At 51.1% G+C, this 141,534-nt stretch overlaps 4 protein-coding genes across 10 annotated transcripts; 3 read left to right on the top strand and 1 right to left on the bottom strand.

Moving 5' to 3' along the window:
- Positions 1–40,872: 40,872 nt before the first annotated feature.
- On the top strand, positions 40,873–45,633 carry FOXF1 (forkhead box F1). Of its 2 annotated transcripts, XM_053666797.1 has the most exons (3): positions 40,873–41,176; positions 41,813–42,824; positions 44,159–45,633. In XM_053666797.1, the coding sequence occupies exons 2-3, from the start codon at positions 41,849–41,851 to the stop codon at positions 44,317–44,319; spliced, it is 1,137 nt and encodes a 378-aa protein (XP_053522772.1). In that variant the 5' UTR covers positions 40,873–41,176; positions 41,813–41,848; the 3' UTR covers positions 44,320–45,633. The 2 variants fall into 2 exon arrangements, with proteins under 2 accessions (XP_053522772.1, XP_036998279.2); XM_037142384.2 differs by lacking the exon at positions 40,873–41,176 and having other exon boundaries at positions 41,280–42,824.
- Positions 45,634–59,802: 14,169 nt separating this feature from the next.
- Positions 59,803–81,090, bottom strand: MTHFSD (methenyltetrahydrofolate synthetase domain containing). Of its 6 annotated transcripts, none has more exons than XM_037142383.2 (8): positions 81,040–81,090; positions 77,224–77,327; positions 75,899–76,012; positions 72,806–72,919; positions 69,946–70,036; positions 66,704–66,816; positions 66,303–66,428; positions 59,803–62,215 (listed from the first exon to the last, which is right to left on the bottom strand). In XM_037142383.2, the coding sequence occupies exons 1-8, from the start codon at positions 81,053–81,055 to the stop codon at positions 61,724–61,726; spliced, it is 1,170 nt and encodes a 389-aa protein (XP_036998278.2). In that variant the 5' UTR covers positions 81,056–81,090; the 3' UTR covers positions 59,803–61,723. The 6 variants fall into 6 exon arrangements, with proteins under 6 accessions (XP_036998278.2, XP_036998276.2, XP_053522700.1 ...); XM_037142381.2 differs by lacking the exon at positions 75,899–76,012 and adding an exon at positions 75,753–75,866; XM_053666725.1 differs by lacking the exons at positions 75,899–76,012; positions 81,040–81,090 and adding exons at positions 75,753–75,866; positions 80,813–81,025.
- A 12,245-nt stretch (positions 81,091–93,335) lies between these two features.
- FOXC2 (forkhead box C2) lies at positions 93,336–96,259 on the top strand. The gene has a single exon (XM_037142380.2). It carries the CDS (start codon positions 93,831–93,833, stop codon positions 95,334–95,336), a length of 1,506 nt encoding a protein of 501 aa, XP_036998275.1. The 5' UTR covers positions 93,336–93,830; the 3' UTR covers positions 95,337–96,259.
- Positions 96,260–104,496: 8,237 nt separating this feature from the next.
- Positions 104,497–106,775, top strand: FOXL1 (forkhead box L1). Its single transcript, XM_037142379.2, has one exon. It carries the CDS (start codon positions 105,263–105,265, stop codon positions 106,289–106,291), a length of 1,029 nt encoding a protein of 342 aa, XP_036998274.1. The 5' UTR covers positions 104,497–105,262; the 3' UTR covers positions 106,292–106,775.
- The last annotated feature ends 34,759 nt before the right edge of the window (positions 106,776–141,534 follow it).

The following is a 141,534-nucleotide window of genomic DNA, read 5'->3' as shown; positions in this document are numbered from 1 at the left end:
CACCAGAAAGGTTGCAGATTTCAGTACTGGGCAGGGCACATACCTAGGTTGCAGGTTCGATCCCTGGTTGGGGTACATACAGGAGGCAACTCATTGATGTTTCTTTCTCCCCCAACTCCTCTCTCTCTAAAATCAATAAACATACCCTTGGGTGAGGACCTTAAAACTAATTTAATACATAAATAATAAAATGATGAAAATGGCCCATGTATATTGAGTTTGAAGTGTGTGCTGGACCACTAACCTTCGGGACCAATGTGCACCTGTGGCCTCTGCAACCCTTGCAGGCCTGTGGAATGCGTGAAACATGGGGACAGGTCAGTTCCTGCGTGAGGAGTGGTCCCCAGTCAGTGTCTGATGGAGATCCATGGTCCAGCTTGGCTGGGCGATCTGCCCAACATCTGGGTACCAATCCATCAGTGGCACCATCAGCTGCTGGTGTGCTTCTGTTGCTCAGACAGAATAGGAGCTTCTCTGCTAGTATCGTCTATGTTCCCATTACGTGTTCCGGTTACTGCCAAATAACCAAGTTCAGTGTGTGTGAGACTATTATAGACAGTTGGAAGATGCTCAAAGCCCCCAGGAGTCAGCGCCATCACTCCACTCTGCTGTCTCCTGAGGGGCGTGCAGAGCAGCAGATGGTGACTGAGTGTCTTTGAGGTTCCCCCACGCTGGGGACACCAAGAGGACTCTAGATGACTGCTGATCTCCAAGCCTTCCCTAGCCAGAGGGCAGCTGGCCACGTCCAAAGACACATTCAACGCGACAAGCAAGCTGTCGGCAGGACCTCCTCGAACCGCCACCCGGGGACCCTGTCAAAGAGCAGGAATGTGTGGCTGAGCTCGGGCCACCTCGAATGCATTTTCCTCCTGTGGATTATTAAATTATATGCATATTTAAGCGAAAACCTTGATCTCCTCCTGGTTTCAAAGAACATATTTAGGAGAGGTATTCCCATTTTTGCTGTCATTTAAAACTAAAAATCACATCATTTGTAATGTTCAGGTTGTTTCTTCAGCAGAAATATGTGGTGTGTTACAATCATTCCCCTACCACTTGTGTTTTAGATGTACTTGTAGGTATGTTTATTTGCTTTTTGACGGTTCTTTTTGCTTAAAAATCAGGCTCACATGTCTAATCTCAAAGGGTAGGCTAATCCCAGCTGAGACGCGGATTTGGCAAATGTTCCAGTTGGTCTCACATCACCAAATGGCTTCCACATTGGGAGGGAGGGCAATCCGCAATTTTATACTTTGCAAAAGATAGCTTTCCGCTGCATCTCCCATATTGTTAGGAACAAACTTTTTTCTTATTTGCAAAATGCGCACACACACAGCCCTGCCCTTTTATGGGAAAACTAGTTGGGCTCTGTGCATATTATTCCACATGAAAGCAGTTTTGCTTTCATTTGTGGCTGCCTGATTACAAAGACAAGATCTTTAATTAAAATTGGTTTAGTTATGTGTATTTCTTTCAAAGAAAACCATTGAAATAGCATTTGTGACTCATTACCTTCTTAACAGGGATGTTACCCTATTTGTCTCCTTATTTTGCCCATTTTGATTGAGATGGTGACCTTGAATGACAGGAATGTGCCAACAAAGAGCCTGGTCTGTACCCCGAAGATGGCTTTCTGGTCCTGTGACTCTGACCTGGGGAGTGGGTTTTGGTCTGGCCATATTTTGAGGGCATGTAAACCTCCAGGTCTCCACCGAGTTCAGGGGGCAGGGCTGGCACTCTTGCAGACCACTGGCATCTTCTGGGAGGGCCCTGAGCCGATGCAAAAGGGATGCCCCCGCTCAGCTTGGCTGGAAAGTGAGGGAAGCAGGGGCTGGTGTTTTCATTATCCCCACATGCCCAGGGTGGATCTGGGCTCGCATGGCTTTCGGGAACTGTTTCCAGCCGAGGAACAAGATTGCCTAGATCCGAAAGGCTGTCTAACATGTTAGCAAAATTAGTGCTTAGCAATATTTTTGAGAATTCTGCGGTTTGGGCATTTTGTGTTTTTTCCCCTGCCAAAACAAGCTTGCTAACTTCTTAGCTTCTCTGTTTGCTGCAGAGGAAAGCAAAGAGACTCCAAATCATTTGCACATTTCCTGTTGACGCGTCCTGCACTAGCACTGTCCTGGAGGCACATGAATGGGAGGCGAGCCTCCAACTTGGCTTTTAATGACAGGGTGACCCCAGCTCCCCCACTCATCTCGTCGGCGTTTCCCACCTGATCTCAGTGGCAGCGGCTCCTCCACCCCTCCTGGCCCATGGAACTAACGCATTTAAAAGTTGTACAGGGCCAACTTGAATCTGACTTTTCTGAGTGTGCACCATGTCTTCCAGTCCCTGCTCCTCTCCACCTAGCCATATCCCATTCCCATTCCTTGGGCATGTAATGAATGCTAATGGGAATGGGATATGACAACAGCTAATATTCAATGAGCACATACTCTGTGGAAATGCTCTGTGCTCCCTGGTGTGTTCAATCCTCACAATAACTTGGTGCCGGATCACTGGAATTGAATTCTAGCTCTGCTGGGCTGTGTAACTTTAGGCAAGTTACTTAGAATCAATCTCTCTGTGTCTCAGAAAGACTTACCTACTAGGAAAATAATGTGACTGACCTCTTAATGTTGCCAAGTAAATGGGATTAAACATGCAATGCTCTTAGAAGGACTAAATGCATAATAAGCATCCCCTCAACATGTAATTACTATCCCAAGTCTCCTAAAGCAGAGCCATTGCCCAAAGGCACACAGTAAATTAGTGGCAGAGCCAGAAGCCCGGGCTTTTGACATGACTACAGTGCTGTCCACAGAAAGCTTAGCTACAAGGTGCCATCACCGTGTCCAGTGCATGTGTGTGAAAGTGCTCCTTACACAAACACCGTTCATGAGCTGCTGGGGGGTAACTGCATGCAAGGGTGGCAAATACTGAGTCTCCTGAAGGGCCGGACCCACGCCATCTGTGCAGGGAAGCAAATATTAACTGAGGAGTATTTATGGTGGCTCCCTTCCCCACCTTCTAAAAGACAGAAGAGCTTTGTTTGCCTGGTTAGTTTCTGGGCTGGTATGTGGAGAGCGAGGAAAGGGGGAAAGGGAAATGGAGCCTCTGGACAGAGAGAGGCAGCGCTGTGTGACAGCTGATGCGTGTAGCAGCTGCTGCGCCTGCAATGGGGGAGGGTGGGGTGTGAACTGCACTGGAATACTACACACCTGTCAAAAGGAACCTGGTTAGGCACTCACAGGAAAGCAGTGCAAAGATATATTGTTAAGGGAAAAGTCAAATTGCAAAGGAGTATGTACAATATGCTGACTTCTGGGCAAGAGGAATAATATCACATATATTTGCATTTTCTTTTATGTGCATAAACTCTGGAAGAATAAATGGTTTTCTATCAAGGGAGCAGAGGATGAGGTGCTGAAAACTGAACAGAGATGGGAGTAAGAGAGATGCATCTCCATACATATATACTGTGTAAATGTACATGTAATGTAAAAATGTTCTATATACAGTGTATATGTTACATATATTCATATATACAGTGTGTATGTATATATGGTATATGTGTGTATAATAATTATATATAGTAGTAACTATGTATATGTGGTAATTATATATAGTAATTAATAACTACATATAGTTATCATATAGTAATAGTGTATATACTATTTTGTATAGTAATTATATATACTAATTAACTATATATTACATACATAGTATATCTTATATGTAGTAATCAATAACTAGATATTAAACTATGTGAATAGGTAAATGTGTATACAACTAATAACAGAGCTTCACAATATCATGAAGCAAATTTTATAGTCAAAAAAGGAGAAAAACTCCACAGTCATAAATGGAGAGTTAAAAATCCCACTCTCAGGAATTAATCAAATGAGTAGGCAGAAGAAACCAGTAAAAATATAAAAGATCTGAACAGCACTGTCAACCACCTTGTCCTAATTACGTTGCTAGAACACTCCTTCGACGACTGGAGGTCTAGAGTGGGCGTGAGTGTTCCCCAGGGCGGATGCTGTGCCAGACCGTGAACAGTCGTGAAGGACTGAGTGCACCAAACAGGTTCTCTGACCACAATGAATCAAGTTAGAAATAACAATGAGAGAGTGGAGAAAATCTCAAAATACTCGGAAATAAAGAAACACTCTTCTAAATAACCCATGGGTCACAGAATAAATTACAGGGAAATTGTAAAATATTTTGGGATGAGTGATGAAAGCAAAGCCTATTACAATTAGCAGCATGCAGGTAAAGTGATTCTGAGAGAGAGATTTAGAGCTTTGATGCTTGTGTTTGTTGGTGAAGAGGAAAGGTTCGAAGTTATTGGTCCAAACATTCATGTAGAGAGCTGGAAAAGGAAGATAGGGTAAGCACAAAGTAGCAGCAGAACGGAATGATAAAGATAAGAGCAGAAATGAAAGAAAGAAAAAACAAGTATATAAAAAATGAAAACTCAAAAGTGTTTCTGTGAAAAAGTTAATACAATTGATAATCTTCTAATACAACTGCTCAAGCAAAAAATAGAGAAAAACAAACTATTTATATGAATTGAATAATCAATAATTATTATTAATTAATGGGAGAAAGGCTGATCTTTGTCTAATGCTGCTGGAACAAGCGGACAGCCTTGGGGAGAGAGAAATGAGCCTCACCCCTCTCTGATGCCACACTTGAAAACTTCAGAGATGGATAGTGCACCCTATATCACCACGATACATGCACAAGACACAATGTGCCAGAGAGGAACCAGAAAGTACTGACAGCTAAGTTAAGAATTGCTGAATTGGACTTCATCAAAACGGAAAACTTTTGCTGTTCAGGAGACACCATTAAGATCTGGCAAAGGAAATAGACTTCCAGGAAATCCAGGAAGCTCAGAGAGTCCCGAAGAAGTTGGACCCAAGAAGGAACACACCAAGACACATCATAATTACATCAGCCAAGATTAAAATGAAGGAGAGAATTCTAGAAGCAGCAAATAAGGGGACAGTCACCTACAAAGGAGTTCCCATCAGACTGTCAGCGGATTTATCAAAAGAGACCTTACAGGCAAGAAGGGGCTGGAAAGAAATATTCCAAGTCATGAAATCCAAAGACCTACATCCAAGATTGATCTATCCAACAAAACTTTCATTTAGAATGGAAGGGCAGATAAAGTGCTTCTCAGATAAGATCAAATTCAAGGAGTTCATCATCACCAAGCCCTTATTATATGAAATGTTAAAGGGACTTACCTAAGAAAAAGAAGATAAAAAAGATGAACAGTGAAAGGACAGCAAACTCACAGTTATTAACAACCACACCTAAAACAAAAGCAAACTAAAAGGATAGCTAGATCAGGAGCAGAACCATAGAAATGAAGATCACATGGAGGGTTAGCAACAGGGGAGTGGGAGAAGGAGAAGGGGGGAGAAGGTACAGAAAATAAGTAGCATAGATGGTAGGTAGAAAATAGACAGGGGGAGGGCAAGAATAGTAGGAGAGGTATATAATCTAAAGAACTTGAGACACTTGGTCATAAACTAAAGGGGTGAACAGTGGGGGGGGTGTGCAGGGTGGAGGGGAATGAAGGGGGGAATAGAACAACTGTAATGGCATAATCAATAAAATATATTTTAAAAAAAGAAAAGGAAATAAAAAGGCAAGCCACAGCTCTGGCCATGTGGCTCAGTGGGTTGGAGAGTCATTGCAACACCAAAAGGTTGCAGGTCTCACCCCGTACACCAAAGGGTTGCCCAGTCAGGGCACACGCCTGAACCCAGAACCCACTCCTAGGTTCTCGGTTCGATCTCCTGTTGGGGCACACACGGGGGGCAACCGACTGATGATTCTCTCTCACATGGATGTTTTTCTTTCTCTCTCCCTTCCTCTCTCTCTAAATTCAATGTTAAAAAATTATCCTCAGGTAAGATTTAAAAGAATTATAAAAGCAAACTACAGACTGTGAGAAAATATTTGCAAAACATAAATCTAATGAAGGACTCAGATCCAAAATGCAGGAACTCCTACACCTCAATAATAAAAAAGACAACTCAAGTTTTTAAGATGGGCAAACTATTTGAACAGACATTTCATAAAAGAAGATAGACAAATGGCCATTTATCACATGAAGTCATGCTCAGGGTAATTAGTCATCAGAAGTGCAACTAATACTGTAATGAGACAGCACCGCACAACTCAGAATAGCTGACGCTGAAACGACTGACGTTACAAAGACCAATGGGAAATTGGCTTGTCAGAGACTTACCAAGTCAAATGTGTGCCCACCTTCTAACCCAGCAGCTCCACTCCTGGGCGATCGCCCAGACAACTGAGAGGAGATGTCCCTAAAAAGCTGAATACAAGCGTGTGTGGAGCAGCTTCAGTCAAGCTGCCAAAGGACAAGCTGAATGTCCTCAACATACACATTTTTATTTAAATAATGGAATGAGAGGCAATTTTCCTTAAGAAGACTTCTGATGTAAACTTGATGAAGCTCACTCAAAAGCATGTGGTCCCAAAGCAGCCAGACACAGGCTAAATGCTCTGTGATTTCATTTCCTAGAGTTCAAGGACAGATAAAACTAAACCATGGTGACAGGAATCAGAACATTGCTTCCCTGTGCGCGGGCCATGTGGTGAGGGGCAACTGCAAAAGGGCATGAATTAGGTGAAGATTGAGGCGATGGGAGTAAGAGGTTTGCAAAGAACCAGCATCTTTTACGTGCTAGTATACGGAGAGGGGTGGTTGAGGCATCTGCCCAGATCCCCTTGGACCTCCTGAATTTACCTGAGGCTGCAGATACACTTCCCAGCTCACTGACAACATCCCACCTCAAGTACCTGTGCCTCATCCTCACCACCTGGGGGTAAGGGATCTAGTGGAGGATGAGAAGAGCAGGTAACTGCCCAGGCCTCCTTTTTCCATGGGGCAACTGCACCAGGTTTCTCTTGGAGATCCCACAGGATTTCCAGTGGGGTTGTGTCCATCGTGAATAACAGATCCTTTATATCCTTTCCCCCCTTCCCTGTCCAGCTGTCTGCACTCCCTCATTCCTACTTGCTGGAATCTCCTCCCAAGTAGACCCTCCAAATTGAGGTCCTTCTCAGCCTCTGCTTCTCGGAGGCCCAGACTTAGGCCTGCAGATGAGGAGCCAGGAATCCCAGCTCGCGGACTCAGGGAAGTCGGCTCAACTCACCGAGCACCCCCACAGGGGACTGAGACCTTGCCCGTCTTAACGAGGGATGAGTGGCTTCAGCTGAGAGGAGAGCGGGCTGACCTTTGGGGGTTTTCACCAGGAAGTCACCTGAATTCCCCGTGTGCGCCAGAGAGCCAGCCTTTCTCAAAGGTCCCTCTGTCTGCATCAGCGCTGCAGCCCCATTGCATCCGGAAGTCTCCCTCCTGTCCCGCACTCCTTTACTTATGTTTTGGGTCATTTTGATTGTTTTTAAAGGGTTGAGGTGGATCCAAGAGCAGGGACCCTCGCATCACATCCCCAATAAAATAATACTGGCTTTGGCTAGTGTTTTGGCTAGTGTCGTCCTGGAACGACAGCAAATGCACCAGCCCAGTGAGCTCTGATCAACTCAGGGCTGGCATGGTCACCCTGGCTGGGATGGGGCAGGAGCCTGGGGTTTCTCCTCCCTCCTTCGCACTGCCAGGACCGCCAGCACCAATGAGGGGTGGGGAATGCGGTCCCCTTGTCCTGCACTGGGGCCATCTTGCACAGCATGAAGGGAAGCAGCACTTTTACCTGAGGAGAGCAGTGCAATCACCAAATGCACCTGAAATTAAAGCTCTGGAAGCCGGCGGGCCCCTCAGCTTAATTACATAGTGGGGTGGTGTCTGCTGAACGCAATTCTGTTTTAGATCCTCCCCCACTGCAGATGCACCGCACACCCCTGCCCTACCCACACGCCCTGCTCTCCTGGAGCAGCCGGCAAGACTGCTCCACGGCCTCCACCTCTCTGAGATGCCTTTTGCAGGATGAAGACATTTTTTGAATTAGCTATTTATTCAGGTGGTCCCATATTCCAAGAGTCTAGAAGGACAGAGCGTGAAATTTTATTCTCTCTCATCTTTTCACCCAGCCACCGAGCTCCCTGAAAGCAACTAGGCCTGCCCATCTCTTTCATCATCTTCTGGGACCGCTGACATCATAAATCCATTGTCCATTTGTCGTCTTTCTTCCAGAAGGAAAGAGCTTTGCTGACGCTGGGATGTATGTAGCTTTCTACCTCATCTCTGCTGGAGTTAATGGCCAACACTTCTCTCCCAGACAAACACGTTTGCCGCCGTCAGAAGAGCTCCCTGTTGGAAATCAAATAAAGGATTTGTCCCATCCAGGGCGGTTCCAGGTACAGCATGGCAGACTGTGGCCACTGTGCCCAGAGCTGGCTAATGAGCAGGCAGTGCGGTCCCCACCCGCCCAGATCAGCAGCAGTGAAAGGCCTTCTTTGTGACAGGGGAGGGATCAGACACAAGTCACAATGCTCTCTTGTCAGAAGGGCCTCCTGGAGTTGCCGGGAGGCAGGCAGCCCGGCGGGCAGTGTAGAAGGAAGGGAGCAATTTTGTGGTGGTTTCCGTGGCCCAGTGGACCTGGTGCAGGTTCTCACGTTTCCAGGCTTGAGCTGGAGCCTGGACTCCTTCTCAACAGACAAGGCCAAGAGCACAAGTCACAGAGACCTCGCCCTCCCCAAGGTCAGGGGACCTGGGGAGGCTGGATGGGTCTGGCCAGAGAAAGCAAGGCTCTCCCCGAGGACGAAAATCCAATGTGCTGTTGCAGGCGAGACCCTTCTTCCTGTTATTCTAAAACTAAGTGCTTCACACATTTGGGAAGTATTATTAAATACAAGTCTGCTGGATGGTCTGTGGTTGGGGCTAATTTCTTGCAGTTTGTGGAGCATCTAGTTACGAGACCCTTCAAGAGGACCTGTCAAAATTGCTCTGACAGTGCAAATGCCACTCGCAAACATTTTAGCTGGCTCTCCAGCCGCATAGTTCTGCATGGAAAACATGTGACATGCATTTCTTTAAAATTCCTCCCGAGGTCTAAGTTCCCTCCTTGATGGTGTTTGAATGTGAAATTCAGAGTAGTGGCGTGACCACTGGAAGGTTAATGCAGTGACTACTTTTGTTCACTCCACGGGGATGAAAGTCTGGGATTTAAGTTTGTCTTAAGGTTACCCAAAGGCAAATCTATAATTGATTAAAAGAAAAAAAAGGCCTGCCATTTAAAAAGTTATTTTCCTGTTTCTCCAAAGTGTTTGACAGATATTAATTCTTGAAACATTCCAGAGAAGAGAGAGGAGGGTTTGTCCACTTGGGGAAGGAGATGCATCCTTGAAAGTGAGATGAAGTCGAATTTGTCAGAAGAGAAATCGTGGGCTGGGGCTGAGACTCCTGGGTGTGTCCCACCCCCTGCTGTTACCCCTGAGTCTGACACAGGGTCGGAGAGCGACATCCTATGAGGGTATGTTCTACAGGATCAAGAAAATGGATTCTGAAACTGGAGAGTCTGGGTTAGAATCTTGGCTACCCCGTGTGCTAGCTACCTGACTGAGCAAGGTCCTCAACCTGTTGGCACCTCAGTTTCCTCATCTGTGAAATGGGCACAGTAGCATCTGGCTGTGTGATTAAAGGCCTTAATACTTACAAAGGCGTTAAAGGCTCCCGGTGCATACTGGGTGCTCAGTAAGCATTGCTCTGGTTCTCCTCTTTCTGCGTCTGCGTGCTGGCTCCACCATCAGCCCACAGGGGCGGGGTGGTCCAGCTCTAATGAGAAGTCAGTCCGCATGTGATTTTCCTGGTGGCAGAAAGGCCAGCCAATTGTCACAGCTCTAATTTTTTTTTTTTTTTTGGTCAAACTGACAACTCAGACATGGAGAACGATTGGTTACAACCTTGATGTGTCCGCCAGTCTCTTAAGATAATTCTCAGTGGCGGGCTGAGTGGACAGGCCTGAAGGAAGATGCCAGCACAGCAGCTCATAGACCTGCCAGGTCCCCAGGTCCCTGCAGGGAAGAAGGACACAGCTGGGCACGGCGATCGACCCCGCGATGATCAGGTTCACTCGTGGGCGTGGCCAGGCTGCAGTGTGGCTTTGAAGGCACCTGGTGGATGTGGCTTGCATCCACTGTCAGGTGGCTTTAGATAAAGGAAGCGACCCTCCTTACTCCAGGTGGGCCTCACCCAGTTCACGTAGATGGCCTTCAGAGCCAAACAGGTTTCCCGGAGAAGAAATTCTGCCTCCACACTGTGCCATCAGCTCCTGCCTAAGTCTCCTGCTGCACAGGTTTCAGATCTGCCAGCCCCACAATGGCATGAGCCAATTCCTTCAATTAAATCTCCTTCTATATCTATCTCGGTCTCTACCTCTGGGTCTCTATCTACCTATGCACCCATCTAACCACGATATACGTGTAGTTTCTCTCGTTTCTGTGCGTGTCCTTCTGGACCTTTGCTGCAGCAGCCAAACCCACGCATCTCCCGTCCTCTCCTTCCCCTTCACACTCTGACTTTGTTTTCCAGGCACATGAGACAGAACAATTTTCAGCTACAGCTTCTACCATCTCAACGCAGATGAGGGTCTTTGAAGAGCTATTGCTGGTCAAATGATACCCCTCCCCCAAAAGATCTGCCCCTGTTCTCACTCCTCAAACCTGAGAATGTGACCCTACTTGGAAAGGGGGGTCTTAAGAATCTTGAAATGAGGCCATCCTGGGTGAGGGTGGACCCTAAGTCTCATGAGAGTTCCTTCTAAGAGGCAGATGAGGAGAAGACAGAGAGAAAAAAGAGAAGGCCATTTGAAGACAGGCAGGCTGGAGTGATGCGGCCACAAGCCCAGGGACACCTGGGGCCGCAGGGAGCTGGAAGAGGCAGAAGGACCCTCCCCAAAGCTTCCGGAAGGGACTCAGCTCTGCCGAGTCCTTGAGTTTGGGCTTCGGGGCTCTGGACACAAATCTCGGTTGTTTTAAGTCACCTGTCCTTTGTGTGGGCACACGGGACTCTCATACACTAGGGTTTATGTTTTCCTCAGAGCCCCTTGCCTCCTGTCTGCTGAGGAGTGCGGTTCTGTGTGACAAGCATGGACCAGTGACCCAGGGTAGTTGCTTCCAGCCCCAAAGCCCTCCGATTCCCCTGTTTCAATGAATGCACCTACCAGCACCCACCCATCCCGGTCTCCATGAGGCCCCTGGCCCACATCCCAGGAAGCCGCCTCACTTTTTTCAGGTGTCTCTTCTCAATGCCCAGGTCCTGGCTGTGAGAAGTGAGTCCCTCAACCTGGGAATCGGGGGCCCCTCCATGCCTGCCTCAGGGGTCTTGCTCATGGTATGTGAGGGTGGGTGGTTAGAATAGAGGAAGAACTTGGTCTTAAAGCCTCCAGACCACCGGATGCCACAGACTCCGAGGGCCTATTCAGGAACTCAGAAGCTTTCTCTCGCATTCCTACCATAGCATCCTAATCCCTCCTCTGCTGATCTGCTGCCTCTCAAGGAAACACAGAAGAGGCCAGACACCAACACACGTTCAGTTGCAAGTCACATAAAGCTGCTATGGGGAGAACAGAGCGTGGTGGCTTGAACGAGGTGGCCTCTACCCCCTGTTCTGCTCCCCTTTGCACACCAGTCTTCATGTCACAGGACGGCTGGCGAAGCTGAGAGTAGCAATGACGGCTTCCCCTGTGCCAGACAATTCACTTCTCCTGGCCCACTTAATCCTCATAACCCTCCAGAGTCGACCCCATTGTGCAGAGGAGAAAACAGACATGGTGGGTGGCAGCACTTGCCCACAGTCGCACAAATAGTGTGTGGTGGAGAGAGGTTTGAACCCAATCTGTCTCCAGAACCAGGGCTCACCACAGCGACGCAGAGCCGTGTGAACCCTCCTGTGTGTCTTGGCTGGGCTTCTTAGAGGGCTGCGCTTCCCTAATGAAGGGAAAGCGTCGCTCCCACTCGCCCCCTCCTTTCTTGCCCAGGGTGTGGGAAGGACATGATGGAGGATTCTCATCTTGCTACTTCCAAGCTGTGTGACCTTGGGCAAGCTACTCATCTCTCTGACCTCAGTTTCTTTTTTTAATAAAATGAGGATGAATGATACACCTTCTGCCGCACAAAGCTCTTAACACGGTGCTTGGTGACGGCTCGATAAAAATCAGCCGCTGCTTCTGAATGTTCAGGCCTAACTGGCCTGGCCATCCGGGACGAGTTGTCCAGACTGGCCACTCGAAGTATTGGAGGGTAAGGTTCGATGTCAGGGGAGTCGGAGCAGAGTCCCAAGATGGGCAGTTGGCTGCCGTCAAAAGATTATGAAAACCACATTGCTCTGCACGTCTGTCCAGGGGCTTCTGTGCCAGGACCACCTGGTGCCGGCTGTGGGTGAAGGAGAGATAGAAGCTGTTTTCATAGCTACCTGCTTACAATGCCTAATGTTTTTAAAATGTTGCCCAAGCCCAACCAAAACACAGCTCTGATGGAATATATCTAACCCTTCCCTTTTACATACATACATATTCATTTTGGGAGCTGATGTCTTAATGTAAAAATAAATCTGATACCTTAATCTGAACGGAATGATCACAAATCAAATTTACCATGATATGGAACTAATTTTTACAACATGTCCCTTCAGGTGGGGTGCATCGGACTCAGAAAGAGGAAAACGCCTGCTGAACTACAGACATGCTTCCAGATGGGGCGCCCTCTGTCCCAGCCGGTCCACCTCTCTCTTCTGCACTCAGTTTTTGCTGAGAGCAGAAGTTCGGTGCTCTTTGCCTTTGACATTAAGATGTTTTTGTGGCCCTGGCTGGGTGGTTGGCTTGGTTGGAGTGCTGTCCCACAGACCAGAAGTCCTCAGGCTCTGTTCTCAGTCAGGGCACATACCCAGGTTGCAGGTTCAATCTCCAGTAGGGACGCACAGAATAAGGCAACTGATCAATGTTTCTCTCTTACATCGATGTTTCTGTCTCTCTGTTCTTTCCTCTCTTTCTAAATTGATTTAAAAATGCCCTCTGGTGAGAATAAAAAAATATTTTTGTGGGTTTCAACCTCCCAGACAAGAACCTTTCAGGATCTCTGTCCCTGGTGTGGCTTCTCCTGTGAGCAGGCACCGCGGAGCAGAACACTGCAGGACTCGGTGAGAGGCTGTGGAAAGACTGCGTGGGCTTCTGTAATAAGCACTCACGCTGACATGTAGTACTTAAAACAACAGTGACGCATTTCATTCACACATGGGCCATTGGGGCAGGGCTCGGGAGGAGAACTCACTGTCTCTGCCACCTCTGCTGGGAAGGTGCCCTGGGGCTGGAGGACATGCTTCCCTGATGGGTGGCTGGCAAGCTGGCTGGCAGCGCAGCCAGGGCTGTGGGCTGGGGCCTCCCCACGTGGGCCCCCAGCAGGCCGCTTGGGCTTCCTCCCAGCATGGTGGCTGGGTTCCAAGAAAGAATGTCCCAAAGCCTCCGAAATCACATTCTATCACTTCTGTTGTCCTCTTCTGTTAGAGAAAATTGCAGCACCTGCCCAGAGTCAAAGGGAGGGCCCAGGCCAGGTGACTTGGCCTCTCCAACCCCAACTGTTGGATTCTTGTGGAGGGTTCAGTTCAACATACAGAGCACCCAGCACTCAGTAGTTGCCGAACAAGCGGCGGCAGTTGTCGAAGCTACTTTTGCGCAGGATCCTCTGCAGGATCCCGAGGTCAGGACCTGGTTTTCCCCGGTGCCTCCATCAGTGCCCTGTGGCTGGGGATGGTTGTTCCTTCAATGAGGAGTAGGACCAGGACACCGGAGCCCAGCGCTGCCAAGCTGCCAGGGAAATGGCCTCCAAGGGGAACAAGACAGAACATTCCCAGCTCTCGGGACACGGCCTTCCCAGAGGGGCATCAACACTATACAAAACTGTAGATCAGACTGGCGAGTGCTGGGGTGGGTGCCTTGGAGACGAGCTGGCCCTCTCTGCTCAGGCAGCATTTCAGCTGAAATTCAGCTGGAAAGGAGTTGGGCCTGAGGACACGAGGAGACAGAGCCGGGGATGTGTCCATCGGGCTGCTCCCTGTGGGCAGCTCGGAGCCCTCTGCACCACCTCACCTGCCCCAACTTCGAGAAGCCACAGAGCTGAGAGCTGCGTGCTGGGTGCAGTGGGAGCTCTGAGCTCCGGCCCTGCAAGTGCCACTGGGGACAGTGACCCAACCTCTTCGTGCCTCAGTTTCCCTTCTGTAGAATAGGGATAATGAAGATAATAATCAGCCACCTAGAATTGCTGAGGGGACTAAATGAATCAGTACATGCCGAATGCTGAAACCAGGATCCCTGGCGCTTTAGGAATCCCAGGAGCACTGGTCAGTTTTCAAAGACATGGGTGCTATTTGCTCCATGCAGGAGGGTCAGCTGCTTGAGGTTCCAACTGACATGTTCTGAGACTCAGGGACAGATCAGGTCACAGGGTGGAATCCTGTCCCCAAGGGTGGAGGCTCCTTCTATAACTGGGCTCCAAGAGTCATCAGGAGGCAAAGCCTCTGGCTCACGGGGTTTGAACCCTGAGCCAGTCCAGGAGCAGCTGGTGTTGCAGCCCCGACTGAGCACACTGGTGAGCGTTTCTCGGAAAAGCCTTCCACACCCTTCCCTCAAAATGAGCAAAACCCCGAACTCCACAGACACTGCCACACATACTCACACACCACACCACACACCATACCACACACACACAGCTGCCTAGAGCCCAAGCCCTGTTTCCATGCTGGTGGGATGGTTTATCCATTTAAGTCACTGAACCCTTTCTGTTTGTTTCATGAAAAAATTCGGTTTGTTTTAGCCACATTGTTTGTTGTTTAAAGGAATGAAATAGAATAAGAGAAACCCGTGTAGGCTCAGACTTTTATCTTTATGAGAACATAGAAGGTATAGATATTAGAGCGATCTCGTTTTGATCACCACCATGTACGGCACTGTGTTCACTGCCCGCTGCTTTCTACTGTCACATCACTCATTTAACAAGTACGTACACTGAGATGACCTAAACCTCTACTAGTGTCCTAGGACTGACACTCAGGAGCACTGCTAACTGGGGGCTTCAGGCAACAGATGCTGACTCCCTCCCACCTCTGGGGGCCTGGCCCCCAGGTCAGTCCTTCTGGAGACTTGGAGGACCACTCACCTCGAGCTTTTCTCCAGGTGCTGGTGCCGTCACTGGCATTCCTTGGTGTTCAGAGTCACCACTCTGCTCTCTGCCTCTGTCGTCACATGGCTCTCTTGGTGTCCTGACATGGTGTTCTCCTCCCTGTGTCTGTTTCTCTCTTTTGTAAAGCCACTTTCTTTGCCTGCCTTTGTCTGAGCTGGATAAGAAGCCAGGACACCAGGCATGGATCTATTCTGTCCCAGGACATATGGTCACCTAGCCATGCTGTCTCCACTGGGGTCCAATTAGTTATTAAGCAGTAGCCTGTCATACTCAGGGCCAGCACCCAGCATTCTCTTTGTGCCCGTGCCTGCCCCTCTTGTTTGTATTTGGAAAAGGCGAGTAGCTACCAACCATCCATGCAGTGAGCCCCTGCCTGAATATTTTTGAGGATGCAAATACCTAGGGAGGGTAAGTAACCTGTCCAAGGTCATGGCCACTGGGGAAGTGGGGATTGGAACCCTCACCAGCTCCAGAATCTCAGCTTAAACTGTTGGCTTGCACAGCCCCCACCCTAGCTTTAAAGGTCTAATGTCTAGAATCTCTTCATGTTTCTATATCTTCATGCAGTCTTCAGTGCTGCATAGTACTCCACTGTGTACACACCCCACAGTGCCCCTATCTATTCCATGACAGAGGCTCATCTAGGTGACCTCATTATAGACTCTCAAGCCCCATGGTGATGAATATCCTCACAGTACCACACTGGACAAATGTGAGAGTTGGTGCTGAACTACAGAATCTGTGCTTGGGGTAAAGCGTGGACCGTTTCTATGGAGCAGCCACACTCTGCTTTGTGCAGGAGCCAGGATCAAAATGAAGCAGATTTCTCTGGCCCATTCATCAGGATGCAGGTCACAGGGAGGTCTTGAATCTGCTTGATCGGTGCCCATACCCAGAAGCCCTGAGTGGGCAGGCCTTCCACGCAGAGGCTGAGGTCAGGGTGAGAAGGGCCAGTGGACTCAGGAGCACACAATCCACTCTTCACAGCAACCAGAGTGGTCTTCCTCCAGTAGCCATCAACTTCCTACACTCCAAAAATGGTCCCCAACAATGCCACCCTCCCTGAGGCACTTGCCAGTCCTCTTTCACATCCAGAGATGAAGCTTGTTTCTCAAGTTCAAGTCCAGACAGGCCCTGTCCCTGCTCTGGCCAATAGGATGATGGCTGGGACATCTGAACCAGGTCTTAAGAAGGCTGGAGCCCTGGCTGGTGTGGTTTAGTGGATTGAGTGCTGGACTGTGAAGCAAAAGGTCACCTGTTCAATTCCCAGTCGGGGCACATGCCTGGGTTCAGGCCAGGTCCTCAGTAGGTTTTTTTTTTTTTTTTTTTTTTTCGGGAGCCCATGTCCCGCGCCCGGGGGCGAACAGTCTTCAGAGCCCCGCTTCAGCGTCAGCCCGGATGCAAGTCGAGCATCCTGTGGGGCAGACGCACAGCCCAGCTGAGCCCAGGCCACCCACAGAATCCCGAGAAAGAAGCAAAGGGTTGTTGTTTTAAGCTACTAAATTTTAGGATGGTCTCTTACATATGAAGAGATGCAGAAGCAAAAGAAATGCACACCTGTATTCACCAAAGGACACTCTAGAGTATTCACAACAGCACTTCCCGTGATGGTCTGGAGCCGGAAACAAGCGCCTGTCCCAGGGAGTGGGACAGATCAGGAGCTTGTGTCGTATCGTGTGCTGTATGGTGTGACGGACCCCACACAGCAGTGAAGATGAACGCCCCGTGACTTCCTGGGTGAGCCGCACGCGCACAGCACAGAGAGACAGGAGCACGGTCTGTACGATGCCGTTTACGCCGTGTTCAAAATGAGGCAGGATTCTGCTGCGACCCATGAGGGGAGGGTCGCCTTTGGGTGTGTCTCAGCTCAGGCTGCTATATACAAAAATGCCACAGTCCTGGCTGATATGACTCGGTTGGTTGGGTGTCATCCTGTAAACCAAGAGGTCACAGATTCAGTTCCCAGTAGGGGCACATATCTGGGTTTCGGGTTTGGTCTCAGGTCAAGGTGCATTCAGAAAGCTGCCAATCAGTGTTTTTCTCGTTTTCTTTCTCCCTCCCTTCTCCTCTCTCTAAAGTTAAAAATAAAATTAGAAATGTAAAAAATGCCGTGGACTGTGGGCTTAAACAACAAACATTTATTTTTCACGGTTCTGGAGGCTGGAAGTGAAGCCCAGGGAGCCAACGGACAGTGTCTGGTGAGAGTCAGCTTCTTGGCTCACAGAGGGTGCCTGCGCTGTGTCCTCATCTGGTGGAAGGGACAGGGAGGTCCCTCGGTCTCTTCAATGAGGGCACCCATTTCATTCATGGAGACTCCACCCCCGTGACCTCGTTACCTTCCAAAGGCCCCGCCTCCAAATACCATCCCATTGGGGGTTAGAACGTCAATATGGGAATTTCAAGGGATCACAGACATTCAGGCCATTGCAGGGTGGCAGTGACTAGAAGGAGGGACCATGGGCTTCCGGGGGATGGGGACAGTGTGACTTATCTTCATGCAGCTGATAGAGTACATTGCCTTGCAGAAAACTTGTCCAGCTGTATCTAAGTTATATTTCAACAAAAAGTTTACTTTAAAAATGTAAATCAGATCGTTTCTGGTTATCTATTGCTGCATAACAACGTGTGCCAGAATGTCATGGTTTTACTATGTCTCAGTCTCTGTGGGCCAGGAATTTGAGTGGGGCTGGGCTTGGGTGGCTCTGGCTTAAGGTCTCTCATGTGGTCACAGTCACAGGGGGGCTGGGTTGGGGTCATTTGAAGGCTTCTTCCCCCACGTGTCCGACATCTGGGCTGGGAAGACTTGAACAGCAGGGGCTGGAATGGCAGTGACTCTGGGCTCCTCTCTCGTCTTTATGAGGCCTCTCCATGTAGTCTCTCCAGCGTAGGGTTTCTGAGTAGCCAGACTCTTTACGAAGCCATTTGAGGTTTCAAAGGCTTGTGTCTGGAAAGAAGCAGGCAGAAGCAACCCTCTTTTCTTGCCCAGCCCCAGAAGTCACATAGTGTCTCTTCTGCCACATTCTACTTGTTGAGATGGTCTCAAAGGGCCTGTCCAGGTTCCAGGGAGGGACATATAGACCTTATAGCCCTTCTGATGGAAGGAGCATCAAAGAATTCACAGGCATGTTTTAAAACAACCAACAAAGCCTGTCATTCTCCTCATCAAAAACCTTCTATGGTTGACCATCGCATTTAGAATAAAATCTACTTTTCATGGCCCCCCAGGCCAATAGGATCACCCTGGACCCTGTCCACGTTTCCCTCCTCCTGTTCTACTTTGCCCATGTCGTCTGCTCTCTACTTCCCCTACTCCAGGCTCCTCTGGATCCTGGAAGACCACCTCAGGGCCTTTGCATGTGCTGTTCCCCCTTGCCTGTCCCACTCCTTGTCCTCTAAGCCTTAGTTCACATGGTACCACTTTAGATGCGCCCTCCTTTTTTTCATACTCTATATCACTGCCTGGTTTTACTTTCTTCACGGCCCTTCACTCCATTTGGAACTAGCTTTCCTGTTGATTTGTTGTTTCTTTTTGCTAATTGTCTGCCTCTCCCAACCAGAATGGAAGCTCCTTGTTAACCACTAGGGCAATGCCTGGTGTTGGTGAATATTTGTTGAATGAATAGATGGGCAGATAATGGAAGAATTAATGACACTAAAAACAAAGCTAATGTGTCCTTTTTGCCTTGGCCAGGTAGCTCAGTTGGTTGGAGCATTATCCCATACACCAAAAAGGTTGCAGGTTTGATTCCCAGATGTGGCATGCATAGGAGGCAACTAATCAACGTTTCTCTCTCTCTCTGAAAAGTCTATAAACATATCCTCAGGTGAGAATTTTTAAAAAACAAAATTAATATGTCCTTTTTGAGTATGCCCTTGCTGCTGTGCTAGATGCTGGAGACAGGAGATGGGTGAGGTACAGGGAGACAGAGGCCAACTCCTGCAGCTAGTCGCAGACAGCTGGACAAGTGCTCAGCAGGTGCTGTGAACAGAGCCCTCTCTGGACACAGAGAAAGAGGCCTATGTTGTGTGTTGTTGTATATGACTGGCTCCCAGCATCCACTCCCCTTTGCTCATGTGTCTTCCTGATTTGGAAAGTAAAAAGCTGCCTTCCCCAGACTCCCCTGTAGCCCAAGTGTTAGATGTGAGTGATATTGAGCCAGTGAAATGGAGTTGCTCACGACCCAGCCTGGAGGGGAGAGCCCAGCTGGGCTCTGCAAGTGTGCACAGTCACACAATCAAGGAGACTCCAGGTTTTCTGCAGCAGTTTTCCAGCTGCCAGTCACCTGCATTGGGGACTCCAGGAACAGGTGGGTGGTGATGTCCTGATGTGGGATGGCAAGCATAGCTGTGTTCTCAAATTCGGTAGGTCCAGTGGCAACCTCTTGCTTCCTGTTTGAGATAAGCATATTGCTTTCCGCTCCCTTGGCAGGTAAATTCCATGCTGTTCCAGAGTCAGTCCTGGAGACACGGCTAGAACACACTCCTTTAGCCTGTCTGGTGATTTGGGAAGCCTCTAATCCCTTGCATTATGTCCCATTCCATGGAAAATGCTTCCAGGGTATCATATCACCTGCCAGGATGGGAATGTCTGAAAAGACAAAGAGGGTAGAATTGTGCAGTGTCCAGTCACAGCATTCACAAATATTTCAGCAGGTCCCAAAACATCCTGAGAAAAGAGGACTCCAGCCCACCCGCTACAACTCCAGCCGCAAGACCACAAAGCATCCCGATGTCGTGACTCCACTGCATTGCTCGTCTTTCTCATCCAAGTGGTGAGTATGGGGCTGGGTGGACTGCCTGCTTCAATGCTTTTACAGAACAGTAAATACTAATTTTTTCTTCTGCCACCGAACATGATTAAAAACAACGGATCAGAAGTCTATGTCATTCTGCAGTCTTGTCCTGGCATAATAACTGCCACTGCTGTGCCAAATTGGATAAGCCACTTAGCCTTTCTGGTCTTCATATTTCTCACTGTAAAATGAGAGAAAGAAACACAACCATCTCAAGTTTCCTTCTAGCTTCAAATGCTTGGATTCCTTTAAATGCCTGTTCTTCTGTGTATGTGTGTGTTTATGATCATCCTATGATCAGTGAATTCTGCATACTTCTCTCCCACCCACCCCCTTGCCATATTGATTCCTAAGAGCTTGAGAAAAGCAATTTTAATTTTTTTAGAAAAAATATTTTACCTTGGAAAAAATCAAGCATACAAATGGACAGAAATTACCATAATCAATCCCCATCTGCCCATTGCCAGCATCAACAATTTACCAACTCACATTCAGTCTCATTTCTTCTCCACCCACTCCCATGCTCCCTTACCCCTGGACTGTTTTGAAGTAAACCCCATCTGCACCTGTTGAACTTAGTATCTTTAAAAGAGAACAGGGACTTCCGGGCAAGATGGAGGCATAAGTAGACATCCTTCACCTTCTTGCACAACCACAAAAAGAACTACAACTAAATCTCAAAACAAATATCACCCAGAATTGTCAGAAAATTGAGCTATATGGAAGTCTGACAATCAAGGATTTAAAGAAGCCACAATCATTCAGATGGATAGGAGGGGTGGAGACTCAGAAAGAGGGCAGAGAGGTGGCAGCAGTAGTGGAATTGGCATGGGCAGTCCCACATTCACATGTGGTGGATAAAAATTGAGAGGGAGAAAATAAATCCCCGTAACTTCTGGCTGTAAAAAACAGTGGGGGTTGGGTGGCAGAAGAAATCGCCCGATTTTCAGGAAATTTCACTTAAAGGGGCTGCAGGGTCTTAAAACAAATACAAACCTACCTTTTCTGGGAATCAGCAACAGGACACCAGCTGGAAGGGAACTAGTCATGTACAGTGAGTGGGTGAAGTGACTGGAAATGGGGTGAGTGCTGGGCAAACCCCCAGAAACCAGGCAGGAGCACAGTTCCCTCTCTAAGACCTCCCCTACACAGAGCCACAAAGTAGTGAAGCCGGTTGCCCCACCATGGCTCCACTCCACACAGTTTACAGGCGCCTTTTACAGGGAGTCAAAGCAGCTCTACCTAATACACAGAAATTAATACAGAGATGCAGCCAAATTGATGAGACAAAGAAATATGGCTCAAATTAAAGAACAGAACAAAACTCCAGAAAAAGAACTAAATGAAATGGAAATAACCAACCTATCAGAGGCAGAGTTCAAAACGCTGGTTATCAGGATGCTCAAATAACTCATTGAGTACAGCAACAACATAAAGGAGGAAATTGTTTACATTAAGTGCAATAAAGAAAAATCCACAGGAAGCCAACAGTGAAGGGAAAGAAGCCGGGATTCAAATCAACAGTTTGGAACATAAGGAATAAATAAACATTCAACCAGAACAGCAAGAAGAAACAAGAATTCAAAAAAAAAAAAAAAAACCAACAAGGATAGCATAAGAATATCCTGGGACATCTCCAAATGTGCCAACATCTGAATTGTGGGGATGCCAAAAGGAGAAGAGGAAGAGCAAGTAATTCAAAACTTACTGAAAAAATAATGAAAGAAAACTTCCCTAATCTTGTGAAGGAAATAGACATACAAGTCCAGGAAGCACAGAGAATCCCAAACAAGTTGGACCCAAAAGGGACCACACCATGACACATCATAATTAAAATACCAAAGATTAAAGATAAAGAGAGAATCTTAAAAACAGCAAGAGAAAAGCAGACAGTCACCTACAAAGGTGTTCCCATAAGTCTATCAGCTGATTTCTCAAAAGAGACCTTGCAGACAAGAAGGGACTGGCAAGAAGTATTCCAAGTGATGAAAAGCAAGAACCTATAACCTAGATTACTCTATCCAGCAAAGCTATCATTTAGAATGAAAGGGCTGATAAAGTACTTTACAGACAAAGTAAAACTAAATAACTTCATGATCACCAAGCCATTATTACATGAGGTGTTAAAGGGACTTATTTAAGAAAAGGAAAAAGATCAAAACTATAAACATTAAAAAGGAAACAAATTCCAAATTCACAACTATCAACAACTGAATCTTGAAAACAAAACAAAACAAAAAAACCTGTAAGCAGACAACCAGAACAGGAACAGAATCCAGGAGAGAATTTAAAAGGTTATCAGCTGGGAGGGGGAAGGGGAAGAATGGGGAGAAAGATGCAGAATTAAAAAACATAATTGGTAGATACAAAATAGACACAGGGATGTTGGGATGGGATGGGATGGGATGGGATGGCATGGGATGGGATGGGATGGGATGGGATGGGATGGGATGGCATGGGATGGCATGGGATGGCATGGGATGGCATGGGATGGCATGGGATGGGATGGCATGGGATGGCATGGGATGGCATGGGATGGCATGGGATGGGATGGCATGAGATAGGATAGAATAGGATGGAGAAGCCAAATAACTTGTATGCATGACCCATGGACATGAACTAAGGGGGGTAGGTTGCTGGAGGAAAGGGGGTAACAGGGCAGAGGAAAGCAAAGGGGGGAAATTGGGACAACTATAATAGCATAACCAATAAAACACACTTAAAAAAAAACAAGGATGGAGCTGGTTGTGATTGTAATCCTGTTTAGAAAAGTGCCCTTATCGAGAATAGATGTTCAGGTGTCTCACAAACATTGAAACACAAATAAGAACATCCCCTGACACACTTATGAGAAAGCAATTTTCAGAACTTCAGGAGTGATTCTAGGTGGTCTGAAGTCAACCCTTTTCTGAAAGCTATGAACTCAGATATGGAAATTAGGCAACTTATTTGAACATCTACCCAAGCCAGGCCCCCACATTCCTGTGCAGTTGACTTCGGCCCTTCATCCTGCATGTGCAGAATTCCCCACACTGCATCTATGCTCAGTGTCAGTGGTGGAGATGAGTGGACAACCAGGTCTCCTAAGGACAGAGGCTCTGGGACCAGACGCCACGTCAACCCCTGTCTCTACCACTGGGAAATGTGTGACCATGGGCACATTGTGACTGCTCCGCACCTTCATGACCTCATCGGCAGAAGGAGAATAACGATCTCAAAGTCTCCCTCCTAATGCTGCTCTGGGGGTTAAATGAGATAAGAGAACACAGCCCGGCGCCTGACACATAGGAAGTTCTCCATAAACACTGCTGTCCTCGATCGTCCTTTTTTCCAAACTGAGGGGAGGGCTCGCTGTGGCCAAATGCCGCTGGACTCAGTGTCAGTACCCGACAGGCCAGCTGGAGAAATCCATTAAACCCAGAGAAGAGACCCAAATATGATCCCAAAAGGAAAAAAAAAAGTTGTCTTAGTTAGCCTAATCCTTCTGGATTTTCTGTGATTTCCTCCACCGCGTGAGCATGTCTGATACAAGGCAGGCATTCAATCTCATTTTCACAGGGAAAGGAAGCGCAGAAAAAACATCTTTGAACAGAAAGAACTTGGTCTGTGCCTGCACTGAGATTTCGAGGCCCGGAGGACACAATCACAGTGTTGTGCTCGGGGCTCCGCGTTGGAGCAGCTGGCTCGCCAGGCAGTCAATACGCTTCCAGTGAAACACAAGTTTTGGGCCACAGATTCTCTGACTGTGAGTAACAGGTAATGTGCGTCCAAGAGCATGTCAGGCTACAAGCATTTGTCATCTTGATGGGAGACCCTCCCAGCAACGGTAGCAAGGACGCCAGCCCTGTGCGGTGAATCCTGTTTCTGATCCAACCCACAGTTTGCCTAAGGCGGTGTTTTTGGACCCACCTGAGGTGACTGAATCCGAGCGGAATCACCCAGTGATGTCTGTGCCTTTGCTGCCTGTCATTCTTTCCTGTCTTCACCCCTTGGAGGTTCCTAGGTAACGCATGTGCAGCCCGAAGAAACTCAAGCCCTTCACGCACATTGTCTTAGAACAATAAACACATGCATATTTACATTAACCAATGAATAAAATGATATCTTGCAACATCATTGAATAGGAGCTCCATATTATTGAATCTGTTAAACCTCTCCCGGTGCCCCACCCCCCGCCACTGAGCCATCAGAGAAGCCTGGATCCCAGAGTCACCTCAGGATTGATGCCCGTGAAGCACCTGGTGCAGGCTTGTGACTGTGATGGGTGTGGTCACGGGAGGATGGTGTGCCATCCAGAGACAAGGTGACCAAGCTAAGAAGGAGGGTCACCCCATGAATGTCAGAGGTAGAAGGCCTGCCTGGCCTCTGGAGAGTGACACAGAATCCCCGCCTCCCAGAAGAAGAAACGGAGGCTCAGAGGTGGGTGGGACCTGGCCAGTGTCACACAGCTGTGACAGCACAGTGTCATCATGCCGCCCAGCTCTTCCTACAAACACCTCCAGAAATGACCAGAACACGTGAAGACGAAGAAGGAAAGTCGGCACCCCTTTCCTGGCCAGGGCTGGGGTTCCGAAGGACCCCTGCACTCCCTGCTGTCCGTTGTCAGGAGGACGGTGTGGAAGAAAGGGGACGGGTAAGCCAAAAGGACAGCACCCCAGGACAGTGGGAGGCAGCCCTAAGAAGGCAGTGCTGGGCATCTGTGTGCGTGCACAGGGGTGGGGGCTCTGCCCAAGGGGCCTGGGGGGTCTGCTCTTGCCTCAACACAACCCACGTTTATCTGGCAGGAGCCCGCAGAACCTCTGGGCAGGACCACCACGGGGTAGGGGGCAGATGGACATGTTGGTGTCCTGCCCAGCCTGGAAACCAGGGAAGTTGGACCTGGGCCAGCAGGAGCGGGGTCATGGCCTCTTTCCTCTAGGACACACCTGCCCTGGGTGTGGGCCATTAGCCTTGTAATTCATCTACTCCCTCAGAGGCCTTGGGCAAACATTTATACTGGGGACTCCCTTCTCCCAAAATGTGTCATTTGTGGGTCACCTACTCACTTCCTATGAGAATAAATTTGGGGTAGTTCAAGCCCACAAAATTTCCATCCCCTGAAAACTGCCAGGGCCAAGTTGAGCAACATCAGTGTGTGTGGAAGCTCTGGTTCCAACCAGGGCCACCCTGACATCCAGGATGCTACGGGAGGGGAAGCAGGGAGTAAGCTAATGTTCAAGCATCTTTTCGTCTGCGGAGCTCTGCGGAGGACACCACGGAGCGTATCTCAGTGACTCCTGGCAGCTCCGAGTTAGTAATGTTCTGAGATAAGGACCCTGGCACCTAGACAGGAGGGGGGGGGAATAATTCACCCAAACTGGTGGGCACAGCTGGTGACAGTCTGGGCCCCATTCAGACTTGCAGGTGGACTCCGAGTCTCCCGCAGCCTCTTACACAATGACTTCATTCATTTATTCACTCCAGCAGCCCATAAGTCTTTTGCGTTTTCAAAAATCAGCATCCTCATGGTTTTTCCTTTGTCTGCCATTTACTGTTCTTCTGCCCTGGGTCAGGAGCTAGGATGCAGCCTTCCCATTCATATCTGATTTAATCTCTTGAGCTTTCTGGGAGGAGGTATGGCTTCTCCCTTATTTTATACACAAGGCTACAGAGGTGCAGAGAGACTGCACAGCAGAAATAAAACCGCTCTAGAAGCCAGATGTGCTGAGGCCCTGCGCAAGCTCCAGACCATTCTACTGCATGGCTGCTGTGCCACCTCCTTACAACACCCCCCCCCCAAAAGCTTTCCTGCTCCCAACCAGGCAAGTGGGTTCTAGGGGGAACTCCAGATTTGGGAGCTGACCCAGCCGGTAGATATGAGCACCATCCTGCTGCTTACCAGTGTTGCTCCTTGGTAGTTCTGCGCACCCTGAGGCAACACCTTTGGGACCTTGGGAAGCAGCAGGGAGGCTGTGCCCTGTGCCAGGCCTGGGGTGGGGGCACAAGCAGAACAGGAAAGGACCTGGAAAGCCCTGCCTGGGGTCGCCTGGAAGCTGGAGCCTGTACTTACTTCTCCCTGGTAAATAACAGCTCTGGTTTCTGCTAAAAGGATTCATTCCCAGAACACAATAATTTTCATCTCCTCCTCATTACAACCCATACTTTATGGCTAAATATACGCCATAATGAGCCACTGGCCTGATAGCGTCGTTAAGGAGATATTTGACCTTGGGTTTAATTGCAGGATGGAATAAATGGCTGGGATGCACAGAGGGACTCTGCCAGCTCAAAGGCAGTCCTGGGCTCGGCTCTGGCATCCGCCAGACCCAGAGAAAGTGGTGCCAGTGAAGAAAGTGGCTCCTGCAGCGCTCAAGCCACCAAGACCAACGAATGCTCAAGGGCCAAGTGCGGTTGGTGCAGTCCTCAGCCAGGGGCTGCCCTGGAGACCCTCCCTGTGGGTGGATAAGGGCGACTGCCAACCCTGTAGAGAAGCCCTCACGAGACTCACTTCATCTTTTTGCCTGGCCCCCTGCTTTCCAAAACTCGCCAGAAAAAAAAGCCACCCCTACCCACACAGGCAGAATGCAAGGCCCAATAACTGGGCATTCAGCTCACTCAGGAGGCGCCTCACCACCAATCGCGACAGACTAAACACCAGGTTGAAGTGTTTCCAACACAAACCTCCTATCAGTCTGACTGGCGAGTGCGCAGGACAAGGGACCAGGAGGATGGCCAGGCACCTGCTGAAGGCTATTGAGAGGGTGAAGCATGCGCTGGCAGACAAATTGGCGACGTGGAGCGGAGCAGGGTGGCAAGTGGGGAGGGAGGGACTCAGGAAAGCATCTGCTCCAGTCTCCCATGCCTGGGCCTGCAACCCCAGCCCTCCTGCATAAAAGCACGTTCCAGCTGGATCTTGTGACACCCCTGCACCCCCACCCCTCCCACCATGGCCTTCAGGAGAGGGGCTGGCTTCTGGCCTGCGGCAGTGCAGGGTGCTGCACGCACCCACAGCCCTGCTTTCTTCTTGGATTTTTCTCTCCACTGCTCAATGTCAAGGCTGCAAATATCCGTCAGGGGAGTGTCAGCTCAGCACACTGGTTTGACAAATGGCAGCTCTTTGAAAGAAGGGAGTGCCAAAAACCTCAACTGAGGTCCAAGTTGTTGGATCTCCGTGGTGGTTCTTATTTGAGAGGGGAGGTGTTAGGGACTTTGAGCGTCTGTGGTGCTGGTCTTCCCCAAAATGTTCCCACATGCCCCGTTTTGCACCTCCTACCTCGAGACCCTCTGACCTGGAACTGAGAACACTCCCCAACACACCTCCACTAACTCATCACTAAGACCCAGGAAGCATACAGTCCAAGCTCCCAGCCCTCACAAAGGGGCCCTCCTCAGTTTTCAGGGGTCGGCATGGAGCCCCTACATAGAGGAGGGGCACACACCCTTCAAATGGATGTCTTCTCTCCTTGTAGCTCACCCCTACACGTGCCCGAACTCTACCTAAACTCGGGAGTTGGAATGTATCATCCTAAGAACTCTCTTTCCCTGGGAGAAAAAGTCTATGTGCAGAATTCTCCTGCAGCCAGGTAGTTACCCCCTATTTTTCCTCTTCCTTGAGAGGTTTTTGTTTCTTTGGTTCCCTGTTGGGACGCCAGGAAAGTTACCACGTCAGGGTGAGCCGGGCCTTCAAGCCCTTTTTGAGTAATGAGTCCCCTTTGCAGTGAGGAGGGAAGCAGGGATTCAAAATCCGGGAAGGTGGTGTGCCCCAGCATTGCTACTGGACGAGGCTGGCCTGGTCAGACGCCGCGGCCGCGGTGCTCACCGGGCCGCTGCCCTGCGCACCTGAAACGGGAGTGAACTGATCCGAAAGGGTGGGAGCAGAGTCTGCACAACCAGAGCGTGGCGAAGAGCCTCAGCAATGTATTGTCGAGAAAAGGCCCCGAACTTTCCGCTGGGCTAGCCTCTCCGTGCTCGGGTCTCCATCTCCCGTTGCCAGTGGAAACGCGGTAGCCCAGTATTTGGAAAGAGGCGGGTTGCGTTTCCAAGGAGAAGCGCGCGGCGGTAGAGCGGAGAGCTCGCGTCGGCCCTGGCCCAGGCAACGCTCCTCCAGCGCGGCCGCCGCCACGGCCACTGCCCGGCCACCGCCTCTCTCCTGCGCGCGGTCAAAATCTCTCCGGCTGGCTGCGGTCGGGCGCTCTCTCCAACGGTGGCCCGCTTTTCCCGCCCCGAGTTTTCATTTAACTAACGAAAAGGAGGCAACAGCCGGCACGCGCTGACACTGTCCTTTCCAATCAACGGCGGGAAAGAGGGATGTAGGTGTTGAGAAAGAAAGAAATTATTACCTTGGGATGGGCAAATTAGGGCGGCCTTTGGAAAACCAACTGCTTTTCCTCGGGGGTCGAGGGTGGGGCTGGGGAGTCATCCGGGCAAAGAAGCAAATGTCAAAGCTGGGGCGAATTGTATAATTTTAAAAAGAAAAGAACAGAGGCAAATGAAAGGCGGACGGTGAAGGGGAGGAGGGAGACTTATTCTGTGCCCACACGAATGTTCTCTTTCACAAAATAGGCGCTGCAGGACTCAAATTAGGGTTTTTCTTACCCAGAAATCGGATTGCGCTGCCGCCAGTTAACGGGGTCGGGAGGAGGGATGATTGCAGAGAGTTCCAGATTTAGAGGGGGTGGAGGAAGGAGACACAATTTCACCTAGTTAGACGAAGTGGGGGTTCTGCTAAAGGTCCCGAGCGGGCCCAGCGCGCGCACCCTTTGATTGGGCCTGAGACGCGAGTCCCCGGTGGCCGCAGAGGGATCGGTGGGCTGTTTGTAATTCCATCCTTTTTTCATTAACATAAACACCACTTGAACAAAAATATACACGGCCACCTACTTCGCCAGGAGAGGCGGCCAGCGCCCACCAGCCCGCGCTGCGCCGCCGGGCCCTGCCCTGGCGGCGCGCCCCCCTATGCCGGGGCCCTGGCGGCGCGTGGAACCCAGACCGAGGCCACCTTTGGGTGGCTTTGAAGTTTCAATCCTCCCGGCTCTCTGGACGGCCCCCTACGGTTCAGCCTGTCATCCCAGCTGGCTGCCGCCGGAGCCCCGACAGCGGTGCTGAGTTGTCAATGTAAATTCCTAGTTAAGCCACTTGCTGATAAAGCCTCGGGGCAAATTGGTTCCTCTTTACCTGCGCCCCACCCCCACCCGCCCCGCCGCCCTCGCCGGCGCGGCCCTAATTGTAGGAGGATCCTGTAGCCCGCGGCCTCGGCAGAGAGCTAATTGAGTTGGAACTCGCCGGGACTTCCTTCAGCGGGACGCCTGTTGGGGGCGAAGGAAGGAGCTAGGGACCGGGGTGCACGCCGCCTGAAACTTCTGGCCTGGGGTTGGAGGCCTAGGCTTGTTGGGGTGGGCTTTTGGTAGAGAAGAGCAATGGTGGGGGCGCGGGGGTGTGTCTCTGCCGTCCACCAAAGTCCACCCCGTAACTGCCCGGCGCTCTCCGCGGTGCGCGGGCTTCCGGAGTCCGTTTGCACGCAGCTGCGGTGCCTGGTTCCCACCCCCCACACACCCGGAGGGTGCGGGTGGCCCTCGGGGTCCGCCTGCGAACAGAGCCCATCAGAGTCGACCAGGAGTCCTGCTCCCTCTTCCGTCCCCCCTGAACCCCCAGTTCACCCTCCCGTGCCTGCCCGCATTAAAAGGCCGCTTTTGGGAGACTTCAGTGGGTACAAGCACGACCCATCCAGTGCCCTGGCTCCGGGCTTTGCTTTAACCGGGCACAGGCAGGGGAAAAACAGCCAGTTTCCCCGTATAATTCAGGCCCCAACGACGGAGCTGGAATAAAGCAAAGCAGCAGACCTCGAGGAGCTTTTCCCCGCCTTACGTTACTGCATAATCTTTGATATCTGCTATCTCCTATTGTCTATACAGACACATCCCAAAAAATCTTGCGATTTAAATTTCCCGGTTTGGCCAGGGGGGAAAAACTGTTCGAGGCTCCCCAGTTTCAGGGACCTTAGATTCCGATTTAGGCGTCACCCTCTAGCGGCAACCTAGGCTGCGCCCAGAGTCCAGACCCTTCCCACTCTCCCCTCTCCCTCCGAGCGCTGGAGCAGCGGCGGCATCCCAGACTGGGCATTCCCACCGCAGTCCACGGGGGGCGTCGGGGCCCGCGACGCGCGCGGACCTGGCTTGCGGAAGGCACCTCTCCACGAGCGCGAGACCCAAGTGCTCCCGGGTTCCCCGAGCACCCCAACCTTCCTTCTCAGACACATGCGGGAGAAGGCTGAACCTGCTCCCGCCGAGGTAGGGCCGAGCCAGAGAGAAAAGGGCACTCACCGACCCCACCTCCCGAGACCCTTCCCCAGCCTGAGGGTTTGGGGATTAGCAGCTCCAGCGTCCCTCGCCCTGCGCCCAGGCGCGCACCGCCTCTCCGGAGGTGGACGAGGTAAAATAAACGCCGAGTTCACGCAAGCAGAACCCGTCATTTGCCCAAACCGCTGTGGGAAATAATAATTGCTTGCTTCGTCGCAATTAAGAGAGCAGCAGTAACCAGCAGGGTTTGCTTGGAACCCTCCAGCTGCCGTCACCGCCGGGGCCTCCTCGGCGGACACTGAGCCACATCCCAGCCAGGGTGGGGTCGGGGCGCCAAGAACCCCGCGGGGGCCTGGCCTCGTGGGAAGAAGCCGGTCTGTGCTTCCTACGAAAGCCTGAGAGGCACCGCCTCGGCCGAACACCAGCCCCTCGCCAGTTTTTTTCCGGGAGGCGACAGAAAGAATGCGCGAGTCAGACTCGAAAAACCGGAGTGAGTCTCGCTGCTTTTGAAAGAGTGAAGAAGGAAGTGGGGGGCAGGTACGGGTGGCGAAGGGCCGCTACCTGGGAGCGACGTCCTTCGGAAAATGCTGCTTTGCAAAATCGTGGATAAAACGTGGGGGCGGTGGCGAGGGGAGTGTTGGAACACTTATTACCGGTCTCTGTAAAAAGCGAATTTGACTCCTAATTGAGTTAGTGTTCATGGCGTATTAAAATGGGTCTGAGCCCCATTTAACTGGGGAAGAGGGTGGTCCCATGGAAGCTTTCGAAGCTGCCGTGCGGACCTAACTCATTCTCAGACTTTAAATCGAAAAAGGGAGGTGGGAGGAGAAACAAGATAAAAGGATCGATTTTGACCTTGGCAATATAACAGAATGTTTGAAATATTTTGAGGTTTATGCTTCTTAAAATAGAAGGCCTCATATATCTTCCCATGTCAGGGAGAGAATTTTGCAGGTAATGAATTGTTCGTTATTAAGACAAAAATACCCAGGATAGGAATTAGTTGGCGCTGGGGTAGAGAGAGCCAAGCGCCTGCGTGGAAACCAGTGCCCCGGGAAACGACTTTTTAGAAGGAGCCCCTGCTGAGATCTGTGTGTGACCGGGTTGTCCACGGGTCTGGTGTGGCTCTGGCATTGAGGAAATACTTTTCAGAATAAAAGGACTGGACAGTTTGACCGTCAGCTTTATATTTTCACCTCTACTTGATTTTTAATTCCACAGGGTGGGGAGCTGTCTGTGGACAACTAGGTGGACATTGAGTAAGAGGCAAAAATCATAAAAGGAAAAAGGGACAGACCCAAGTTTTAAACTGGAAGGCATTTACTAAACACAAGATGCAAGGCGCAGCCGCTCGGTGGGGGGGCTCTGTAATCGCCCCAGGTAGAGATTTGGTGCCGGGGCGGACGGGGCTCCCACCCCAAAGAGCCACCCTGGAGGCCCAGTCCGGGCCGGGACCTACTCCACGCCTCCATTGCTGCTCGTCCTCCGGCCCAATTTCATGCCACAAAGAACAGCAGTGAAGGGTTTTCCTGACACCCTGGGGTGGGGGGCAGTCTAGGGACTAAATGAGCTCCCCACCTCCAGCAAGTGGAAACCTGTTTTGAGAGTTCAGGCCACCACCCACCCTCCCTGGCATTTCTCAAAAACTGGACAACTGGGGAGCCGTGTCAGGGAGCAGGGGCGCAAGTCGGCGGGGCCTGCCCAGAGGCCTGGAATTCTGTCCACGCTGTGGAGGTTATAGGGCAGGACTCATCAGAGGTGGGAGGCCATTATGTTGTTATTATTGGTGGTGGAGAGCTCGGGGTGCACTAAGCAAAGCCTCTGAGTTTGGGGCTCCCCACTTCTTCCTGGATTTGTCAGTGGCAGCCCAGAGTTGGCACCATGCTACCCTTGGGATGAGGGAGGCAAGTGTCTTACAAATGCCCCACATTTATGGCCCTCACTGTGTGCCTGTGCTGTGCCTTGCTCTCCTCTGTGAAATGGGCTCAGTAAGAGCAGCTCCTGAGCATGGTGCTGGCACATCGTCGGAGTCTGGTGATTCTCTAACAATAATGCTGTTCTCGGTTAATCTTCACGCAGCCCTAGGGCAAAGATGCCTGTATTTTCACCATCACTCAAAGGAGACAGGGGACTCAGAGTGGTTAAGAAGCTGCACAGAGGCCACAAAGCAGATAGGGCAAGGAGGTAGGATTCTAACCCAGGTCTCTAACAGGTTGGGCTTTGGCCCAGGTAGCTAGCCCCACAGGACTTCTATTGATGCAGGGACTGTGCCTCGCTGGTAGGGGCAGGCAGGGCACACCTGAGACTTCGCCATCCTTCCCTGGGTCAGAGAGTCCCCTGAGTCATTAAATGGCCTGAGGAGGCTCCCCTCCAACTGACACTAAGCTGCCTGAAGTCGGTGCTGGGATTTTGAGCTACTTTCCTGGCCACTCTGGCAGGGAAGCCCGGTGGGACGGGAATTCACTGGTGGCAAAAACAGAATCTACAGGAGAACAGACTTGTCCAGGTCCACAGGCTGGGTCCCTACAGGCTTTCTGGGACGGCTTAAAGAGCATGAGAAATCTCCCCAGCGCCCCAAACTCCAGCGAGGAAGCACCCCCAACTACAACAACCAGGCCCACGGTGACGCGTTTGTGTAATCCTCTAGCCTGCCCAGGAGGAGGTGCTGTCGCCGTCCTTGTTCTGCCAGTGAGGACACTCGGCAGAGAGAGAGGCGAGGCTGCCACCCAGACTCACCCAGCAGCGGAGCCAAGTCCCCGTCAGGGAGGCCCCGCCCCCGACCACCCCCTGGGTGTCTGTCTGTATGTGTGTCACTGTTTAACGATTCCGCCACGGTCCGTATTAATGGCACCCCCTCTCCTAACTGACCCCAACCAGCCCCTGCACAGAGTGCTCCCAACATTTCTCCTCTGGGTGGGCACTGAATTTATCCGTTCAGGTTTTAAGATAAGGAAACTAAGGCTCCTAGAGGTTAAATCACTTGTCGGGGCTCTCCTCCTTCCACCCTTTACTCACAGACACGGAGAGGGGCTGCCGCCCAGACCCTTCCGGGCTCTCGGGAAAGCCCCAGGCCAGGGCTGAGTGCAGCAGGCCCGGGGCCCACGCTCAGGAGAACCGGCGCGGAGGAACTCCGGTGTCAGCGGGGCCACTGCCTGCCTGGGTGCCCGGAGCCCCAAGAAGGGCGTCTCTCCCTGCCTTTCTTCCTCTCTCTCCTCTCCCCTCGCTTCTCTCCCCTCCCTGGGTTGCTCCCTCTCACACACACTCCCCACTCGGGTCTGAGGCCCCCTGCCTGGCCCACCAACAGCCGATGGCTGTCTAGGTGCTGTCCCCACCTCCAGGCAGTGGACCGAGGAGCTGTCCATCCACGTGACACCTCTCTGCCATCCCCCAGCCGGCTTCGCTCTCCCTCCGCTCCTGTCACCTCAGCATGCGGACTCCTGACTGCCTTGCCATCTGCGTGTGCCTGTCCCTCTCAAGGCCTCCCCCCGTGTCTTCGACTCTAGGTGTCTCGGGGTTCTGATGACCAAACATTGGGTCTGCTCCGGTGAGGGGCTCCCCCTGGCCATCAGCACTTCCCTGCTCTCCGCACGGGGCAGGCCGCGCAGCGCCCCTCCCAGCTTGGACTTCCCAGGAGCTGCGTCACCTTCACCCGTGTCACACACACGCAGTGACCGGCTCCCCAGTACATGGTGCCGAGAACAGGTCCAGCCAAGCTGTGCTAGCCCAGCACGTGCAAGTGCGGATTCTTCCAGAGGTGCCCGGGGCAACCCGGCTGCAACAAAGCGCCCAAACCAGACGTGGTGGGAGGCACAGATGGAGAGGATGTCACCTTCATTTTCTCAGCAGACCCTGGGTAGGGGCCGCACCCTCAGGCAGGCAAAGCCCCTCCCTCCCTCTCTCCTTCCTGAGTCCTGCAGTGTCTGAGTGGACTTTGTTTTCTCCATAAAAATATCACTTGTTTTTATCATTTCCAACACCCTCTACACGGGAATAGACAGAGCATTTCCAGCTCTAAAGGAAGACCGACAGGCACCCTTCGAGTGCAGGTTTCTGGGGGCAAAGTGCGGCTTCTGATTAAGAAGCCGATCTGAGCCTGCCTGCCTTCGGCTCCCTGCTCTGCCTGGCCCTCCTTCCCGATCTCACTGGGCTCCAGCCCCCTCTCCCCACGGGTGCTGTGTGTGTGTGTGGCCGACTTTATTTCATCCCTCCCTCACATCGGAGAAGTAGAAAATACTTGGCCCCTGAAGTTTCATTCCTATTTTCCCTTTTTTGAAACAGACAGAATTCATTTTCATCTTCTGTCTACACGGCCCCCCTCCATCATCTCAGAAGAACTTATTTCCAAGGCGAGCCCCAACTCCTGGGGAAGACCTATGCAACAGCCTCATTCTTCCTGTTACAGTGTTTGGGCACCACCCTCTCGAAACAAAACCTGGCCCCCCACACGCCCTCCTGCTGGAAGGAACATCTCGCCATCTTTCTGAGCGCGGCAGTCCAGGCAGCGGGGGCGGGAGCCCCGGGAGCGCCCCGGCTGGACTCCGTAGGCTGGACTCCGTAGGGAGACGGAGAGCTGCGGGCCGGCCAGCGTCTCAGCGGAACCGGAGCGCCGGGACGCTTAACCTCCCGCCTCCCTCGCGGTCTACATGTCTTAGAGCAGCGTGCACGGCTAATGCCAGAAAACTCCCAAAAATCTCGCAGGGGAAGAAGGCTGTAAATTCCTGGGCTGCAATGTTGTCAAATATTTCACTGAAGAACGTCATGGAAAATTCGTGCTTTGGGGTAAAAGGGCCAAGTTGGGGGCAAGCTCAGGGCTGCAGCAGCGCAAGCAAGAGTTTGGGTTTTTGTTTTTTTTTTCTTGACCAAAAATATGAACCTCTCCCTGGTGTACAGTTGACAGGGGGAGATGAACTGCCGGGCCTGGTGCAGGGAGAACCCCTTCCCCACCTGCTCCCCAAATGTGGCCCTGGTAGTCCAAACACGTGGGGTTCTGAGTCCCCCATGTGCCCAGGGGCTGTGGCAGGGCTCTGCAGGCCAGGGGAGTGACCCCTCTCCCTCTGTCTCACACTGGGGTACCCCCAGGAAGAGTTTGCCCAGAGTCCAGCTTCCTACTGAAAGCAGGACACCTTGGTTTGGAGTTTAGTTGGACAGCAGTGGGTTCCACACCCCAAAACATGCGTGTGGGGTTGGACCGGGGGCTTTCCCAATGGCCCTGGCACACCCAGACAGCAGGGTCCTCAGTACACACACCTCCTGTCCCTGCGTTCTCTCTGTGCTGGCTGCAGGTAGAGGTTTATGGGGTCCCAGGCTCACAGCCTGTCACATAGAGGCATGCCCTCCCTGTGTCTCCATAGCCCCTCCAGAGCTGCCCACCCTTCCCAGCACGGCGAAGCGCTCCAGTCTCCAAAAACCGTGTAGGAGAGTCGCTTGGCTTCCCCGAGACCTGAGATCAAAACAGGACCTGCCTTACGGGTCCTGGTCAGAGTTGCAGGAACTACTGAGTGCCTCCAGGGGCCTGGGAAGAGCACACAGTCAAGGCCTCGGGGGCTTTCTGATGCCCCCGAGCATGGCCGTGCTCTGCTGCAAACCCACCGCCTGGAGCTGGGGTGGCAGAGCTTCCCAGTGGGGACCCCTCTCCTTGCGACGTACCGCGTTGACAACACGTTCCCCACGATGCTCTGTGCCCACAGGCATCGAATTGTACACATTTCATAATGTGCACGTGAATTCAGTATCTCATGTAGGACATAACCCTTTATGCCACACAGACACCCTACAACTATTTATGTGATTCCATATTTTGTGGTCCTCAGAGCCTACAGTGTTCTGGAGTCTGGAGTACATTACGTTGCATGCTCCCTCAGACCATTCCACGTGTGTAACTCCCTATTCTAGACCCATTTTATAGATATCTGTGTGCGGAACACCTTATAGTGTGTTAGAATATTCCACACACATAATGTGTTATATTGTTCACATCTTAAAATACTGATCACACATGAAGACACCACACTGTACCCACATGTTCGGTGCAGGGAACACATCACATCTGCATGCTTCACGCTATTCTGTGCACAGCCCTCGCATTGAACACCCGCCTGACACCAGCATGCCAGCCAGGGCTGCTCCGTGCCTCTCCAGTTGCACCGTTCTTCCCTCTGCAAATTGGCATGCATGGTACGTGTGCACAGTCCGAGTGTACAGAGAAATACCTCTTTCTTTGTGCACAGATCATTTTACGACGGGAAGGCGGAGGAATGCCCGCTCTCCTCCTGACCTGGACATTTATTCCCTGTCCCTAGGTTGCATTTTCGCCTAGAAATGTCCTATCCCAGCCCCTCCAGCCTCCCTCCAGCCTCCAGGCCGGGCGGCTTCCCTTGCTGCCCAGTGCCTGCCTTAGGTCTGGGAACCAGCCCACACTACCTTGGGTCGCCTTTGGACGTCCTCTGGAAGGGGTTGGAGGGAGCAAGGCAAGGGAGGCGCTGGCCCGGCGCTAATGCAGAGCAGGGGTGGCTGTAGGCGAGGGGGTTGCCCTCACGGTGGGTGGTCGCGGCTGCCTCTACCCCCACCCCCAGGCCAGCCCGGGCACAATCCAAGCTGGATCTGGTTCCCTGCTCGGGTTACCACGCGCTCTCTGCCCCGGCGGCTTCATTTAAGCAATTAGCCAGTAAAAATACCTTGGGCCTGGGGAGTGGGAGACAAGGCAGGCGTGTCTGTTTTTACACCCCAAACCCCCGTTTTGGGGTTCCTGGGGCTGGCGCTGGGGCGCTTACTTAATTTGGGATGCGAGGGCAGCTCTTTATAGATCTTGAAGCTAAAAGCAAAAAGGCCCCACACCCCAGTCTGCACTTTCTTCGACTGCCCCTCAAGCTGATTTTGTTTGCCTGTTTGGACAGCCTCAGTCTTTCTCTGCACAGTCTTGTCCGTGCTCCCAACAGTCCTGAGGAAAAAGGTGCAATTATTTGTCAGGTTTTTTAGATGAAGAATTGTCACAGCGTGGTGACTGTGTCTAATAATGCTGTGTCACATCCTTGAATGCCGCTAAGAGAGTAGATATTAAATGCTGTCACCACACACACACAAAAAAGTAAAATAGTTAACCTATGTGGAGGAATGGAGGTGGCAACTAACTTTATTGCAGTGATCATTTTGCAACATGTAAATGTGTTAAATCAGCACATCATATACCTGAAACTTAAACAACGTTATATTTCAATTCTATATCAATACAACTGGGAAAAAAGAAACCAAGAACAAGCACCCCCACTCCACCCCCGCCGACATAAAACTAAGGCGCAGACAGATCATGCAACCCCCTTGCACGGTGGAGGCTGGATTCAAATCCCGGTAACAGCAACTCCAAACCTGCAGGCAGAGGGTCTCCGCCCTGTGCACTGCTGTCCCTCTCCCTACGGCTGGTGCCGTCAGACCTGGGTTGTCCCCTGACTCTGCGGGGTGACCTAGGACATAGGATAATGTCACTAAGCCCCATCTGTAAACGGAGAGATAATTGACCTTGTAGGGGCTTCTGTGAAGATCAAACAAGTATCTTTGGGGGCATTTAACCAGGATCTGGTATTCGTGGAGGGTTCAAGGTGTTTGGTGAAACCTTGAAAGTTATTCTACAAATGTCGCAGGTCTGCGCCTTCTGTGTGTAGGTGGGGAGGGGAAGATGTCATTTCCAACAGTTTGTCAAAGGGATTCACAGCCCAGAAGACATCCGAGGGGGCGTTAATAAGGTGACGGTCAGTACTGCTAAGTCCTATTAACATGGTGTCTGTGGTTGTTGTTATTATTTTATCACGGTCGTTTCTCCAGCAGGTCTCTTGGAGCCCCTGAGCAGCTGGGGCAATGCCTGGAGGTAAGCATTTCTAAATCCCACTCTCTCCACTTTGGCCTGCGAGGAGGCACCCAGGAGGGTAAAATGCAGTGAAAGGCTGTCCTTGGGGATGAGGAGGAAAGATGAAGAGGTGTTTACTCATCAGCACTGGCCGACCCAGGACAGGGCCTCACTGGGCCTCAGTTTCCCCACCTTACAAATGCCAGGTCAGGCAGGACTTCTCAGGGGCATCTTATGAGCCAAGAGTTTCGTTCCTGGGCATGTGGGAAAGCGCTCCTTGCTATGGCTGTGTGTTCCCCCCCCCCAGAACGGAGGGGTTTCCCCCAAATTACAGAGCTGGGAGCTCACTTCTCCCTCCCATGCTTCTCATGCCCCTCTTTACCCACCCCCCCCACCTGGGTGGAGATTAAAGACTGGGGAGAGCCTCCATCTGCCACATTGCTAAGGCTCCAAGGCCACCATGCTCTCTGAGGGCCGGCCACGCAGGCCTGGCAATTGCTGTCCTTCCTCTGCAAACCAGCTGTCAGAACCTGAGGGGTAAGTGCAGGCCAGGTGGGGCCCCAGTTCCACACCTCTCACCCAGGAAGGCATAAGCTCCCCACCCCAAAACACACAGGTGCCCCTGAGGCAAGCCAGTGAGAGACAAGGGTGTGCAGGAGGAAGGGAGCCTGATCTGGGGGTTAGCCAAATGGAACCTGCAGCCCCTTCCAAATGCCGAGGGGCTCAGAGGTAAGGGGCTACTGTAAAGGAGCCCCCAACTTCATGCTCTATAGAGCCCCCTCACTCTGGAGGCACCTGGTCCGTGGAGGAGGAGCGAGAGAAAGGGAGGCGTGCCTATCACTTTCTGGGAGCCGTGGGGGTGTGCTGCACCCCTCACTGCACCCCAGCAGCAGCCTCCCCCGCTCGCTTTTCCTCTAAAGGCCAGATGTGCTCCCAGCAGCTGGTGGTAGCGACCCCTTCTCGGGAACTTCCCTCCCGCCTGGGCCTCCTTGCCTGCAGCTGCCGTTTGGCGGAGGGGGGAAAAGTGATGGAGGGATAGAATATGAGAATGCCGCGTTCCGTGGGAGCGCGTGCGGAGCAACTGTGCGTGCAGTTGCGTGTGAATGTGCGACTGGCTGTGAGTGGGAGAACGTGCTGTGCAGGAGTGTGTGCCCTTAACCAAAAGTGTGTCCTCATGGGGGGGGGGGGGCAGCAGGTCTGTGCGTCTGTGAAAGGGTGGCGGCACCTGAGCCGCGTGCGAGGTGTGCGCTTGGGGCAGAAGTGCTTTGAAGGCGGGCAAGGTGCTGAGGGTGTCTGTGGCTGGCTGGGCTTATGAAGTGGAGCTGAGTCTGTCACTGCGCGTCTGCCTGCGCGACCGCACAACGACACACCACGCAATCACATCCCACACCACCCCCGCCCCCACTTTCCCCAGGCCCGCTGGGCTGATTGCGTGCATAGCCTAAGTGGAAAAGCCAGGCGGAAGCTCAGACCAAGAAAGGTGACTCGGGTCTCCAGGAGCGCGGCTCCGCCAAATCGTGAGACGATCGTTGGCCAGACTGCTCCAGCGAGCCCTTCAGTTCCTCGCAAGGACGTGCCAGGCGCCTGGATGGCGACGACGCGTCTACCGCCGAGCGGACAAGGAAGGGGCATCAGAGAAATGCGGGAGGCCGGTCGGCTTTGAAAAGCTCCGCGGGCTGCTCTCCGAGCCAGGCACACGCCTCTCACCCGCGTTCGAGCCAGGGCACGGCGTCCTGTCTTCTCGAGATGACCCTCGAAAACACCCCGTGCCTCCCTCCACCCGACCCAAGGCCTCGGCGGGAGAGGCCGGGCCCGGTGCCCCTCAATCTGCGCTCAGACAGCACTCACCTGGGTCCCTGTGTGCGACGTTACGCCCGGCTCCTGCACGGTCCTGCACTGGGCGCCACGGTCCCTCCACCCCAGCCCTAGCCCACACAGCAGTGCTGCAAAGTTAGCGGGGGCAAGAGAGCGTGCGAGCCCCCTGCTGAGGGCAGCCGAGAGCTTGAAGGCGGTCTGAGACCGCGCTCCCCGCCCGCGCAGACAGCTTTCCGGAACCTGGCCTGGCGCGCAGTGTCAGAAGCCCCGCCGCGGCGGCAGGCCAGCCCACAGGGGCATTCAGCCAACTCCCCCTGCGCACGCGGAATTCTTTATTATTCTTATTCTTGTTATTATTATTATTATTATTATTATTATTAAAGAATCCCTCAGAACATGTTTACATTGAATCGCATAAACTTCCTGCCAGGGCCTTTACCATCCATGAGAAATCGGAACCTGCTTTTGGAAAGTAGGGACCTCAGGGCCGCGGGACCGAATAACAGGCGGGTTTTCAGTGTGCGCGCGTGTGGTGGAGAGTCAACTGGGCCACGTGTGTGTTCATATCCGAGCGTGGCCAACGTGCACGTGAGTGGGAGTTGGTGCAAATTTAAGCTCCTGTGAGTCTATTGTATGTGCACGAAAGAGCGCATCAGTGGGCGCGCACAGGCGAAGCGCCGTGTGTCTGAGTGGAAATGCACAAACGGGAGTGAGTTTCCACATCTGGATCTAGTCACTGACCCGGTTTGCATGTGCATCAGTGCATCAATGCACGCGTACGTGTGCACGAGTGCCCGAGTGCGTGAGTCAGTGAACGCGCGCGGCCGCTCGTTCTAGGAGCCTGTGCGATTTTGGCCCGCGAGGACCAGTGGTTCTCAATCGCTCCCGCCAGGCCCCGCGGCTCCAGAGACAAAGTGGTAGCGACCCGCCCAGCGCTTTCGTTTTCTGCCCGCGCTCGGCTCCTGCGGCTGCCCGCCCGCTCTCGAGTTGCTGGGCGAGTCCGAAGAGTCCCGGGCGCAGCGCTGTCCTTCCCGGGGCGGGGAGAGTGGGGAGGCGGTCCCTCTCGGGGACTTACGCCCGCTGGCCGCGAAGATCGTAGTGGAGCCGGTTGTGCCCGTGATGGCCACGACCTGGAGGCCGCTGCAGTTGCGATTTGCCACTGGTCTGTACGCGACGGGGGAAGGCCCGAGATCCGGGGTGCGTTTCCCGTCGCGCAGCCTGTGCAAGGAACTCGGAGGCCTGCGCACAGCGGGGCCGAACGGCGGGCGGAGGGCGCATTAACACTTGCTCGCCAGGTTGGTGGAGGCGGGGCGGGCTCTGCTGGCAGACTCTGGGCCGTGAGAGTAGCGGCCCTTTAAGCGCCCACCAACGTGGGGGCCGGAGGGGGGCAGGGTGGGGAGGAAACTCCTGGCGGGTCTAACACCGGCCGGGGAGACGCCGCGGAAAGAAGGTGCGGTGAGAGCAGCCTCCGCTGGAGTAGTGGAGCCGAGCACTGCGGGTGGCGGGAACCGAGCGCCGCTCCCTGCGGGAGCGCACCGCTGCAGGCCCCGCGGTGGGTGCCTCCCCCTAAAAAACGGTGGGGGGGCTGTCTCGCGGCCTCCGCCCTTTGCTGCCAAGAGGCTGCCCTCTGCCTCCGCTGTGTTCCTTCCCTTGTGGGAGGGCGAGAGGGAAAGAGGGAGGAGATAGAGGTGGGGGAGGAGGGAGTTGGAGAAAGAGGGGGGCTCCGCGCCAACCCCTGGCCGCTCAAGCAGCTCCTCCGGGAGGACGGACGGGAGGGCGGGGAGGGCGCGCCACGGCTCGCTCCGGAGAAGCGGCCGCCGATGACGGCAGAGCCGCAGCCAGCCCCGCGCGCGCAGCCCCCTCCCCCTCGCCCTCCTCCCCCTCCTCCTCTTCCTCCTCCTCCTCCTCCTCCCGGCTCCTTGGCCTCGCAGAGCAGCGGCGGCAGCAGCGGCGGCAGCAGCCACCCGATGTCTTCGGCGCCCGAGAAGCAACAGCCACCGCACGGCGGCGGCGTTGGCGGCGGCGGGGGAGGCGGCGCGGCCATGGACCCCGCGTCGTCCGGCCCGTCCAAGGCCAAGAAGACGAACGCGGGCATCCGGCGCCCGGAGAAGCCGCCCTACTCGTACATCGCGCTCATCGTCATGGCCATCCAGAGCTCGCCCACCAAGCGCCTGACGCTCAGCGAGATCTACCAGTTCCTGCAGAGCCGCTTCCCCTTCTTCCGCGGCTCCTACCAGGGCTGGAAGAACTCGGTGCGCCACAACCTCTCGCTCAACGAGTGCTTCATCAAACTGCCCAAGGGCCTCGGGCGGCCGGGCAAGGGCCACTACTGGACCATCGACCCGGCCAGCGAGTTCATGTTCGAGGAGGGTTCGTTCCGCCGCCGACCCCGCGGCTTCCGAAGGAAATGCCAAGCGCTCAAGCCCATGTACAGCATGATGAACGGGCTGGGCTTCAACCACCTCCCGGACACCTACGGCTTCCAGAGCTCGGCCGGCGGCCTCTCGTGTCCGCCCAACAGCTTGGCGCTCGAGGGAGGTCTGGGCATGATGAATGGCCACTTGCCGGGAAACGTGGACGGCATGGCTTTGCCCAGCCACTCGGTGCCCCACCTGCCCGCCAATGGCGGCCACTCGTACATGGGCAGCTGCGGTGGCGCAGCGGCGGGCGAGTACCCTCACCACGACAGCTCGGTGCCCGCCTCCCCGCTGCTGCCCGCCGCCAGCGGGGTCATGGAGCCTCACGCCGTCTACTCGGGCTCCGCAGCCGCTTGGCCGCCATCGGCCTCCGCCGCGCTCAACAGCGGCGCCTCCTACATCAAGCAGCAGCCCCTGTCCCCCTGCAACCCCGCGGCTAACCCCCTGCCCGGCAGTCTCTCCACGCACTCCCTGGACCAGCCCTATCTGCACCAGAACAGCCACAACGCCCCAGCCGAGCTGCAAGGTGAGTGGGGCGCCGGGGCGGTCCTAGTCCCAGGGAAGTCGGACGTCCGTGAGTGCACTGTGCTCCCAGCACCCCGATGTGCTGACTGCCCTTGGGTGGAGGCCTGCAGCCACTTCTGTGGGGTGCCAACCCCAATACTGTGGTGCCTCTCAGCCGCACCTCTCTCCGTGTGAGGGAGTGAACGCAGCTTGGGTCCCCGACTTGGGCCAACATGTCTTTTCTCCTTTTCTTTTACAACAGCAGGCTGCTGGCCTTCCCGAGCATGGCCAGGTCCCACCAAAAAGACTCAGACCCAAATATTCTAAGTCACTTCTGGTCCTTTAGGTCCCCTCACACCTCAACAAGTCCCAGCTGGCTCACCCTCCCTGGGGTCTCTGGAAAGCTGCGGGAGAGTCGCCTATGCTCCTTGCCTGGGCAGAACGGAAGAGTTAGGCCCAAAGCCGCCTGGGCCTGGTGCTCAGAGAGGCCCAGGGCCCTGTCCTGCCAGGGAACCAGGCCTGGCCTCAGGAACGTTGAGTCGGAAGCATGTTGTGGTGACAGAGGCAGGGAGGGTCTGTGGCCAGCCCCGGACCGAGGGTCAGAGCTGGGGGCCCCACAGACTCTTTGTTTCCCGGAGTCCATGTCTTTGGCCCGTCATCCTCTCCCTGACCCTCAGAAAGGAGACGCAGAACAACCTCCCTTTCTGAGCTCCAGCGGGGCACCCACCAACAGCCCTTTGGGTGTAGTTCTGGAAAGAGCATGGAATGAGCTTAGCAGGGGGATCTTAGGGGTCAGCTGTCAGCAGCCTGCGGGAGGCAGGAGCTGGGCCGGCTGGCTGAAAGGCCGCTTCCCCACTGGGGTCTGAGGTTGACATGCTTGGTGAGCTTCAGACTCCTGGATCCTAACTGTCCTGGGGCGGGGGCGGTTCTCCAAGGGGCACTGGCCTGTTCCCAGCGCCTGCCTGTCCCGGCACAGAGGCCTCCACGGCCTTTGGGGTTGGGAGGTGGCTGCCCAGGAGGTGAAGGCTGCCGGGGCCCTCCCTGGCATCTGAAGACCCATCTCAGCTCCCCACCCCACCCCACCCCATTCCTCTTCAGCCTCCGGAAGCCCCGGGCCTGGGCTCAGTGTCCAAGGAAGGAGAGGCCCAGGTGGTGGCTGCTCCCAGGAGCAGGACGGTGGCTGGGATCTGCCTACCCCCGGGGTGCACAGACCGGGGCATGGCTGAGAGCCGGGAGCTCGGGAAGTCTGGGCGCTGGGGCAGAGAACCGGGAGGGTAGGGCCCTTCGCCCCCGGGGAATTGGGCAGCTCTGCTTCTCCACCTTGAACTCTATCTAGTCCCTGTCACTCCCTCGCAGGCATCCCTCGGTACCACTCCCAGTCGCCCAGCATGTGTGACCGAAAAGAGTTTGTCTTCTCTTTCAACACCATGGCGTCCTCCTCCATGCACTCTGCTGGCGGCGGCTCCTACTACCACCAGCAGGTCACCTACCAAGACATCAAGCCCTGTGTGATGTGAGCGGAGCCGGAAGCCCTCGGGCCCTCTGGGCATGGCCGCTGGCACAGGGACCTGGGGACCCATCGCAAGAAACTGCTTTATTCTCGAGGTATAACCATCGGCAGAAGAACAGGGTCTGACCCCTCCCCAATCGGATTATTTGAAAAGGAATTCCCAGGGCAAACAAAGACACTGGCGCAGTGGTCGGCACCTCTTCCCCTGTTCCCTCAACAATTTTTAAAAACGGTGGCGGTAGGGCCTGATCTGACTGCAGCTGTTGGTAAATAAACATCTATTTTTTGATCCGATTGAAACCGGCTGAGAAGGTGCTGTGTTGGGGGGAAAACCCTCAACATCTAAACAAAAATTCTGCTGAGGTCTCTCCCCACCCTCCCCTCCAGTGGAAAAGGTTGGTGGGGGGGGGAGATATTTTAGAAGAAAGGCAAACATGTGAGACCATCGTTATCAAATACTTTTATTTTTTGGTTGAGTATTTATCTTTTTATTTTTAACTTTTTTTGGAAAGAATGTCTTGGAATGTGCAAGTCTCTTCTTAGAGCCGTCTTTTGCAGGGAAGGGGGGCCAAACATGGCGCTCTCCCTCCCCACCTCCGCAGTCCCGCATCAGCCACAGGTGGATCTTTGCGCAGACTCGCGTTTACGAAGCCACTGCTCGTCGTCGTTAAAAGGAAACAAATGGAGTCCAGAAGCGGCGGCGCTCCGGGCCTCTGCCACCCCCTCCGCTTTCCCTTCTTCCTTCTCTGCAGTCTGTTTGGTTTTGTTCTGAACTGTACTCGGACTGTTTTGGTGGGTGTTTTTCTCACGAGACCCGGCCGTCCCCCGACCTCTACTGTAAACTTTCTGGTGCGACAGCAAGGCGAGCAGAGCGCGGCGCGCGGGGGTGGCCCGGCCGGCGCGCGAATCCAGGATTTTGGCGGCGCGGAAAGGTTAAGGCACTTTTTAAACTATAGCAAGGCTCATCCTGTTATTTATTCTTTCTTTCCCTAGTAATCGACACACCGCATAGGCTCCTCCGTTTATCAGTATTAATGGTGTAACTTTGTTGGCAATATTTGCCGCGTAGAATTTTTTTAGATGTCCATTGTAAATTTGAAGCAAAGCCCGATTTGTGTAAAAACATTCCCATATGTTTTATATAAATATATATATAAAATGAAGGACTACCCCCTTTTTTCCTAGTATTTTGGCTGCTGGGGTGCAGCGTTTGTGACACATTTTAAATTTCCTTCTGCACTGTATAAAACGACAATTTGAGGATGTTCTGCCTTTTGTGTATTTTTTTCCTAAAAAAAAAGAACAAAAATAAAAATGTATAACATTTGTACATGGCCTTTAACATTGTATCAACTAGCAATAAAATCGCATGAGTATTTTATTGGGATTGTAGAATATCTTCCAAACTCCAAAAACGTAGACAAATATTGGCTTGAGATAGGTAGACTTTTTTTTTAAATTTAAAATATCAGTGATTCTGAATACTTGTTTCTTTCCCACTTTCTTTTTCTTTCTTTGTTTCCTTCTCTCTCTCTCTCTCTCTCTCTCTCTCTCTCTCTTTGCTAATCTGCTTCTTTTCACTCTTCATTTTACATTGTAGTAAAATCTGGGCGTGAGTAACTATTTTTCTTGGCTTCTGTTTTTAAAGAAGATCCCCTTGCCCCTCTAAATGTCATTTCTCTTTTTAAAGAAATAATCAAATGTTTAAAGAAAAGCTATATAGTCCTCCTCCTAGAAAAGACCATATATGTGTAAAAATATATAAATACATATAAATTATAGTTTTACTTTTTCCCCCACCCTAAGACCGGTGAGACTTTGACTTTGAGCTGCAGACTTTACCATTCCAATACTCCACCGGTTATCAATGATAAGAGAGCTCTCTAAGGTTTTTGTAGCGTTTTCTTGTGTGTGCGTGACCGGTGCTTGTTTTTCCCAAATCAAAAGCGAGTAAATTTTGTAGGGGGCGGGGGGAAGGTGCTGGCGGGACAGCAAGGTGAGAGACGTGTTTCCACTCCCCGAAGGTTTCCCCCCCGATCCTTAGGGGCAAAGAAACGTTTTTAAAAGCTCGGGTCTCCCGCTGACCACCCTCTTTCTGTTCCCGCCCCGCTGTTTGGGAAAACAAACACGATAAACTCGCATTGTCGGTGCGGCTGCTAGAGACCCACCGCAGTGTCTCTGAACCTGGTTCTTCTCAAATTTGACATTTTGGACGTGAGGGTAATTTCTCCGGTGCTCTGTTACATCAAAATTATCAATAAACTCTCCCGGGCAATTAATGTCCCAGCCTAACAGCTGTCTATAAAACCGAGATAAAGGGACAGGAAAAGACCGGTGACTCCGCGTCCCTCGGGGGTCTCGGGCGGGCCAGAGCGTCGGGCCGGGGTCTTCTGAGCGAAGCCCGCTGTCGCCTGCACGCGTCTGGCCTTGCGCTCCGAGAGTGGGTTCGCGGCGCATAGAGAAGGCACTGTCTCAGGCGAGGCCACCTCTCCGCATCCCCGGCATCCCACCGGTGCCCAGGGAAGCAGGGCCAGAGACGAGCCCCCAGGCCTCCAGCGCCGGACTAGCGCTCTTTCACCCAGACAACCTCCGCAGGCGGCAGCGAGCCTCCTCCTCCCTCCGTAGGAGACTGAGGCCCAATTAGGTCGGAGGCCCGGGGAAGTGGGGCTGATTAGGAGAAACTCAATGCCAGCCCAGCCGGCGCGTTCCCCGGCCTCCTGCAGCGTCTCCAGCCCCCTGGCCCGCTCGCTTGGACGCTTGGAGCGCCAGAGGCCTAGGTGCGGCGTCCGGGTTGTGCGCGGCTTTGGCGCCGCCGCTGTGCCAGAGACCAGGGCGGCAGCGAACCGTGGCTTCCTGTTCATCTCCTGGTGGCGCCTGCATTTCAGTGGGACCTCCCAGCGGCCCATGTCCAGGGTACAGGAAAACCGGCCCGGGGAGCCCTGGGGTGGGCCTGGCTGCTGTCTCGGAGCTTGACCTGGGTCCCGAGGATGACAGAAAACTCCAGCCTTTCCCGCGAGAAGAGGTCGGCTCCGAGCGAACCTGAAAAGGGCCGGATTCCGTAGGCAAAATTGCCTCCGCACCCGGGTCTGAGATTTCACACCGCCGCCGCTACTGCAGCGCAGAGACCCAACTCGCTTAGTTTATATCCCCCCCAGGGCGCATTTTGGCCGGAGCCCTCGCCAGAGGCCTCAGGGTGAAGTTTCCACAGCCGTATGCGGCGATAAAAATGTGCTGGTCAGAAGCTGCAAGCTTAAAATGTAAAGGCCCTTCTGAGTATGGTGCAAAATCACTGGCCCTGCGTGCATAATCGGGAATCATTCTAGCATAGGGCCATCTCCAACAGAATTAATTTAAAAGCTCTGCGCTACCTTTGGGGCATTAGTCTTGGAACAATGCAGTCCATTACATGGCCTAAATGTATGTATTTCCCCTCCCCAATAATAAATGGCCCAGAGGCAGGGAAGTGGCAAGGATATTCGCGACTGGGTTCCGTTCATGGAACACAAATGCCCCAGATTTTGTGGTTCTCGACGTGGAGCCAATGCCGTGGGCGCACCTGAGCCTTCGCAGCTCACCCATCGCACCCCCTGGCAGCTGAATCGCCTAGGTGCGGTCTCCAGGCTCCGCGGCCCTAGGCGGGCGGGAACCGCAGCCCAGGCGGCAGGCCACCGCCGGGAGCTTGCTCTCAGGGCCCAGGTGAAGCGGCAACTCCAGCGGCTGGAAGGCGCTCGGGCGTGCACTTCTGATGAGAAAGCTCCTGGCCTACAGACACCCGCTGCGACCCACTGCTTTCTCTTCCCTGTGGGGTGGGGACAGCTCTGCCTTCCCACTCCAGCCTGGCTGTCACACCAGTGCCTGGCTCCCTGCAGGCGAGGAGACCCCCGTCGTCAGGCAGCTCTCTAAGGAAGTGAAAATGTGGAGCTTGACTCTCCTCTTGGCTCTGCCACCCCCTGACCACCAGCTGCAAAGTCACCTCTGAACCTCAGTTCTGTCATTTCTAATAATATTGTCCTCAAGGACCTTTAGGGGTGGTGGCACCAACAGGAGTGGCCATGTGACCCGCAGTCTTGCCCTCCTCCCCAGAGGCCTGGCGGTGAGTCAGTGTGAGCGGGTGGAGTGAGTGGCGTACAGGTGCAAGAATCCACACTTTCCAAGGCCTCCTGCTCAGGGACTTTGGGAACCACTGAGCCCCCATCTTCTGGTAATGACGCACTGGGGTGCTCCTTCCCTTCCCAGGGAGGAGGAGGGCATCTGTAAGACTCAGGAGATGGAATTTGGACAGTGGAGTTGGGCCTGGGGCCCCAACATGGACTCGCCCCCAGGATCTCCGGACCTCCAGGCCAGAAGGTCCCTAGGCCCCACGGGGCTTCACGTCTGACGGCGGTTCTCAGAGTGCAGCCCCCAACCATTCTCATCAGAAATACTCGGGTGGTCTGCTCAAACCGCGGATTTCCAGCAGTGGGGCAGGGCGTGCAGAACTGCTGGATTAGAGTCTCTGGAGGGGGTACCCCGGAATCCACAGTCTTTACAGATTCCCAAGTGGTCCTGGTGAGTGCTCAAGTTTAAAATCTCTCCTCCATCACCAGAGAAGGCAGCTCAACGTAGCCTCTGCTGCCCCCTCCTGCCCAAGGTGGCTTGCGAGTCTAAACAGGAGCTGATTGAGAGAAGGTGGAGCCCAGCAAGCAGACTCAGGATGCCCACGTTTCCCCAGGCCCACGGGCAGGCATGCTGCTTGGTGAGCCGTTTACACACCCACCCTCCCCCTGGCGCCTCTCGGCAGTCCCCAGGTAGGTCCTAGTACTCCTCCCACTCTCCCAGTGCAGACAGGAAGCTTGGACAGCCTGGGGGACTTGTTCCACACACTGCTGGTGAGCGGTGGAGTTTAGACTCAGACACTGGACTCTCTGACTCCAAAGCTCATGGCCCTAACCATTGTGATACGTGGATCCCAGACCCCCATTTCCCTCCAGCCACGGGGTCTAGTGAAAAAGAGAGAAGCTGAAGTGCAGTCCACGAACCAGCTGCCAGCTCCTACCAGGGAGCTGGCAGGGCAAAGGGCCACACGTGGGCCTGGGGTCCCTGAACACAGTGCCTCTCACCCCCCTCCTTGCCATCACGCTGTGTGTGTGGGGGTTCATGCAGATGGGGTGAGGAGGCTGGAGCAGCAGCCCCAGCTCAGACCCCTGCCATTCACTTTCTCTCTAGGACAGTGGACTTAGCTCCCACAGGTTTCCACCATGGCTCCTCACGAGAGCTCTCTTGACTTCCTTGGGTCCCCTTAGTCCAGCAAACAACCCAACAAACCCTCAGAAGTTGAAGTTCATGGTGAGAGGCCAGTGGGGTTAAATGTCTGCACCTCCCTGGCCGGCTTCTGGAATCTCCCGGGCACCAGACATCTCAGGGCTCTGGGCTGCTTTACGGCAAAGGGCCCTCATTCGGCATCTCCTACAGGCACGACCCGGGGCAGGACTCCGCTGAGCAAGCAGGGTGGCCAATACCTGGACAGTCGGGCAAGAGGACCTGACCATTCTCATCGGGACACTGAGTTGTTGCGGGACCAAGACAAGTTATGAGCCTTTAACAACAACACTGTGTGCTTTGAAGATGGGCAGGGAAGGAAGAACAGAGGTGTGTAAGTATAGAATGTTGTTGTCATGAAAGAACAGAAAAACAAGAAAGACCACATCAGATTCACTTGCTCAAGAGACAACGAGCGCCCCCTACATGCCTGCCATTGAACTCGACTAGACTCAGTGGCGACGCACTTCACCATCTCTGCGGAAGGGGCAGAGTGCTGTTCCCAGCACTCTCCAGCACCGGGACGCTGGGCTGAGGGTGGGGCTCATGTCCACATCCTGAAGAGGGGACGTCACCAAGGCCAAGGCAACCCGAGCCAAAGCACAAAGACTCCAGGGTGAGCACTGTCACCAAAGTACCCCCTCCAACTCTTACAGCATAGGCTGGGGACGCGGACAAGAGTAAGCCTGTCCAGAGTGGACAAAGTCGATGGAGCCAGGCGTAGGTGGCACCCATGGCTTATTTTCTACAATGGCTTGTGTCAGCAGGATGGCAGTGCAGGGACAAACATTGCCAGTGGGTAGTGGCTTGGGAGACATTGTGGTGACAAACTTCTTGAAGCATCTCATTAAGCGATGTCAGATCGGCAAGGAGGCATGGACCACACATCCTACTGGGTCCTGGGTTTATGGGCACAGGGCAGCGGGCTCAGTTCTCAGGTGTCCCCAGGAAAAGGATAAAAACATTTCCGTTTGGAAATCTCCCCGGAAACAAGACATACGTTGGCACACGGTGTTTCTGTGTGGTCACGGCTTATGTGAATCAGGGAGGGTGGGCCATCTCTGTGACGACGGCCAGAGGCTTGCTGAGGTGGTGTCAGATGTTGTCAGTGAGGACATGAGGTCAGTGGGCCCCAGATAACTTTCGGGGGGGCTTCCATGTTATGCCCTTCCCAAGGAGAGAGCTCGGGGTCAGGGACACTCCTAGTGAAAGGAGAGGCACCTGACCCTCCCCAGGCTCCGCCCCCCACTGTTTCTCTATGAGGTGGCAGCGCCACCTGCTGTCTGTTTCTCAGTTTGCGTTGGGACAAGACCAGAAACAATAAAAATAAACCCTGGGAAGGAAAATTGATTTCACCGAAGCCTGGAGAGCAAACCATGTGCACAGATGAACCTGATTTTGGCCTTTCAGGCCCTTTGACCTTTCCTAAGGTGTAGCTGCCTTTTTGGGGGAGAGGGTCAAACTAAATTAGTCTTTTCCTAATTACACATATGATAGGGCTTATTTAAAATAAAATAAATAAACCTTAGAAAAGTGAAAAGAAAGCAAACACCACCCCCATCGCCCCAGACACCTGTGTGGGTCCCAGGAGAAGCAGATAACAAACGTACTGGTTGAAAGTGTGGGAGTCAGAGGGCCTGAGTTCGAGTCCTGACTCCACCTCTTCCTAACTTTATGAGCTTGGGCAGATGCTTCTCCTCTCACTGCCTCAGCTTCCCCATCTGTAAAATGGAAAGAATGGTGGGCTTGCTTAAGCATCATCATGAGGTTTCAATGAATTAAAATCTATGAAGGGCATACAGGTGCAACTGAGGCCCAGAGAGGCTAAGTGAGCCCTTTGCCCAAAGACACACAGCTTGTGCACGTCAGAGCTGAACTACTGCAGCCCCAGCACGCATGGCTTCAACCCCCCCTTCCTCAGCCATAAGTCGTCCCTCTGCTGTTCCCCACAAGCCACTGTGGCTTCCAATCCCTCGAGGCCCTGTTGGTGGCCCAGAGGTGTCCGGCAGGGAGAGACCCAGCACCGGGGCCAGCTCTGCGGTGCTGCTGTGGCAGGTCACGTAACCTCTTTGAGCCGCGCCTCCCACCCGGACCAAGGTGACGGTGCCCGCTTCCTGGGGCTCTTGCAAGGGTTATGTGAGTTGGTCCAGCCTCCCTTTGAGGCAGGGAAGGAGGTTTAGTTTGCACACAACCCGGCACTTCGGGGTCTGAGTTCATTGCTTCCAAACCATCTAAAGTGCAAAACGTCCACGTTACATGGTCGCATGTCGGCTCCCATTTTAACCTTTGTGATTTATGGACATTGAAAATAAAGGGGTCCATTCACAGGGAGAATGCCTGTCCTGTTAGAGGAGCAGGGCTGTGGGGTCCACTACTGAGAAGTCTCCATGGGTTTGAAAATGCCCGGGTGGGCTCAGGTGAAAACCCAGGGTGAAGACAAGGACTAGCAAAGTGATGGGGATTCGTGGGGGGCTGTGGGATGCAGGACCGGTGGGGCTCTGCCACGCGCCAGGGAACAAGCCACCACAATTCGGTGCCTCAGTTTTCTCTCCACAGATGAGGCAGAGCTTGCCCTTGTGCCCATCACACAGTGGGCTTCCAACAGGGATTGCTGTTTAGAGATGCGCAGATCAGAACTGAAGGGAGCGGAGCAGATGAAACCCAGACTGGCCCAAACCCACCGCCCACTCTGGTAGACTAGCCTGCAGGCGTCTGCACTGAGCAGACCTGGGCTCCGAGGCCGCCCCTGCCACGGGCATGCCATGTGCCCTGGGAAATCGCCCCACTGCTGGGCTCCTCTTTAAGAAAGTGCCCCTGGCTTGTCTGCCCCCTGTACCCCAGGGGGCAAAGTGAAGACAATCCGCCGTGAAGGAGACACGTGGGTAATTCTGGCTTAGTCGTGATCTGCCACAGTTTGGATCTTGACTTCACTACCAAGTAGGGAGGGACTGTGGGAAAGTCACTTTCTTTCTCTGTACCTCAGTTATGTCCGTGAAATGGGAAGGGCCCTCAAAAGGGATCGTAAGCACTAACTGAAGTTACTTGCTTGTTTCTGTGTATACAATTTACATTTATATACTATTATATCTTTAAGAATGTAATAATTTGTATATGAACCATTATCTATGATATACACGAAATTATACCATTGATTGTTAATGAGGAACAAATTATATTCTAGTTTCAAAGTAGCAAAAATACTCCGTTTCACTCCCGACAGAGGTGTGGGCAGGGCTCTGTGGGAGCAGCCTGCTCCGCTCCAGCACAAGACGACTCCGCCGGGCCGAGAACCCAGGTCCCTGTGGTGCACCCGCATGGCTGGCATGTGCTCACATGGCTGGCGAGGTGCTGCTGGCCGTCCCCCTCCATGGGGGCCCCTGCACGGCAGCTGGGCTTCCTCACAGCATGGTGGCTGGGTTCCACGAGTGCCCCTTGAAGACAAAATAGAAGCTGGCCTTCTTAGGCTCCCCGTGCCAGCTCCCAGTGTCATTTCTGCTGCGGCCTATTGGCCAGGCTGCCTCAGAGCCCAGAGTCAAGGAGATGGGGCACAGACCCTTCTCTAGAGGAAAGGGATGCAAAAGAACTTGGGGGCCAACTTGGACCACTTCCACGGCATCTGAAACAGACCAGTAAATGTGAGCGCTTGTTACGAGGCGGGAAGTGCCGGCAGGTGCTGGAAGGCGGTGCAGCTGAGGAGGACGTCTCCTCCCTCAGCTGCAGGGGGACGGGGCTGGGCGCTGGTGCAGGTGGCACCCGCTGAAGAAGGCTGTCGGGAGGCGGTCACACATCCGCCCACACCCCAACCAGCCTGTGCACGGGATCCTGTGTGAGGCTTATTTTGAAGAAAGGTGATCCAGGAACCCCAGCCCCCAAAGAAAAAAACATTTTAAAAGGGAGTGGAGTCCACGGTCCTTAAGTTTTAGGGATGTCTCTTCTATTTGGGATGTTGGTTAGGTCAGATCCAGACAGAGTGGAAATGAGTGCAGCAACTCCCTTTTGTTACTTGTGCTGGGGGGCACAGGTGTGAAAGTCAGAATCAAAATTTTGAGCCCTGACAGTGTGGCTGAGTTGCTTGGAGCATCGTCCTGTAAACCAAAAAGGTTGTGGGTTCGTTCGATCCCTCGCCAGGGAGCCCGTGTAAGGCAACTGATTGATGTTTCTCTTCCACATCAGTGTTTCTCCCCACCCCACCCCACCCCCGCCTCAAAAGTCAATAAATATATCCTCGGGTGTGGATTAAAAAAGATTAAAAATTTTTGAAGTCATCTGCAAGCCAGATGCTTCCCAGGGGGCCCACGGGGGAGGGCAGGTAACAGGGTGCCGCGATACTCCCAGCAAGACTGGAAAAGGGGAAGGGAAGGAGTCCTCATCTTTACTCCTTGGACGAAACAAGCTTTCCTTCCCGGCACATTAAATGCAGTGTCGGGGTGGCCGGGCTGATGGCCAGCCTGTCTGCTGTGACGCGGACTGACTGGGAGGGGCACAGGCGCTGCGCTCACCACCCCCACACCTGGCAGTTCCTCTTCTTGAACGCTCCCCGTTCGACATTTTAGTCTTGTCTCCAGTCTCTTTGCCAAAGGTGAGCTCTTTTGTGAGCTAAGCTGCACTGGCTCTTTCCTTGGGTAGCTTTGTTCTCAGCCTCTCGTTTGCCATCTTGTGCCATCACTGGCTCCTTTCTACTTTCACGGTGTCTGGGGTGAGGTGTATGTGGGTGGCTGGGCGAGGCCCAGGGAGGCCAAATGATGCTCAAGGTCAAAAGCAGGACAGGGCTCCTGAAGTGGTGGGCAGGACTCCTCCCCCAGAAGGAGATGCTGGCCGGCCAGGGAGGATGGGTGTGAACGTCTCCTTGCTCACAGCAGGTGGAGAAAGCAATGGAGGGAAGCAGCATGGACGGCCCTTGGGGCAGAGACCAGGGTCCAAGTACCAGCTCCCTCCGCCTGCGTTTGGAACCCTGAAAGAGTCCCCTAAGCCTCCGAGGACAGCCTTGTCTGTAGCAGTTAATGCAGGTAAGGAATTCTTACCAGGCGGAGCTCTCACCCACTGGGTCATGCAGCCCTGGCCTTAGGGGGCCTTCTGCCCAGGGTGGGGCACACCGGATGGGAGGAGTGGAGTGCAGAGGTGGGATGAGCACGGGCTCTACAGCAAGGACCTCTAGCAGGCTCAGCCCACTCTGCCAGGGCTGACTGGGACACCGGGGGAGTGGGGTGGGTGGGTGGGAATCACTTCCTCCCAATTGGTCTTCTCACCTGCAAAAGTGGGGACAGCGTTGTATCCCAACTTCACAGGGCTGAGGCAGTGTGTGCTGGGGTCTGGCCCACCGGGCACATGTGAAACACGTGCTTGTCCACACTGGGAGCCAGGCCCCCAGAACCGGGGTGGACACACTCGCCTGTCAGTGCAACCACAAGCACTGCCCTGGGCATGGCAGAGACAGGTGTGAGAAGTGGGAGAGCCTGGCTGGTGCGGCTCAGGGGGCTGGGCCGAGTTCCTCGAAGCACAAGGCCACTGGCTCAGCTCCCTGTCAGGGCACATGTCTGGGTTGTGGGTGTGGTCTCCGGTTGGGGCGCATGTGAGAGGCAACACATCGATGCTTCTCTCCCTCTCTAAAAAAAACTAAATAAAACAATTTTTAAAAGAATATTTTATCCTGTCTATCATTCCAAAAACAATTTCAGTAATACTATATAAAAGCATCAATGTGAAGTAAAAACACTAGAAAAGGACACAAAAGTCACAATGTTTCTTTAAGGTGGTGAGTTTATTCTCTTTCCTGATGTTTTCTAAATGTTCTGTAATGCTTTTTTAAAAAAGATTTTATTTTTAGAACAAGAGGAAGGGAGAGAGGAAGAGAAACTTCAATGTGTGGTTGCCTCTCCAATGCCCCCTGCTGGAGACCTGACCTGTAACCCAGGCATGTGCCCTGACTGGGAATAGAACCAGTGACCCTTTGGTTTGCAGGCCAGCACTCAATCCATTAAGCCACACCCGCCAGGGCTATAATGCTTATTTTTAAGAGTTTCTTTGTGGACATCAACGTGGACCCCGGGCACTGCAATGCCTGCGCCCCGGCCCTGCTGCTCAGCCGGCAGTGCCGAGGCACTGGCAACAAGACGCCTGTGTCTGGCCGGCTGGCTGTGCATCCACCCACTTTCTCGGGCAGTGTAATAGAATTTAGGGGGAATCTGTGGAAGGGAAGGAAGGTGGGAGAGACTGGACACCAAGAAGTTTGGATTTCCTCCTAAAGGGGAATATTCTTTTCCAGATGTTAAAAGTGAATGGTCCTGCCCTGGCTGGTGTAGCTCAATAGATTGAGCACGGGCCTGCGAACCAAAGGATCGGGGTTTGATTCCCAGTCAGGGAACATGCCTGGGTTACAGGCCAGTTCCCAGCTGAGGACACACAAGAGGCAACCATACAATGATATTTCTCTCTCTCTCCTTCCTTCACCCTCTAAAGATAAATAAAATATTTTTAAGAAAACGAATGGTCCTATCAACTTCCCTCCCCTTCACAGAAGTATGACGTGAACTGAGTGCCTGCTCCTGAAGCCCACAGAGAGGCGAGGGGTCTTCTGCGCTGACGGCTTCATCGACTTGTTAGGGGCAGTGTGCTTTGCTGGCCGTATTTATATACTGGCCATATTTATATACATAGCTAAGGTTTGTTGCCTCAGGTAGCGCTGAAGAGGACAGTATTAAATCAGTGCATGAAATGCACTGGTCAATTTTTCTACTTGGCGAATATTCTTCAGATGGTTCATCTTGAGGTCATTTGAATTCTACACACATCAAAATCTGACATTCTGAGGGAAACAAAGAATTACGTTCTCCTTAAATTCAGGGTCTTGCTTATGCAGCCCTTCCCTACCTCAATGTTACAAAACATTCCCTTGTATGAACTGCAAATTCCTTTGTATTCTTCTAATGTCTATTAAACTAGCCCGGTATTTATTTTTATGATACCAAAACCAAATTGCTCTAATCATCTTTCAAAAACATAGCCACTAGCTCTCATTCCATTTCTTAAGAAGAAAATCCTCCCCATGCCTTTGAAATTACTCTTAAACTCTGGAATCTACCTGCTGCAAACTTTCTATTATGTCCCCTCGATGTGCTGGTTCACCAGCACCATAATGCTTTGAGGGCGGGTGCTTTGGCGTGGGCTTGGATTCCAGAAGGCAAACCCCTTCCCCACGCTCTCGCTCCTCTTGAGTGTTTACTGTCCACCCGGTCAAGTTCCATGAAAACATCCTTTGGGATTTGACTGTCACGTACAGAACGTCAACACAGGGAGAAATGTCATATTGAACCTTTTCATCTAGAACACAGTGTGCCTCTTCACGCAGTTTGCTCATCTTTTTCCGCAAAACTTTATACTTTTAGCCATAGGAGCCCTGGGCTGTTCATTAGGTGTATTCGTAGTTATTAGTAGTTTTTGTTGCTATTGCATTGAAAACAAAGTTTTCAATGAGTTACTGGAACTATACGGGAAAGTGACTGGTCTGAATGTTTGTTCCCCTTGCCCTGGATTTGCAGGACTTTTCAAGATGAAGCCAAATCTTCTTTTGCTGAATCAAGCTTTGTTCACTCTCCCCAGAATATCACGCTTCTCATCTCCCTCTCATGTGACTTAATCTTCCAATTGTACCTGTATCTATTCTGCCTTCGGTGTGACACTACAAGTTTATCTTGTGGTGTATTAAATTTCTAAAAACCGCTTTTCTCCTTACCAATTTATTCTCTTCTTAATGGATATCATGGCCTTCTAATCACCTCCTAAACTCCTGTACTGACATTTCCACAAGGATTTAGTTGCTGTTTCAAGATGCCGGTTTCCTCAGTGACTGGAGGTTCCATACTGTCTGCCCCAATTTCCGTAGATGGAGGCCCAGGGTGCGGTGCCGCGTGGCTCCTTCGTGGGCAGAGACCTGTTGTGGGGTTGTCACGCGTACATCCCTCAGACTAGCAGCCTGTGCTCCCGCACTGCCCGCGGCAGCCGGGCGATCGCTCCACCTTTGGAGCTCGGCGTGGCCCTGCCTTCCCCGCGTCGGCTACAGCTTGCTGTCTCTTCTCCAGGTCTCTTCCCTCCTTGCTTTCTTCTCTCCTTCACACCACGTCTTCTAATATTAATTTCAATGTTAAAATCACACATTTTTATTTTTTAAAAATAACTCTGCCTATCCTGCTCATTTCTTTTCCTTTCTGCCTACTTTTAGCAAGCTGTCTTTTGAGAATAGTAATCTGCCTCACAGGGCTTTTAATTTTAGAGCCCAGGGTTTCCTGTGTACTTTGAGATCAGAGCAGAAAAGGTAAAAACACTGGCATAAATTTTTCATAGAAAAATGCAAACTGTTCTCTGAAATTATTCAGATGTTGCCTGAAATTTACCTGTTTCCTGGGGTAAATCTTTTTCTTAAACGCTCTTTCTTCTCACCTCCAGGGTCAGACCCTTTTACTCTGAGAGTTTTTGGCAGGCCCCACGCTGGCCTGCTTCCTCTTTATGCAACTGTGTCCGGATTGTGCACACCCAGAAACTGGGCCCTCCTGGAGGGCAGTGCTTTCACTTGCAGGCTGTTCCAGGCTCCTCTCAGATCTCCCCAGATGAGACTGTTTCCAGGTCAATGGTCCAGTCGCTTGAGGGCTGGAAGAAGCCCGGCCTGGTTTATCAGGCAGGGGAACGTGGGTGACACGTGCCTTCTGCCGCCTTTGGTGACCTCCACAGCCAGGGGCCCCTCTGGAGCAGAAATGGCTGCCTTGTACCTACATAAACACGCTCGCTCCCCATCAGGCTCGGTGCTGTGGTTCCACCACGTCTGAAGCCCGAAGCCCCAGGAACTGGCTGCTGATGCCACCTCAGACTCTTGCTGTTGATGCAAGGGTGTTAGACCGGACCAGCAGGCCCTCCACAGAGAGCATGGTCTCGAGCACGTGATACAGGCAGACCACACATTTTTGATGCATTATTTTATGACCTTCACAAGTCTAGGGTTCACTGTTACTACGACTGTTTGCATTTGGAGATAAGCAATCGCCATGGCGCACTGTACCAAACACTGGCAGAACTAATGTTCCCACCAAATGTGTTTGTTTCTAAAGCTTATGTTGCTAATGCTGTTTTAAAGTTACACAGAAGAAAGACAAAATAAAGGGCAATGTCAATCAAGGCTGCTTAAATGATGGGGTGAGGGGTGGCACCCTTTTATACCTCTGATATTCCAAAATTCACAATGGCTATGTCTACTTTTATAGACAAGAAAAAAATCTAAGTGATGGTGACTGGCGAAGCTCCAAACAAACACTGAAGTCAGCACCAGCCAGGCCTTAGAAACCAGCGTGTTTGACCCTTTCATTCCAGAGATGAGGAAGCTAAAACCTGGACCCACCACAGGGCCTGCCCAGGGCACGTGAGCGAGGACGTCAGTGGAACCTTTGCTGCAGCGCTCCGGGGCCAGCGTCCATTGGGAGTTTTTGGAAGCTGTGCGGCTGCAGCTTTGGCGCGAGTCGGATCTACTGGCAAAGTTCAGCACCGTTCAGAACACAAGGCAGACCCAGAAATCGGGATAGCGCCACTTAAAAGATGTCTGTCTCTCAGCACCTTGTCAAGGGGTCATGTTCCACTATCTCACCATATCATTATGTGATACAGTTACGGTCCTGACAAGCACTCAAGAGTCTTGGGAACTAATGTGAGTGCTCTCCTGGCAGCTCTGGGAAGCGCCATCCGAGACCTGCCTGAGGTGGGACAGAGGAACCCTCGGTGGGCACAGGCCATTGCCTTTGGGGTGCTTGTATTTCAGGCATGTGATCTTCAGTTTTCCTTATTCTCATTTCCCGCAAATATGAAAATGATAAAGTCAAAATACCAATAAATCTAGATTATTCTGTCTGCAAGTGACAGAAAAACCCAAGCAACCCAGCTTGGCCCAGAGGGAGCACACCCGATGCGTGTAGCTCGGCGGCCTGAGCGGGATGGCGTCAAGCACCACTGGACCCGGCTTCTCCCTCTCGGGGTGGGTGGATCTGTTCACGTATTGCGTTTTCCCTGAGTTGCCATGTATTTGCTGGGAGTTGTTCTTGCAGCTGGAGTGTAGCGGGACTGAAAAGCCTAGGCAGAGAAATATTTCCTGTTCTCCTGGAATGCCATTCTAATGGTGGCAAGTCAACGATAAAAACTGCAACAAAAACTAAACAAGAACATGCCAAACCCAGGGTGTATTCTGGATGGAAAAAAAAAACTAAAGCAAAGGAAAACAGACTGAGGGGGAGAGATGATTGGGTTGCTGCTCTGGGATGGGTGGTCAGAAACTGGCTGGCAGAGGGCGGGGCCTGCATTTACTGAGCAAACCTAAGGACAGTGACAATCGCTGAACAGGAACCTCTTTGGAAGTGGGGTCCAGAGGCTAGAAGGGAGAGCTCTCAGACATGGGTCCCTCGAGGCATCACCCCAACAGGAAGATGGTCTGCATCTCTGACAGGCCTTGATTCTGCTTTACTGCCTCAGGAGGAGGAAGAAAAGAGTAACAGCTCAGCCAGTGGCAGGCCGACATAACCCAGCCAATGAAAAGTCACTCCAGCCCCGGTGGGACCCCGTGGCCCAGCTGCTCAGCGGGTTGGAGCATCCTCCCGGTCCAGTCAGGACACACACCCAGGTTGCGGATTCGGTCCCCAGTTGGGGCACGTATAGGAGGCATCCAATCTACGCTTCTCTGTCTCTCCCCAGCTTTCTCTCTAAAATCAATAAAAACATATCCTTTGGTGAGGGAAAAAAAGGTAAGGGAAGAAACGAAAAAAGCCGGTACACTTTCAAACTCCCGTTCCCTCCAATCGGCTTTGTTTACAGCGCCCCTCCGAAACCCGTGAAAAACAGCTCCCTCCTTTGTTTTGGAGACTTTCACACGGTTCGTCAAACCATGTGCCCCACACTGTGATTCTTTGTTGTTCCCGAATAAGCCCCCTTTGGTGCAGAGACATCTATTTGTTTAAGGTGCACAGGATAGACTTTCTTTCTGAAGTCTCCACAGTATCTTCACTGCACAATCGGGAAGAAAATGCTTTTCCCAAGGGGGATGGAGTGCCCTGAGAAGATTTTCCTGAGAGTTTGTGCAAGGCCTGGACTCTTGAGGCTTAATAACATACTTAAAATACACTCCGTGAGACCCTCTGGTGAAAAATAAAACTTCCTATACATACACGTTTGAAAAATAAAATATCTACTTAAATGCTTATTTTGACTTTCTGCCCAGGATCAACTGCAAAAGTGCTTCTGTTTAGAAAGCACAGTTCAGCCAAAATCCAGCTTGTTTTTCAGGGACAAGAAACTGGAGGAGAAGACGTAAGGCACCGGGCGAATGGAAGTGTGGGGGCACTAGCGGGACTTTGTCTGTGGTGTAGGCTGGCAGGACTCCCTCCCAAGGCCCCCGTGTGCCCGGGCAGCTGGCCCAGAGTGCACGGCGAGGCCTGGAGGGAGGAGAAAGGCTCGACAGGTGAGGAGGGGCCGGGGTGCGACCACCCAACCAAGGGGCCGTGTCAGATAAGCTCTCCATGCCTGATGCCAGGACTGGGTGGAGACAGGTGGTCTGTACCCAGGAGGCTGACGTGCCGGGCTTCTGCCAACTGAACACAGCTGTCCCCTTGGGTAGCGCCAGGCCAAGGAGCCTGGGGCACGAGCACGGTTTCCGGTTTGCCCCGCTGTGCTCCCGCCTCTGGTGCCTGCCAGGACCTCTCCTAGCAGGACCCCCTGTCCACCCCCTTCTAATCCCCTACTGCCCCCAAATCCAGACACAAACTCTCTTAAATCACTGTCCCCATTTACTCACGCTTGTCTATTGCTCAACTGGTCCCCTAAACACTCTCAAGTGTCGCTTCTTCAGAGAAACCAGCATGGCTGGAACGTTGACTAGGCTAAAGGACGATAAACCAGAACTGAATACACTGAGTCTTCCGCCTTCTAAATGCAGCAAGCGTACCCCTGGCTCATTTCCCCTTCTCAACAGGAGACCACCAGCTCAGCCCTGAAGGCCACGACTTCCCAGAAAGAACGGAACTTTGTCAATGCAGCGCATGCACCAAGAGCCCCACTGCACCCCACTATGTAGGTCTCTGAAGTTCCACGTGTTACAGGTCAGATGGTCGGGAAACAGGGTGTGGCTCTCCAGCACGGCCACCGGTCATGTCACGGGTCCTCGGCTGCCTGGCCAGCGCCACTCTCAAGGTGCTGGCACCCAGGTGTAAGCCCTGCAGACAGGAGACAGCCCTCTGGGCCTCAGCTGGGTCCCGGTAGTGGAGGAAGGCCCTGCGCTGTGGCCCCTGCCAGGTGAGGCGCGGTGGGGCCGCGTCGCGCTCCCGGAGGGCTCTCTTCAGCTCACTCGCTCGGGCGTCCCCGGGGAGGTTCCCAACGTAAACAGAGTTGGAAGGCACGTCCTCCCCCACCTCCAGCTGCGGTGGGTTGCAGGGTCTTCTGACAGCGCTTGGGGGAGCTGTGTGTGGGCTGCGGGTTTCTAGCGCATGCTGGTGCTCATCCTGAAGGGTGACGTCTTTCCCAGCCTGCTTCTCTCGGGAGCGGAGGCTTCTGAGTATGGGAATTTTCCCCATCATCTCACAGCTGATCTGAAAAAGAAAAGCAGTTCCAGCTATTCTCAGGTGGTCTGAAAGGGACCACCACTTGGTCCTGAGGGAGGAGAAGTGGAAATCCCACGGGGACCTCGGCCACGCGTGCTCTCGGCGGCAGTCTCTATCTGTGCATGCAAGGTCACATGCGCCAACGGACTAGGTGCGAACGGTCCCACCTGGCCTCTGTGATGTGGGTCCCCCACTGCATCGGTAGCTTTGAACCCTGCCCCTGCCCTAGCTTAAGATATGCCATGGCAGCTGGCAAGAACGAGCAGCTTTCTTGTCTCCTCCAGGCCCAGAAAACAGAGAACTGAAGGCCTCCTGCCCACAGGGGAAGCAGCGGAGCTCACTGCTATGAGGCTCGCAGGGCCGCAGAGGGTGGCTCCCCTGGCAGCTCCCCAGGACAATGGTGTTTTTAAATTTTTTTAGTATTTTTGCCTCCGTACCTATCCCCTCCCCCTGATCTCTGCCATCAGGCAGGATGAGGTCTTTAACCAGCCACAGGAATCTCCTCCTCCTCTCCCTCTGCCACTGAAGGAGCATTTCTCAGAGCAATGTGTCATTGAAAACATGGGATCAAGGCAAGTCTGAAATAGAACACTACCTTCCCAAACAGTTCTAGCAATGAGTCTAAAATAATATACTCTACACAAAATGTTAAGTCTCAATGAATAGGGCTTCTATACAAAGGACATCTTTGGCTTTTTAGCCTAATGAATTAACAAAGATTTCCTGAAACCTGCAACGAAGATACCAGTAAATGGGGCTCAACCATGGAGGCGCCTGAACAGGCTGGAAGTACCTCTGCTGGGCTCCGCCCTGGGGGGCGGAGACGCTGCGAACGTCTGCCTGTTGGGTTAGGCTGAGCCCAGATGACTAAGCCCAGGCAGGATCAGTCTAGTATTATCAGAGGAATCAGGAGGCAGAAAAGGAACAGAAAAGCACTCTTCTGTCCCTTTTGACGATCCTCATCTTTAATGATACCTTCTGTCTTTACTGTGGGCACGAAGCCGGCAAACATTCAGTTGCAAAGAGGCGAGCAGCGGCCCAGACCCAGGCTCCCCCGACATGTGCACCCTGGAGTGCAGATCAGCACACGCGGAGACAGGTGCAATTTTTCTACAAAAATAAACAGTCTGACTAGCATCAGTGTTCTCATTATATTCAGAAGCCTATGTAACTTAGAGCAACGGTTCTTATTTTTGGCAGGGTGTCAGGGACCTTTGAAGGCACTGCGGTTCTCTCCCCAGAACTCCCCCACCATTCTGTATACAATTTCCCAATGTCTGTTCAAGGACTTCCAAACCACAAGTGCACAGTCCCCAGGTTAAAAGTCAAATAATTAGAGTAAGATTTAAAGAAACACAAACACCTAAGAATAGTCAAGGGACTTCTTGCAAACTGAATCGAGTACCTGGTTCTCTCTCCCAGTGCTCAGCACACAACACTCTCCACCTCAGTGAAGCCTATTCTGTGGGTCAGAGCCCTCACCGAGCAGACGCCGCCCTTGCCCCCTGGCATGGCCGTGGCCGAGGCCCCTGCGGGGAGTACCTGTCCTCTCTGGTCTTCAGAACGGCACACCGACTCTCAGCTGCCAGGGGAATGTTGTGCACAGAAGGACTGGCTCCTCTGATGCTGTCCATTTTTCAGACACACATGCAAAAATCATCTCTATGCCATGGATATCCACAAGACGTGACTACTCTTTTCAGATCAAAAGGAATTTTTTTGTCCACCATCTGTCCCTCAGCCCTTCTTTCAAACTGCCTCATCAAAGGTGATGAAATGCACAGACCGGAACCCTAGAGGTTCCGGGTTCCAGAACCCCAAACGATGACCTGAGTGCAGCCAACCCAACTCTTCCCTGTGTCCCGCTCCACCTTCTTAAAAAGTTCAGATCCTTGTGTTCTCTCAGAATATTTAAAAATGACTTAAATCGGTCACACTTCGATTTCTAAATTACTGGATCTAGTACTTAAAAAGGATGACTGAGTTAAACCTGCAATTCCAATCAGAGAAAAAATGTGACCCCATGCACAGGGAAGAACCAAATGTTACCCCAGTCCCAGCGGCGGCGGCAGTGGGTGAACACGGCGCTCCCACCAGGGCCCGCTCCGGCCGGGGGCTCCCCCGCGCGTTTCTGCCCACTGGAACCACAAAGCCCCCGCAAGCAGAAGGAAGTACGCAGGACACCTGGCCCACGGGGCGAGGCTCTGCACTCGGGCAGCAGAAATTCATTTTATTGTTTTATTTCTTTTTTAAGTATTTTTATTTTTTTAGGGAGAGGGAAAGGGAGGGAGAAAGAGAGAGAAACATCAAGGTCAAGAGCAACATCTATAGGCTGCCTCTTCCATGAACCCCAACCAGGGACCAAATCTACAACCTAGGCATGTGCCCTGACCAGGAATTGAACTTGTGACCTTTCACTTTGCAGGACAATGACCAACCCACTAAGCCACACCAGTCAGGGAAAAATTTCATTCTAAAACATGTCACGTGAAGCAAAAATATGTCCTTCTGCACACATTACAGAGCTAGAACATGCACCACTTATAAGCCGCTGAAGAATAATGAAAATGTTCTAACCACAAGGCACGAGTTCACTGAAAGTCTACAGTGTGGCCGCACTGGCGCACGCGAAGGGATCTCCAGGAGCTGCAAAGCACGAACGCGTGGCTTTCCTGCAAAGCTGTTTGTTTCCAGAGCAGTACGTTCCTTGGTTCAGAGGAATGACAAGCCAGCGTCCCTCCGGGTGCTCTTCCTCCTTGCCCCGCCCACACTCCCCCCACAAGTTCTAAAGGGAAAAACCTCCCGCCCACAAGGCTTTCAAGTTCTGAACGGACGACTCTCCGGCTCCTGGCCTTTGCGAGCTGCTTGCCATTTCTCTGCAGAGTGGCTTAGGCTGACTGACGCCTCACAGCTGACAGACAGGCCCTGCCAGCCACCGCACCGGCCGGACACTACACTCGGGACGGGTCCACACAGTGGCACTGTTCTCCTGGCCGGCAGTTAGGAACTCAACTTGCCACGTAAAATGAAAGATTTTGCCTGTTAATCAAACACAAAAAACATTCCTGTCCTTCTGTAATTAAAAAAATGGTATAAAGCAAACTTGATTTTCTTTTATGCGCTACAATCACACTTCACTGAAGCACACAGGTATCAGTCACTTATAAATATCTATTCCCTTTAATGATTACATTAACGGACTTGTCCCCTACGAATACTGTCACGCACAACATAAGCCAGAAATCTGACTCTCACGGCATCTGCTTCCAACCCAAAAGAAGAGACCTGGGTTCTAAGCTAACCTCAGCCACACACGTGTTTTATGATTTTGGATGTGTTGCATTCTTTCTGGCTCTTACTTTACTTGACTAGAGAGGAGGAGACTGGGATGGGTGATCTTTAAAATCCCTGTCATTCTAAAACTCTAGGGCATGTTTGAGCAGCTGTAGGCAAAGATAAACAGAAATACTGGAAGTATGAAATACAACTCTCCAAAATTTCTAATATGAAATACAACTCTCCAAAATGATTAGTTCTCTTACACGAGACTAAAGTTTAGCTGTTGATGAAAATGCTTTGAGGTCCCTCCAAATGCCCAAAGTGGAAAGATTCTGGTGTGAGCACACTCAGAAGAATATGAAGCCAGAAAACGTGTTGTCTCCCACAGATGTCATTCATGCTATGAAGGGGCCACCAGCTTTCCAATGATAGTATCTCTTAAGTAGTGCGCAAATAAATTCAGGTCATTAGCCCTCCTAGTAGATCTGGTCATTTCTGCCATCTATGGCTAGATGTCTTGTGCAAGGAGACCTTGAACCTGGTTGCTTATCAGGATCCCACGGGTTTGCTCAGAATCCCACAGGTTTGCAAAGTAGAGCCTTAGGCCCTTGCCTGGATTGAGTAAGAAGCCAAATTATTCAAAAGCTCACAGTGACTCTAACTACGGCCGCCCCAGGCCTGGGGACAACTGCCACGCCAGGTGGAGAACACAGTAAGAGAGGAGACGCCTCTAAGCGATGGCCCAGAGCTGGCTGCGGGACGCTGCAGCTGCCCTCGACGGCACACAGTGACCCACCTTGGACCACAGGACTCCTGCTGGTCTGGGGCGCGCGCACCCTGTGGTGATGACTCTTGTTGGAGTGAGGATATAGTCCACTGTGAGGTCGTGACCCTCGAGGAGCACTTCGGGTATGTCGACGATCTGGTCGGACAGAGGGGGATAAAGGAGCTGATGGGGAACAGGGCCCCCGTCGTGTTCGCCGCACTGCTCAGCAGGGGCACGATGCCGCCCCAGACCCCCTGGGAGGAGGAGGCCTGGCTGCTGCGTCTGAGCAAGCCCGGCCCCAGCAGCCCAGCACCACGCACAGACAGCACGGACTGAAGGCGGGCCAGCCTGCCGCTCCCCGCCCTCCTCTCCCTGCCTCCCCCCCCCCTCAGGGGAGCATGGCAGAGGCTCTGCTTGGCCACAGGAAGCACCTGGCAGTCGTGGACGATCGTGACCACTGGCGTTCCCGAGCTGACTGCTCCCATCGATGCCATCAGGGCATATTCAAGATCAGCATAGCCTTCTCCCTTGCCAATCCTCCAGCCTAAGAGACAACGCAGGGTGTCAGTCTCTCCGCAGGGTCCGGGGAGACAGTCGGGAGCAAACTTTCCATTACATCGCAGTGAAGGGAAAGACCTGGGTCCAGTATCCCTGGCCCTCCCACAGAAGCTTCCACAGAACCCTGTAGGCAGCCCACTGAAAATGGACTTACAGGACTCAGAGGAGTAACAAGGCTGAGCACACAGTGGCTATAGCACAGTGTGTGAACTGCAGACCTCTCCAACACGCTGCAAAAGGAAACAGTGCTCACATTTATGTGAGCTTTGTGTTAGCAGGACTACTTAAAAGTAAAGAAAGAATAGTTTTTAACTGATGAACAAAATAGAAACAGAGGGATGGATACATGGAACAGACTGACAGCTGTCAGAAGAGGGGACGGGGGGGACTAGATGAAAGGAGGTGAAGGGATTAGCCAAAGAACATACATGCGTGACCCACGGACACGGAAAACAGTGTCGTGTCAGCCAGAGGGAATGGGGGTGGGGCTGGGAGGACACCTGCAGTAGTGTCAACAATAATCTTTTTCATCTCTTTCCCTTGAAGGAAAAATAAAAACTCTAAAATTAGAGATACGTGATTTAGGATGGCAGAGCCTTACCTTGTAAAAAGCACTAACAGCTACCCAATTCGACCCTACAGTTCTTGAAGGAGGATGGTTTCAGCAGTACGAGCACTGTTTGTACAAATGTGTAAATAGCTGGCCCATCGAAGAGATTATTATCTGGAGCTAAGCAGGAGGAGAGAATGCAGCAAGACGGTAAACATTAAAATGGCTCTGGCTCCCGAAATGAGCCTCCACATTCATTCCTCTTGGTAGGAAGCCCAGGACAGCGCGGAAATTCTGACTTCTACATAACAGCAGCAGTAGCATCACCACCGAGAGTTCAAGCCTCGTTGCTCATGCGCCATTCTAAGACTCAGATCTAATCATGCTACTTTTTACAATTAAAAGCCTTCAACTGAGCATGCAAAGAAATAAGAGAAAGACAATTCGACAGAAAAATAGCAGAAGATATGACTAGTCCACAGAAAGAAACAAACAGATGAACAGCACACATGAGAATGTCCAACTTCATTAGTAACTAAACTAAATGCAAATGAAAGACAAATGAAATACCAGTGTTCACCATGAGATGGGTAAAAACTGAGGTTGGGTGATTCCAGTTATTGACAAGGGAATGGGGAGAGAGGCGAGGCGCACTGGGCTGGGCATGTGAGGCAGGGAACCTTCCTGACAACAGCCAACAGATTTAAAATCCACCCTTTGGTTTGGCAGTTCCTCCCCCAGAAGAGTCTCTGAAGGCCCACCCACTGGGCATATGACCAGACAATACCTCACCCTGACACTATCTGAAAGGGGGAAAAAAAAAACCCAACTCTGGAGGTGACTGAATGTCCCTCGGCCAGGGCTCTCCCTCGGAAGGAGGCCTGCGGAGAAGACTCTGGAGAGCATCTGGGCATGGCCCCACGTGCCGTGGCTGTCCCTCCTGTGAAAACAGGCATGGGACGAACACACGGCCCACACAGAGTGTGTACAACACCTGCAGTGCCTCCCACGGTGAAGGTGTCATGTACTTTGACGCAAGGAACTGCCAGCCACAGGGACCGGGGAGCAGGAGGAAGGGAATTGCGGAGGCACTGCTTTCCATGCCACTCAAGTGTCACAAGCGTGGTCACGGCGGTTTTGTTGTCTTAATTGGTGGTTATCAGGATGATGACATTTACAAAACATTGTTTCTTCTTCACCCACCCCGAGCTAAAAAGGAAAACTCCTGATGATCTTTTGAAAGAAGACATCTTTGCTAATTTCCCATTGCCAGAACATCCTGTTCCATGGCCTCAAGGCTCTGGGAAAGCTGCCCCCATCAGCAAAGGGTTCTGCTAGGTAACAGGCCCCTCCCTCTCCTCTTCCACCTGCCTCGAAAACAATGGGCTTGCAGAGCTTGCCCTGGTGCCACCTGAGATGATGGGTCGCTCCTCTGACCCCACTGACGCCCATCCTAACTTGCTCTTCTGACACCGAGCACAACATGCGGCAGTTCTGCAAGTGTCCACTCCTCCCGACCACTGTGGGCTGCTGGCCTGCCTCCTGACCTGTGGTAGGCCCGAGTGCATACCCATCCCTGATGACACAGACACAGTAGCTGTAACTGCGCACAGAAAAAACGAAGATAAAGAACTACAATACCTCACATATTAGCTCAAACAGCTGGGAAAAAAAAACAACCAGTAAATTTAAATGAAGATTTTAAAGGCCAGCATGTAAAAACAGCAAGCTCAAGACTGACTCAGAGCATCTCTCACCAACTATTTACTGGGAACCTCTCCTGAAGAATGAACTTGATTTTGGCTGATTAATTTTCAGATAGAGAGCTTTGAGGATGAGTGTCTTAGCACAGTATCTCTTTTTATCTCTTAGAAGGATGAGAGAGAACACTTTCCTAGTGGGAACCCCAAATCGCACTGTATAAACGCAGGTTTGAGGTGGGCTGATCCCACCAAAGAATAAGCAGACTGCTTTCAAAGAGCACCAAGCTGGGCATGGGGCAGAGCAGGGTGGAGGGGAAGAGGTGCCCCAGGAACCACAGGGGCCGAAGTCCCAAGGGTGGCTTGGCAGAGTGCAGGCCCCAAGCTGCTCACGCGCCTGCGTGGCCAAGCCCCAGGCCTCATGGGCAGGCGCGAGGCACCTTGTCTGGTCCAGGAGGCTGCTGCTTCATAACAAAAACAAGGTTTAGTACTTAATGTTTTTCCATTTCCTGGAGGCTCTCCAAAACCAACTATTTACTGACACACTGCAAATAAATTCAGCGCCAGTCTCAGTTAACTGAAGAACAGAGGGAAACCTCTCACCACCTGAAGAGAGATTATCTCACTTTATTTTTCCTGTTGAGAAGAGTGGAAATACTGCAAAGGTGTTGAGTGGAGCCAGGAGGGGGAGGGACGGAGTTCACTCCTCCAAATGAACGGGAGATGCACCTGGTTTGGGAGCCAGGCGCGCGTCCAGAAAACTGAGATTACTTTCCATCAGTGTCTACGAGGCGAACAGAGAGCTGGTGGAACAGCCAGCTGCAGGGGAAGGGGTCGTGTCCTGAGTTTCTATTTTTAATCTTACCTTTTTCAGAAACGGCGACAGACCCCACCACGACTAAGTCCACACGGACCCGGGAGTCCAAGCCCACGGGTACGCTGTAGTTCCTCACGCCCTGCGGACAGAGACAGGGACCTGAAAGCCTCCGCAGCCGGGAGTGGCTGCCCCACCTCCTAACTCGCAGGCAAGGAGCCATCAGGGTCCAAATCGACCCTTTGGAAGAAACAAACACTCGCACAGCCCTACGGCAAACACGCGGCCCCGCAGAAATGGCATTTCGGGAAACCCACTGTGGGACAGTTTCCTACATTCCTCCCCCTTCCCCCAGGGAAGATGCCAGGAGGAACTGGCAGCACAAATGGACAGGATATTCATCTCATAATATTCAGCAAATCATTTCTCTCCATGACAAAAAAAAGCACAGTAGCTAGAACACAAGCTCAGCAGTCATACTGATGGGTCCAGATGCCTCTGCCCCGTGACCTCAGCAGGAGGAAGCGCTCTGAGCTCCAGCGCCTCCACCTTTAAGACAGGGACACTACCACAGGGCTTAATGAACTGATGTTGGAATGATGGGATGTCACAGAGGTAAAATCTGGCACGTGAGACAAGGCCAGTAAACGTGGGTGCCGCAGTAACTCAGTATGAAACGCTGGAGGTCATGCACAGTATACTCATTTCTGAAATATTACTCATTCGACCAAAATGCACCAAAAGCACGCCCATGTGCATTAACTCGTGGAGGCCTGTACTCAACCAACAGGGAAGCCGCTATGGTCAGGATGCTGATAACAAGGCTGCAGGTGAATTCGGGAAATCGGAATGGGGCGGTATATGGAGTAGTACCTGGCAGAAGCGAGTCTCTGGGCTTGATACTGGCCCCTCTGCAGTACATGGCCAGCCACTCCCAGGAGGAGTGCATGTGGTGAGTTCGGGGGACTCCCGACAGTCAGACCAGTCAATGGCACACACCACTCCCACCATGGGGAAGCCTGTCTTTTCTTGCTCTCACAGGGGCCACAGAGGCAGGGAGCTCTTGTCCCAGGCCCTTTCCCCAGCTCCATGTTAAAGGGCTGTCTGGCAGCCCTGTGAGCAGACAGCTGTCTGGGGGTTTCTGTTGAAGAACTGGCTGTCACATTTCCTCTTACCTCATGCGGTCAGCCTCGCTTGGTAAATCTAGCCAGACAGAGCATGCCCGACCAGGGGTCTCCAGGTTCTCTAAGGTCGTGTGCAAATCAACAAAAAGAATACATGATGCGCAGAAAGACTCATCACGTGATTAACACACTTTTCAGTCTGCCCGCAGGGGTGGTCACCAGAACACTCCTTTGTCACAGTAAATACAAAGACAATGGTGACAGACACAGGGGGCTGAGGCGGTGAGGGACAAACTCAGAGATGTACCTGCCAAGAAATAAGGCACTATCAAGTGTCCCGGGTGGACATGCCCCGTGGCAGCATTTCCACCCCTGCTTGGTAAGCAGAATAATGACCGCACCAAAATGTGCATGTGCACACAGAGGTGGCTGCCGGGGTCTCTCTCCACTTTACCATTTCCCCTACGCTGTGAAGTACGTGAAAATCTTTTGGGGTTCATGGCTCTGGATCTCTGATTTCAGTGTAGTATCTCACGTTATCAAAAAGCCCGAGCTCTGCCGTTCAACCCTTATAAAGTCCTGTCATGAGAACTGGCCCGGCTCCCCTGGGCCCGGCTCCACTTTCAGGAGAACATGCGTGGGACCAGTCGGGGCCAGCACTTCATGGGGACCTCCTGGCAGTGAGCAGAGTGGTGGCCACCTTCCAGAGAGGAAAGGTACGCTGTCATGGGTGCTCTGACCTGGACCTGAGTTCCAAGAAAAGACTGCTGACCGGTCATGAACCTGGGACCTACACTGATCACATTCCCTGTGAGCTCCAAGACACACAGGCTCAAATCTGTGGCCCCTATTCCCAAGTGCAGTCAATCAAAAGGTTTGCATTTCTGAGCAGCGACCAGAACCATTTCTGTCTTTTATTCTTCTACCCTTATTTTTCCTTTCACTTCTTCTCCCACACATATTTTATTATTTTATTTTATAAATATTATTAAAGCCACATCGAATTCTATTTCTGGAATAAAACAGGTTATCAATAAATAACAATAAAGCATTTAGTTTTTTACATTAGACTTAAGTAGAAAATCCCTTATAAAAGGAGTATCTTGATGCTCTATTTTTAATTCCAGTAAATTAAGAAATCAAATGACTTGAGTGTACTCTAGGACTCTGAAATGCCACCAAATTCTATTTCTTTATCTGTAAAGTACAGGACGGATTCCACTGTAATGCACCCTAATGTAATACTTAGACACACTTTGGTTTTACTACATTGTGAGACGCTCAGGAAAATCTTATATACATACAAGATATATATTTATACCTATCTATATTAATTACACACACGCACACTCTCTTTCTCTCTCTCATTAATTTGGAACTGTAAGGCAATTTCCTATTGAACGCATTTTGGAAATTCTACCTGGTGCTCCGGTTGCTCTGGAGGCTGTGATGCAATGCCGCGGAGCACTGAACCTGTCACAGACTGACACTAGAGGGCGCCGGAGTGCTGGCTAATTTGTTTTCCCTTTTCCTCTTAAACAGAATTTATAATTTGCCAGCTTGGTGCAAAATAGAAACCAAGTTACAAAAACAGAATCCATGTATTCATAGTTTCTCTCCTTGGCTCCCTTAATGACAGGATTGCTGAACACTTTAACATCTCTGTTCACTTGACTTTGTTAAAAATAAATTTCAAACTTTGTGGTGTATTTTATGCTATTCCAATGCACCGGAAGTTGCAGCTGAGAAGGTTCTCTCCTTGGTGAGTGAGTGCTTCTCGCCCTTACCTGAGAGGTGGCGCATTTCCGCAGGATGTCTTTAGTTGCCCCAGGGGGTGGTGTGATCCTATTAAATAACCCTGTTCTCAGCCGTGGAGTTGGAACCAACAGTGTTTTTTTGCTCTTTAAAAAACAAAACAAAACAGTAAATTACAAAATGAAATAGGAACTCTCTTGAGTATGTTTTTAACATTTCAGGAATGGAAGCAAGTTACCATGATTTGCAACTTTTTGCAGTGTGCCAAGGAAATCACTAGCTTGCAAACAAGTAAACTACGCGTGGGGGTCACTACTTCACCCCACCTTAGGATGAAAAGCAGGGCATTTGTTACACTCGCCAGTTCTCCTTCACTTGCCAATGAAAATTGTAACAGGTAAAAAATGACAATATGAATCCAAACAAAGGTCTGTCTTACAAAACTTCCAACCGTAACTTTCCTGTGTCGCCTGTTCTGAGCATTAAGTGCTATACAGTTACTGTTTCCATATGAAGCTAGAAACTATAGCTGCATTAATAACGTTATTCCATTAAGCACTTCTATCTAGTTTGCTGTTCAATTCGCAGCCTAATAGGTCAGCACTTGATACAATCAGTATTTTACACTGACCTCTGTCGACAGCTCTTTTCTTCTATTTAGTTCTCAGACTGTCAGAGTGCGGGCCCCGGGCAGCAGCAGCTGCAGAAACCCCTGGGCACTGGTTAGGAAGACCAGAAGCTCTGGGGGCAGGCAGGCCCGGGGCCCTGCTTCAACTCGCCCGCCCAGTCATTGGACATCGGGGACATGGGGAGAACCACTGCCCAAGGGCATCTCTGTAGATGAAGCAGGGGTAGGCTATCAGGCAATCACAAAATTTATAAACAATTCTTTGTGTAAAAAATAGTATATTTTAGTTTTTGTGCAGGAGATGGCAGCCTGAGACCAACAAAAGACCTATAAAATCATAGTCTGGCTTACCTAAACAGGAATTTTTCAACCACAAGAGTCTTTTCAACACCATAATGAGCACATCTTGTTTTCCGTTGTAGTGTTAAGTAATTTGGGTTCATTTCATTTGCAGTCTCTGGATGACTCTGGTTCCTCCCTCTTTTTGGGAAGCTGCTCACCCCACAGCTCAGCGGGTCTCAACCCCAGCTGCACGTTAGCATGGTCTGTGGGACTGGAAGACTCAGCAAGGTCCAGGCGGCCTCTGACTCAGATCCTGACGTGGGCAGCAGATCACCTCCAAGCTCCCTGGAGGGCACCAGCCTGCGGCTGGGGCTGGCGAGGGCGGCCCAGGCCAGTGGCTCTCAAACACCATCAGGTGCTCACTAAAAACAAACTTCAATTCCAGGCCTGGGGTTGAGCCTGGGAAGGTCTGCATCCCTGCGCACAGGCCACTGTGTCCCCAGGTGTGGCCTACGGCTGTATGCAACACCATCCTCGCCTGCGCTCCAGTGGGACTGTGGAGCTTCCTAGGTGATTCTCAACTCGCTGAAGTCTAGAGAGGGACTGGTCACCCTGCAGCACGGCGGCCACACGTGTCATTGTGTGTTTTTGCTCCTGCGTCCCTGTGCTCAACACAGGACCAGAAATGCAGCTCAGCCACTTATTTCCCCTAAATAAATAAAATGCCAGTGAGGGCTCAGCTGTACCACCCTGTCACCGGGTTGCACTCCCCGCACAGGCTGCCTGGGCCAAGTCTAAAACCTCCAACACATTCAAGGCCTGTGATTTTGTGCTCAGGGGCTGACAGTAAGAACAACCTAAGCCTCACATAAGCCAAGAGCTGGCTCTGGTCCCGAAGTAGGACACAGTCCTGGGTCCGTGGTTCCTGACATGGGGCTCAGCCAAGACACTTGACCTGTCTGTGTCTGGTTTCTTCCATGTCACATGGGAACAGGGACCAGACCGCTCCTGCAGGGTTGGGTTGTTGGTAAGATTCATGGATGCAGGAAACTGTTCAGATAGAAATGTGCCTCGCATGTAACTGCCCACTATGGGTCCTTCACCGCTGCTGCTACTATTATTGCCTCTAGTTCATTAAAGTGATTTATGGACCAGGAAAATAAGGCTGGCAAGAAAGAATGGTTCCAGAAAAGCCTACCAGAGGCCCCTCCTGGGGCTGCACCGCAAACAGAAGATGATTTCCTACACTCAACAGTTGAAAGAACCAGAGCAGCATGGCTACGCCCCTCTGTCCCTGGTATTCATTGCACCACGTGGGATGGAAGGGGCCCTGCACAGCCACGGCTTCTCAGGAGCTGCAGGGGAACCCAGGGACCCTGGGGCCGTGGCAGCGCAGACAGCATCCCAAAGCCCAGACCCTGCACTGCGGCCTCAGCGCCGCACTCCAGTATCAGCAAAGCAGTATCACCGCTGCTCAGAATTAGTGGTTATCTGAACGTTACTGCTTTTACAGTTTTGTTTGTACTTAATTTATATGCTTATTTTTATCATCACATAAGAGCTGTGAGCATTAAAATTTATATCAAGGTTTATGTTTATACTTACTGAATTGTAAGAAATTAATTTAAAGCAACCCTGGAGAAACTTTTTTTCTTCAAAGGGGCCTGTAAAGCTAAGAAACACTGTTCTAGTTTATATATTTTGGGGACTCACATCAGATTCCTTACTCACAGGTTATGAAGTTTCAAAGAACTATAATATTACAAAGGTAGCAGAAGGAAATAAAGGTATTAGAATCTTTCCCTTCTGATGGAGCACATCTGAACTGAGAAGGCCTCAATGTCATTTGGAATGTCCATTACCTTTGAATTTAGAAACACTTAGGACTTCCAACTGACCTACTGCTAAACATGTGAAAGGCTTCAAGATTGTTTCAACAAAACAACTCCAGGGCGTGTTCTGCGTGGGAAGGAGTCAGAAGAACCATCTTCCTAAACACAGGACTGCACACATTCACTGGCCACCAGCACCGGCCGGCCGGCCGGCCAGCGGCGGGAACATGGAATTACCTGCAGAGCCAACAGCCGCACACCTTCCAGTGGTTTATCGGGGTCCACTTTGACTTCCTGCGTTCTGGCAAAAACTTCTAGGTCTTTGATGTTTTGGCAAGCCAGATAAGAGCCCTGGTCAGGCAAACAGACAGAGTTGCACTTACGTCGAGGACGAAGAAGCGAGCATTTTTCTGAGGAGCATCAGGGTTGACTTTAATGGTTCTGGCCATTCTGAACTCCTGCAAGCGTGGGAAATGCTCGGCGGCCCGAGAAGCACCCTGTTTTCAAATGCAGTTAAACGTTATCGAGAGGATAGCTGCCGCCTGAGCAGTTTGCTCCAGGGTCCCTCCAGACAGGCAAAAGCACTAATTGTGAAACAAGGTTTAGGAGTCACCCAAAGAAACATCTAAGAAGGCAGTCAGGATAGAAGGGGGCTGAGAAAGCTAGCCTGGCCCTGATTTATTACTGAAATAAAACACACACCCCCGCAAAGTGTACAAATCACGTGAAAGCTTAATGACTTGTCACAAAATGAACACACCTGTGCAATCATCGCCTAAATCAAGACGGAGAATATAAATCAAGGTTACAGTGCTAACTGGGAACCTCCAACCCTGTCCTAGTTGATTTCCTTTTTAAAGATTATTACTGATTCTGTGCATTTTTCCCTGTACTTCAGTACATTTCTCTCCCTGGGGTAACAAGCACTAAAACAAAACAAAGTAGCAACGCAAACCATCCAACAGAACAGCTGTTCAGGACAGGATGGCCTCAGAACCAGCTCTGCTAAGGCCCAGAGAAGGGCTGGGGCTTGCTTCTTGGGAGCCAAGCTGGGGTGAGAAAGTCCAGCCAAAACGGGGGTGATGACAGGCAAAGGGGCCACATCCTCCGGGCCGGGCCTGAGAGCAATCAGTGTATTTTCAAAACGTGCTTTCTTTTCCTCTTGGAAAACATCTATGCCAGAGATTAGGAGCTATGTACACTGCCTCTCTCAAGCAAACTCTTTCCTATCAATACTATCCTAAAGAGACATATTTGATTCTCTTCTAATTGGAACAGTTAGAGGCCCACATCATCAGGAACTGGTGCAGGCTGCCTCTTTCCAAAGGTGCTAGCAGTGGGGCTTCTGTCCCAGAGCATGTCCCCCTTACTGTCCTTAGGGAGCCAACTCTGTGAAAAAGCACCACAATAACACGCTTCCAGGATAAGCAGACATTTCACTCTGCATCGGATGGTAAACAGCAGACTGAGCACCACCCCATGACAAGGGACAACCAGCCAACCCACGCTGCAGAGACAGGCAAGAGGCCCTGAGTGAAGCCTAAGTAACATAAGGGACATCTCCAAACACAAAGCCACCCCAGCCTGGTGGTTTGGATCTCAAGCCACCTCTGTTTGCCAAATTTGAATCCACCATGAAACATGACGGTGACTGCCTTACTGTTATTCATGTAGGAACACCCTCTTTCCCTTTTGAATGCTCCAGTACCTTGAAGTTGGGAATCCTGTGATGAACAGGTCGAGGAAAGTCAGCTATATCCTGTGATTCCATGTAGTCCCAGATCTGCTCACGAATGTCCTGTTTGGAAACACCTGCCGCAGCAAGGGCGTGCCTCATCAAACGGCAGGAAGGAATCCCACAGCACACAAATCCCAGGTAATCCCGTGTCCTACCGCGTGCCTGCTGCAGCCGCACCCTGTACCCCACCCCCTCCCAGGCCAGACCAGGCTCTCGGGCTTCTGATCTCTACGTCATCAAATCAGGGTTAGCGGTAAGTTTCTACACCCATGACTCAAGTCCAAAAATAGAGTAAACTCAACATAATCTAAATGTTTAACCTGGTTCTACTAACCTGTGGTAGTAGGAGAGCAAAATGCAACCCAGACCACGTAACCCAGCATTTGCTCTGCTCAGTCACGGCACTGTCATTCAACACTGTTTAGTCTTGAAATAGCTGATTAGTTACTCTTGCTGTAAATCCAGGAAGCTTGCCTTAACCCTCAGTGATTTGTAAACCAGCTATTATGTGAGATTACCAACTACAACCCCTTTGTTAGTGTGGGAATCTTTTCTTTCATATCCAACTTTGGAAATGCAATTTTAGGTAACACATATATTTTGACTGGGGCAGTCCTAATAAAATTTGTATTAACTCTGGGTGAAGAAATATAAAAAAAGTTTCCAGATAGGTAGAAAAAACAAAACCAGCATATTCATATTGATACATTTTAAAATTGATACAAAATAAAATATTTTTTGTTGGTCCAAAAGGATAAACTTGTACAGTTTGTTTCAAATCACTTTGATATCTACTATTTAGTTTATTTTCATAACAACTTAGTATTGGGTCAGTGCTGTGAATTATGTGGTAATCTCACTTACTCATACACTCTTACTACCAACCTAGAAGTAGATCCAGTCCCCAAGGGTAACTTACAATGAAATTATACCCCAAAGTCTCTGTAGCGATGTATCAACATCGTACTTGATGTGCATCTGACACTGGCAGCGAAAAGCCAGCCTCTTCTTTTCAGAGACTGTAGGTGGTGCTCACCATAACTAAACACACCCAGACTCTGAATCTGAGCTTCTGCACACAGTGCTTGTGGCTGGGGCACCTCTCATCACTCAGGCAGGAAGGAGGGGCAGGTTTAACCTCTCAGGTCCTCAGTCTCCCTTAAATGAGAGGCGGCTGCTCAAAAGTAACACAAGGGCCCTGGCTGGCATAGCTCAGTGGATTGAGCATGGGCCTGCGAACCACACGATCGCAGTTCAATTCCCAGTCAGGGCACGTGCCTGGGTTGCAGGCCAGTTCCCAGCTGGAGACTCACAAGAGGCAACCACACATTGATATTTCTCTCCTTCCCTTCCTCTCTAAAGATAAATAAATAAAATATTTTTTAAAAAAAAGTAACACAAGGGAGCAGCCCCGCAGCCAGAGAAAGTTGGGAGTCACCTAGCTGGGCAGGGGGTGGGGCAGGCAGCGGGCTCTCACCATGAATATTTCTGAATTGTGTGGCTTCGAATCATGTGAATAAATTATACTCTTAACAGCAAAGCCTCCTTCCTCAATGTATGCCAGGCTCCACGTCCTTCCCCTAAGGCAATTGGTGCACCTGTTTCTTTTAGCGCATTCTTCCCCGGGTATCAGGCTGCACACAGGAAACATTTCTGTTCTCACCCTGGTTTTATTTTCCCCAGAGTGCACTATCCTGTAGCATATGGCTACACACTGCTCTGCACTCTGTTGTTTTTGCTCAGTATCTTGTAGATTAGTCCGTATGCACATAAAATGCACCCTCTTATTTTTTTCAGTTGCACAGTATTCCACTAGATGAGCAGGTCAAAATTTACTCAAGCAGTCCCCTAATGGGCAGTAAGTGGTTTCCAACCTTGTTACTGATACATGCGTTCACATCCATCTGACCATTTTGTATCAATCTGTGAAGCCTCTATGTGTAGTTCTAAGGTGTAAGAGCCATGGCTAAAGGCTTCTACTGCTTATGCCCTCAGACTGGACCTAGATCCCCTGGCATGGCATGCATGCAAGACCCTTCCCAGCTAGACCCCAAAGCCTCCTGGAGCCTACTCCAAACTGTCCTGGTGCCTCTTAACTCTAGCTATGCTTTTGAACCACTCCAGAAATCAAAAACGCATACTCAGGTATGCTTAGGGAGTACACGAATTTCTACAGATGCAGGCCAAAATTATACTGCTGTCAGCCTGGGCAGGACTATAGGGGCAGCGTCCAGCACTCGGCTGTTCTTTCCAGCTGGGAGCTCTGCACCTCCTGGTCTCTGCTGGAAAGTCTGCTCAGCTCCCTGTCTCTCCGGCAAACCCCATCTTCAAGGCCCAGCTTTGGCACCACCTACAGAAGTCTCCCCTTCATTCTGCTCCACAGTTCTGCGGATCCCTCTGCTGTAGGGGGTGAAATGAGCTGCAAACCCCTGCTGGCCACTTCAGCTTCATCTCCCATCATTCTTCACTTCAAATTCAAAAAGTGGCTCAACCAGTGTAGGTCCCTGGTTGAAGGACCTACACTCAACCACCCAGGTCCCACCAGACGTGTAGGTCCCACACGTCTGCCACCTCTCTCTTTCAGGACTTAGTACTTCCTCTTCTCTCCTCTCTCCTCCTCCCAGGTCCAGCTACTGCTCTTGCTTCAGAACAGGCTGAGCTGCTACCTCCCCCGAAGAGCATTCTCTGAACACTCAATTGCAGACAGATATCCTCTCTTTAAGAAGGCAGAGCACCCTCACTGTTGGCGTGTTTTTTTTTTCAAACAGAAACAATGACACTGATATGACTGTCATAAGGCTTTACATCACCACTTTCACTAACAACCCAGAGGTCCTACTACATCCCCGGCACTGTGCGGGGCACTGTGGGATACAAGAAGTGTAGACATCAGGACCCTTAACAGAGTCAATTAATCACAGAGGTTTGAGCACTCCCATTTGAGTGCTAATTGGGAGGAGATGGAGAGAATAAAAGGTCACATCCTTGCCCTTGGAAAGTTATGAAAACATAGGAAATGATTAGGATAATAAAAGGTGACATATATTAATGTGTGAAATGCCTGAACCTTGTTCTGTAGTGGACTGTCAGGTCAGCTTGGGTTTTCCTTCTACTCTTCCTTGTACCTCTAGCTGAGCTCCGTCCTGGCACTTGGCAGGCATCCTCCCCGAAGGTCTTTTTTCTCCCTCTCATTCCATTGTACTAACAGCAACTCTTTACTGTGCAGTTCACATGCTGCACGTGCAGTAAGGACTGAAGTGACAGACCCTGGCACGCTGTCCGCTCTAGTATGACCTTAGCCAGGCAACCCTGCAACCCATCACCAAAGCCCAGGCGCTCTGGGGCGAGCCTCCCCAGTGCCTGGTACATCCAAGGCCTCAAAAAGCGTTTAGGAGGACAGTGATTAAGTGCGCAGCGTTTTAGTTCAAGTGGTGTCCGGTCCTGCCCCTGCCAGCAGCTGGAACCTCGGTTTCCCGTTCTGTGAAGTGAAAATTATATAGGAGGGCAGATCTCACGGGAGTAGATGAATGGTACGGGGCGAGCGGACACCACCACCCACCCAGCAGGTAGCGCTCCTTCCTCTGACCGAGTCGTCACCGAATCCCGCCAGGGTCCGACCTCCGAGCCCCGCCCTCCGTCCCATTCCTTTCTCTGCGGCGGTTCCTCTACATTATCCTTTGTGACTCCTCCACGCGACCCTTCTGTCGGCCCCCCAGTGGTTCCTCCACAGCCCAGACCCTCTCTGCGGCTGCCCCACACCCCAGGGTCTCTCCCACGAAACCTCACCCGCCCTGGACTCCATAGCGACGCAATCCAAGCGCGACTCCTTCCCGGGCGGGGTCGGCACAAAATGACGTCACCCGCGTGCGCTCTCCCACGCCTGCGCACTTGCCGCGAAGGGGGCTGGGCGATGTCGCGGGGGAGGCCAGGTGGGAGCGGACTAGGAGGAAAGTCCCCGAAGGAGACTGTGGTGTTTTGGGTTGTTTGTGGAGGACGCCTGCATTGAGCGTCTGCTCCGACGTCCGTTTGCTGGGTGCTGGGTCCATGGAAGTGAAGAAGCCCCTGGCCTCTCGTATCCCATAGCCAATTCCAACATGTCCTGCCCTTTTAATCCCTTTAATACCCAGAGGTTGCCTCCTGCGGGAAGCCGCCTTGATTGCTTCTCCAGAATGAGACTCCTCTCCTCTGAGACCTGCAAACCATTGCTGGCAGGCTGATGGGGTGGAATTCACCAGGTCTGGGGTAAGATGCACCCCAGTCCCCGGGTGAGTCGTCAGCGGGCTCTGAGCCGGCCACACTTTGGGCCCACACCCCTTAGATGTTATTGTGGCCTCTGGATCTCTTGGAGATTGAAAAAACGTTTGCTCGTATACATCATTCAGTCATTTATTGTCTCATTCATTCAACACACAGGATGAGTTGATCAGAGGGCCGTTGGAAGAGACGGGGCTGAGTGGACAACCAAGTCCATGGCCTCACTGTGTACAGTCTAGCTGAAAAGATGAGGAAGGTCAGTTTGTCCTTGTATTCATGTATTAGGGGGATAACCCCTTCCCCTCGAACAAAGGTGGGGGGAAACCAAGCCAATAGTACCCACTCCCTATGAGAGATTGCATACCTGTAGGAACATCATGTACAGCTCATCAGAATTACTCAAGAAGTGTACCTACTTTTCACAATTATATGTATATCCAGTATTTCATACAATCCTCACAACAAACTTGTGAATAGACAAAGCATTTTAATACTCATTTTACAGATATGCAAAATGAGTTTCTGGGTGTTCCAGTGACTTTACTCAAGGTCTCACAGAACTGATCCCATGCCCTTTACTTTCATCAGATAGAACGTAACAGTAGTAAACAATGCTACTATTGTGCCAGGCTCTGGGCTAAGTGCCATAGAGGTCATATCTAAATGTGATCCCCTTGACAACTCTAGGCGGCAAATGTGACTGGCATTCTAGGGAGGAGGAAACAGAGACTCAAGGTGTTGAAGAACCTTGTCCAAGGACGCCCAAATGGGAAGGGACAGAGCATGGCGTAACCTTTGCTGTGGTTATTGCAAATCTGTGGCTCCTGATCACAACTCTGCATGCCTAGGTGGTATCCACAGCACTAATATATAAGGACATTAGCAGGCCTTAATGCTACATGGAAGTGGCCGTGTCTTCTACCAGGCTTACGAAAGGAGTACAATAGAAGGTTACAAAAAGGTTACAGAAAGGTTGGGTGTCCCTTCCTACTTTCAGGAAAGTGCAACAGATCTTTGGAAAGTATTTTATGCAAGATGACCTGGCTCCAGCAGCAGGAACATGCGAGACTCAATGTTAGCCGGCTGCGCTCACAGCACAGACCATGCACCTAGCCAACAGCCCAAGTCCCTCAGGTGGCCAGGCCAGTATGTCCCCCTGATGGTAACACAACACCAAGACCAATCTCCCCCAGTGGCAATTTTACAAAGCGAGGTGCCAGAGGAAAGGATATTCTATGTAGCTCTTTTATACCAGATTTCCATGTTACAAATGTCCCCAAATTCTGGCACATAAAAGAATAAATAATTATAAAAGAGATGCCTTAGAAGAAATGAGCTGGCTCTCTTGTAAAAATATATTCTAGAACTTAAACCCAAATGCTTCAAACTTGATTATATATGTAAGCTTGCATTTGGTCACTTGAGAATTTTTAAAAATACACTTTATTGTTTAGAGCCATTTGAAGTTCATAGCAAACTTTAGAAGAGGGTGCGGAGAGTTGCCACACACCCTTGTTCCTCCAACACGACCTACCCCGCTATCCACACCCTCCAGTACAATGATACTGTTGAAATGGATGAACCTACACCGATACATTGGTATCACCACAGACTGAAGGCTTGTGTGCCCCCAGATTAATATGCTGCAACCTAATCCCCAGTGTGATGGTGTTAGCTGTGGGGCCTGTGAGGGGCCGGTTAGGACATGACACAAAGCCTTTATGAAAGGGACTCCACAGAGCTTCCTATCCCTATCACCTTAGAGGACACAGCAAGAAGGCTGTCTGTGATCTCAGAAGAGGGCCCTTACATTGATCTTGAACTTTCATGCCTCAAAAACTGTGAGAAATAAGTGTAGTTTAAGCCACCCAGTCTATGGCAGTTTTGTTATGGTAGCCCCAGCTAAGACACAACCAAAGTCCCCCATTTACGTGAGGCTTCACTCTTGGTGGTGCACATTGTGTGGATTGGACAAATGTATGATGGCACATACCCATCATTATAGGATCACACAGAGTAGAGTCACTGCCCTGAAAATCTTCTGTGTTCCACCTGTTCCTCCCTCCCTTCCTCTACCCCCTGGCAAACACTGATCTTCCTGTGGTCATAGTGTTGCTTTTTCCCGAATGTCATAGAGCTGGACTCACACAGTAGGCGGACTTTTCATGTGGCTTATTTCACTTTGTAATAGGCCTTTAAGGTTCCTCCGTGTGTTTTCAGGGGTTAATAGCTCATGCCTTTTCAGTGCTGAATACTGTTCCATTGTCTGGATGTGCCAGTTTATTTACCTGTTCACCTACTATAGGACATCTTGGTTGCTTCCAAGTTTTGGCAATTATGAATAAAGCTGCTATAAACATTGATGTGCAAGATCACTTGAGGACTTTGAAGCTTCTCATATGCATTTCCTTATGAATTCTTACAAGTGCTTTAGAACCTGTCTACAAGAAGTACAGTGAAAACAGTAAGTGGGTGAAAAGCTTGGCATGGAGTGCTGTGTGACTTTGGATAATTAACGCCACCTCTCTGAGCATCAGCACCCTCTTCTGGAAAGTGTGGAGGATGGGCTGGGCTGCTACACCGGGAGTCCAGGCCACTGTGCCTGCCCAGCCCTCAGCAAGCACATTATAGATGTTTGCTTTCATTGTTCCATAACAATCCTGTTAGATCGCCAGGAGAAGGGAGGTCGTGATTCACCCAAGGTGCTGGGGCACTGAGAGCCAAACTCTCCGCGGTCTGCTTCCGACATCTGCCCTTCCAGTCCCCTACATGTCACAGGTATGGGCTTAACACATGGAACGTCACATTCATCTTTGAGCTCTGACTTCTCCCTGCACCATATTCACATACACACACACACACACCCTCAAGCACTAACAAGAAAAGGAAAATAAGTGACTAATTCTAGTAACAGCAAAGGCTGGCTGGCTCCTGAGCAGCTAGAAGTTTCCTTTCCACCTTCAGGCGTTCCTCTGTCAACTGGCTCTGCTCTGAGCTATGTGCACCGTCCCATCCTGCGGATCAGGTGAGGCCTGTCCATCAGCACCTCACATTTCACGGGAGATTATACTTTGGCAAGACAAGGATAACTGAAGCGTCATAATGATGCTCTGCCATTCCTACTGCCACCACCCAGGCCAGAGATGTCACACACCACAATAGCCTTCTGCCTCCCCATTCTGTCCCCTCCCTGAGTCTGCCTCCTCCTCCCATTCCTTCTCCTCTTCCTCTCCCTCTTCCACTTTCCCTTTCTTGCCCTGTGTACACCTGGATTCCACCTGTACATCTAGCTGTGACCTTGTGGCTCCCCACTGCCTCTATCTGGCAGAACACAAACTTTTCAACTGGACAATCTAAGCCTTGCTTGACCGCTAATTTGCACGCAGCTTCGCCTCTCAGCCCAACGACAGTACATCCCTATGGACTCAGCCCTGGCCTTCTCCTGCGGCTGGGTTCCGTTCATATTTTTCCCATCCTGGAAATGTCACCCCTCCTCCTCCCACGATTTTCACAGGCCAAAAATCCCACCCCAAAATGGCCTGAAAACTCTCAGGAGGGAGGGTAGGGAACCAACAAACTCCTCTGACAAAGCTGGGAGTCAACAAACGTGAAAGTTGATGGAAGAAGCAGTGAAAGCGAAGAGGCGTTAGGTAAAGGCATAAAAGGAACCTGCAGAGGAACTGGGAAAAAATCTCTATGGGAAGCTGTGCAGGGGCGGAGGGAGGGTTCTGGCATCCTCAGGTGAACCCAAATGCTAATTTAAAGTCCACACACTTTGCAGCAGGGATAACTGGGAACCACGTGGGTCATGTTTTCAATTGCCACCCCACCCGGCACACAGGAACCAGCCAATTTCTTCTAAGTAAACTTATTACCATCTTTAAACACAGAGCGGGAAGTCACAGGATCACAGAGAGCATCACCGAGAAAAGAAATAGCAACAGAGTCTATTTTTTCCAGAAACAGTGGTAACTGCCAGAGGAAACGGAGAGAAGTTAATGCCTCCGAGTTGGGGGAGGGGCGTGGCAAGAAGATGCTCTTTTCGTTTTAACTCTTCGGTACCGTCGGAACTTTAACCATGTAATTAATGTATGACGCTCATGCTCTTTTAAAATCAGTAGAGCCCTGACTGGTGTGGCTCAGTGGGGTGGGCGTCAATTTACGGACCCAAGGGAGCAGTTTTGTTCCCTGTCAGGGCACGTGCCTGGGTTGTGGGCCAAGTCCCTGGTTGGAGGCTGCCGATCCATGTTTCTCTCACAGGTTGGTGTTTCTTGCTCTCTTCCCTTCCTCTAAAAATAAATAAATACAGTCTTTAAAAATAAATAAATAAAATCAGTATCATTTCTTCCCTATTTCAAGCTGCCAGCCATCATTGGTATGTCTGTGTCTGGCACTGAGCAATGGCAGGGTGGAGTGCAGACTTCCTCCTGTGGGCCCCTTTACTGTGGGCCCCCTTTACTGTGAGCCCCCTTTACTGTGAGCCCCTTTACTCTGGGCCCCCTTTACTGTGTCCCCCCCTTTACTCTGGGCCCCCTTTACTGTGCCCCCCCTTTACTGTGGACTTTAATGCAATGTAGTTGTTCGGAGCTGCATAATAAATGTGGACTGTCTAATAAGCTCATGACCAAAAAGGTGTTTAAAGAACTTCTTTTTCCCCAAGTTCAGGTTTGCCAGATTAAATACAAATCCCCATTTAACTTTGGATTTTGGATAAACAATTTTTTTTAGCGTATTTATATCCCATGCATAATGTGGGCATCTGTATTTTTATTCAACAAATCTGACACCTTCCAGTGTCAAGGAAAAAGCTGTCCATCTGAGTGTGAAGTTTTCCTTACCCAGGTCTCAAGGCCCAGCTTGACTGCCCACTTCTCTAAGGAGCTCTCCTTAACCCTCTTTTCCCCTTTTAGAATATTAGTTTGCTCAACCCTGCCCCTCACTTGGGGCAGGAGGGCCACAGAAGGGATAGCAAGCCCAGCTCCCAGGTCTGCAGCCAGCACTGAGTCTGGGCAAGTGACTGGAGGTCTCTGCTCCGCTTCCTTCATCCGCAGGGCAGGGTGACAGCCCACTGGCATCTGCCTGTCAGTGCCGGAAAGGATTAATGCTGACGGTGGGGACAGGGCCTGCAACGTGGTGAGGACTCTTGGTGTGTTTGCTAAAATTAAAGTTTCAGCCTGCGAGTCCCTTCGAGGACAGCCTGGTGCCTGCCACGGTGTGGGGGCCGGGGAGCACTGGACGATGCACGTCCAGTCCTGAGGCAGCCTTGACCTAAAATAAGTGTCAATACATGTTTGGCTTGAATTCTGGGTTCGAACTGCTAAACAGCGGACCCTGCCTATGGTTATGGTGGGAGGGAGAGGTGTCTCTGAGCCCCCAGGTGACATCTGTTTGTTCAGTTTGGAATTTCAGAGCATGGAGTCCATGCTGAGCAGAGCACTGGGTGCTGGGTGCCGTGGGGTACACAAGGCAGACCAGGTCCCAGTCTGCCTTCCTGCTGCTGGTGTCCTGGTTGGGGGCGGCGGAGGCGGGGTGGGGGGCAGGCAACAAATAGAGGAACAGACAGCACCATGTCGGACAGGGAAGAAATCAATCAGGATGAGGGGTGGGTAAGGGAGGGAGGAGAAGTACACGGATGGTTGGGACAGGCCTCAGAGGAGGTGGCAATGCAGCTAGGGACCAAGGGCCCTGGGTGACGGGCCCAGGCTGCGCGGACACATGCGGTGGGAGAATACTGCTTTCTCGCCACTCCTAAGGGCAAAGAGCAGCCAGTGCCAGCAACGGTCTGATCCCAGGAACCGCTCTGCGCTGCTGACTTTATTCTGTCCTTGAGGGTCCTTCTGGAACCTCCCCGGTCATTGCCACCCTAAGCCCCAGCAGTCGCCTTGAGGCACTGGACAAAGCTGCCCCCCGATTGTGATCCAAGCCTAGTATTCTCTGGGGCCCAGAGGACCCACCCCACAGGCTGTCAATTTGGGGAAAAACAAGTCACCTCCTTACCCCTTTCTCTCCCTGCCCTTGTCCAACCATCTAAGCCCTGTCTGTCTGCACTTCTCAGGGAGAAGCCTGCTTCCCGGGCTCTGACAATGACTCACGGACCCGACAGGGTTAATTACAGGGTGTGAAGTTGGTGTTTCACGGGCACTGAGTCAGTGCGTTCAGAAGTCATGCCTTCATGTGCACACCACTGACTGTGTATATATAGCCAGCAAATTATATATAGGTATGTTTCCATACAGACTTTATTTATGTAGAAGTTTCTATTTTGACTTTTTAAGTCTCCTCTAATTTCTAAGGCCCAGACCTTAACTAATTTCAAAGAGACAGCAAAGGAATGGATTAAAAGACCCTGATCCCATCACTTGGTAGCTGTAGCACTTGAGTTAGTTATTCCAGATCTCTGAACCTCAGTTTTATCACCCGTGAAGCAGTGATGTTCATGGTACGCACCTCAAAAGAAGGTTAAATGAGCTGTTGCGGACAGAACATCTGGCACAGGGCTTGGCACACCGTACGCACACAACATTTCCTCATACATTAGGGAAGCAGTCTTGGAAAAGTCACACACGCATTTGCTACACACTTCTTGTACACCCAGTGTGTGCCATGGTACCATGCAAGGCACTGGGACTGCAGGCAGAACCCAAGCAGAGCCACTGTCTGCCTCCGGCATGCGTGGCAGACACAAGGCTGCTAAACAAATGGCAGCCAGCCCTGTGTGCCCGGGTGTGGGTGGACTTCCTGCCCTCTGGGTGTGCTGGACCCATATGACCATCTCTGGCCCATGAGTTGTGATTGGAAGTGACACACGAGTCACCTGTGGGCTGGAACAAAAATCCTAGGGCAGAATCTCCCTCACTTGTCCCTGCCAAGATAACAGGAGAGGCTACTTTGAACATTCTCAGGATCCTGAGTGATTTTGATGAGCAGAGCCCCCTCTAAGCTGGGGTTGGCTCAAGATTAAGTCACTGAGACTTGGGGTGTTTGTTACTGTGCATCTACCAGGCTTGACTGACTGACTGATACACCATGTAAGTAAATCAATGACATAGCAATATGGCTAAAGGCAACTACAGAGGACTCCAATGAAATGGGCAGCATGGAGAAGCACGTCGTTAACTCTCTTTAAGAAGAAACACACGTATCATCAATATTCTGTTTTGAAAGCATCTATGGTACTCTTGGATTTCTTGCATCATTGATTGCGTTCATTGTGGTAATGTCTGGATTATAACACAGATAAGTTTTCAAGAGAATCAGCTGATTTTTTCTTTAACAACCTCAACGAAACACAGTTAGTCCACCGCTGTTTTTCAGAACTTTCCAGAACAGGAGGCGAGGAGGACACCGGGACCAAGTCGGAGCCCCACGTCAGGGTCTGCAGCTCCTTCCATAGAGAGATGTTGGCTCTGCGTCAGAGCCCTTTTTAATTTTCAGAGTAGCAAAGGTGTTTTTCTCCAACACTTTTTTTTAATTTTGAAAATTTTTAACTTACAGAAGAAAAGGCAAGAGCCGTACCCAGCGGAAACCTACATACATACTCAGCAATAGTTCTCATTTCACTGTGCTTTCCGTCCCCTCCTCCTCCGTCCAGTCGCCCTCTCCCCCACTTTTGGCTGAGTCATTTTAAAGTGGCAGAGATGGTGACATCAGCCCGAAGTATCTTCACATATACTTCCTAAAAACAAGAACAAGTTCTTCCTCGACCACATGGGATCATCACACCCAAGAATTTTAACCTCGATACAGAATTATGATCTAATATATACTCCATTTTCACATTTCCCCAGGTACTCTCAAACCTGCCCTTTATTTGCTTTTTAAATGTTCTCCATCTGGGGAGGGGCAGGAACTGAATGAAAGAAGGTGAAGGGATTAGCCAAAGAACATCTGGGAACTACCCCCCCCCCAGGGACTGGGCATTGCCTGAGGGAGGGCTGGGGTGGGGCTGGGTGGAGGGTGGCAAAGAGAGAGAAAGCAGGGACAACTGTAATAGCAAAAGCCATAAAATATAAAATAAGATAAGATAAAATAAAATGTTCTCTATCTAGGATCAAGTATTGCATTTGTGAGGTTTCTTTCATCTTTTAACCAAGAATAGTCCTAACCCCTGTTATTCCCTAGTTCATGACCCTCCCCTTTGTGAAAGGTGACATATCATGGTCACTCCCTGGGACAGTCCTGCTCAGTGAAATAGGCTTAGTTTTCACCAGGGACACATTCTTTGTCCTGGAAAAAGATGATTGCTAGGAGCTGCATTGCAATGGGTCTTTAAGAAGCAGCACTGACTCTGTTTAACCCGAGGGCCCACCAGACCGCAGGTGGCTTCTGGAAGCCTGGCCCTGCTCCTATTCCTGGTCCCTTTCCCTAAAACCCGAGGCACCTCGTGAGTCCAGGAGGGAAATGTTTGAAGGATATCAAGTCAAAAGCACTAGAAAAAGGATATGGAGGCAAAAGACACAAATACCCTTTCATGTGGCCCCTCTTCCAGTTCCGTTGTGCCTCAAAAGCAGAGGCAGATGCAGCTGCAGACACATTTAAAAGTCTTTCTCTACTAAGGTCAATGCTACATACACATGTAGTACAAACATTTTTTTCTGATGAATTCCCTGAAACTCATCCCACACACACAACAGAAAGACAGATGCCCTGGGATGACATGGAGGAGCAGGTTGTTCAACAACCTAATAACGATAATAATAATAATAATAATAATAATAATAATAATAATAATAACAACCCCAGGCTTCTAGCCTAAGAGGCACAGGTTTTATTTGCTTAAAACCAGAGAGCATCTACCTCGAAAGAATTTCTCGCTCCCCTGGAAATTTCAAAGACATTTCTGTTTTCCAGTAGATCATGCTCTCGACACTTTGCAAAGCTGTGGAAAATGTCTTTTTTTTTTAAACGACACACCGCACTGCACAGTTTATTTACTTTCACGGATTGTGGAGGCTTTATTCCTGCCGTGCAATGCTGAGTCGCATCCAGAAGGTGTCAGCACCTTCATTGTAACCAGCATGATCAGAACTTTCTCTTAAAGAGTAGTTCCTCCGGTGGCCTTACGGTGGTGCCAAAACCCCAGGTCCACGGCAGCCACCATAGATGCAGGGGCTGTTGGCGCCCAGAAGAGCGTGTAGGTCGGTCTGTGGTGGCGATGGTGGTGGTGGTGGTGGGAGGGGGCGGAGGAGGCGACTTGGATATCTTTTGCCTTAATCATCGCTTATTATTCTAGAAACACACAGGCCCCTCTGGGGCCCGACTCTGCTCTCGGCTCACTGACAACGAGGTCAGGAAAGGAAGAAACCAGAAAGAAACTAGCGACCCCCTTTCCAAAATACTTGGTAGGTTAAAGAAAAGATTGGAAATATGGTTTTTGCAAAGTCCAGGTGTGTGAAAGGTGTTGTTTTAATAGCCTGAACAAACATTTCTCCTGGAGTTCTACTGAGTGGAGAAGAAACCTAATTCCAGGGGCAACGGAAAATGTCTCTCTCACCTTTTCTGTCTTGATTATAAGATTTCTTTCCTCCAGCCCCCACTTTTTTGGGGGGTACTAATTGTGGCAACTCAACCTAGTTCTTTTCAGATGACATTGGTTTAAACCTGGACACCCTCGTAAATGCCGAATCAGGCAGAAACTGATCTTTTTGAATTTATTTTCCATGGTCCTTAGATATTTTGAGTTTTAGCCTGTTCTGTGATAAAGCTATTTTTTTTAAGTACCTCGTAAAAGCAGAGTAAATAATATTTCTTTGGGAAGCCCACAGACTGAGGGTTATTTCTTGATCAATAGTTTGCACTTCCAGTAAAATTATAAGAAGAACTCAAGAGTGCCTGTCACACACTCCAGGAGAAAGGCAGTTTTTGCCAGAGTTTTTAAAGTCATAATGAATGTACTAGAGGCATTAAAAATAATACCTCTAGTCATAGTGGGAGTTGTGGTGGTGGGGTGGTGGGGTGAGAGAATGTTCAAACCATTCACCTGTGAGCTAAGGTAGTTTCATTTTACTTTGTTGCAAAAAAAAAATCAAGTTAGGAAAAGAACTCAGAACAGCCATAAAAATAGTATTTCAAAAGTAGAATATTTGAGGTAATAGGACCCTGTTTTGTACTTTGTCTTTGGTTCCGAATTTATCATGAAGTCATATCATTTGTAGATAATATATATAAATCTTTTTTCTTTTGTTCTTTTATTGGGAATGAACGAGATGTCCTTTATGCCTCCTGTTCACCTCCCAAAAGCTGAGAGAGACGGTAGATTCTCTGACCCTCTTCTTGGGAATCTAACCTGAATTAGGAAGGGGGGTAAGAAACCCGAAACAAAAGTTTTATCTGGTCTTCTTTCTTACCCAACTGGATGGACAACTTCCAGAAGAATTCTGATCAGCGTTCAGTTCTTCTTAGGGGGGTCCCGCCCCTTCAGGGGAAGCGGGCAGAGGGGGTCCGATTATTCGAGGTGTCGAGAGAAATAAGTATTCAGTCCACAAATAAACAAACTTTCCGAGATTCCTAGAGAGAAGAAAGTCTAGAAGTGCGAAGACCCTGAGTTGCTCCGAGTCCGTATCCCGAATAACAGCATCTCTGGGGGTGTCGTAACCGTTTGCAATCGCTTTCCGCGTCCTACTACGGAGCCCGGTGCCCAAATCACCTATCAAACATCAACCACCCGAACACAAACTGCAATATAAAAAGTCAGCTCGGAGGAGCCCAAGGGGGCTTTGCCGGTTGCAAAGTACAGATGAGCTGCTCCCAGGCCGGTGTTCCAGTCGCCCGCCGAGGTCGGGAGCCTGCGCCAGGGACACGAGTCGTGGGGCCGAACCCGCGGAAAGTCGCTGGGTCTCTGCGCTCCGGCAGGGGAGCCTGGCTCTGCCCGGGCCGGGGTTTGCTGCATTGTTCCCGGCTTTCGGGAGCGCGGGAGTCAGCTCGTCAAAGGGAATTTCTCTCGGGGGGGGGGGGGGAAACTGCCGCGGGGAGGCTGGAGTCAGTGGGCTGCAGGCGTCTACACGGGAAGGGAGAGGGGGGACTGAGCGGAGTTATTTAACAGTCTGTCCCAAATTCCGCAAAACTGTCCACCATGACGCGGGTGATTTACCGAATCCACGGAGAATTTAGAGGATTAAATTCTCAAGATACTGCTCCTTTCCGCCGCTCCGCCTATTCCCCACCGGCGTTGCGGCAGCCTCCTCAGGTAGGCCGAGGGGCATTCCATTTCGGTAATGTACCCCTAAAACCTTCGTAGGTTGTTCTTGATGGCCCTGAACCTGGAAAGTCCCTGTTGATTATTAATTATTTGCTGAAATAATAACAACATCCAGGGGAGGCCCCTTCTATGCCAATCCAGCACGTTTGGTTTGAATCCATTACACCTGGGCCTCGACAATTAGGAAATCTAATTATTCGCCTCATCACTCATTAATAAGAAAAATAGTCCCAGGGTCTTTGCTACTTACAAGGTCTTTGGGGAGAGAGAGAGTTGACTACATTAATTAATTCGCTTTTATATTTCAAACTAACTTTTTTGCAAAGGAGAGTGGCTTATTTTTGTTCTGGGCACGTGGGCCCACTAAACAAAATGTGATAATAAAATAAAATTTAATAAGATATAACTTTTCTTGAAAAAAATCTTTTCAAGTTTAGACTGACCTGCGTTAAAGTCTGGCTCTCAGCGTCTGGGTCTTAGAGCCGACGGATTCGGCGCTCCTCGCCCTGATTGGCTGCTAGCTCCCCACAGCTGCCGAGTTATTGGTCCAAAGTTCTTGGAGGGGGCGTGGCCGGTGAAAAGTAAAAACTCGCTTTCAGCAAGACGACTTTTGAAACTTTTCCCAATCCCTAAAAGGGACTTTGCTTCTTTTTCCGGGCTCGGCAGGGCAAGCAGTCTGGAACCCGGCTCGCTGACCCTCGGGGCTACTGATTTGCTGGGTCGCTTGGAGAGCCGCCTTCCCCCTCCTGGAACGGACCAGGGGGCCAGCCTCGGTCCACCGCGCGCGTGGCGTCTCCTCTGCGTCCCCAGCCGCCGCCCGGGCTGCCACCCGCCGGGTCCTGAGAGCTAGCTAGCGAGCAGGGGCCGGCGCTGCGCTCGCCCAGGGCGCGCCCTGCAGGATGCTGATCCGCCCGGTTCGCTGAAAACCAGCGCCCCTTCTCTGTCCGAAGGCGGGCGCCGGTGCTCCTCCACCTCGCCCCCAAGGCTTTCAGGCACCGGAGGCCCCCCTCCCCCGCTGCTTTTTCTCTCTCTCTCTCTCTCATTTCTTTCTCTCCCTCTCTCGCTGTCTCCGGGCCTTCCTCACGGTCCGTGCGAACCAGCAGTGGCGAGCGGTCTCGGACGCAGCATGCAGGCGCGCTACTCCGTGTCCGACCCCAATGCCCTGGGAGTGGTGCCCTACTTGAGCGAGCAGAATTACTACCGGGCGGCAGGCAGCTACGGCGGCATGGCCAGCCCTATGGGTGTCTACTCCGGCCACCCGGAGCAGTACGGCGCGGGCATGGGCCGCTCCTATGCGCCTTACCACCACCACCAGCCCGCGGCGCCCAAAGACCTGGTAAAGCCGCCCTACAGCTACATAGCGCTCATAACCATGGCGATACAGAACGCGCCCGAAAAGAAGATCACCCTGAACGGCATCTACCAGTTCATCATGGACCGCTTTCCCTTCTACAGGGAGAACAAGCAGGGCTGGCAGAACAGCATCCGCCACAACCTCTCGCTCAACGAGTGCTTCGTCAAGGTGCCCCGGGACGACAAGAAACCTGGCAAGGGTAGCTACTGGACCCTGGACCCAGACTCGTACAACATGTTCGAGAACGGCAGCTTCCTGCGGCGCCGCCGGCGCTTCAAGAAGAAGGACGTGCCCAAGGAGAAGGAGGAGCGGGCCCACCTCAAGGAGCCGCCCCCGGCAACGTCCAAGGGCACCCCGTCTGGGCCCCCCCTAGCGGACGCCCCCAAGGAGGCCGAGAAGAAGGTGGTGATCAAGAGTGAGGCGGCGTCGCCGGCGCTGCCGGTCATCACCAAGGTGGAGACGCTGAGCCCGGAGAGCGCGCTGCAGGGCAGCCCGCGAAGCGCGGCCTCCACTCCCGCCGGCTCCCCCGACGGCTCGCTGCCGGAACACCACGCAGGCGCGCCCAACGGGCTGCCGGGCTTCAGCGTGGAGAATATCATGACGCTGCGAACGTCGCCGCCGGGCGGCGAGCTGAGCCCGGCTGCTGGGCGTGCGGGCCTGGTGGTTCCGCCGCTGGCGCTGCCCTACGCCGCCGCGCCGCCCGCTGCCTACGGTCAGCCGTGTGCGCAGGGCCTGGAGGCCGGGGCGGCCGGGGGCTACCAGTGCAGCATGCGTGCGATGAGCCTGTACACCGGCGCCGAGCGGCCGGCGCACATGTGCGTCCCGCCGGCGCTGGACGAGGCCCTCTCGGACCACCAGAGCGGCCCCACGTCGCCCCTGAGCGCCCTCAACCTCGCCGCGGGCCAAGAAGGCGCGCTCGCCGCCGCCGGACACCACCACCAACATCACGGCCACCACCACCCACAGGCGCCGCCACCTCCGCCGGCTCCCCAGCCGCAGTCGGCCCCGCAGCCCGGGGCCGCCGCGGCCCAGGCGGCCTCCTGGTATCTTAACCACAGCGGGGACCTGAACCACCTCCCCGGTCACACGTTTGCGGCCCAGCAGCAGACTTTTCCCAACGTCCGGGAGATGTTCAACTCCCACCGCCTGGGGATTGAGAACTCGACCCTCGGGGAACCCCAGGTGAGCGGCAACGCAAGCTGTCAGCTGCCTTACAGATCCACGCCGTCCCTGTACCGCCACGCCGCCCCCTATTCCTACGACTGCACGAAATACTGACCCCGACCGGCGCTCTGCGATCCGGCTTGGTCTCGCAGACGCGACGCTCTCAGACAGTCCGGGCTTGCAGCGACGCAGAGAAGGACCCAAACACGTCCACCCGCTTTTTCTCAGACCCGGGAGCAGAGCGCGCGCGCCAGCTTCAGCCCTCTGGGAAGCTGCAGGTAACTTTAATTTGCCGCCCCGTTTCTGAGAGTCTCAAGGGGCTTCCCCGTGAAGGGACGCAGCCCAACGAAATGAATATTGATGTTTAAATCCCCCTCCCCTAGCAGGATGGCGGTGCTCTCTGCTCCACTCGGGGTTTCCAAAATTAAGTGATGGACCAAATATCGGAGCGGCCCAGTAATGACTCTGTAGAGACCTCCTCGCGTTTGTGGGGCTCTCTACAGACCGCGTGCGTGCTGTGTGTAATTTTAAGTCTCTCTAACCGTGCTGTACAAATGTGTGGGTTTGTAACCAGGCTGTTTTGTTGTCGTTGTTCAGAGCCATTAATATAATATTTAAAGTTGAGTTCACTGGATAGTTTTCATCTTGCCCAACCATTTCTGTCCAATTGAAAATTCAGAAAACCTATGTGGGGTTTCCTCCTGTACAATTATGAGGTGTAATTCTTTTCCCAGTTGTAGGTCTTTTACAAAACAAGAAAATAATTTATTTTTTTGTTGTTGTTGGCTGACAGAGAAGTCAAGTATCTGATACTTTTTATTTACAAAAGTGTGATGGTTTTGTACAGTAGATTTCTCCCTGAGCATTCCTAAAAGAAAAAAAAAACTTCAAAAATTTTAACTTCACCTGTGTTTGTCTTATGTGGCCTTAATTGTTGTACTTACCTTAAAATAAACCCATGTTGTTTTTCTGCCCAAAAAGCAGCGTGTTTGTGTACTCGCATTAAAAAAAGCAGCAACAAGGTGGGTCTGCAAATACACCTGTTTGGATTATTTTTTATACAGGTGGGTAAATGTGTAGACAGACGTATATATATAAAGAAAATCACAGAGGAATGGAGGCACTTCCCTAATGTCTTGTTCATGACAAAAAGCTTTCAATTAATTCAGAATTTCACCCGGCTGAGGCAATGCAGGAACTGTCCCGGTTGGCCCGTCTGCTGGAGCAACTGCATGCTGTAATGTCGTTTGCTATAACGTGTTTTGCTAAATGCAGGGAAAAAAAGAACATGCCAAGAAAAAAAGAACATGCAGGAAAAAAAGAACATGCCATGTCTTTGTCAAGGCAGTGGCGCTCTATCTGCATGTCCAGCCACCCCCAATTCAGTCAGGGAAGAAAAAATATTTTTGTTAGTTAACTACAAACCAGAGGCGTCCTTCCTCTGCTCCATTTCCTAAAATGCGGGCTTCCCTGTCCGCCAGACTGGTTTCACACAGGAGAATTCGAGCTGGGCCAGGGAAGGTCCGAAAGGGACTGAGTCTGTAGCGTTCAGCCACCATCCTGGTAGTGGCCAGGTCAGGGGTGGGTCTCAGATCTCTTTACTTCTTGATTTGATTTCTAAACCTTTACCCTATTGCAGTGAAAAATCATAAAGCTTCACTGCCCTTCAAAAATAATTTCCAATGCTTCGAGGACTAAATTTATCAACTTTTTCAGACTTTAAATAATAGGGAGATTATTTTTCTTTTTAATTTTGATATCTCATCTTTTTTACTTTACTAGCAACACAACATTTGTGAGATGTAGCCAAGGAAAAAAGGCGTCGTTATCTATGTAACTGGCTGAAACCTACAACTCTCCTGGTCTTCCTGTCCAAATTGGGGAATGTTTCCCACCCCAGTTAGGTGAGCTGTGCCTCACCAAGGGACAAGCTCCTTGTGACCCTAACATCTCAGGCCAGGATGATTTCCCAGAAGGTGATTCTGTCTGATGTAATGGTGTGGAACGTAACCTGGGTGCTGTATTGTTGTTTTAAAATTGGCATTATGTCCCTGTGTTATGCTGAGATGAAATTGGGGGAAGTTTGGGCATAATACATTTCCCCATATGCATGACACAGATTCTTTCAATCTGTGGCCCCAGAGGTGGCATGTGGTAAAAATAAACAAATAAATAACAGCAAAACAAAACAAGACAAAACAAAACAAAAACCCCCCTGCATTTTATTCCTTTTCACAATGCACAGGGTCAGGGAGCCCCAGTGCTCTGTCCACACTGGGCTTCAGCCGGCCTCCAGGCCACAGTGCTTTGGTTGGGTGAGCTGGACCAGCCAGCGACAGGGAGAGACAGACACAGAGAGAGAAACTCCCTCTGTGAGCTGCAGAAAGAGGCGGCCCTGCTCCTTGCCCAGCTCTGGCACGCTGGTTTCATTTTGCTCCGGTTTCGTTTCTGCTGTTTGCCGCAGGAGAGGAGGGGACTATTCTAGCTGCCTTTCTCCTTCCTCAGGTGTTTCAGAAAGTCTCCCCCAAAAGGTTGCCCTCATCTTCAGTTCTGGCACTCAGGCCAGCTCTGGTAGACACATGGAGAATGAAGGAGAGAAATGGGATGGAGTACGAGGACAGACCCGCACCAGCTCTGAAATCGCCCTGGCTCTTCTACCTTCTGGAAGGCTTCCTAAAGAATTCTGCTGTGTGTGGGCCAATCACCAGAGTGGGTGGCTCGAGAAGGTTTCCCCCAAATGGGTGGAGACCATGTCAAGGGGCCCTTCCATTCCCTTGGGAACATGGGGAGCTTAGGGGATTGTGTTTGGGGCTTTTATGCAGGTGGCAGTGTGGAGGGCTGGGGTGTGTAGCGTCACCTCAAGATCCCTCCGTCTGAAACACTGGGGGCCAAGGCAGGTGTGGGTCATGCCCGAAGGCCGGCCAGTGTGCTGGGTGCTGAGCTCAGAGCTGGCTCAGCCCAGCCTCGGGCCTAAGAGTTCGGCGGCAGTCTCAGACATCTGTGGTTCCCCACGGAGAGGGAAGATCCTGCAGCACTACACCTGGAGCAGCTGGGAGTCCAGACCCCGGCTGTGCTGCTTCTCATGACTTCTCAGGCCCTGCAACTCTGCTGCCTGGGTGCAAAGACTGTGTGCCAGGTACGGACTGTCTGCTTCTCTGATCCATTTGCTGCCCCTTCCTTCAGCCACTGGGTCCTCAGGAGGCCCGGGGCCTTTCAAGAAAAGGGGAAAGGAGATCCAGGACAGAAGGGCCTGAGAGTCCGCTGCAGGCTCCCGGGATGCAGTTTGCATAAAGCTATGTCTGATAACCATGTTCCCTCCTGACCCAATAAGATACAGTTTTGCAGGTCTCAAAGATACTGCAAATAACACAGAAGCAACCCGAAGACCACAGCAGAAACCATTTCCCTCGAAGCTAACCCTGCCTCTTGGACGGGCCTTGGCTGGGTGGACTGTGTCTCTAAACAGGGTCCAGCTCTGACAGATACGGGCTGCCTGGAGAGACCTCGTGGCCCCTGAGCACCCTGAACAGTCCCAGCCCCAGAGAGGCTGCCGTCGGAGTAGCCTCTGCTTCTCATAAGACTCGAACCGGTGCCCCAACCTCACCGCTCTCCGGGAGAAAGGACTGCTGGTGTGCCGCCCACTCCGACCTCTTTTCCAAAACCTGACTGGGGTCTGTGGCTGGCTGGACCTCCCTGATCTGATTCAAGTGGCCTGTCCCTATGACCACCAAAATCAGTGGTGATTTGCATCCCGGAATTGCTGGAGCACTGGGCTAGGAATTAGAAGATCACATCTTGCTGTGTGGACGGACGACTTCCCCTCCCTGGTCTGGGTCTTCTCATCTGTAGCATGACCAGGTGAGTGCAAGGGCATTTCAGGCAGCCTAGCACTTTCCCTCCCGGCATAGCTGGGGCTATGGCCCTCGGTTATTCCCTCTCCCCTCCCTGGTGGCAAGAAGTGAAGATCCAACATTGGAGGGAAGAAAACGACAGGGCCCTGGGAACTTCGGCACATGGCTCATAAATCTTTCGGGGTCCATCTCCTCCCCTCTACCCCAAGACTGCCTGGGGGTCACCTCCGGGCCTGGGAGAGGCTTGCGAGCTGCACTCAGCACAGAGAGCAGAGTTCCCAGGTTCCCTTTGGGAAAAAAAAGTCCCTGTGGCTGAACGCTTGTCTCCTCGCTCCTCTCCCCACCCCAAATCCAAAAAACTAGACAAAATATTGGCCAAGGTTAGCCTGATGGGAATTTATTAATAACCATAAACTTGAGGTGGGTAGAGAGATTGACGCCAAGGAAAGATACCTTTGATTTATTCGCAGAACTAAGTTTCTTGAGAATGTGCTGGGGTCTTGGAGCCTGTACCTGACGTCTCACGGAATATGTGCCCGGGGTCATCCCTGGTCAGTACGCTCCTGCCTCTCAGTGTGGTGGAAGGGGACAAGTAGAAATCAAAGGGTTTGCCTGTTAGTATCAGTCAGGCCAGAGACAGCTGGGGTTGGACTCCAGGTGAGCAGGGCGCGCTGGGCTGGAGTCACCGGGGACTGCTTTCTGGCCCCACATATTTGGAATGCTTTTCCAAACTTTGAGAAGCATTCCCTGCCTGCCTCTTTCTTGCGTGGCCTCACCTCACCAAGATGTTTGAAATGTTTGCTTTTTGACGTAGGCATGTGAGGAAGGGAGTGGAATGTTTCAGGGAGCTCGGAAGGCGAGGCTGCCACAGTCGGGGACGGCCACCGTGCCTGGGAAGGCGCCACTGCCTGGACTTGTGCGAGCCTTTCTCTCGCTTTTGCAACATGCCTGCTGTGCAGCAGAGACAGGGGGGCATCGCTGGTGTAGAGTCTGAGTCCTGAACGGGTCTCTCTGGCGCTGGGGTTTCTCCAGTGTCGGCTCGGTGTGTGTGTGTGTGGGGGGGGGCAGCGGTGCTTTATCCTGGGCTGCGAGGGTGTGAAAAGCTGAAGTGGAGGGAAGGGAAGGGGGTGGGTTGACAGATTGATGAGCTTGCTGGCATTGCGGGGCCCTTTAAGGGAACGGAATTGGGGAGCCTTGGGAGGGTAGTTGCTGGTCTCCTGAGCCTGGGGTACAGTTTTGTGCTCTGTCTGTGCCCACCCAGGCTGGGAGGTCATGGAGTCCAGAGAGACCACCCTGACTCATGACTTAGTGGCCCTTGGCCCTGGGCCTCCCCTTTCCCAGCAGCCCCTCTGGGCTCTCTCTGCCTTCGTGTTATTTTTGCAGGCAGGCTCCTCAGTGGAGCCTTTCTCTCTGAGCCGAATCCACACATGCACACACACACACCAACCAGCTCAGGCCCTCTGCGCGGGCCAGCTGAGGGTTCCTGTGACCTGGGGCATGCTACCTCTCGCTCTCTGGGTTCATTTCTCAACTGAAAAATGATAGAGTCACCGAATAGGGCTATTGTGAAGGTTGATGAATCCAGCGCACAAGGTGGAAGTGCCGCCACAGGGCCCAGGCCGTGGGAAGGACGCACTGTTAGACGTTCGGGTTCACCTGGACCACAGAGGAGAAAGGAATCGCCGGTCTCAACTGACTGCGTGTATCAGGCTAAACTGCTTGGGAAGGGCAGTGTGTGCCCTGGCTGCCCCGTTTTAGACCCTTTAAATCACTTCTGGGAACAAGATGAGCTCCAAAACCATCAGTAGTTCACCCTGCTCTCTGGGCTTCTCTCAGCATCAGCTGACCGGACGACAGTTACCTTCATGGCTCAGTCCCCACCCCACCCCCACCCACGGCAGAGAAGCAGCAGAAGACCCTGTTCCCCAGTCCTTTCAAAGGGGAGGGGTGGGAAGGAAAGGATCTCCTGGGTTTTAGTGGGGTGTGAGGACTCTCGGTTTCCTACTTTTTTTTAAATAAAGGTTTTATCTATTTATCTTTAGAGGACAAGGGAAGGAGAGAGGGAGAGAAATATCAATGTATGGTTGCTTCTCTTGTGTCCCCTGCTGGGAACTGGCCTGCAACCCAGGCATCTGCCCTGACTGGGAATCGAACCGAGACACTCTGGTTTGCAGGCCCGTGCTCAATCCACTGAGCGACACCAGCCAGGACTCGGTTTCCTACTTTTAATGCCCACCTCTCCCAGCCCTGAGGTGCCCAATGGCCTCCCCTCTCTGGAGGTCCCCCTCCCTTTGCTTACTCTAGGCACATCTCTGGGGGCCTCTCACGGACACCGGAGATGGGCAGACCTCAGAGAATCTACCTTTGGAGGAAAAAGTGTGGTTTCTGATCTCTGTTCTGCTATTTACCACCTCCGATGTCTCAGGGTGTTTTGTGCCCGGCCTCAGTTTCATCATCTGTGAAATGGATGATCATCTCATCTCTCGTAGATGCTGCAAGTGTTCTCAACAGAACTGCCACAGGGCCCTCAGCATTTACACACAGTGGCAATTACAATGTGATTTTTTTTTTTCTGGCTTTGCAACACTCTCTCAAGGAGTACCTGGGGTGAATTAACTTCCTGGCCTTAGTTTCTGACTCTGAAGAATGGGAACAATAAAGATTTGTTTCTTGGGGTTGCCATGAGGGTGAAATGATCTAACACAAAAAAAGCACTTAGAACAGTGCTGGCATATAATTGCCTCCAGGACAGTTTAGTTATCAGTAGTACCCTTATTACCATCATCCTTTCCCATGTTTTTAGGATGTCAGTAAGGTGTACTTGCTAAGTCTTGCATCTTTCTGCCCTCAGTTTTCTCACACATGGTAGAGCCAAATGTGTTAACTGTCTTCACCCTTAGGCAGTGAGGCACCTATCTGGAGAGCTGACACAGATCGTCGTTAACTCGACTGTCCATCTGCTTTGTAATACACCGGCTGAGCAGAGGAAGAGTAGCCGCCCCTGGTAGTGAGCAGGCGGTGACCGGAGCTCATCTCTCCCCTTCAGCCTTTTTTTCTGAGGCCGCTTTGGTCTTGGTGTGTGCCTGGCCTCCCCCCTGCCTGCGCCAGGAGAAGGTTTTCTCCTGAAAGGTGGGGGCTGGGAATGGTACTGTCTGCTGTTTCCATACCACACTGAGCCAGATTTCTGCTGGGGTTCCGGAGCTGGAAGCGCTATGATCCTCCCTGGAGTTTACGGGAATCTCAGGGCTTGCCTGCAGGCTGGTAGAAGAGCTTGCACTGACTTCAGAGATGAGTGCGCTCTTCTGGGATCTGAAGACTTAGGAACCTACAGGGAACTTTGAATCTTTCAGTGTCTCCACCTGGCTATCCGGGACACCCACTCGGCCCGGCTGCCTCCAAGGCTCGTCTGCCCCCCGCCCGGGCCTCGGCTGTGTCCTCACTAGACAGAGCTTCCGCACGAGGGCGCATCCGATCTCGGACGAAAGGGCTTGTGCCTTGCGCTCCCCGGAAATATGCCCCAGCGCTGTCCTTCCTACTGCAATTACAAAAGTCTCGTCGCCTGGAAGCCCAGCATTTGTCTCCTCGCGGGAGCCGGATTGGGGCGCCAGGCCGGAGTTCTATGGCTACATCCTCTGAGAAACGTTGCAAACTTCAGCAAACTTCACCAAATGCGCTCTCCAGACCGCAACTAAAACTCGGGTTTTTCCCCTCCCCCCTCCCCCTCTTTACTATCGGTGCCCCGCCCACCAGCCGCGCACGTCTCCTCCTGCGTCCGGCCCATGCCCAAATTGGGTGGTGTTTATTATTGTACGAATTCAAGCTCTGATTTGCCCTCGAGTTTAGAAGAAGCGTCCCAGCGGCGCGCCTTTCCAGAGAGGCGGGGATGTGCGTGCAGGACTCCGGTTGCCCGGGAAGTTCCAAGAAGGGCTCAGGGTGCGGAGATGGGGGTGGTGGTGCGTAGTGACTCCCTTTTATCTTCCTCTGGGGTTTGTTAGAGGCTGGAAACCGACCTGGATCCAAACTTGAGCTTGCGGAGGGCAAGCCGATCTCAAGAGTTTGGGGAACCCCGGGGACTGCGGGACCGCGGGTTGCAAAAGCACGTCATCGATGCTCTTTTTTTCCTCTCCAGAGTTACAAGGGGTGCTCTGGTGAGTGCCGGAGAGCCAGGGACCTAGAGAGAGGGCAGCGCCCCCGCCCACTCCGGGCAAGACGGCCGCCTTCAAGACCAGGCCCCGGAGGCTCGGCCTCAGTCAGAAATGCTGCTCCCCGGACAGAGGCTTGGACGTGTCCCTGGGCCTGGCCTGGCTCTCCCTCAATAAGTGCCTGCACCCAAACCGGTTTTTCGACCCTGATTGCCACGTTCTTTTCGGTATTTTAAACATATCCGTTCCCTCGCAGGCTCTCCAGAACCTCCAAACTTCTGGACTCTCCATTTTGAGGTGCAGTTCTCCTGGGCACGCTCGACCAGTCTACAGTATGATGTCCCCTGTCTGTGACAGCAGCGGCAGCAGCGCCCCACTCCTTCCTCCGCCCCTCGATGCACGTTCAGTACCTCTCCTCCCATTCCCCGTGGGAGCCGGTCGTGGGCAATTTCTGCACCCACCTGCCTCCCCATCCCTCCCTCTTCTCTTTGGCATCGCTGCCGATGTACTCAATGAAACACTAATTCAGTTATCCAGAGTGCTTTTTTCTTAAAAAATATTAATCAGAGATCATAAACAGGAACTAGTCACGCTACACGCACCCCTCCTCCCAACGCGGTGGAGCGAGGGCAGAATTACCTCCAACCGAATCAGCCTCACGCAGGTTTCTGATTCTAAGTCTGACGTGGCTAAGTGTAAAATTCATTGGGGTGGGGGGTGCTTGCACCCCAGAGTGAGTGGGTGGGTCTGGGGAGACCAAACAGGCTTTGCAAATGCTTAATGTAATCACGGGCCAGCTGCGTGCACTTGTAAAGTTGTTATAACCCCCCTCCTTGTTATAAACAGGAAAGCGCAGAATATAAAGCAAGAGACCCGCATTCACAAATAGCAGTTCTCCCCGCGCCAGCTGCCAAATTCCCCTTTTATGGTGTTTCTTGCTTGCAACCTCAGTCCTAGCAGAAAGACCTTAAATTTCTCTCCCGGAACTCGCCAGTTGGGTTTCTTTTGAAACTTCCCTCAACAGAGCTTTGGACCAGGTAACGCACCCCTTCTCCAGCTCCCTGGCACTGTATACTTCCCCTTCAGAAAAAGTTGGGCTCCGAAGTCCCCTTCCCCGGGTCCCCAGGGAGCCTTGGGGGTCGAGGCTTGCTGTCTCTTGGATACTAGCCACCTAGCAAAGGTCCTCACTGCTGCAGGGCGTGCCCCGGATCTTTCCAAGGAGGATGGCATCCTTTCTCATCAGACTGCCCCAAACCTCTTAGACAGTGATGCCTCCCCCCCCCCCCCGCATATGTAAAAGCTTTCAAAGACCTTAGAAGGCATTTTGTGAGATCGTACCCTGTCTACGTCTCTCCAGTCTACGTAAGCCAGGGAGAAGAAAATACCTTTTGTGGGAGTCCCGGGGGTTGCAGGGGCTCCCCTAGGTCAGCAGTAAAACTCACCCCTGCTCGCAGCCCCCCATCCCCACCTCTCCTTCCTGGCCCGGCAGACCCCCGCTCCCAGCCACTGCCGTCCACATCCTGCCTCGCTGACTGTGTGTGCTTACAGCGTCAAGGGGTGGACGTGATATTTCAAACATCAGATCAGTGCGTTTATATATTGGGTGCCCGGAAATTTTTCCAAATAAACACAGCTTGATTCAACTTGGGTGGGCGGACTTATCAACAGACTAATTCTATAAACAAATGAAGGAATAGCCCTGAAACCGATTGGCTGGTATCAAAAAGACACGTGGAGAGAGAAGCTTGGAGTTTTTCAGCAATGAAATTTTAATTAATGTGGGTGGGCTGGGAACACAACGACTGTTTATCATAGACAATTTATTTTCCAGCGCTAAGTCAACATATAATAGCAAACTTATAACAATTATTTAACATTTCTGAAGCCATGAAGAAGGGACAGAGCGTGCAGCGGCCGGGGAGAGCGGCAGAGCGGGGGACAGGCGCACGGCCGGCTCCCCGGGAGGGCCCTAGCCGCGTTGGGCGCAGTCCCTAAGCCCGCCCGGGTCGCTAGCGTCGCGGGGAGCGCATCACCGGCTCCCCTCGCCATGAGCCACCTCTTCGGTCCCCGGCTGCCTGCTCTGGCCGCCTCGCCCATGCTCTATCTGTACGGCCCCGAGAGACCCGGGCTGCCTCTGGCCTTCGCCCCTGCGGCCGCTCTAGCCGCGGCGGGACGGGCGGAGCCCCCACAGAAGCCGCCCTACAGCTACATCGCCCTCATAGCCATGGCAATCCAGGACGCGCCGGAGCAGAGGGTCACGCTCAACGGTATCTACCAGTTCATCATGGACCGCTTCCCCTTCTACCACGACAACAGGCAGGGCTGGCAGAACAGCATCCGCCACAACCTCTCGCTCAACGACTGCTTCGTCAAGGTGCCCCGCGAGAAAGGGCGGCCAGGCAAAGGCAGCTACTGGACGCTGGACCCTCGCTGCCTGGATATGTTCGAGAACGGCAACTACCGTCGCCGGAAGAGGAAGCCCAAGCCCGGCCCCGGGGCCCCTGAGGCCAAGCGGTCTCAGCCCCAGGCGCAAGAGCACGGTGTAGAGGCGCAGCCAGACTCGGGGAGCCAGGAAAGGCGCCCGGGCCCCGCAACCCCCAGCCACGAGGGAGCGCCCCCGCGTCCTTGGCACCTCCGGAGGGGCTCCTCTACGCCGGCACCTCTCCTCTGCCCGGGGCCCGAGCCCCCAGGGCAGGATGCAGGAGACAACGTCCAGGTCGCAGCGGCAGTGGCGGTGGGCCAGCAAGGGCGCACGAGGGAGGGCCGGGAGTCCCCTCCGCGCCCCGCCTCTCCGAAGAGCTCCGACAAGTCCAAGAGCTTCAGCATAGACAGTATCCTGGCGGGGCGGCGGGACCAGAAGCCAACTGCAGGGGCCGAGCTCCAGGGAGTTGCCAAGCAGGGGCCCAGCGGCTGTCTCGGCACCTCGATTCTTGCCACCCCCGCTAACCTCCAGCCACCTTTCAACGCTTCCCTAATGCTCGACCCGCACGTCCAGGGTGGCTTTTACCAGCTCGGGATCCCTTTCCTCTCCTACTTCCCCCTGCAGCTCCCCGACACCGTGCTCCCCTTCCAGTAACGCGAGCGGTGGAGCGTTCTCTCCCCTGCCCGGGTCTGAGCTACTTGTGAGCCGCCACGGCTCCCACCGCTGGGGGAAGAATTCGCTTTTTATTTTTCATAAAGATCTTTTCCTTGGCTGAGGTGTGGACCTTGGAAAGTATTTCCAACTTATGCGCGCAGGTGGGGGGGTGCTTCTTGAAGGGGACCTTCCCGAACCCGGACGTCTTAGGATATTAAAAAGATCCTGTCCCCAGGGAGTTGGGCATCTTAGACCTCCTACCGCACGAGCAGGAGAACACCTTGAGCTCAGGTCAGTTTAAAGGTGCGGCCTTCAGCCACTCACCATAGGTCCTGCGCGTCTGGGGCACGTGCAGGCCCAAACGACCCGCAGGCAGCAGAGGGGAGAAATGTGGTTCTTTCCGTCTGAGAGCCACTGGCATTCAGGCTTATCCCCTGCTCCCCCAGCTCTGTTATCACTGCGACTCAGACCTTGGCTTTCACCCCTTGGGAAGATGGGTGTTCACAGCGGGGTTTGCCCCTGAGATCCAGTTGTGGGGACTCCGGGGGTGACCCTGTTTTTTAGGTTCATTGGCAGATCTAAGGCCTGGTGAGGGTTCACCACCAAGGTCCAGGTGGAAGATGAGAAACCACGTTTTTACTTTAAATACAGAAATTTTCTTTTTAAAAAATTCTTTCTGGACAGTAACAACAACAACAACAATATGTTCTATTCTCTGGCTAAGTACCTGACTCTTTTTACTCTAACGATTGCTGTGAGAACACTTATGTTAACAACTGTTAGGAAGGTGCACTCTGTGTAACGTAGCTTTAGTCACTAGCTGACACACTTGTCCCCCACACATGTCACCAGCCCTAGCAGTGGTCCTGTCTCTTTGCTTTTGTTTGGAAGGGATCAAAGGTTTCAGGGGAGACCGGAAGTGTGTGAAGGGGAGGGAAGATGTCTCAGACAACATTAAGATGTTTGATTTCCCTGTTTTTTTCAAGATCTAGGTTTGACTGTGATCACATTTTCCAGAGCTGTGCAGTGAAGGACTACTGCGCAGCGAAAGGCCGGTGGGACAGACACATGAAAGGCAGGCCGAGGGCGGAAGGAGGGGCGTGTCAGGGGCAGGAGGGGCAAGGGGTCTGCCAGTGTTGGCCACAGGCCGCTCTCCGGCCTCTCTGGACCCCAAGGAACACAAGGCGCAGTGGGAGGATTCTTTTAGGCATTCCCAGCCGGCAGCATCCCAGTCTGCAACCCGACCCTGCGCCTCCCTCCAACTCCCACTCAGCAGACCCAGAGCCTGCAGCTAAATACGCCGTTATGGAGGTGACTGGAAGTCTGCTGGGCGGGTGGGTTGAAAGGCAGGGTCCGAAGCAAAGATCTGGTTAAGAAGATTAAAATGTTCACAGTTTAGTTCAGCCTGTAACTTTCAGCAAATGCATCTGAACTCTCGTGATCAGTCTTTGGGGTGTCTTAGGGCTTCTGGAACTTGATTTTCTGAACCCCCCAGTTCCTTGGATTTTATGTGAAGTGGGAAAGGCACAGTAAGTGGCGAGTTCTTGGAGACGGGCTGAGATAGGTCTTCAAAGTAACTTTTAAATAGTTTCCAGGACTTGCATGAAACTGGACACAAACTTTACATTGAGAGAGCCTGTTGGTTAATATGTTGGAAAGGACATTTAGGACAATCATAATAATTTCATGATTAATGGGCACAGAGTTGACTTTCTGAGAATTCATTCTTAGAGCTGTGGGCCACTGACTCCTACAGTCTCCGCGACAGCATCCCACACGGCTGCTGGGACGGCTCCAGTGAGCTGCCGAGTGTCCTTGACTGGAAGAACTTTGTTGAGACCTAGGCTCACTGTGGTGAGTCTAAAATGTGGTGGAAGGGCTGCCATCGGCTATCTTGTTATCCCAAAGTCTCAGCCTCTGTGAATAAAGTTGCTTTTTCGTTAACCTCTCAGTGACTGGCTCAGTGGATTACTGGGGGGAAGAACAAACAGTGCAATAGAAACGAGGGGACTGGGATTCTGTCAGCGTCTCAGGGGTCTGAACAGAACACCCCGGGGCCAGTAGGTGCTGCCTGAATGCTACAAAGGAAGATGCAAATCCGCTCTGTAGGTAGGATGTGCTTTGATTTCTTTTGTCTTTGTGTTTCATTTGCTGTCTTGCGTGTCTTGTTAATTTACGAGGGCTCTTTTCTGGAGAAGCCAATAACCTAATACTGCCAATTTTAAAAGGATGATATTTTAGAGTTATAGTTGCAATGCTATAATATAAACATTATTTTTATGTCACAGGAAAAAAAAGGCAGAAGTGTGTACCTACTTTATGAGGGGTTCATCCGTACATACGGAGAAATTCTGCTCCCTCATCCCCGCATTCATCTGGTCAGGAAGCCAACAGAAATGGACAGTGGCTCATCGTGCGTGGATTCTCTGCCATTGCACGTGTGTGTCTCCCCACTGCAGGGAAGAGGGGTCTTCGGAATCCAAATGGCTTTCCTAATGTTCCACACTTGTTGATGGGTTACAAAGTGTGGATCAGTGAGACCAAGAAGTGGATTCTACTCTTAATTGAAATATTTAGGGTGAGCCAGAAGTAACCACACTCATTGGCACTCTGAAGGTACGCTTCTGTGTGCTCAGCTAAACAAGGGGTACACGTTTGGTTTCTGTAATGATCTTTGGTTCAAGCCCTGGTCTCTCTCTCTCTCCCATACACATGCACACACATGCATATACTGATCATCATATGGGGGATATGGCGGGTATATGTACAATAGTAAATAAGTAATGCATATATATGCATGCACATATATATACATACACTCATGCATGTATGCGTGTGAATATATGTATATATGTTTGGTACATACAGATGCTCAGAAATTCATCTTTTTTGCCCATAGGTGGGACAGATAGTCTCAAATGTAGTGCAGAATTATTTCAAAATAATCTAAGTATTGATACTTTTGGAAAGATTTTGTTTTTCTATATGGTTCAAGCCTGGCATAATTTAGTTGTTGTGTTGTAGTGAAGTGGACAAAGACTTTACGAAAGGATCTTGGAAGACGTGCCCACCTGAGACCTTCACTTGCATGACTTTGACAATAAGAGAACTTTGCACAGACCTTTGCTTTGTCTGGCCTTGGATATTTGCTGGCTCTTGTAGAGGCTATTAACTGCTTGGGTCTCAAATGCCCCATACCATTTTCTAGAACCTGAACGGGATGTGGTTAGCCATTCTCACGTATAATTGTGTCTCTCCGAAAAGGAGACCACATGTGGTCTCTACAGTTTCATGTACAGTGGTCAGTGTATATCCACGTGTGGGTTAAGAGTTGGCCGCACATGGTGATATGGTTACAGCTGGAGGCCAGAGCCTGTCTACCCAGACATTGAAAGGCTAATGTTAGCATCGCAGGAGTGGGTGGCACTTCCAGGAACAAGCTGGAGCAAGAGCCAGGACTTGGTGGGCTTCCTGTGTGCATGATGGCTAGAGTCTTGCATCCATGAAGTAGGGGTTGTTTTATAGAGTCAAAATTACACAATAGTAAGCAAAATTTATTATTAAAGTTAGAGAGCATCAGTTTGTTGGAAAAGTAAGTATTTTGATTCACATTTCAAGCAGTTTTTACAGAATCCTAAATAGGCAAGTTTTTTACCTCATGTGTCCTTATCCAGAGGCCCCCAAATTCAGGGTTCTCAAGGTGGCTTACGGTGGGGCCATAGGGAGTGGGGGGCCTGGGCTGAACTGGGGCAGGGTGGTCCTGTCTCTCCCAATGGCATCCAAATGCCAAATGCACTGGACTTACTGGCCATATGTGGATTCAAGCCCAGACTCTACACCAGTGGGCAGATGAGGTAGAACACAAAATTTAGCTCTCCCCCGGGAGGTGGCTGGGAAAAGGGAGCAGGAGGACCTGCCAGAAGTCTTGAAGGTACATAGTCAAGTCAGGTATCTTTAATGACCCTGGCGGTAAGGGGGGGGGAGGGCAAAGAGGAGGTGGTGGGGCAAGGATTTGGTACCAGTGTCCTTTCACCATCAGGCATGAGGATCAGGATTCCAGTAGGAAACAGAAACCCACTTGGATGGACCACTGGGAAAGAAGACGGTGAGGAGCCTAGTTACAGGGGAGAGACACAAGACAAGAGGCCGGTCCAGCCCAGGGTGAGCAGAGGGGAGTGTGGATGCAGCCACCCTGCAGGAAACAGCCAGAAGAAACGTTCCACCTCCCTCCTCTCTCACCCTGCTCACATTGATACGTCTGATTGGCTGAACCCCTCTTGAAGTCCAGCCTACCAGGAGCTAGGATGATGCGTCCATAAGGCTAAGCCTGCAGGGGCAGAGCAGGGGCTGAGAATGCACAAAGCTGGGGGAGGGCCAAACAGAGACAGAGACAGCCGGCACAGCAGAAGACTTTCCTCTGGGACCAGTGCTTGCAGTTTTTCTGACCACACCTTTGATATTCCAGAGCCAAGACTAGGATGTCCCTCATAATACTGATGGCTACATCTGGCCTTCCAGAAGACCAGATCCTCTCATCTGTCAAGCTTCCAAAAAAAGGGGGTTCCAGACCCTAATCTGGGGCCCTCTTTCTGAGCAGTTTCTGGGCTTGAATTTAGCTACCTAGGAGGACCCTGTCCCCTGGCCATATGGACTCTGCCTTCACTGCTTTGAACCTGGAAAAGTCTTGCTGAGTTGCTAGGAGCTGTGAATGACTGTACATGGATTTATTATCAGTTTGTTGAGCACCTAAAACAAAGTTATCCCTTACTGGGTGATGTCCTGAGTGTGACTAATGCTATCTCATCCTTTCAGAACATGTGAGCCACATACCAGCAAGAGTGTCCTCCTGTCCAAGTCCAGAGGAAATAGGGTGCAAATGAAGTGTCTTGGGCCCCAGGCAGGGTCTAGGTCAGCCCCTCTTGGAAGGGTGAACTGATGACACCATGGTGTTCACAAGATCGTGTCACCTTGGACAACAGGAACTTTAAAGCGTGACTCAGACCCTTGTGATGTGCCGTGGAAAACGCAAACATCGTGCCTCCCCAGCATCTGGGCTGCACGCAGCTTTCCCAGGTAGCTGGCTGGTCGCATCTCCTGCTCTGCACTTTTCCAAGTCTCTGTAGGCACATCCCTTTTGATGACATCGTATTGATTTGTTACCAAGCAGCAATTTGATACTCAGGCGGGGCTGGGGAGAGCCACATTGATCTCGTTATATGTGTGGCCTTCGCAGCCCCCCCAGGCAGGGGGCTAATAACCCAGCTCTGCCTTTATTTGCTGTGTGGCATCAGTACCATAAGGGTAAAGTAACTACACTCTTCTATGACTCAGCTTTCTCAGCTCTACCAGTGGGAATAATCTGAGCACCTGCCTCGTTGAGCTGTTGGGAGGAATAAATTAGATGAGGGGTATAAATCCCAAGGCCAGGACCTGGCCCAGTTCTCATCTGCAAAATGGGAATAATCCTAACTCCTTCTGCATAGGAACATTGTCAGAATTAAATTAGTTAATATATATAAAATGCCTGGTACTCAGAAAGTGTTTAATAATGGGAGGTCTTATCGTTCTGTAGAAACATAGCCTCTCATCTAAACACATTTGTTTTACAATTCCGTTGTGACTTCTTAGTTCGGTAACAAAATCAGGAAGCAACAACACTTGTTCACGTTCTATGATTCTGGAGGTAATGGGAGACTCCTGGGGGCTGATTGCTCCAGCTCTCCCAGCCAGGTGGGCTGGGGTCCGTTTTCATCTCTTCATGGCGATGTTACATCTCTTGAGGTGATCCAACCGTTTGAACATGAAACCAAAAGCAAAATAAGCAGCTCCGCATGGCAGGGGAGCCTAAGGAAACAGGAGAGTCGGTTTTCATGGGCCGAGGACTGCAAAACCCCTTTGGTGCTTCCTTGCTTTGCCCAGGAGCTTAAAAAGGGCTCCCAGGGCTGGCAGTGCAGCCATTGTGCACACAGAGGCTTTGGGAATGAATCACACTCCTTATTTCTGCCCCCAGCACTGAGACCACTCCTGCAAGCCAGAGAGAAGCTCCACCCTGCTCCTGGGGAGACGAGGACCAGACTGGGGAGCAGTTTTTCAAAGCCCGCCTTATAAAGCGTAAGGAACATTTCTTTAAATGCTGAGGTTAAATATAGCAGGGGCTCGGTCAGTTAGAACATTTTTAGAAAGCACATTACAAATCAGGAATGTTTTGGAGAAATAAATAAACTTTCCCACATTTTTGGACTTCAAGTTGGCACTGGGGGCTTCATCTTGAGAGCATGATGGGGGTGGTGGTGATGAATAATTCATGTTGCGCTCTCGCCAGTGCCCTGAATGCACTGGAAGTGACTTTTCCTTTGCGTCACTGGGTGTGGGGTTATAGGACAGGGGTGGGGTGGGGGTGGGAGACACTGCCGGGTTAAGGACAGTCCAGTGTCTGGGTTGAATAAGGGCCACTCAGTGACATAGGAAGTGAGCATTAAAGAGAAATAAATCTATTTTCAGTGCATTTCATTTCTTATCTCTGCTGTCTGTCCTAGTGCTCACTGGACTTACACATGAGATGAGACCACACTCAAGAGGCCCCAGTACCCAATCCTCTGCTACAGAATGACCTGAAGCCCTTGCCCCCTCTCCCCACCGTCCTATCCCCAGGGACCCCCATTCAGTCTGCCTGTGGTGGGCCAGGTGGTGTGTTTCTAGAAACTCCTCAGGGGAGTCAGTTCTGCAGCCAGAGCCACAGTGGTGAGGTCCCAACACTGTTGGGCTCAGAGAAACGCATAGAGCGCTGTGTCCATCTTTTACCCTTTCTTCCCCTCTATCCATATCTGGATACGATAGACTCTCAGCTTCCGTCCACGGCCTCTATAACCTCCTCCAGTCTGAGGAGAGTTGCCCTCCACTGCAGAGTTATATGTGTTCACGAAAGAAATGGGGAGTATTCAGAAAAGTGTTAAAAAGAGAACAAACTTTAATCCCACGATCATCTGGAATAATCCTACCTCCAAGACATTATGGCTGGTATTTCCAATACATTTTGATATTTCCTTGTTTGGTATAATAAAAAACTACACACACACACACACACACACACACAACTTCATTAATACCACCACCACTGTCATCACCATCGCCGAAGAGCTCAGCCTCGTCCCCTGCACGGTCCTCTCTAAGGTGAAACTCTTCTACTTTAATGGCTGACAGCCCAGCAACATAGAGAGATGAGTGGAAAAAAAGATTGATTGACCAACTTTTTAAATTTTCACAAAATTAGAAGATGCGAAGAGATGTACAGGGAGGTGAAAGAGACTTACTATGCAAACTTTGCATGTCCATTTTCTCAGTGAGTTTCAACCACCCTCCTATGAGGTAGGTGCTAGCAAAATTTCCATTCACACACACGTGTGTGGAGAGGACAGCTGGCTTGTCCTGAGGCACACGGCAAGTCAGGTTAAGGGTTAGTCTCAGAGCGCACTCCCAGCACTGTGTTTTTTCTGACCCTCTGCCCTGATGTCTGCCACCAAGAAATGAGGACGGGCCCCCTCCAAGTAAACCCGGGTTGACGGATCCGATCAGTGACCTCGCTGTCCCCTCCCTCATAGTCTTGGGGGAGCCATGCCAGCTCCACTGTCTCAGCCAAGCTGGGACCTGAGGTCCATTTCACGGTGCTTTCCATTCTTCCCGCAGTTATGGAAATGGCTACCAGTTAGGAACTGACTCCACTCTCACTGTGTGTTTAGACTGGGGGGTCTCTACAGGGTAAGCACTAGACTCGGCAGGGGGTCTTAAAGAAACACCGCCAGCTGGCTATGTCACAACCCCAGATGGTATTTTACAAACCTTCTCAAATGATTCTAGTGTGTAGCTGAGCTCAGTAAGCAGAGGTTGCCATATAAGTCAGGGAACACTGGAGGTCAAGTGCCCAGATTATTCAGAAAAACCACTTGGCATGAAGAAACAAAATGTAGGTTTGGGACCAGATGAATGAAGCAGACCAGCTGTTGACATTACTCAAGGATTGTGTCCTCACCTCTCCTTTCTCTCTTGAGAGAAAGTATCGAATACACAATCTTTGGCACACATCACCTCATTTACTCATTTCAACAACCCTGTGCGGTTGCTTAGTCTTCTCACTTGACAGACAGAAATGAAGGCTGGGGTTCGGGGACGTGACCAAATGACATGTCTTTGGGGAGAATCGGGGTCAAAAATTAAGGCCAGTTGTTCCTACAGCGCCCACTCTCTTTCATACCATCTTCAGTGCTGCACATGCTGGAGTTTCATAAACGCTGACATGTGTTTCAGAATATAGGAAGCCTGGGTATTTAGGAATATGCATATTCTATTTCATGGCCAGGAACATGACTTGTACCAAGTGGCCTTTGTAATCATAATAGTTTGTCATTCTTCAACTAAAAATTAGTGAGTGAAGGTTCATTAGCTGCCAGGGTTGTGACATGCACTAGGAATATATAGATAAACAGACCCAGGTCTTGCCCTTGAGGGCATTATATTCAAGTGGAGAAAAGCAGATGACATGCACCAGCAATATGGTATACTTTGCACATTTTTGGTTATTCAGAAATCTTTTAAACACTCTATTAACTGATAGATTCCAATACTTTCAATTGGTATTCCTGATATAAAATAAAAATAGAGGCATCCCTACTTGTTTCTGTGTGTTAGTGAGGGGCCACCACCAGACGGACCAGTGTGAGCTTGGGAGCCAGGTGGGCAGAAAGGAGGGCGTGGTGTGGTTCAGACCTCAAGCCTAAAGCTGACAGTGACTTCTGGATTTGAAGTCTTCTGGTCCTAGAGGAGCAGCAGTCACTTGGGTACTCAGCTCTGCAGGATCTTGCAGGGCCCTCACTCCTGGAAGCTCACCCTAGAATCCATTTTTTCAGCCTATGCTACAGAGACTCTGTGAGCCACAATGCAGACCCTCTGTGTGTAAGAGAAGGAGAGTTGGCAGTAAAAATGTAAGCTGATAAAAGTGATAAGATCTAGGAGAGGCTAACAATCATTTAATATTTTCCGAGTACTTGATCTCAAGTACTTTACCTATGTTACTACTCATTTAATTTTCCAGAGTCCCCTGTGAGTGCAGGACTGCAGCTTCCACTAGTTTACACGTGAGGTCGCAGGGTTCACAAGCTTAGTCACTTTCCAAAGTCCTGTAAGTGTTTTCAAGGTCTCTTTAGTTTTTAAAAATGTGGCAACTAAAAATGGTTAAATTATTCTTTTTTGGCTCACAGGTCTAAAAGACCCATAAAAGGCACACATGGTTAACAAGCATTATATGGTCCTTTACTTTGAAATCGCAGAGCGATGAGAAGATGACAGAAACATAGCTTATGCCATTAGCTCTGCTCTTTGGGGTCCGGTTGTCACAGAGAGGGATTACACAGGCTTCCTCGGGCCTGGGGAAGCGACTAAGCCACATCGCAGGGATCCACAAAATGGTCGTTACAGGGTTACATTGCCCTGATGCCTGACTCTACTGCTAGACCAAATGTCCCTCAGCTTATCATAAACAAGGGCCCGGTGCACAACAGACAGGCAGTATTTGCAGACCGCCTGCACAATCTTATGAAAGCGCGTTCCCTCACTGCTCGTGTGGTTCTCCACTTAGGGTTGTTCCAACCCTAGACTCATTCAGCCTGGGGTGTGGTAGGAGCAGTGGGGCTTATCTGATGGGAATACGTAAGTAGAGCTAACTGGTTGTCCAGGGGTGTAGTCTGGCTCTTTATTCCCTGGGAGTGAGCTGCCCTTCAGAAATATATGTTCTATTTGGTTCTCAAGGGTCTGCCCACTCCCCACCCCACCTATGAGGTGGGAGGCTGTAGTGGTCTTGAGCTGCTACTGACTAGTGAGCAAGTCTCTTGCTGACCACAAATACAAGCCACAGTCTCCAAATGAGCCTTTAAAATAAATGTTTTGACTTTTCTCTGCCCACTCTTGTCATTTTCCAAAGGGTGCAGTGTTCAAGCAATCTCCTAGTTTTACTGGTGAGAACCCTACTCAGGGGCAGGGAGACATGAACTCCCCAAGGCACAAAATTAAATAGTCTAGGGTCACGTGGGCATTCCCAGCTCCCAGTCTGGAGTGCGGGGGTCTAGGCAGCAGCTCATGAGAAAAATGCTAAGCGTAATGGCGTTTCTGGTCTCTGGACCGCCTCTGTGGGCAAGGACCTCCCTGAAGAATCAAAGAGGAGGGCAGTCTTTGCATCACTGCGACGAGACCCAGGGGTTCCGTTTTTAATCTCTGAGACTTCCTGGGGGGTCAGGGAGAATGTTCAAACTGCAGACTCGACCTCTGGGTTTAAAGGATTTTGAGCGAGCCGTATCCCTGTCCCCTCTGGCCAGTAGGATGCTCCTTGGAAGCTGGCGTTGTGAAAATGGGGGGATGGGAGAGGAACAAGGAGGCGGAGCGGCAGCTGGGGACTGTGGGAAACAGGAAAAGTCCTTCAAGCTCCATTAAGAGAAAGCGGTTGTCTTTCCCAGCAACAGAAATTCTCCCTGGGCCCCATAATTCATACCGCAGAGCTGAGCTTGAAAACAGCTCAGAGACGCTGCCCTCAGTGTGAACACAGGATGATGACGTACGTGTGTGTGTGTGTGTGTGTGTGTGTGTGTGTGTGTGGCTAAATGGAGAGGCAGGGACTTTTTAGGGGATCAAGCATCTCCATCAACGGCTCTTCATCCATCCCCGCGTCAAGGGGGATCCTGCCAGCATCCAACACTTGCTCCTTCTCTCAATTTCATAAGATCCCCGCATTGTCTCAGAGGGCTGCCCACGCCTTTGTTTTCATTAGCAAAGCAATATGTAATAATAGTTGTTAAAATAATTGTATTTCTGTTTTTACATCTGTAAAGATTAAGTTAAACAGTATGAAGCCCATTAAACTATTTCGTGACACGCTGCCGTAAATTGCCCTTCATTCCCACTGCTACTATTATTCCAGAATAAACTTCAGAGATCGGGCGGCTGCCATGAAGGGTTATTTATAGCGGCTCATTCATCAATAAAAAACTTCAAAAGGAATCTGGTACTCTTCTATTGGAGAGCCAAAGAAAACTCACATAAAGACAGCCCTGTTAAGAAACAAAGCGGAGGCGACCGCAGGACATTTAGTAAAATCCTGATTTCCAACAAGTACCATGTCTCTGAAAGAGATTGCTGGCAACGTGAATCCATCTAAGCAAGTCAATTCCCATTGGATGGTTAACATAAGCTGTTAAACAGTTGTATTTACGTTGGCTTCAAAGGGACTGGGCCTCCTCTTTGGGTTTTAAAAGTGTAATAGGTTTGTGATCTTGACATAGCAAAACAAGTCTTTTCATCTCCAGTGAGCCCCAGGGATGGGCTCATCACTTTGTTTGTTGCCTATGGGTTGACCTATAGTTTTCTTGGCTTTTTGTGTGAAGCTGAATTGGGGATGAGAGTGAAGTCTCCAGTGGTGGGATTACCATTTATTGAGCACTTACTATGTTCTTGGTACCACCCTTTAGAAGCAGGTATGGACAGTTCTGTTCTGCAGATGAAAAAAACTAAAGCTGAGGGAAGTTCAGTCTGTATCCACCATGCTGGGTGGGAAACATGACCTATTTATACGCCCCTGTTTTGGCGACACCTTATAATGGTAACCAAGAGGCTGCGCTGGGGCTGAAAATCAGCTGGTCCCATGCTGGCCAAGTTGTACACCTTGGAGAAGAGAGAGGCACCTTCTGGGTTCCAGGTGGCCAAGGAGCCAGGCTTATCTGGACTGGAGATCTGGTTTTGCTACTGGTTTGCAAGTGATTCAGCACCATATTTCTCATTTGGTATCAGAACCTGAAGTGTGACTGGACATAGCCATTTGCATGTTCATGGACAAAACAATTGCCAGATACCTGGCTTGCCCATAAAGACGACCCCCCCCCAGAATGTCAGTGGAGACACGCAGACAGTGGGAGCCCTGGTGCTTGTTTGCATTTCTGTGCCTCTATCCTGGGCAGGTTCTGGTAGGCGTGGTGCTGGGCGCAAGGAGGTATGCCATGGAGGTGAGTTGTAGACAAAAAAACAGCATCTGAAAGACATCATGGTGGAGACATTTGTATTTCTGGAGGCGGAGGGTGGAGTGTCTGGTCGGCAGTGACAACATAGTCATGAGTGGGTTCAGAATTGTCGGGCAATTAGCATGTGCTGGGACCCCTGCCAAGTACACACATTATAGGTGTCTGTCATTTATTTTCCCCAGCTCTGTGATGTAAGTGCTAATATCAGGCCCATTTAACAGATGAGGGGATTAAGTCTCAGTGAATTAACTTGCTCCAGGTTGCCCTACTGGGAAGTGGCAGGGTTGGTACAGGTGCTCAGAACAGGGCTTTGGACACTGCTCTGGAGTGGAGTCTCCCCCCCCCTTTATCTCTCCATCTGCTCAGGAAAGGGGGGCCCTGGATTCTGATGGGGTGGGGCCACAGTGATTGTTTGCACAACTTTTTCATGGCACAGAACTGGCCAAGAGGCTGAGCTGAGGCTGAAAATCAGCCTGTCCTCTGCTTGTCAAGTTGTGCATCTTGGAGAAGAGGCGCCTTCTGGGTTCCAGGTGGCCTAGAAGCCAGCCCTATCTGGACCAGAGATCTGGCTTTGCTGCTTGTTAGCGAGTGGTTCAGCCTCTTGAAACCTCAGATTCCTCATCCCGCAAATGGGTAATAACAGCAAGAGGGTGGTGAGGATTAAGTGGGATGAGGTCATTCATCTGCAGTGACTGGCACAGCATGATAATCACCAGGGTGAGCACTGACAAAGCGCTTACTCTGGGCCAGACCGACACCAGCAGCTTCACACGCAGAAACTCATGCAGTTCTTCCAACAATGCTCCAGGATGGGAACTATTATTATTCTCACTTCACAGATGAGACATCTGGGCAAATAGAGGTTAGGTAGCTTGCCCAACATCACACAGCAGCTCCAAGGGGTAGAGCTGGGAGGCAAACCCAGGCAGTGCGGCTCCAGAACCCATTCTCTCACTGCCACACTCAGACATCGCCTTGGCCAGCTCTTAGCGAACACGGTGGAATGGGCGCTACCCTTTAGATAGCACTGGCAGAGTCAGTGCTTCCCCCAGAGGTGTGTTGGCCACCAGGGCATTTTTATTTGCATTACTCCAGTGACACCATTCACAAGGCTTCTCGAAGTCATGCTCCAGAATGTTTTCTTCAAGTTGCATGGCACCTGATGCGGAGATGCAGCCTGTGTGTGGCCTGGGAATCAGGAAGTTCGGACCCCTTCACTGGCATCGCGGCTGTGTGTTTCAAAGGGTGACTCCCAGCAGGGCTCCGCACTCTCAGGACTCAGTTTCTTTTTCACTTTTTCTTTTTAAATTTAGAGAGAGAGGAGGGGAGGGAGAAAGAGAAGGAGACAAATATGGATGTGGGAGAGAAACATTGATCAGTTTCCTCTCACATGCCCCTAACCGGGGACCTGGCCAGCAACCCAGGCAGGTACCCTGACCCTGACTGGGAATCAGATTGGTACCTTTTGGTTCGTAGGATGACACCCAACCCACTGAGACACACCAGTCAGGGCTGGACTCAGTTACTCACCCATATTAAAAGGGGTTTGACTGCAGTGATGGACAAGGACTATTCAGGCTCTGTCATTTGAACTCAGAGGGGTCCCTGTCAGATACACTTGACCACGGAATGTACTTTTAGATTCTATATTTTGATTCTCAAAGAACATGTGCTTTGCTTCAGTTCAGAGCCCAAGGCAGGAGCACACAGAGCGGTGCTCACGTTAACTCGCCTCCAATGGGAGCCATTCTCGTTCCCTGTAGGTGGCTGCAGTGGAAATTTTGGGGGTTGTCTCTATTTGGGGGTAGGGACCAGAACAATATGGAAATGCTGACTTTGGCAATTCCTTTAATGTAATAAGCAAGAACACAAGAAGTCTGCAAAGGCCAGAACCACTGTATGGCACAGTTGGTTGAAGGTTTCAACTCTCCGCTCCCTGGTGTGGTGGAGGGACCCGTGCTCACCCGGTGGGGGGAAGCTCATACCCGCATTCACAGCTTGTTTGGCAGGATCCTTTTCTTAGCTTTGCTATTAGCTTTGGACACATTTGGCTGCGTCTAGATTTGCTGACCATCTCACACTGTAAAGTGCTTGCGGGCTTGAGAAAACTGAAAAGATATTGGCCAAGCCCCTTCTCCTTCATTTTTAAGCCCATGTGGATTTGAAGGAGAATTTAATCCATATGTTTCTGATTCATTTGCTCTTAACTCATCAAAACCTTATTTCAGAAAAGCTATTTGATGTCTAAGGAGCTTTTGGAGTTGGATTTTAAGTCTTTTAAAGTCTTCCCTTCCCAGCTTTGAAATGAGATGTTGCCTTTTGCCAAGCGTAAATGAGCTCCCGAGTCGAAAAAAGTTCATGTTTGGTTCACCGTTAGAGAACTGAGAATTCTCAGTGGGCTGTGAAATAGGCAAAACCTGCCTGTTTTGAAGGCCTGTCAGGACCCCTCCCCCAAATCCAGGACCAGTGTCCCACAGCCTTTGTGTCCAGGAGCCTTGTCATTGGTCCAGGGAGCGACAAGTGTAATGGAGCCATTCGCCGAACCGTCAGTTCTGCTCAGAGAAGGGCAGCTTGGAATACATTGTGAGGACTGGTTTCTCCCATCTTAGGGGAACAGAACTTAGAGGGACTTCTGATTCCATTATAAAGTCTGAATTATTTTAAGCTTTTTATGATGAAAAGATTAAGACATATTAAAAGAGTACTACTCAGTAAACTTCAGCAAGTATCAGCTCAGTAGCAACCTTGGTTTCAAAGTGAATCCTGGACTTCATCTCATTTCACTCTTTAATACTTCAGTACGTGTCTCCAAAATATAAGGAAGGACTCTTCGAATTCTCACAATGCCCTGATCACAACTGACAATAAATTCTTAAATGGCATTCGGTATCCCATCAGGGATTCATTCTCCTCTATTTTCTCATGTTTTTTAAAATTGGGTTGGCCTACAAAATATGAGTTTTTAGGACTTATGCATAAAAATACTTTATACAGTTATTCCTGTTAGAATAATTTAGTTTACATTTTGGTAGCTTAATATTTCTTTTTTTCTACCTTGAAATATACACTTTGGTCCTGCATATAGCTCCATGCTCTGGTATAACACACACACACACACATACACACACACACACACACACACGTTTTTATTTATTTACTTGGATCCACAATCATGAGACATCAAATGTGCCCCGTCCCATCACGGACTAATACCTGACAGGAATGAGAAGCAGGAAAAGTTAGAGATTTCCAGAAAGTGAACATACAGCTAAAATAAACATGTTTTCCCATATTCCATTTTTAAGTGCACATTCCATATTGAGTCCCCCAGTGAGAAAGCCTTTCCCGTCCCCATTCTCTCCCACACCAACTGATGACATCGAGAACAGTCTCAGTGGATAGTGACTTGTCTCTAACACCTGCTAGTCTTCTCATTCAAGGAAGATGGGCCAGGGCCTCGTGTGGAGGCTTGGGCAGGCAACAATGTCTAGCTGGAAGTGAACAACAGTGCCTTGGTATTATTGCTTCCATTTTTTGTTATAGTTTACTTACAGAGAGACACTGATTTGACATTGACAGCAATCCTATAAATTCTACTTTTAAAAATTATAAAAAGGTATGAGCACTGGTTGGTGTATCTCAGTGGATTGAGCACTGGCCTGTGAACAAAAGGGTCACCAGTTCAGTTCCCAGTCAGGGCACATGCCTGGGTTGTGGGCTGGGTCCCCAGTAGAGGACACACAACACATTGCATCAACCACACGTTGATGTTTCTCTCCATCTCTTTCTCCCTTCCTCTCCCTCGCTCTAAAAATGAAAATATAAGAAAAGCTTTAAAAAAAGTATGAACTGATTTAAAGGAAAACACTCACGAGCAGTGGAATGGTGGTGTGTCCGGTGGGGTGCCACACTCGGGCAATGCCTGATGTCTGGGAGGTCGTGCGGGGGAGGAGGGAGAGCTGGGGTGACAGTGGGCACCTCTTTGTCTTTCTCTTGGTCATCTGACAAGTAAATGCAGGCCAAGTCACTTCATTGCTCTGCCACGTTTGTCTCACCTGCGAGAGGAGAGGGCAGTTCCTGCCCTGAAGCCCCAGCTCACCTCCAGGAGTTTAGCTGAGGAGCAAGGAGATGGGACATGTGAGTGTCAGTCAGCAGTGATTATTACGCATAATTTAATCATCGCCTCTGCACCCCTCTAGCCACCATTTCTTCTCTTCTCCTCCGTCAAGTAGACTTTATGCTCTCTCCCTTTGTTTTTGAGTTTTCGATTGTGTTTTTTCCATGACCATTTAGTCCCCTTATACCCTGCCCTGCAATCACCACACTGCCGTCCATGTCCGTGAGTCCTTCCTTTTGCTCAATCCCCCATCCCCTAGCCTCTCCCCCTCCATAGCTGTCATTCTGCTCTCCATCTACGAGTCTGTCTCTACTTTGCTTGTTAGCTCAGTTTGTTCATTAGATTCCACATATGAGTGAAATCATATGGATTTGTCTTTCTCTCATTGGCTTATTTCAGTTGGCATAATGTTATCCAGGTCCATCCATACTGCTGCAAATACACAATTTTCTTTTTTCTTATGGCTGAATGGTATTCCATTGTGTAAATGTCCCATAGTTGTTTTATCCACTCATCTATTGATGGGCACTGGGCTGCTTCCATACGCTGGCCACTGTAAATAGCACTGCTATGAACATAGGGGTGCTTAGTGTTTCGGGTTCCTTTGGCTATGTTCCCAGAAGTGGGATCTCTAGGTCAAAGGCAGCATCTCCTTTGCATTCCTCTAGCCAGCATTTCTTCTCTCTGCCTCCTCCTTCAAATAGTCTTTACACTCTCTTCTTGATTCTCCCACTCATTCAACATCCTTTTGCAACAATAAAAGGACGTAATGCAAGCAGTTGGGTAGAGACTGAAAGGAAAAGCACAGATCTTCGAGGAATCAAAAACAGCTTCAGTAGGTTGACCAAAGATTCCTCCAGTAGTTATCTCTGTATGAGACTCCAACCCTGGGCCACCGTGATTGGTTCAGCTTCAGACATGTGATTCCCACCGGGCCAGAATTCCCGGCAGGATTTTCCTCCCCGGAGCTGACAGGTAATGACTCTTTGTGAAAGGATGGAGGTGCCAGTGACTGGGGTCGCAGCCAGTGGGTGGGGTGGATGGAGCTGGCAGGCAGCTGACCTGGGAGTCACCCAGTGAGAAAGTTTTCCCTTTTTTGAGTTGCAGTCTGGTGGTTTCTTCTTTCTTGAAAGAAAAAAGAGCAGGAGAGAGAGAGAGAATGAGCATTCGAATCTCAAGGTTCACTCTGCTCCTGATACTTGGTTAAAGGAGCTGATAAAGTCTTAAGCCAGTTTACTCGAGCCAGATTGTGTTGTATTTTTGTCACCTTCAACCAAAAGTGTTCCAAGGAACATTTGTTAAAATCACATTTAAAAACACATTTTGGACAGTTTGATTTCTAGAAAACAGGATATCTGCAAAGAGACATTATTTTTAAATTTTGTTTACTTAGTTTTAGAGAAAGGGGAAGGTAGGGAGAAAGAGAGGGAGAGAAACATGGATGTGTGGGAGATACATCAATTGGTTGCCTCTCACACGTCACCAACTGGGGACCCAGCCTGCAACCCAGGCATGTGCCCTGAGAATTGAACTGGCAACATTTTGGTCTGCAGGCCGGCACTCGGTCCACTGAGCCACACCAGCCAAGGCTGTAAACAGATGTTGGAAGGGTCTCGCTGCTTTGCAGTGGCTGAGCAGAATTACTCCGGAGAGAGAAGCTGCATTCCTAGTCCAGGTTCCTGTAACACACTGTCCCACCTGGCACCCAGCATTTGGAGAACCTTATGAAGTGCTTTCATAGTTACCATTTATTTCTCAGAGCATCCCTTTGATATGATCAAGAATGATTAATTGATTAATTAATCTGACCAAGCAACATTTGCTGCGTAGCTTCCATGAGTGGGGCACCCTGCGGGAATGGCAAAGATAAAGTTAGAGTTTCTATGTACGAGAAGGTGGCATTCAAGAATCATTATCAATTTGATAAAGAAACTGAGGCACCAAAAGAGGTTAAGTGACTTATCCTTGGAGTTGTCAGGCTTTCAGATGGAGGCAGGAGTAGGACAATGTCTTTTTTGAGGGGAAGTGGGTACCAAATTAATTTATTTGAAGGAATAGTACAAGTGAAAGTGGATGATTTGGTGCAACCGATAGAAAAGGTCAAGGTAATGCCAATGTGCATGGGCTGCTTTGGTGGCCAGGGACGTCGCCCCTGTGGCTATGGGACACCAGCCTAAGGCTGAGCTCTCACCACTGTGGGACCATATGTTTTTGTTTTTTATTTTAATTTTAATTGAAGTCATTGGGGTGACATTGGGTAATAAAATTATGTAGGTTTCAGGCGTACCCTCTTTGCCACAGCACCTGTGCATCGGGTGTGCGTTCGCCACCCCAAGCCAGTCTTCTCCCATCACCTTTGCTTAGCTTCCCAGTCCGGTCCTCCCACCGCAGCCTGCTCCCCATTCGGCAGTGTCTGAACAGAGCTCACTCTGGGATATATCTCTCGGTGTGCTTCCTGTCACCGTGCCAGCTTGGGCACATCCGTTTGTGTCGCCCAGCTGTGAAACGAACATTCAACACAGAGGGCACAGACTTGCAGCCTTGGCTGTTTTCTTTGGTTCAATAACACATGTTTTAAAGCACATTGTACCTCACAGAGCTTATCCTTGCTAGCAATTTGAGTGTCCTAGTATCTGCTGCCTTACACCTGGCCCATGTCGGCCCCTCTTACTGTCTTCCTGGCCCCTGGGTCACAACCTGGTCTCAGCAATCAGGTATTTTCCAGTCTCAACAGTTCTATGATTATATTGTCCTCTTTAAAAAACACATAGGGACAGCATACATAAAATTTTACACATGTGTACACTTTTGATTGCCTCTCAGATTATGATGTGGAATATTTTTGTCACCCTGGAAAGTTCCTTTGTGCCCTCCCCCAACCTACTTTGACTTCTGCCACCACAGACTCACTCATTTCTCTGGACAGTCATATAAATGGAACCACACAGTGTGTGTTCGTCTGTATCGGGCTTCTTTTCCTCAGTATTATGATGTGAAACTCATTCATGTGACTGTGTGGCAAGGATTCATTCATTTTTCATCGCAGTATACTATTCTCCTCTATGAGCAAACCACAATCTATTCATTCTACTGTTGAGAGAAGCTTGGGTTGTTTGCAGTTCTTGAATATGAAGAGGCAAATTGCTATGTGCATTCCTGCACAAGCTTTCCTGAAGAACACGAACCCCATTTCTATTGGGTATGCACCCAGAAAAGGAATGGCTGGCCATAAGGTGCCTGCATTTGAAGCTTCAGTAGCTCCTGCCAGACAGTACCCTGGTGAGGCAGAGCTGCTGCTCCTCTGTTTACTCTTTTCAGAGAGGACACATGTATACACATTTTCCCCTTCTCTCTCAACACGTGGTAAGCACCTGGCACATAGTACATGTTCAGCTAATGCCGTTCATTTTTGGAGACTGAATACCAAACAAAGCTCCCTTCCTAGCACACCGTCATCACAGTCCCGCCAGCATCCTCATCACCAGCACAGATGGCATCTGAGCACCGATCATCACATAATTGATCTCCCCTAATTTTGCAAAGCCCTCCAAGGCTAGCATCATCATGCCCACTTCACAGATGATGAAGCTGAGGCTCAGAGGAGTGAGTCACTTTGCCTCCACGGTTCCTACACGGTAGAGCGGGGCTGCGGATCTGCCTGAGGCCTGCGTGCTCCGTCTTATCCTGCCCGCCTCCGAGCGGCCTCTCCGCCTTTGGCGCGCCCCAGCCACCCATTTCCCAGACAGCCCTCCGCAGCCCTTCTGCTCCTGGGCATTGTTTTCCAGGACAAGTGCATTCCTGAATAGTTTGGCTTCCCGAGGGATGTCTCCAGGACAGTCGTCTGTCTATAAATGGCCCTGGGGCCTTTCCCTTTACTGGCCTCTATTGACAAATAAATGGGTGACTCACAAGGGTAAAAATATACTTCTGGTTTCAAGCCGTGTAGAGTTATTAAAAGTCTGTTGTGTCTACTCCGATGGTATAGCAGCTGCCCTAGGATGAGGCTGCTGACTGGAGTGCAGGACGAATGTAGATAAATGCTTCGTCTCCCGACTCCCTCACTGCCATATGTTGTAGGTCCCGGCGACAAGGCTCGCGAGGTTTCAGGGCTGGTTCCCCTGTGGTGTTTTGCAGAGCGGCAGAGCACTGGATCTGGGGCCAGGAGACCTGGGCGGTGCTGCTGGCCTGTCATCGCCCAGCCGTGTGACCCTGGGCAAGTCACCTAACCTCCTTGAGCCTTTCCCTCTCATTTGAAAATTGGGAATCATAATTCCTCAAGGGTTGTCAGGAGGAGTGAGCCGCACAACTTCAAGCAACATGCCAGAGTGGCTGGCCACTTTGAGACGGTAGAGTTTGTCTCACACAAGCTTGGAGAGAAGGCTGGGCTGGGTCACGGAAGCCCGGTGAGGAGTGGGGACGTCACAGTTCTCGGGGCCAAGCAGACGGCACATGCTCTGCCGCCAGGCTCTGTTTTGAGGGATGGACTTTTGCAACTGTGGTGAGACAGTATTTAACATTTTAGAGACAGAAGTGACCATCTGAAAAGGCTAAAATGATATGTTTTGGCCCTGTCTCTAACCTTTGGAATGATGCCCAGCTTCCGACAGTCCCTGACGCAGTTTGTGGGGAGGAAACCTTACGCTGAAGAAAAGCACATGGCTTCCCTTTATCGTTCTCCTCGTTCTCTCGTTGCAGAGGCCGCAGACACTGTGTTCCCCGATATTCCTCCCTGCCTCTGAGGGGGTTGTCCCGGACCCTCAGGTGCCCAGAGCCGGGCATTCTTCCCAAGAAACCATAAAGAGGAAAAAGTGTTTTAAGAAATAATTATTTCTGCCTTTAAAACACTCATGGCTCCTTGTAAGAAAATGCTTTCCCACAGTGCGTTGAGAAATCTGAGTTAAGTCCCTTTATTGGATGGGGTCTTATTCCCCAATGGCCACCTCATGGGGAACAGTCGTGCTCTGTGATTTACAGCAGGGGCCCTGACGCGGTGACGCAGGGACCGTGTCCCTACAGACCGCACTTAACATTCTACTTAGAATTTTGGAATCTGAGTGAGATGCAAAGTGTGGTATATTTGGGCAATTAAAAAAAATCACCCTATTGTTTAAAAAGCAGCTGAATCCATTGAAAAATCAATGTTAATGGGTTAGTTATAAAAAGAACTACTTGTTTGCTTTTCTCTCTTATCATGTCTGTTGTGCATGACTCAGATGTCCACAGCGTTGCTTGGAACTGCTAGGTGCCTCAGATCAGTGGAGATACAGCCTCGTGGGGCCACTGGGGCAACCTGTGTCGGTCTTTGAATCTGGGTCTCAGTTTCTCCATTTGTAACATGAAGAATGTGGACAAGTCGTCCGTGTAGTGCTCCTACTTATTAAGAAGCAAGTCAGTGTCAGAGGGTCAGAGGTTGATACTGTGATTAGAACAGCCCTGTCCAGTAGATCATTCTGTGATGATGGAAATTTGTCCCGTAAGACGGCAGGTGCATGCTCTCTCAGACGGTGGTCACTGGCCACAGGCTGCACTGAGTACTTGAAATGTGGCAAGAACAAGCGAAGACAAGGATATTAAATTTGATTTCGTTTTAATTCATTTAGATTTCAGTAGCCACAAGTGGCTGGTGGCTGTGGCACCAGCGGTGCAGGCTTAGGGGCAAATGCCACAAACTGGTAAGCGTGGCAGGTTGTTTTTCCCTCGGAGCCTCAGTTTGCTCATCAGAAAAGGAGAAGTTTAGATGGATTAGAGCTTCTTAAAATTTTCCACCAAAGTACAATATGACAGTCAGGGTCAAGTTAGGAAGGCAAACCACACTGGATATTTCAAAGGAAAGGGACGGGATATCGGGAATTAGGTTGTTTACAAAATCTTCAGAAAACCTGTGGGGGTAAAGGCCGGAGAGGCTGAATCCAGCTTCCAGATTTGTCACTTGAAGTGTCACTCAAAGACTCAGTGAGTTGGCACTACTGCCCACAGGTCAGCAAACTGTGGGAGACCACTGCTGACTGGGCTGTCTCGCAGTCCCGAGCTGGGTGGCTTTCAAGGACACACAGCATTGGCTACAAAAACTTCCATTTGCCAAAGTCCACACATCCTCTGTGGCTGCCAGAGAAACAAGAGTGGTTTCTGCCCACCGGACCCCGCAGGACAGTTTCTCTTCCATGCAGCGGATGCAGAATGGTCAGGGGTCTGGAAGAGATGTAGTTCTCTGTCTTCTAGCCCCGCAATACATACAAGCAGTGGAAATAAATGTTGACAGCCCCCCCAACGGTATCCAACAAATGCTTCTAACACCACAGGGGGCGGTAAGCAAGTGCTCACTGCAACACACTTGGAGATCTGAGGGTTCCATGCGGTGCGGTCCTAACTCAAGGACGAGACTGACATCTGTTGTTCTGTCTACTCAGTACCTATTTCCCTGTCTCCTGACAGCAGCACCATGATTTTCCATGGGCACCACCCCTCCTCCGCACTCAGTCCATCCTGTTTCGGTGGAAGTACTTTACTTTTATGTCCAGAGTGCCCTGGGGATTCAGGCTGACCAAACACACCTTCCCCTGACACAGTGCTGGGGCCAGGGACAGATATGGGATCCATGTAAGTCCAAGAGACACAATAAGCATGGACTGTTGGGAAAGGAATTCTCTATTAGGCTGAGGAGCTCAGGGAGGTAGAATGCAAGGTTGGTGCTCAGGCAGCCATCCTGCCTCCATGAGGGCATTTCTTGTCTGAGAGAAAAGCAAACAGAGAGAAAAATCAGTGTTAAAAGACAATGTTATAGTCTGAATGTTGTGTCTCCCCCAAATTCATATGTTGAAGTCCTACCCCTTAATATGATGACATTAGGAGGTGGGGCCTTTGGGAGGTGATTAGAGAGCGTGAAGAAGCCAAAGCCCCCATGAATGAGATCAGTGCTGTTACAAAAGAGCCCAGAGAGATCCTGGCTCCTGAGACCACTTGAGGACACAAGGGGAAGGCGGCCATCTGCAGTCCAGAAGAGTGCCCTCCCAGAACTGGCTTAATCATTTTTCATAAAAATAATTAGAAAGCAAAGTAGCACATAGGTTATCAATTCTGATAATATTTGGTGCACTGCTTTCCTTAAATTAAATTCAAAGCACTTAGACAGTGCATCTGGAATGTTCGTTTTGCTCTCTCCAGAGTGAAGAGAATGCAAATATTTACCACACCTTATTGTTAGCAGAGAGTGAAACTGGATCCAGGAGAATAATAATAAAATAAACTTCTCCAAAGGTTTACAAAAGTACTAGCAGCTGAGTTTCCAAAAAATTTTGGGTGGTTTACTTTATTTAAAGAATTCCCTCTTCCCCAACAAAATTCACATATATCTGTAAAAAATAACGCAAGCATCACAGATGTACAGCAGATTTTACTTTTTAAGAATTTTATTCAACTCCCTGGGATTTTAAATTGTGCTTTTATAGTAATTATTTTTGTCCACTTGTATTTTACTTAAATATGTTTTTAACCAAACGAGTGACGTACAGTTATTTTTTTTAATTCACGTCACACTACAGGCGAGGTAGGGTGGCAGTTTCTGCTCTCAGAAAGCCTCGTGCAGAGACTGTGGGGCACCACCCCACGCCCACCCATCACGCGTCACTGCTACTGGCTTTGAGTGAAGATGGGAACGAACCCTACTTTCTGTTTTATTACTTCTTCGTCACTTCACGCTAGACCTGGGCATCCTCTCCATGCTCATACACATGGTTCTTTTGCTCTGGAATGGCGGGGTGGTTGTCTGCTGGGCGGTAGTTTGTCTAATGAATCACCGACTGGCCAGAGCCAGGGTTGCGCCTCACTATGACAAATGGTGCTGCAGCGGCAATTCTTGTGCGGTCATTTTGACACGTTTATAAACGTGTTTCCCAGGGTCCATTTCTCGAAGAAGAATTTTAAGTCAAAAGATAGGTATTGAAAAAAATTTTTACTGGCTGTAACCATGATGCCTCTCATGAAGGCTATTTCAAGCAATTGCCGCCCCCAAATGGATTTCTCTGTTCCTTACCCGGTCTACCCTACTTGCTTTCACAGGTGCCAAAACTCATAGTTTTCTAATTGTTTTTAAAACTGAGTTTTTGACTGTGTCTAGTTAACTTCAGGTGCTGTCGTCCGTATTGAACAAATACAACGACGGCCCTTCTCCTATGTGTCCTGAGCTCAGAGCGTCCAGTAACACACAGGCCAGGAAGAGCGTGTCTGGACACCGTTCACCGCGGTCTCCTAACCGGAGCGTGGCTGCTCTGCATCTTGGCCTGGCCGGGGCTTCCAGGCTACAGACGTAACTGGAGGGCTCCTTGCTCTCTCTCGTTGGCATCTCTGTCGAGAACTCGGGAGTCCCTTTTTCTATCTACTGTTGGGACAAACACAGTCTCATTTTGAAATAACGGAGCAATAAGACTCTAGAAAAGCACCTTCTTTACCTGATGGTGAGACGCGAGTGTGGTGATGGTAGGTTCCATTTTCCTCCCTGGTGTTCTAAAATTGCCGAACTATCCAAAGTCTGTAATCAGAAAAAAGTAAAGCTACGAGAAACACAGAGGAAAAGAACTTTCCAGGGGTGGATGTGACGGTGTGGTGAAGGGTAAAAGTCTTGTCTTACTCTCATTTCTGTACTTGCTTTATTTTTTAAAAAATTCCCTCATCCGAGGACATTTTTTCATTGCTTTTTGGAGAAAGAAAAGGGGGAGGGGAGAGAGAGAGAGAGAAATCGAGTGACTACTGCTCACACGTGCCCCGCCGGGGGGGGGGGGGTGGCGGAGCATACTCAAAACTGAAGCATATGCCCGGAGTGGGACTCCAGCTGGGCAAACCTTCAGTGCACCAGGACAACCCTCCAACCCACTGAGCCACACCGGCAGGGCACTTACTCTCTTTAAATGCTCTGCGCTTTTCCCAGCAGCTCCCTAAGGTGCCAGCCTGTGCACATTCCTCCCCCCCCACCCCAAAGATAGCTCAGATAGGTCACCGCGGCACACACGGCTGGACTGTCTTCGGGATTAGAACCTCCCTTTCTCACGGCCTCCTTCCTCCTTCCTCATTTTCTTCCTTTCCTTCACACCTTCTCTTTCCCCTACTATCCCTCCACCCCTCCTTCCTGCATCCTTCCCTCTTTGCTTTTCTTTCTCCCTCCTTTCATGCCTCCCTCTTCACCCTCTCTCGCAGACCCTCACTGGGTACCTGCTGCCGATCCCGAATGCTTGAATGCACCTTGGAACAAGCCGGGCCAGGCCTCACTCATGGATCTTTGAGTGTGGAAAGAATCATTGAGCAGAGCAATTATGTGTCCATCTGGTGTTATGATGGGGAAGTGCGGGCCCCACGCACGGGGTGCGGAACAGGCCAGGGCTTGCTTTGCAAAGGGCCTGGCACGAATGGGGCTTCGGGTAGAACCCACACTCACTTCAGAATTTTTCTGTGGCAAATATGTACATTAAATTCATATCTGGTGCAAGTAAGTTCCAGCAACTGGGCTGTTAGCCTCTTCCTCATGAGCACGGGTCCACCAGGGTTCCGTCGGTCTCGGTATGTGTCTTTCTGCCTCGTTACTGTGGGCCCATGTCATGCCCTGATTCTGCATCCCTCCCAGGCTCGGGGCTCTGTTTGACTTTCCTCAGTCCGTCCAGGATCTGGGCTGCTGTCCCTGAATCCGGCATCGCGGAAGACCCTGCGAGGTGCGCCCAGCCTCACTGCCCCTGGCAGCTGCCCTCTCACTCCTGGGCTGAACCCTGCCCACCTGCTGGAGTTCCTGGTCCCTGACCGCCACCTGCTGCCCAGCACCGTACTCTCAGTCTCCGCAGCTGCACCTGCGTCACCAGGCATCCAGCCGCCGGAGGTCATTCTGCCCCGCAACTCCCACCCCACAGGCGTTCCTGGGGGCTCCATTTGGTTTCTTTTACCCACAGCTCTCAGTCCCAGCAAACCCAGCCCTTCCCTGCCCTTGTCATGTGAGCGTTGGGATCAATATTTATGTTACCTTTTCCAGACCCACGCCAACCAGGTGAGTGGAGAAACTGAGTCACCAGGAGTCTGAACTATCCAAAACCATACCACATCCCCAGTACATCTTTAACTAACAGCCATTTGGAGCCTTAACACCTTCAAATTCATTTTAAGTAGCCAGTTTTCAGCAAACCTAGAATAAATGTGCAGCCAAAATGGAAAACCACCTTAAATCTCAAAGGATTTGAGGTCAATCTAAAACCCAGGATGTGGGCATTGGGTCCACACTGAGCAGAAATTCGTCTCCTCCTGGAAGGAGACACAGTGTCACCGTGGTTCATCCTAGAGAGGGCCACCTTGGTTTCCTCCTGTCACCAGCGAATACCAAAACGATGAAGTGCTATGGTTCAGATCCAGGTCGTGTGGGAATGGAGTCATGGACAGAAAGCAGCCGTTGGGGTGTTGGGCTTGGGTCTAAGCTGGGGGGTGGGAGGGTCTGGAGTTGTTAGTGGTGATCTGTACTTGGGCTATTTATGGTTGCCAGGCACCAGAGAGAAATCAGTGGCATTGCTGGCCTGCTTTGCATGTTGGGAATAAATAAGTGGGCACCTGGGAGTGGAAACTTGGGGAGAGACAATGGGATACACACAGAAATGTGGATTGGAGAGGAAACGCACATGCAGACCCAGAGCCTCCAGACACAGTGGCTCTAACTGGGGAAGTTAGTGAATGGTAAGCCGCTTGTGGCTGGAAGCCGCCTTCACGCGTAAGTGAATATAATCGGTTAGCTGGGTAGCGCCTGCCGTCTATATTACACTAAGTTCTGAGGGGAACGGGACAGGGAGGGTCCCTCAACGCAAGCCTGAGTCTGATCCCCACAGTGCTCACCGTGCTCACTCCCCTCTGGCCTCGCCCCACCTCTTGGCGCGTGCCCCGGCGGTGCTGTGTCTACTCCCAGATGATGACTCCCCAGAACAGCGATGTCCAGGAGAGCTTGGTGCAGCCATGGGATGTTCTCGAACCGTGCTGTCCCGGGCGGCTGCCACGTGTGGCTAGTAGAGCAGGTGGAAGTGTGGCTGGTGTGACTGAGGAACTGAGTTTTTCATTTCATGTACTTTTAATGACAGATTTAAAGAGCTTCCGGGGGCCGATGGCTCCCTGTCACACAGTGGGACCTGGGGCCGTCAGCCCTGCCTCCATCATCTTTGCCTCCCCACACCAAGGTGGGCGCCCAGCAGGCAGGCAACACACCGCACCAGCCGATGATCTTATTTATCTCTTTCCTGCTACTTGTGGGTCTTAGAGATCTAAGAGGGAAGTCAAAGAAACCTCTCCTCAGCACATGTACATTAAATTCATGAAGATTTTGACTGGCCAGGCCTACGCTCTGTCCAGTACCATTTTCACACCTAAAAATTAAGCAATTTTTCAAAATAATCAACTATGCAGTCATTGCTCAAATTTTAAAATTTCTATGTATGTACCTATATTATCTATATCTTTGTCTATATTTATATCTATCTATATCATCTATTATCTATGCCATCTAATGTCTGTCTCCACCTGTCCCCCATCTGCTATTTATCTATCCACACAGCTACCTGAACTATCTTCTATGTCCATTCTTTTTCTCTTATCCATCCACCCATGTTATCTATTTATTTATATCCATCCATCCATCCATTCAGGTCAGGATACAAGCAAAATCCACATAGGGGCCTTCCAGCAAATGACAGCAGGGCCTTCACTTTTCATTGCTTCACTGTTTCTCCCATCCCCTTGCCAGTGACATAAAGCCTTCCTCCCAGTCCGGGCTCCTTCTCCCCACCCACACTGGCTCACCTGGGGAGGGACGACTCACCCAGCCCCGAGGACCCTCCTGGCCAGGTCCGCCGGCTGATGGCTGTCATTATCGGCCCTCCTATCTCTCTATCGGTTGCTGAGGACGCGCTCGCGGAGCACGGGGCCAGGAGCTGGCAGCCGCACAATCTGATATGACACCGTCTCAGGGAGATTTCAGCACTTTGTCATCCTCTCAGTCCTGGCGCCAATCACTCAGCCCAGCAAGTTGCCAAACAGAGCTGTCAGCCCCACAATAGAGTTTCGCATGCTAGGACACGGCCAGGCCACGTCCAGACAATCCTGAGCACCCAGCGAAACACCCAGGTCTGTTCGGACTGGACGGAACCCGCCTCCCTGGAGGCTGGGCGCCCGTCTCTGCGCCGACAGCCCTGGATGCGGTTTTCAGGGTCCGTTGCAACCGTTCCCCGCTGAGATTAAAAGATCGGGGTGGTGCTGTCGAAGCTGGAAAATGGATTTCCTCGGAGACAATTTGGGTGTTTTCTGAAAAGTCGAAACTATTTTACCTTTTGATTGTTTTTTTACAACTTTTAACCTTCTCTCAAAATTCTACCCATTTCTTAACATGTATTTCCTTAAAGCCACCACAGTTCAAGATGATGATATTCGTTTGGCGCATATAATGCCTCTTTTTATCCTCACAATATCCTTAGAGGGTTCCTTATCATTCCTGTTTTACACAGATGAAGAAGGGAGCCCAGAAAGGTTAAGTCACTTGACCAAAGTCACACAGAAGGGCTGGGGTTTGAGCCTAAGTCTTTTTATTCCAAAGCTCTGAAGGAATTGATTGTCCAATAGACCCGTTTTCTTCCTAGGTGGCAAGGCCCTGGGGCACCCAGGGGTAGAGGAAATGCAGAGCTGGGGGCAGATCCTGGAAGGGCCCCCCACCCCCAGATGCTATGGGACAAGGACCCTCTGCACAAGGACCCCCCAGCCCTCTGGGCTGGGAATGGACCTCCATGTCACTGAATTTCCCCTCTCACGCAAATCTCAACTTCAAGTGCTGTAAGAACTGCATCTCCTCAGGCCACTCCTCGTGCACCTCTACTCAGGGGAGCAAAGGTTGGTGGCCACTTGCACATCAGACCACTTGGCCAAGTCCGAAACCCAGTGAAGGCCCACGGCACACACACACCACCCCCACTTCACAGACAGGAGAACTGAGGCTTCACAGGCAGAAAAACGAAGGGGCTCACTGAGGCTCCACAGCTGTGGGATGCAAGGGCAGGGGCTGGGATTCAAAGCCAGGTGTTTGCAGACGTGCCCGTGCAGTGGAAGGAGGGCTCTGCTCAACTGCAGCGTGCCAGGGAAGCAAGGGGCAGCTCTGGAGCCCCGGGAACTCGCCTTCGGTTTGTCTGGGACCAGTCCAAATGTGGGTTCCCAGAGGAGGGCAGCCCCATCCTAAGAAATGCCGTCAGTAGCCTAGGTCCTTGGCAGAGGAAGGGTGATGATCTGGTCTGGTGACGGCAGCCAGACGCACAGGCTTTAGAGTGTGACACTGCTCAGCCGCTTTGGAGAACAGTGTGACAATCCCTCATGAAGTTAATCCAGCCATTTTACTCCTGCTATTTACCCGAGGGGAATGGAGACACAGTCACCCAGACTTATATTAAAATGTTCATGGTAGGTTCATTCCTAGCAGCCCACCCTGGAAAAAGCCCCAATGCCCAACCACCGCTGAATGGATACTGAGCTGGGTACACCCGCCCAACCGGGCAGCACTTAGAGTTGACGCCTGTAACGAGGAGGACTTCCCAACAGTACTGAGCTACTGCCCTGAGTGAGCGGAGTGAGACCCTAGAGTTCATGCTGGGTGGTGATTCTAGGACAGAAAGGGTGATCAGCCGTGACCGCCTAGGGCCAGCACGAGGAGGGCGTGAGTGAACGGCAAAGGGGCACGAAGATTCCCTGGGGTGATGGGACTGCTTTCTCTTAGTCGGGATGGTGGTTACTGGATGGGCCACATGTTAAAATTTATCAAGCTATACATGTAAAATGTGCCTTTTATTATATGTAAGTAACATTTCAAAAATTTGATTTAAAAAAAATGGGCTTTGGTGGCAGATAGATGTGGGTGTGAGTGCAGAGCTCCCTCCATCAGTGATGAGCCGTGCACAGCTGGCTGAGCCTCCCGGGCCCACCTTGCTTGCGCCTCCGGAGAATGGGGATGCGGAGGGTGTGGTGGGGGTTACATGAGATGAGTCAGCCCTGACCCGTGTGACTCAGCCGATTGGCTGGGTGTCGTGCAGAGAAACAAAGGGTTGCAGGTTTTACTCCTGGTCAGGGCACATGCCTGGGCTGTGGGTTCTGTCCCCAGGTGGGCGCGCACAGGAGGCAGCTGATCAATGTTTTTCTCTCGAATATTGCTATTTCTCTTCCTCTCTTCCTCCCTCCCTTCCCCTCTCACTAAAAAATAAGTAAATAAAGTCTTTAAAAAACATGAGATGATTCATAGGAAATGCTGAGCGTGGAGTCTGGGGTGCCCGGCCTAAGCCTTCTGTGACTGCAGCCTTTCCATGATGGGGATGTGTCCCGACCTCCCAAGGGTCTGAGAAGAGACAGTCACGGAAAACCCCAGCTCCTGGGCTGCCCTGGAGGCCAGAGACAGAGCGCCGGTCTGGGTGGGATCGCAGGCCTGTGACCCAGGGGCCTCTTTTGATCTCGCGGGCTCCTCTGGAGTCTCCCATCAGAAAACCTAATCACTCTCCATCCTGGCAGCTCCCCTGCTGTGTGTCTGTCCATTCCGGGTTGGAATCCTGACTCGTGGCCTCTTTTAAAGGCTGGGCCCCTTACTCCCCACATCTGCAGCTCGCTTCTGTGGAGGCTCCGTTGCTAGGGTGGGGGGCTGAGTTGAGCCGCCATCCGTGGTCCCCAGGCACAGGCACCTTCCCCCGGCCCCAGGGTCCTCCTGCCAGGTGATTGCAATTTTCTGTGACCTTGTACAAAGCATCATTTCATGTGAGTAATATGTACCTCTGGTTACATTTTAATTACTGACTCAGGTCCAAGAGAAATACTGAGCATCTTGCGAAGGCCTGGTTCAAGCCACTCTCGCCACTCACCCCACGCCCTCCCGGCTGCCAACGTCTCCGCTCCCTCTGGGCCACACAGACGCCGTGTGGTGCACTGACTAAAGCGTTGTGTGCGTGTCTGTAAAGCTTCCCAGGGTAGGCTGACACACAGCATGGACAGTGGGGTGTGTAGGAGGGCAGACACGATGCATGCTTGTTCATTTGACACTCACAACCAGTCGGGGTGGTGTCCCCCCAGAGCCGGCCCCGTGATAAGGATTTATCTGGCAGACATTCTGGTTATCCATTGCTTTGTAACAAATGACTCCGAAACAACAGGAATCTTTTCTTTTGCACATGAATCTGCGATTTGGGCAGGGCTCACAGGGATCCCTTGCCTCTGCTCCATGTTGTCCGAGGCCTTATCTGGATGCATGGAAGGTGTGCAGCAGGCACCTGTCTCACTTCACGTGGGCTTGCACTGGGTCACTCTGGGTTTCATACATGGCAGCTCAGGGCTCCAGGTCAGGGGTTCTGAGAGCCCACAGCAGAAGCCACGAGGCCTTTTGTGGCTTAGTCTCAGAAGTCACCTGCATCACCTCCTGGCAGTCTACTGGTCACCTAGGAACAGCCCCGATTCCATGAGGGCCAGACAAGGCATGGGCCTCTAAGGGCCATCTTGGAGGTCCTTACTATGTTCCAGGCACTGGACCATATGCGGGGATCCTGCTGTGAACAAACTAGAGGAGGACCAACACCGAATAGAAAAAGATAGCTTGTATCAAGGGGCAGAAGGTACTACCACGGCAAATAAAGCCAGGTCCAGGATGGGGGAGAGGAGACAATGATGTCACACAAGGGGACAGGGATAGTGTCTCGGAAGAAGTCATTAAACCCTGCAGAGGTCATGCTCAAAAAATTACAGGTCATGTGTATCTGAGAAATACACACCCTTACGGAACATGTGTTATAACTAAGCTGACGGCTTAAACATTATGGCTTAACATTAGTCATGTACAAACATGCAGTTAGTCATGACCTTGAACCTGTGCACCTGATATATGTAACACTATTTAAGAAATAAGTTTGTATCTCTCAGATCAGCTGTGATCTCTTGAAAGAGCTCTGAGGGGCGTGTAGGAGGAGGGTGTGTGGTAGGAGGGTGTCTGGCAAAGAACTTCTTGGCAGAGGGAAAGGAACAGCAAGTGTGAACGCCCCGAGGTGGGAGTCTTTGTTTGCAAACAGCCCTGAGCAGTGTGGTTGCAGCAAACAGGGCGGAGAGGGGGTGTGGAGAAGAGGAGGTTGGAGAGGTGGGTGAGAGGAGCCAGTGTCTGTGGATTTTGCAAAAACTTTATTAATTCAAAGTGAAGTGGGAAGCCCCTGGAGGCTTTTGAGCAGAAGAACATCTGACTCAGGTTTAAAAAAATCACTCTAGCGCACAGGTGGCCAACGCAGGCCCGAGGGCTGAATCTGGCCCTCCACCTTGTTTTATCCAACCTGGCACCTTGTTTCCTCCCGGTGGCAGTGCCGAGCTCTTGCTTAACCATTAAGGAGTAGTTGCATTCATACTGTCCTAAAATTGCATTCGGCCCTTTGAAGACAACCTTGAGGCTGACATGGCCCCTGGTGAGAATGAGTTTGACACCTTTGCTCTAGCTCGGGTATGGTGAGCAGAGCCCACAGGGTTCAGGTGGAGGGGTCAGGACCGGGTAACTACCTTCTCTGTTTTCCAGGTGAGGAAACTGGTGTGAGGACTTAAAGAGACGCACGCTTCCACCACTGTTTTCTCTGCCTGTCTCATCCAGCCCCTTCCTTGGCTAGTCAGGCTTCTGCTCATGCCTCAGCCCCTGAATGAGTCTCTATGCAGCTTATACTATGTGACTCGCTGGGTCATGGACTCTGGAGTCCAGGACTGCATCTGCCTCATTTACCCTTCTCCACAGCGTGCTGTGCATCAGTGCTCAGGACGGACTTGGAACTGAGCAGGCCACAGACTTAGGGGCTCAGTGGCCCAGAACTCAGTGGCTTGAGTTGGCTGCAGACCTTCCAACCTTCAACCTGGGAAGTAAAGGCGCAGGTGAGGAATAACCTAGGAGCTGGTGTGGGGGCTGGTGCAAACATTAGGAATGAACCCGGATGGACGTGTGGAACAGATTAAAGGGCGACCCCTCCAGTGGGAGGTGCCGCAGAGGCGGACTCGGGAGACTGCATCCCTTTTCCCTCCTGCCGTAGGGGACCCATCCCAGAGCCAGCACCTGGGCTCCGGGCACGTGCCTTCCACAGGAAGTACAGTTACTCCAGATGGGGCTGAGGGACACGTCACCCCACTGAAGTGAGAAGGGGTGGGGGCACCAAGCAACGTGCTTTCATTCTCCAAGTAGCTTGCCTGTCTCTCACGAGGCCTCCCATGTAATCAGCAGCCAGCCCCGCTTGGTGGGGCCGGGGGAAGCTCGGCATAGACACAGGCTGCTTCGTTATGTTTAATCATTCAAGAGTTCAGTGTCAACTTTGCTCTCACAGATTTGAAAATGCCTCTCGGAAAAAGACTGGGAACTAACATGATGATAACACCAACTGTATGAGAGTCACAGGTCTTTACATGGTGATGAGAAACATGTAACACGTAGGACTTACAATTCTGATATTTGTTAGAAGATTAGTTTACATGTGAGAGATCTTTGCTTCATATTTTCTGTGCTGTAATGGGGGATTGGTGGGCTGGAGAGGGTGCACTGTGGGTCACAGCCCCATTTGACCTCTCACCTCTCCACCCAATAGTATGAAGTGGATCATGTTCTCCTTAAAAGTACTAAGAGCGACAGGCTTTGACTTGTCTCTCTTCATACCAAAGCCTTCCACTGCTTTCTGTGAAAAGTGCACACACTGACGTTGGAAGAGGGAAGTGGGTATGTTTAAAGAGAGAGAGGGCAGATGGGATGGGAGGGCTGGTCGATCTGGGCATCACTCGAATTACTCTGCATTTGCAGCTCAAGGAGAATTGCTGACAACCCTCTAGCTCTCTCTTATCTAGGTGCCCTGCGATTTGTGGGGTGCCCCTCAGGAGACTGTGGAAATCTGGAGGAACCCTGAGGGAGGAATAAGTCCACTTTATGCATAGGGGTGCCTCAGAAGGATGCTGAATTATGGGGTAAGACTGAACAGTGGGGGTTCCTCTGCTTCCTAAACATTTACCAGCTGACCTACGGGCATGTTTTGAGGAAGTCTGGTCTTAGGAGGAAGTGCTTTTCATCCCTAAGATGAAAACGCTGGCATTTAACCCAAACAACTTTGGGTAGATTTTTTCTTCTTCTTTTTCTTCTCTCTTTTTTTGGAAGAGAAAAGTTATTGATTGGATAAACACAGATGTGCTTAATGTTTTAAGTCAGTTTGCAGTGTATGTGGAGTGCACGAAATATCTTTGGGCGAAAACGAGCCCAGGGGTTGTTCATTACAGCTGTGAATGAGAGGCTGCTGGTGAGAGAGTTTTGCCGTTCAAATGATGGGGTTCAGTGGCGTGCGACGTTTGCTGGATGTTTCTCCACCACCCTTTAACATCAACAAGGGTGCCGAGTAGTGACTGCTAAGTTCTATGGTGAAAACCCAGAGACGTCTCCATCATCAACCCCGAACTACCGTTAGATTTCTAGTTACACATTATTAACCAGGCTTCTTCCTAGCATTTCCCTGTTTTGTGCAAGAGTATAAAGATCTGTAGAATGATGGATGTGACAGATTGTGCTTTCCAAATGGCTGCACCCGTCTATCGAGCCTCTGCTCTTCTCACCCTGACACCCCTCCCACCTCGTGCATCTGCCCAGGCCTGTGACTGCGGAGTCAGCCATGCCACGTGACAGCTGAGGCTAGGTCAGGGAAGGTGATGCAGTGTCCACATGGACCTCCAGGGATGCTCACCTTTGGAAGCCAGGTGCCATATCTGAAGGAAGCCAAATGGCTTCATGGAAAGGCCACTTGCAGGTGTCCTCATCACAGTCGCTACTGAGGCCCCCACACCGACCACTAACCAAGTGCCAGAGGACCTTTAGCTGTCTCCAGTCTCCACCTTGAGGAATCTTTGATGATGCCGAGTGGAGCAGAGATGAAACATCCCTGCTGAACTCGGCACAAGGTGCAGATCTGCCAGCAAAGAAGTGTCCTTATGTTCAGTCACTGCATTTTGGAGTGCTTTCTTGTATGACAAGAGATACTGGAACACTAATGCAAACTCTGTGCATGGAGGGC

Source organism: Artibeus jamaicensis, unplaced genomic scaffold (assembly GCF_021234435.1).
Source record: "Artibeus jamaicensis isolate MK-2021 breed Jamaican fruit bat unplaced genomic scaffold, CSHL_Jam_final contig_464, whole genome shotgun sequence".
Lineage (NCBI taxonomy): Eukaryota > Metazoa > Chordata > Mammalia > Chiroptera > Phyllostomidae > Artibeus > Artibeus jamaicensis.
The sequence above is the reverse complement of the archived record's forward strand: the minus strand, read 5'-3'. Positions and strand labels throughout refer to the sequence as shown.

Bases quoted from the DNA above. Each gene is read 5' to 3' on its own strand.
- FOXF1 (XM_037142384.2), top strand. From the start codon at position 41,702: ATGACGGCAGAGCCGCAGCCAGCCCCGCGCGCGCAGCCCCCTCCCCCT. The intron at 42,825-44,158 runs GTGAGTGGGGCG...ACTCCCTCGCAG, and splicing joins CGCCCCAGCCGAGCTGCAAG to GCATCCCTCGGTACCACTCC.
- MTHFSD (XM_053666723.1), bottom strand. From the start codon at position 77,636: ATGCTGGGTTACGTGGTCTGGGTTGCATTTTGCTCTCCTACTACCACA. The intron at 72,920-75,898 runs GTAAGTGCAACT...TGTTTTTTAAAG, and splicing joins CTCGCTTCTTCGTCCTCGAC to AGCAAAAAAACACTGTTGGT. The intron at 62,216-66,302 runs GTGGGTCACTGT...TTTCTTTTTCAG, and splicing joins CAGGAGTCCTGTGGTCCAAG to ATCAGCTGTGAGATGATGGG.
- FOXC2 (XM_037142380.2), top strand. From the start codon at position 93,831: ATGCAGGCGCGCTACTCCGTGTCCGACCCCAATGCCCTGGGAGTGGTG.
- FOXL1 (XM_037142379.2), top strand. From the start codon at position 105,263: ATGAGCCACCTCTTCGGTCCCCGGCTGCCTGCTCTGGCCGCCTCGCCC.